Below are 144,179 nucleotides of genomic sequence, written 5' to 3'. Positions count from 1 at the left end.
TGGTATAAATTCTGGGTGAACCTACAATAAAGTTAGTTCCAGTTTGCACCTAAGCTAGTGTCGTCTAGTTCTTGGGTGCAATTCTCAGCTATAATTCCTGGTTCCCTAGTGGAGGAAGCAGTATCTTGGCATAGGCACCCAGGCGGGATGCCAGGCAGACCATCGCAAAGGGTATTTGTATATGTGTGTGTTTTTGATACTATTTTCATTCAATATTTGACATTTATAATGATATTTTGTATTTACTTAAAGTATAGCTAAAAGAAAAACTTTTTTTTCGGTTTTGGATAGAGTGGAGGTATAAGAACACTTATTAGGTTTTTACTACTGTCTGTGCCCTCATTCGGGAGATTCATCCTCTGTATTTGTCCTGTTTACCATTATCATTCAAAGTCAAAGGAAAAGAAAATCCCAAATTTTGGGTTGTCCCCCGAAAAGTAATAGAGGGGACATTTTCCAATAGGGTCATTAGTTCTGGTGACCTGGGGACCTCAAGGGATTGTCTTACTTTGGAGGGATTTCCTCTCACTTCCAGTTTTGGCTATGGGACAGGACGTGAAGGTAAATCTCCCCAATGGGACACAGATGGCAAAAAAAACTGACAGGGGTTCTAACGCTCCATTACTCTATCCAAAATAAAAAAGAAAGTTTTGCCTTTAGTTACACTTTCAAGCAACCTTTCTCAACCTTTTCCTCCCACAGAGGAACCCTTGAAATAGCTTTCCAGTCTCAGGAAACCCCTGGTAAAAATTACTATTTCTACAACTTATGATACATTAGTGTGATGGTCAGTAAGAAGCAGGGGCAGACTGACAACTCATGGGGCCCCTGGGCAATCAGAGTTCATGGGGCCTCCCTGTGTCTCTGCCACACTGCCCACATTACATACGTTGGTCCGTACCCCCTTTAGCTGCAGAAGCAGCAGCTGAGGATGCACACTTGCTGCAGCAGGAATTATACCCCCTGTTGCATTTGGTGGGTGATCATGACCCATTAAAGAGGATAGGGCCACTCTGCAAACACCCTGCAACCATGTGCAATGCATGCAGTTGCTGAATGCTAGTGTGGGATCCAAGGGGTTAAAGCAGGTGATGAGGAGGCAATATAATGCCTCCTTATCGCCTGCTTTAAACACCTGGTCGCTGTACTGCACAAGGTTGCACGGCCTTTGCAGAGCAGCCCCATGCCGAGCGTGACAGGTTGTATAATTCCTGCTGCGGCTGCAACATGTGTACACCCCTGGCTCCTGTAGTTAAAGGGGGTGTGGTTGGGGAGTGAGGTAAAAACAAGGCTAAACTATGAGGTTTTACTGCCCCCAAACTGTGAATGTAAACAAGCCCTTACTGTCCTGAGCTCCCTATCACAGTTGGTTTTTAGGGGACCCCTGGGATGAGGACAGAGGGGGACCCCTGGGATTAGAGCAGAGAGGGGCCCTGGGATGAGAACAAAGAGGGGCCCCTGGGATTAGAGCATTAGAGCAGAGAGGGGGCCCTGGGATGAGAGCAGAGAAGACCCCTGGGATGGGAGCAGAGAGGGGGACCCTAAGATGAGGACAGAGAGGGACCCCTGAGATAAGGAAAGTGTGGGACCCTGGGATGAGGACAAAGAGGGGCCCCTGGGATTAGAGCAGAAAGAGACCCTGGGATGGGAGCAGAGAGGAAGCCCTAGGATGAAAGCAGAGAAGACCCCTTGGATGGGAGCAGAAAGGGGGGCCCTGGGATGAGAGCAGAGAAGACCCCTGGGATGGGAGCAGAGAGGGGGGCCCTGGGATGGGAGCAGAGAGCACCCCTGGGATGAGAGCAGAGATGGGGGCCCTGGAATGGGAGCAGAGAGGGACCCTGGGATGAGGGCAGAGAGGGGGCCCTGGATGAGAGCACAGAGGACCCCTGGGATGAGAGCAGAGAAGACCCCTGGGATGGGAGCAGAGAGGGGGGCCCTGGGATGGGAGCAGAGAGCACCCCTGGGATGAGAGCAGAGATGGGGGCCCTGAAATGGGAGCAGAGAGGGACCCTAGGATGAGGGCAGAGGGGGACCCCTGAGATAAGGAAAGAGGGGACCCTGGGATGAGGACAAAGACAGGCCCCTGGGATTAGAGCAGAGAGGGACCCTGGGATTAGAGCAGTGAGGGGAGCCTGGGATGAAAGCAGAGAGGCGGCCCTCTGATGAGAGCAGAGGGGGACCTCTGAGATAAGGAAAGAGGGGGACCCTTGGATGAGGACAAAGAGAGCCCCCTGGGATTAGAGTAGAGAGGGACCCTGGGATTAGAGCAATGAGGGGGTCTGGGATGAAAGCAGAGAGGCAGCCCAGGGATGAGAGCAGAGAAGACCCCTGGGATGGAAGCAGAGAGGGGGGCCTGGGATGAAAGCAGAGAGGCAGCCCTGGGATGAGAGCAGAGAAGACCCCTGGGATGGGAACAGAGAGGGGGCACTGGGATGAGAGCAGAGATAAGGCCCTGGAATGGGAGCAGAGAGGGACCCTGGTATGATGGCAGAGGGGGATCCCTGAGATAAGGAAAGAGAGGGGGGCCCTGGGATGGGAGCAGAGAGCAGGCATGTACTGACCATTGGGACTACCGGGAGTTTCCCGGTGGGCCGATGGCTCAGTGGGACAATTTTAGGGTGCCATTTGGCATGTCTGTCCCAGGGGGTCAAGGCATTGGGAGGCAGCTGGTTACAGAGTTCTCTGGTCAAGAAGCTCAGAAAGTGAGTCCCCCCACCTAGTCATATACCCCCCACCTGGTCATATACCCCCTCACCTGGTCATATACCCCCACCTAATAAAATACCCGCTCATCTGGTCATATACCCCCTCACCTGGTCATTTACCCCCCTACCTAATAATATACCCCCTCACCTGGTAATATACCCCCACCTGGCCATATACCCCCCACCTGGTCATATACCCCCTCACCTGGTCATATACCCCCCCACCTGGTCATATACCCCCCCTACCTGGTCATATACCCCCTCACCTGGTCATATACCCCCTCACCTGGTCAAATACCCCCCCACCTGGTCATATACCCCCCTCAACTGGTCATATACCCCCTCATCTGGTCATATACCCCCCACCTGGTCATATACCCCCTCACCTGGTCATATACCCCTCCCACCTAATCATTTACCCCCTCATCTGGTTATATACCCCCCATCTGGTCATATACCCACCCAACTGGTCATAAACCCCCCACCCAAGTGGGCCCCCAAAAAGCTCCGTATTACCAATGACCATTATTAGCCCTGAGTCCCAAAGCCTGAGGTTGGTCGGGAACTCTGGGCTATTGGCTGCCTGTTTTTGTGCATGTTTGCAAAATTAAAGTGGCCAGTCTGGATGAAGTCCAAATGAAGTCCAGGGCCAAATTTTTGTCCCAGTCCAGCCCTGGCAGAGAGGGACCCTTGGATGAGGGCAGAGGGGGACCCCTGAGATAAGAAAAAAGGGGGACCATGGGATGAGGGCAGAGAGAAGGGTCCCGAGATGGGAGCAGAGAGGGACCCTGAGATGATAACAGAGAGGGGGTCCCTGGAATGGGAGCAGAGCGGGACCTTGGGATGAGGGCAGAGTATTCAGATACACTTGCAGTGAATGTCCCTCCTCCCATCTCCTCCTCCTCCTGTCTGTGTACATCATAGCCGAGAAGGAGGATTCTCAGTGAGTCTCCGTAGTGTGCAGGCTCAAGAGGGAGAGATGTCGGCGGCTGCCACAGAGGGGCGAACGCTGCGTGAGGGAGCCCGGGCACCCCGCAATAGATGCAGGGAAGGTGTCCTAAGTGCCCGACACAAGCGAGCCCCTGTCAGGCCAGTTGCCGAAGCTCCACCAGGATTTAATAAAGGTAATGCACTTACACGAAGAAAGAGTAAAAAACAGCATATGCCGGACACAATGGTTTCCAAACGTGTATATGTTTTGTTTGTTTTTTTAATTCATTCAAGTGTATTTTTTCCCCCCAAAAAACGCTGTGCAAATACTGTGTTACACAAAAAAATGCAACGATCGCCATTTTATTCTCTAGGGTCTCTGCTAAAAAAAAATATATATAATATTTGGGGGTTATAAGTAATTTTCTAACAAAAAATTCTGATTTAAACTTGTAAACAAAAAGTGCCAGAAAAGGCTTGATCTTCAAGTAGATATTTATCTCTGCTATGATATGTATTTGTAGGATTCTTCAGTCACCAGGCTGTGGGACGTACTGCTGGGAATGTTCTAATACGACTTGCAGACAGTCTCATCCTCCCGCTGGGACCGAGAGATTATTCAGAGACCCTGGAAACCTATTATAACACTGCTGACTCCACCTTCTCTGCTGAGCTTACAGCAAGGAAAATCTCTTTAGGTAATAATATATTTGGATTATTGTTACAAGAAACGTTTGATCTGGCATATTCAGTCATTTATTTCCCAATACAGGTGTACTTTAATGGCAAAACTATACATGCTGCTGAGGATTTGAAATCAATGTGCTTCAAATGAAGTGACTGCTAGCATTAAATCACCTGTATAGGCCCAGTTACATTTATGCATTGTGGGAATGCATGCATTGCAGTGCCATTCACTTATGAATTGCACATGCATTGTGGAGTGCTGCAAGGCCTGACAATGCACGATCATGGGTTGAGCTACATTAACAATGATGTGAAAGTCAGATTTTTGGACCGTTTTTGTGCTTTGGCGGACGATTGATTTCATCCATTAGCGCACATGTATTAACATGCCACACAAATATAATTTGGCCCTTTAAGAGACCCTGTCACCAACTTAAAAAGTTGCAGGTAAACACACAGAAAAATCAAGTATTTTAAATCCTTACTTTGTAGTGTTTCATTTATTTGTAGAAGTGATTTTTCATTCACTCGCAATATGCCTTTGAACTTGCTAGAAAAATTGACCGTCAGTTCTATAGCACAGCCCCCTCCTTCCTTGCATTTCATAGCCCTTCCCTCTTCTAGGAGTGTCTAATTACTGTCTGTGCTGGCCCAGCTCCTCCTTCCCTCTCCGTATCTCCTACATAAGCCTTTACGCAGAAGTAGAAGAAGAAGGGGAGGAGTGAAGGGGAATACTAGAATGTCACTTGAGTGATAGCTGTGAGCCTGCTGGGGATGCTGACATCACATCCCGGATGACAACACTCAGTAGCAGTCTCAGTTCTTTTTAATATTTGTGCAAAATAAGCTTTTACAGGTAAATAGGACACAAAATATTTGAAATGCACATCTTATGGGAAGATTTTTGTGTAAAGGAATGGCCTGGTGGCAGAGTTTTTTTTACCAATACATACCTTAAAAAAATTAAAATAAAAAATAAAGTTCCATTCTTTTTTCTGTGTTTTATCTGTAGCTATGAGAATAGTCAGTATGGATCCATCAGTGTCAATAGGGTTGATTTACTGAAGGCAAATAGGCTTTTGACTTTGCAAGGGAACCTGCACTTTTAAAGGAATTTTCCCTAGAATGAGATTAAGCTATGATAACTTCCATTATTCAATCATGTGCAGGCAAAAATGCTGTTTTTTTGTTTTCCTTATACTGGATTGGCTATCCTTTGCAAAGTGATATTTCACAACATTCATTAAGCACTGGGGCAAATTCCCTTGCCAAATGAAACTTCCCTTCCAAAGTGGAGAGCCTATTTGCCTACAGTAAATCAACCCCCATGACCCAAGAGTGATCTGCCTCTTGATGGCTAGCACGTGGTGCCATATTTTGACAACCACCTGAAGGAAGACAATGCAAACCAAAGATCTATGCATTTAAGACCTATCACCAAAGATCTGTGCATTTAAGTCCTATCACCAAAAATGAACCAGAACATAAGGAGGTGAACTGAAAATCATAACACACAGGTTCCTTGATCGGCTGACAATTACTACATGATGTGTGGAACTCAGCTCAACTTGATCCTATTAGACATACACAAATATTGGGTGAGGGCTGGAAGCTTCTAATATGACTCTAATTGACACTTTTGTATTTCAGATCCAGTGAAGAAAGCTATAGACAGGTACAAGATGTATTCTGAGGAGCTCAACAAAATCATTAGTGAACTGAAAAAACAAGAACAGGAGTAAGTTACTGTTAAAATATATATTCTTTATTTCTATTACATAATTCTGATTCCCTTTAAATATGTCAAAATATTTTAGCGTTAAGGTGACATTAGTCAAAAGGGAAGGTAAACTGTGGCTACTATTGTAAAAGCTGGACAGATGTCTTCTTCATTATTTATTATTCTCAGGGAAACATCTGTCCATGGATGCCACCATAATAGTGGTAAGCTGCAATGCATGTGCATTTAAGCTGCATTGCCTAGTACTTTGGAATATCATTCAAAATGATTGGCACTGCAGTGCGCTCACACATTGCTATAACACGCGCATTACTGCCATAACGCAAATATGAGGCCTTTGGCTTCAAGGGGTTGTACCAGGGTAATGCTTGCAGCTGCACGCATCACCCCGCTAGAGTTTTATAAAGTGGACAGACGGCTGTCTTGTAATATCAACCAATGTGGCTGATCGGTCGCTCGGCTGTTATTATAAGCAATGGGAGGGAACACCCCCCCTCCTGAGGCTTTCTGCGGCTCGCCTGGGCTCTCCCGTTCCGTCCAGCCATCGCGGTCATCCGATTGCCCAAAGACCCAAACAAAGCCGGAATTGCTTTGATCGGGTCTCGGATCTAGTAACCCAGAAGCAATATCATGACATCACTCTTGGTTTACTGAAGACTTAAAGGAGCAAGATTTTAAAAATTACAGCATTCAAAACAGCCTAATTTGGTGTTTTGAATGCTTTTAAGTGTAAAGGAGGGATTTGGGGTCTTATAGACCCTAGGTCCCTCCATAAAGAGTACCTGTCACTGCCTATTACTGTCACAAGGGATGTTTACATCGCTCGCCGCCCGCCAGGGGGGGCACAGTGGCAGCATTCGATGGGCAGAGGGGGAGCATTTGATGGCACAGTGGGATCATTTGATGGGGCACAGTGGGAGCATTTGATGGCACAGTGGCAGCGTTTGATGGGCACTATGGCAGCGTTTAATGGGCACAGTGGCTGCGTTTGATGGGCACACTGGCTGCGTTTGATGGGCACACTGGCTGCGTTTGATGGACACAGTGGTGGCAATTGATGGGCACAGTGACGGCAATTGATGAGCACAGTGGTGGCAATTGATGAGCACAGTGGCTGCGTTTGATGGTACAGTGGCTGAGTTTGATGGCACAGTGGCTGCGTTTGATGGCACAGTGGCTGCGTTTGATGGCACTGTGGCTGCGTTTGATGGGCTGCAATTGATAGGGTTTTTTTCAGAATGTTTCCGTTTGTTTGCGTCCCCCAAAAAATTTTGAGCACCAGCCTCCACTGAGCCCCAGACCGAGGGATATTGACAGTTATTTTGTGTTTCTTCCATTTGCGAATAATCGCACCAACTGTTGTCACCCTCTCACCAAGCTGCTTGGCGATGGTCTTGTAGCCCATTCCAGCATTGTGTAGGTCTACAATCTTGTCCCTGAAATCCTTGGACAGCTCTTTGGTCTTGGCCATGGTGGAGAGATTGGAATCTGATTGATTGATTACTTCTGTGGACAGGTACAGGTGTCTTTTATACCGGTAACAAGCTGAGATTAGGAGTGCTCCTAATCTCAGCTAATTGCCTGTATAGAATACACCTGGGAGACAGAAATCTTGCTGATCGATAGAGGATCAAATACTTATTTCAATCTTTAAAATGCAAATCAATTTATAACTTTTTTGAAATGCGTTTGTCTGGATATGTTTGTTGTTATTCTGTCTCTCACTGTTAAAATAAATCTTCAATTAAAATTATAGACTGATCAATTGTCAGTGAGCAAATGTACAAAATCAGCAGGGGGTCAAACACTTTTTTCCCCTTACTGTAGGTTTTAGGAAACACATACTGGGAGAACATTCTTGACTTCTTCTGAAAATGCTAGCTGATCTGAAACATATTGTATATACATATATAAATAGGTAGCTGCGCCATCCCTAATATATAAAAATTATTATTCACATTAAAGTGCAAAGTAAATAATCAATATATCCATCAATGCTCAGTCAATCTATATACATGTGCTCATAAGTTTACATACCCTGGCAGAATTTATAATTTCTTGGTCATTTTTCAGAGAATATAAATGATAACACAAAACCATTTCTTTCACTCATGGTTAGTGTTTGGCTGAAGCCATTTACTATCAATCAACTGTGTTTACTCTTTTTAAATCATAATGGCAACAGAAACTACCCAAATGATCAAAAGTTTACATACCCAACCCTGGTGATTTTGACCTGATAACATGCACACAAGTTGACACAAAGGGGTTTGAATGGCTATTAAAGGTAACCATCCTCACCTGTGATCTGTTTGCCTGTAATTAGTGTGTATGTATAAAAGGTCAGTGAGTTTCTGGACTCCTGACAGACCCTTGCATCTTTCATCCAGTGCTGCAGTGACGTTTTTGGATTCTGAGTCATGGGGAAAACAAATCAATTGGCAAAGGATCTGCGGGAAAAGGTAGTTGAACTGTATAAAACAGGAAAGGGATATAAAAAGATATCCAAGGAATTGAGAATGCCAAACAGCAGTGTTCATTACTCTAATCAAGAAGTGGAAAATGAGGGGTTCTGTTGAAACCAAACCACGGTCAGGTAGACAAACTGAAATTTCAGCCACAACTGCCAGGAAAATTGTTCAGGATGCAAAGAAAAACCCACAAATAACTTCAGATGAAATACAGGACTCTCTGAAAACATGTAGTGTGGCAGTTTCAAGATGCACAATTAGGAGGCACTTGAAGAAAGATGGGCTGCATGGTTGAGTCGCCAGAAGAAAGCAGCACAGAGACAAGCCTCAAACCTTCTGGCACAAAGTCATTTGGAGTGATGAGACCAAAATTGAGCTTTTTGGCTACAACCATAAACGCTTAATTTGGAGAGGAGTCAACAAGGCCTATGATGAAAGGTACACCATTCCTACTGTGAAACACAGAGGTCGATTGTCGATGTTATGGGGATGTGTGAGCTACAAAGGCACAGGAAATTTGGTCAAAATTGATGACAAGACAAATGCAGTATGTTATCAAAAAATACTGGAGGAACATTTGCATTTATCAGCCAGGAAGCTGCTCATGGGACGTACTTGGACATTCCAACATTACAATAATCCAAAACACAAGGCCAAGTCAAACTGTCATTGGCTACAGCAGAATAAAGTGAAGGTTCTGGAGTGGGCATCTCAGTCTCCTGATCTCAATATCATTGAGCCACTCTGGGGAGATCTCAAACGTGCAGTTCATACAAGACAGCCCGAGAATTTACAGGAACTGGAGGCTTTTTGCCAGGAGGAATGGGCAGCTTTACCATCTGAGAAAATAAAGAGCCTCATCCACAAATACCACAAAAGATGTCATTGATGTTAAAGGGGGCAATACACGGTATTAAGAACTGGGGTATGTAAACTTTTGATCAGGGTCATTTGGGTAGTTTCTGTTGCCATTATGATTTAAAAAGAATAAACACAGTTGAATGATAATAAATGGCTTCAGCCAAACATTAACCATGAGTTAAAGAAAAGTTTTTGTGTTATCCTTCATATTCCCTGAAAAATGGCCAAGAAATCATAAATTCTGCCAGGGTATATAAACTTATGAACACAACTGAATAATAGTGACTTTCCCAACCAATATAGTGCTCACATCAATGTGTTCAATATATTCATTAATTCTCAAAGAAGTGTGCATACAAAGTGATTAAATATAAAGTGATTCAGTACAAAAAAGTCCCAGTGATGGTTCTTCATAGATTAATCCCACGTGTCAAATATAAATTTGTGTTCGAACGATCCAGACGCTCGTGATTCACCACCACCTTCCAAAGTTTACACTCACCAGTAAGGAGTAATCAAAAAGCCTTAGTATTGCCTTGTTCAGTTTGTTCTCTATACCAGTATACCAGAAATTTGCCCAACAGATGCAGCAATGTTCTTTCATATGCCTCCACCCTCTACCATTCTTTAATTCTCATGAAAAACAGCCATCATTGCGCAATATTCCTTAGTTTATTATTCTTTAAAAGTATTAACAGATTGTTCACTAACATTTACTTGTGCCTTTAGACTAGCACCAAGTCTATCAAGCGTTCCAAGCAAAGCCTGTGCTCGCCGTTCCGTTTCAGGAAGACGGTGTGCGGTTCAAGCCTCGGTTTCAGTGCGGGTCAACGTGTATATTTGACACGTTGGATTATTCTATGGGGAACCATCAATGGGACTTTTTTTGTACTGAATCGCACAATTCTTTGAGAATTAATGAATATATTGAACACATTGCCAAGTCACTTTTATATATAGATTGACTGAGCATTGATGGATATATTGATTATTAACTTTGCATTTTAATGCGAATAATACATTTTATATATTATACCTATATTATACCTATTTATATATATTTTCACCCTTGCACCACAAATAGTGGAGAATTGTAGCCACAGCAAACCTTATATTTTGAATATACATATATTATCTATTATTATTATTATTGTTTTTGCGCCGGTGACACATATCACACAAAATATTGTATATACAAACCAGGAATTCTGGCTTCAGTCTGAGTTTCTAATCTACATTCTTGTTCTGGGTCCGTGATTTATAATATAATACAGTCAATAGCGGCTGGGCAACTAGCATTGTTAAAGAAGAGGTCAGCAATGACAGCCCCCACTTTTCTCTCAGCATATTTTTTCATGAACAACAAGTGTTAAATTGTGGACAATCATAGAAGTTTGATTATAAAAAGGTAGCTTCTGTAAACCAGGACATTGTCATTTTTATGTGCCCAGGGTAAAGACAACCCTGCTCCCTTTAGCACCAGATCATTTTTAAGTATCAGCCCCCCACTTGTTTCTTTACTTATTTACCTCCTGTGATAAGAACATCCAGGGTAATGATTGTGTTTCTCTCTCTCCAGGCCGCTTAGAGTCCGAATGATCAATGACCAGTTAATGTTGGTGGAGCGAGCCTTTATCAATCATTATGCGTTCCCGAATAAACTTTATTACAGGTATAGTAGTTTACAAACTTGAGATCCATCAAAAAGCAAAAGGCCTTTTTTTTAGGTTTTTTTTTTGTGTTAGTTTTAAGTGTCTGGTTGTACAGGCTGTAAAAATAAGTATAACCATTGATCTTTAGGCACACAGTCTAAGCATAGACTTAATGCTACATTTGAAGATGTCATGAAATGGAGGCTTTGAGGTTACAGAAAAGCAAAGAGGAATCATCACGGGGACTAATCATCTGTTTGGCAGCTTCATCAAAAGTGACTTAATTAATGTGGTGTTCAAAATGTAACAAATTCCATTATAGTGTAATCAAACAGTGTGTTGTTAGACTAGAGCAAGGGTCTCCAAACATTCTAAACAAAGGACCAGTTTACTGTCTTTCAGACTTTAAGAGGGCCGGACTGTGGCCAGTGGGAGTAGAAAATGTCCAGTGGTCAGTGGTAAAAAATAATGCCCCATTGTTTGTTTAAGGCTGGGTTCACAGCTATGCGAATTGGATGCAGTTATTCTTCGCATCCAATTCGTATGACAGGAGAGTGTAACTGGCTCTCAATGGAGGAGGTTCACACAGCCTTGGGGTGGCCACAGTCTGCATTGGGAAAGGCTCCTGTGCATCTTTGGCTCAGTTTCAGGTGCAAATTAAGGCAAAAATTCTGACTTGATTCGCACCTGAATCAGTGTACAGTGATGCATCGGACCCCCTGTTGTGACCCATGGCTGCATCAGTGTGAACCCAGTCTTAATGAGAATAAATGTGCTCCGTTATTGGTATAAGTGGGGGGGAATTGTGCCCCATCATTGATGTCATTGGGCCCCATCGTTAGTGTTATTGAGAAGAATTGTGCCCCATAATTAATATCATTGGGCCCCGTTGTTGGTGTCAGTGGGAGGAATTGCACCCCATTGTTGGTATAATTGGAAGGAAATGTGCCCCCTTCATTGGTGTCAGTCAGGGGAATTATGCCCCATTGTTGGCCCCAAGTGCCAGATAAAAGCAAGCAGTTTGGAGACCACTGGGCTAGAGTATCAAATTACATATATAAAAAAGTACATAGAGTAGCCCCCGCATACATGACAATAGATTTCTTCTTAACCCTTTTACCCCAACCCAGTGTTACTTAGGTTTTTATTTAGATAATACAAGCCACGATGAATGCGGATGAGTCCACACAATGTTTTGTATACTCCTGTGAACTTTATTTTGACAAAAAAAAAATCAGTTGGATCTATGAAGCATTAGTTAGTTAGTACTCTCACTTTCTTGACAATCTTTTTATGAATTTGATGTGACGTGGAAACTTTAAAAGAAAACGGTACTGAACAAATTATAGGGAATGCTGTTGCTGTCCTCAGTCTGATAATATAACTTGACTGGCTGTTACTTCAATAGGTTCTGAGCCACTGATCCAAAACTGGTATATATAACTTAGAAAGTCAGTACACCTGATTTACATACTTGTTCCAGGTCCCTGCCTCAGAAAGTATTGAAGCCATTGGACCAGCATGGCAGCCAGGCAACTAGCATTTTCAGAAAAATACATCAGCAATGGCAGCCTCTATAGTTTTATATTGCTGGTTTATTTTAAAGGATAAGCCTTGCAATTACAAAACATACCATTTGTGCAATATAAACTACCAGATATAAAGATACCTGTTTTTAATATCATAAGCAAAGTGAATACTTAATATACCAGATTATTAAAGAATCCTATTAAAAACAATTGATTTAATATTGAGTGGGAGGTGTTGGGTGGCGTTTGTTACATTATACTTCCCTGTCTGGTCCTGCTGTTTAGATCCAATGCAATCTCTTCCCTTTGCTGAGTGAACTGGTTTTAAATATCATTCCATGGAAAACCCTCTGACATCCAATCAGATAACCAGCAAGAGAAGAAATTGCATGGAGGAACTTCAGATATTTAACATCTGGGCTGGTGACAATGACTTCACAAACTACTACTACTACTTTCACCTACACCCTAATACTTACCCGATCCCGATCCAGCGATGTGCATGAGAGCAGCTGCTCTCCCTGGTCTCTGCCTCTTCATTGACAGCCAGCAAGCCACTGAGGAAAGAGTGGGGCCAAGCCCCATTCTGTGTATCTGATAGACCAGCTTTTTTCAACCAGGGTGCCTTGAGGTTACTTCAGGGGTTCCTTGGCAAAATGGCTAAAAAATTGCCCAAAAATGTACACAAGCCAGCAGGTGGATCAATCATGCCTTTTAGTTACACAAAACCACAGGTATTTATTGTACACCATTTCAAACTTCCAGCCACCAGTGGCCTCACAACCAGTGATGTCATCAGTGTTGGTAAGAAGGGTGTTGATCGCTTGCACAGCATGCTTGCTTGCCCCTCCTTCTGCATCAGCACTGGGGGTCACATTAGCTGAGTGAGGGAGAGAAACTGAGGGAGAGGAGAAACACTGGAATACTAGACAGTACCAGTGTACAAAAGTGTATTTGCTTTGGAAGAATAAATTACCTCTAATGTTGGGTGTCCTATGTGTATCGATGGTGTGGCATTATGTAAAACTGAATAGTTTTTTACATTTAAGAATGGGGTGCTTTGAGACTCCACAATTTTAAAGGATGCATTGAGACGCTCTATAATTTTAAAGGGTGCCTTAACTGAAAAAAGGTTGAGAAACACTGTCATAGACACACAGAGCAGGGCTCAGGAGCGAGCATACATGAGTACCCCCATAGCAAGAGGCTTGCTATGGGGCACTCAGAGAAGAGGAGGAGTCAGGAGTGCCGGAGAGGGACCCAAGAAGAGGAGGATCAGGGCTGCTCTGTGCAAAGCCATTACACAGAACAGGTAAGTATAACATGTTTGTTTGTTTTTTTTTAAATAATTTAACCTTTAATACCACTTTAAAAAGAGTGAAGTTCTTCTATAGCCATCTGGTGATCCTACAGTGCCTTGAAAACGTATTTGTAACCCTTGAAATTTTCCACATTTTGTCATGTTACAACCAAAAAGGTAAATGTATTGCATTGGGATCTTATGTTATAGACCAACACAAAGTAGCACATAATTGTGAAGTGGAAGGAAAATGATAAATGGTTTTCAAATTGTAAAAAAAAAAAATATCTGAAAAGTGTGGTGTGCATTTGTATTCAGACCCCTTTACTCTGATACCCCTAACAAAATCTAGTGGAACCAATTGCCTTCAGAAGTCACCCAATTAGTAAATAGAGTCCACCTGTGAGTAATTAATCTCAGTATGAATACAGCTATTATGTGAAGCCCTCGGAGATTTGTTAGAGAACTTTCGTGAACAAACAGAATCATGAAGGCCAAGGAACACACCAGACAGGTCAGGGATAAAGTTGTGGAGAAGTTAAAAGCAGGGTTAGGTTATAAAAAAAATATCCCAAGCTTTGAACATCTCACGGAGCACTGTTCAATCCATCATCCAAAAAATGGAAAGAGTATGGCACAGCTGCAAATCCCCCAAGACATGGCCGTCCAACTAAACTGACTGGCAAGGAGAGCATTAATCAGAGAAGCAGCCAAAAGGCCAATAGTAACTCTGGAAGAGTTGTAGAGATCCACAGCTCAGGTGGGAGAATCTGTCCACAGGACAACTATTAGTCGTGCACTCCACAAATCTGGCCTTTATGGAAGAGTGGCAAGAAGAAAGTCATTGTTGAAAGAAAGCCATAAGAAGTCCTGTTTGCAGTTTGCAAGAAGCCATGTGGGGGACACAGCAAACATGTGGAAGAAGGTGCTCTGGTCAGATGAGACCAAAATGGAACTTTGTAGCCTGAAAGCAAAACGCTACGTGTGGCGGAAACCTAACACTGCACCTCACCCTGAATACACCATCCCCAACGTGAAACATGGTGGTGGCAGCATCATTTTGTAGGGATGATTTTCTTCAACAGGAACAGGGAAGCTGGTCAGAGTTTATGGGAAGATGGATGGAGCCAAATACAGGGCAATCTTAGAAGAAAACCTGTTAGAGTCTGCAAAACACTCTAATGGTTTAGATCAAAGCATATTCATATGTTAGAATGGCCCAGTCAATGTCCAGACCTAAATCCAATTGAGAATATGTGGCAAGACTTGAAAATTGCTGTTCATAGACGCTCTCCATCCAATCTGACAGAGCTTGAGCTATTTTGCAAAGAAGAATGGGCAAAAATTTCACTCAATAGATGTGCAAAGCTGGTAGAGACATACCCAAAAAGACTTGTAGCTGTAATTGCAGCGAAAGGTGGTTCTACAAAGTATTGACTCAGGGGGGCTGAATACAAATGCATGCCACACTTTTCAGATATTTTATATACTTTATATAATATTTTATGTACAAAAAATGTTGAGAACCATATATAATTTTCCTTCCACTTCACAATTATGTGCCACTTTGTGTTGGCAAAATGTGTAAAATGTAAAGACGAATACTTTTTCAAGGCACTGCAAATGGGGCCACTGACTAATACGAAAAGCATAGCAATAGGGTAATATAGCTCCCAACTGTCCATCATTTGGAAGGACTGAACCTCTTTAGAAGTCAAGTCTATCCTCCTCAGTTGTCCCTTTTTTAGACTTATGTTTTAACCCTTACAAAAATGTATTATTTAACTACTAAAAAAGTTATATATATGATGCACACAGGCACCAATAGCTGTGACTGCCAACAGTCTATCAATGCAGTGTATTGGCAGTATATCATTGTAATCGATCTGCATACAGCTGTCAATCCCAGCAGCCACTAAGATTGACAAGTGGCAAAACGCCTTTGTAAATGGTGCCTTAGTATAGGTATAATGATAAACATAAACAGGTATACTATAAATTTATTCATCATAAACCTTATTTTTTCTACAGTCATGTCATTTGGGCATCTCGGAGTTCCAGCGTGGTCACCTTTCCAGGTATTGCTGATGCCTTTAGTAAGGCAAGCTCTACTGGACTAGAAGAGGACTGGAAGCAAGTACACCATCATATCACTGTAGCTGCTACCGCTATTGATAATGCTGCATCCACTCTGCAAGCTGCCGCTTCTATTTAACAAGCTTATTACCGGTAATTGTTAAAAAACAAGGAAACATTTTAAAGAGACATTTTAAAGAGATCCAGTCAGCAATGGTCATTTAAAAGTTAAAATCTGAATTTCCAGTTTGATGTTGTTATAATAATGCAATCTCTAAATCTCCATTTACACTTGGCGTGTCTTAAATGTGTGACAAAGTGCATAGAGAATGTGCGTTTTGCCACACGTTTCGGAAACATGCTGCAAACATGCTGTATATGCACATCATGGGGGGGGGGGGGGGGTGCAGGCAATGTCACTTCCATCCAATCTGCTCCCAGACCTCTCCTCTGCAAAGTGTAATTTCAGCTCTCCACCCCCTTTTTTTTAACACTGGGTCAAGCTTTATAATTCAGCACTTTGAACAGATGTAGTGAAGAGAAGATTTCAGATAAACAGGTACAACTTGTGTAGGAGGATTTGTTTAATCTCTGTGTTTTACCTGAGACCAGTCACTTCACTGGGGATATGTGAGGATTTACAAGCACTTTAATGGCATTCCAAGCCCAGGTAGCAGGCGTGCATTTCCAAAAGAAGTTTTGGAGCTTCTTTGTGGCTTTTGTCGCACATAGAGCAGCCCATTTAAGTGAATGGGCTATCCTATGCATGACGAGCAAAAAGGCTTGAGAAACCACAAAAAAACCCTGAGCTGTGCTCAGGTGTGAACCCAGCCTAAGGGATATGCGTGAGCTGTGTTTTAGCTGTACTATCTTCACTGTTATGCCCCGTACACACAAGCGGAATTCCCCTCAAAAAGTGTGATGGGAGCTTTTGGTCGGATATTCCGACCGTGTGTATGCTCCATCCAACTTTTACTGTCTGAATTTCCGCCAGCAAAAGATTGAGAGCTGGTTCTCTATTTTTCTGACGGAAAAAGTTCTTGATGGAAATTCTATTCGTCTGTATGCAATTCCGATGCGCAAAAAACCACGCATGCTCGGTAACAATTCGACGCATGCTCGGAAGCATTGAACTTCATTTTCTCGGCTCGTTGTAGTGTTGTACGTCACTGCGTTCTTGGCGGCCAAAAGTTCAGAGAACTTTTGTGTGACCGTGTGTATGCAAGCCAAGCTCGAGCGGAATTCCGTCGGGAAAAACCATCCAAGATTTTTCTGATGGAAATTCCGCTCGTGTGTACGGGGCATAAGAGTTGAAATGTCAGCCCAGTGTCAGGCTCTTTTGGATATGGAGGATGACCTGTCTCCTGTATGAGCTCAGAGATGACACTCTGTCTAGGCTCCTAGTGAGTTGTAGCCTCTGTTGCTGAAACCTCCCACTGTGGGCTGCAGTGTCTGGGAGGGGGGGGGAAATATGGCCAAAACCACAATGTATTCCCTAAACACTAAAACACAGCACAGATGATTTTTTTAAAAACAGTGCACTGAACCTGGCTTATGGATAACCTGCCATGAAATGATATGCTTTACTGCAGAGATCCATGAAAGTGTGAATGGGCAAGTGCAAGGGCCAAGTTATCATTTCATTTCATTTATACTATCCAAAAACAAAACACTGTGACATTGTGATTTCACATATTAAATCAGGCCATGCTATAAATGTATATGTTTAGATTGTAGGTTCATATAGGCAGGGCTCTTTACTATTATGTCTAGTTATTGCGGTATTAGTTTTTGCTATACTGAATTTATTTGTCTTTGGAAACATTGTATGTATAAGTAGTACTGTCTCTTGTTTTTACCACTTTGTACAGCACCATGGTGTGTCGACAGTGCTATAATAGAATCATTTTTAAAAATAATTATCAGCAGTAAAGAAAGCAAAATAATCTATTTTCTTTCATGAACAAATGTAATTATCATGTCTTATCATATTGCTTTGTGATATGGAAAATCCACCGTCCCTGCATTAAATTATTTTAATTAATCCTATATATGCAAATTCTGAGTCGTTATTGTAATTGGTGATCACAAGTCACTAGAAACCACTATGAACATACTGTATATATTTGTGATTGTGTTGAAGGCTCCCTCTCATATTCAGGAATATTTAATTGTGTAATTATGGATGGGACACTAACACTCATATCTAGGAACGTTTAATTATGTGACTATGGATGGGACACTCCCACTCATATCCATATATCCATATTTCTTTACTCGAACATGGATGTGATGTTCCCACCTATATCCAGGAATATTTCATTGTGTAATTATGGATGAGACGCTCCCACTCATATCCAGGAATATTTAATTATGTGATTACAGATGGGACATTCATATCCAGGAATATTTAATTATGTGACTATGAATGGGACATTCCCACTCATATCCAGGGAAATTTCACTATGTGAATATGGATGGGATATTCCCACCTATATCCACGAATATTTTAATGTGTGATTTTATGGATGGGAAGGCTCCCAGTCAGATGGAGGAATATTTGATTGGGTGATTATAGAAAGGGTTTCATTCCACAATTATGGATGGGGCACTCCCACTCATATCCAGAAATATTTCATTTAGTGACTATGGATGGGATGCTTCCACTCATATCCAGGAATATTTCACTACGTGCAATTGGATAGAATATTACCACTTGTATCCAGGGATATTTCATTCTTTCATTGTGATTTTGAACAGGATGCTCCCACTCTTATCCAGGGACATTTGATCATTCGGGGATATTTGATGGTTTTTTAAATACTTCTACCATTGTTTCACAAAATCATACAGCATTTATAATGAACTGTCCAGGTCTTATAAAGAAATAATACTTATTTACCGATGGTCTGGCTTAGATAATCTTATATAATCACCATGGGTTGAGTCACAAATTCAGAAGGTTTACCATTCCCTGTAGATTAAAACACATGCTCCAGGACGATTCACCTGCAGTGAATATTTGGTGAATATCACATTGACGGATTGCCTGCTTTAAAAATATGCCCTATAGATTCCAATTTTGCAGAATATATGAAATATACATACAGTAAGTCCCCTACATACGAACATTCAACTTGCGAACTTTCAAAGATGTGAATATGTGTTTGCATGTCCAATCCTGTAAAGCTGGATACACACACTTGGTTTTTTTTTTAATTCAACCCAGCAGGCTGAACGAACAAAAAAAATGACAGGTCAGTGTACCAACACAAGCAATGTTGGTGCAGCAATCTCCCATGCTCTTCCTTTGTGTGCTGACAGACACAACACACTGATCAGCGCTTGTAGCCTTCGTCTGCAAGCGCTGACTTACGAACAAGTTGAACTTACGAAAGAGCTTCTGGAAAAGAACTCATACGTAAGTAGGGGACTTACTGTATTATTAAACAAAGGTGCATAAAATAAAGAAGTAACTGTCAGAGGCGATAATGAGGAACTCCATGAGGGGCGTCAAAAATCTTGACGCATTATATAAAAGGAATGGGATGCTTTCACACCACACTTGTGGTGTGATAAAAAGATAAGCCTTGTTATTTTACATTGTACAACAATTTTAGCTTTTTTGGTGCAGTCGGGCTTACCATGTCTAACACACATCTGCCATGTGTAGTAAAGTAAAGATGTTAACTCCCAATACTAGCACACTTTCTGCTGAAAAATGTGTGGACACCTTACCATCTCACCTACTATATGGCCAAAAAGATGTGGACACCTCTTCAAATGATCGAGTTCGTGTTTTCCCAGTAAAGTGTACAGATTATGCTGCTGCATAACGAAAGCGGAAAGAGAAAACCACTAAACACTTTTTATTGGAATCTTATAAATATACACTTGTGGTTTATTTAAGCAATAAAACCTCAAACATTATTACACTATTGGAGTTTTTTCTCCTTATGCTTTCTCTTGAATATGGACTCTTCCACTCCCGAGTCCCCCCTCTGATGTTGGAGCAGTTGGACTGTCCGGACCTCATTGGAGTCGGTGGTACATGCTGACAGGACCCGGATAACAACATTCTGTCCCCGCAGAGGGCTATATCTGCAAGCCTGTACGACCTTGCCATAGAGGAGGTCCAACGATTGGGGTAAGCGCACATCTATTACCCCTTTGTCTGCAATCAATATACATTGGATAAGAATACATTCAGCTTATTATTTCTCATGATTTTGGGATGAGATATAGCAAGTGGATTTTTTCTTTTCTTTTTCTTTTTTTCCTTTTTTATTCATTTTTTTTTAATCTAGTCACGGACTGATTTGTGATCACTTGTTTTTAGCTTATGTCAATATTTGGTTGGACTTTCAAGTAATGATTTTATGCACTTGGTGTTGTTATTTTGTTGCTGGGATTCACACACACATTGTGTCTCCTGGGCACTCTTCATTAGTTTATTTAAATATTTATTGCTAGCGCACAAAAGTTTTATTTACATTTAATCTCCTTAGTGTTATATGGTAGGAGGTGGATGGAAGGCGCGTGATCAGACGCTTACATTAAAACATGTATGGTTTAATCATGTATAGGGAATACACATATATAAAATAATGAATCATACAAATACTACATTGCATACAAACAGGTAACAAAAAAGGCACTAGAAAATAAATTAAAATTGGGGTATGCCCATGTTGAGGCAAGTTGTTAAAAATGGCTGACGTGTTTCGAGGGTAACCTCTTCATCAGAGCCAGGAGAACAAGAGCACAGTCTGTATGGGCTGGTAGGCCGACATGTGTACATAAAAAGGGGTGGCTAGTGGGAGGGGATGTCCTGTGGTGGATGGTTGTTTATTCCAAGTTCCATACTAGTCCTTGTCCGGGTTTTCTAGGAAGGGTATAGATCAGGACAGTATATACCGTACACTACAGACTTACGAAAGTAATCGGGCTGTAAATTGAATGTATTCTCCTTTTGTGATGGAATTGGCTGTCAGATGTGCCTTTCTCCAGTGGATATGTCGGAGTGGCTGAAGTCCCAAAAACCTCCCGGGATGTGGAGCCGTGTGATCCTGGAAACCAGAGGGGGCGCTCCTGATGTAGCTGCAGCTGAGGACGCTCCAACAAGAAGCGTCTCCTTGACTGTGAGCTACAGCTACAGCTGCAGCTACATCAGGAGCGCCCCCTCCCCCCTCTGGTTTCCAGCATCACACGACTCCACATCCCGGGAGGTTTTTGGGACTTCAGCCACTCCGACATATCCATCTGACAGCCAATTCCATCACAGAAGGAGAATACATTCAATTTACAGCCCGATTACTTTCATAAGTCTGTAGTGTACGGTATATACTGTCCTGATCTATACCCTTCCTAGAAAACCCGGACAAGGACTAGTATGGAACTTGGAATAAACAACCATCCACCACAGGACATCCCCTCCCACTAGCCACCCCTTTTTATGTACACATGTCGGCCTACCGGCCTATACAGACTGTGTTCTTGTTCTCCTGGCTCTGATGAAGAGGTTACCCTCGAAACGCGTCAGCCATTTTTAACAACTTGCCTCAACATGGGCATACCCCAATTTTAATTTATTTTCTAGTGCCTTTTTTGTTACCTGTTTGTATGCAATGTAGTATTTGTATGATTCATTATTTTATATTTGTGTATTCCCTACACATGATTAAACCATACATGTTTTGATGTAAGCGTCTGATCACGCTCCTTCCATCCACCTCCTACCATACAGTCCTTTCCAGACCACCCCGGGTCAGTTAAGGCGGCGGGACAAGCTTTATCACCTCCTCCAATCCTTCCACTTTCTACAATACTACCCGTACTCTTAAGCAAAGGGCCTCACAAGCGCAGGAGTTTTTCTCACCACATTTCCTTAGTGTTACCCTGAGCATTACTTGGGCTTGTAATTCTATGTAAAAATGGTTAATCTTGAGCGTTACTTTTACATAGTACCCTGAGCATCTCTTGGGGTAAGCGCTAATGAGTCCAGATTTTAGAATGGCAGAGAGAATGGAGGAGGTTGGTGAACATTCATATCGTAGATCCTCCCACCTTGCTGTGAACCCGGAATCGCTCTGTTCTGAGCACTTCCAAGTTTGCCATGCTCAGGTTCTAGCAGATGACAGCCAGAAATGTAAACAAATAAAAAAACTGAGTACTATTCCTACTCTATGTATTTGCAAGTAGTGCTAGGGAGAACCACTGGTGTCTCCATAAAAATGGCCTGTCACATAAAATATACCATTACCAAAGGGCTTACCTCTTTGTGAAAGTAATCAAGTTAAAAAATAAAGAAAGAGAAAAATAATAAATTAAATGAAAAAACACTTTATTTTCAACAACCATCTTTTTATTCCGCAGGTTCTCTGCTTATAGAAAATGTTTTGGGTTTTTAGGTCATTTTCAGGAATGTAACTTTTCAAATGTTATTCTGTGGGGAAACATAGTGTTAAGGGAAGTTAAACAATAGTCAGCTTCCAACTTTGTGGCAACAGTTTAGTTAAAGCCCTTACATGGTTGGAGCCCCATTCTGGGGGGTATGGTTCAGCCTCTCCTGGGTGGAAATTCTTCCTGTACACTACAGCCTCTAAATGAGCCATGTGGTTGGAGCCCCATTCTGGTGGTGCAGGTCTGTTAAAGAAAGCTTCAAATACACTTTGAGGTACGTGGCAGTATTTTCTCTTTCATTTACATTTGCTTTTCCCTTCTCTTCTCTGTTTGTCAGTGTTATCCTGCACCTGTGTTGTGGGCATTTGCCATTTCCAAGATGGCTGCAGAAGCAAGTACACTGAGCATGGATGGCAGGAAATGATGCAACTGCTATGGTCAGTTTCCTGGCTTGCACTTTTTCAAGATAGCGCTAGAAGAACCAGACTGCGATCTGAGCATTTGCAGGCACGAATTTCACTAATGGCCAAGGGTGACAGTTTTAAATGGTTTAAGGGTATTTTTGGGCAACACACGGTGGTGTTCTTTATTCATGCATGCTGGATGCTTATGTGGTCATTGTTTACAGGTATGTTTTCGCTTTTATGTCATTCACCTGGGCTTTTCCTATCTCCTTCTTAGCGTTACCTCTGGGATCACTGTGCCATGCTGCTTTTTTTTCAGTCAGCAGCTTTGCTCTGTTTCTTTGGGGAACGCTGCCCAGTAAGATCACTCATTGCTTGTAAGGTAAAGGGATTAGGTAAGTCGTGAAGATATTGGGAAAAAGAGAGTCAATACTATTGTAATATCTACATCCTTGTAAGGACCTCAAGACAGAGGGAGCCTTCTAAAGGTCAAGACAAGTCACCAATTAGGAGCAGAAATCCAGGCAATGTGGATCAAGGTCATCATCTCACCTCTCATTGCTCCACACCTACAAACATCACCGGTTACCAGCCCTAATGGTTGCTGTTTGTGGTGGAAAGTTATTGCCTGACAAGCTAGTGTGTCAAGTCTAAAGCAAGGCAAGGGCAGCTCTTAGTGCACGATGGTGGACCTGGAGGGGGAATATGGGTTTGGAGCTTGTGGGGGTCTATTTAGACGAGAGTGGGTAGCCCCTTGGGGGTTAGCTGAAGAGGAGGAGTCCTCAAAACATGTCCTGCGATCCTACTTTTACAGGAGAGCTGTCCTTGGGATTGAGTAAGCTGAGCCGGAGCAGCAGCGATTTCTGGCATCCAGCTGGCCACACCATGATCCAGACACTGTTTCTGTTCATCCATAATTTCCTTGTGACTGTGTGGAGTGGGCTCTGTCTCGTGGACCATATGCACACGTTCATATTATATTTTGGGAGTACATATATTGTTTTTAATAAAGGTGGATACCCTATATGCTGCTATAAATATGCACCAGGAAAGGAAAATTACAGAAAGGTGAAAATACAATTTTCCATTTTTCTGTTCCACCATGACTGCACAAAGCCATCTCCATCAGTTAATGGTTTGAGAAGTTTGTTGTAGAGGCACTCAAGTGGTCCACATAAAACCCTGATTCTAGCCCCACTGAACACCTTGGGATGAAACGGGACGTACATATTTTGTTTTGTTTCATTTTAATACGGCTCTAAAAAGTTTAGATAATCACTTTTCTATATTTTTCTTACTGTATTATACGAAGGGGTTTGTAAATTAGCCAGTGGGGAAGAGATTACTATAATGACTACCTAACTATTTAAAATATTAAGTTCACCTTTTCACAAAAAATGAACAGATGAACCAACTTCAAATGTCCTGTGCTGCCAGTGTAGTAGTCCATACACCACAATACAAAGTCTCGAAGTGAAAATCCATCATAATGGCAAGCGCTTATTGGTCAGTACAATCGTGCAGACCATTGAGAATTGTTTTTTTTTTTTTTTCTGGGACGCCTTACTGGAAGAAGAAACCTCAAATGCACTTCTCATTGGTTAGCAAGGTCATGAAGCTGACCAACGAGTGCTTGTCGTTGTGAGCATTATGTTAGATACTCACTCCAGGGCTACTGCGCCAGCAGCATGAAGCATGAAGGCTGGTATGTGCAACGGGGTCCGTAGGAGTGGGCAGGGTATTTGGAGTTAGTTCACCTTTTCATTTTTTGTGAAAAGGTAAACTTATTTTTTAAACAACTATTTTATCAGCCATTAAACCAGTACTATATTTTCACTAAGCTGTCTGACTCAAAAAATAGGATTTTTTATAACAGCTTACCTGTAAAATCCTTTTCTTTTGAGGTACATCACGGGACACAGAGCCTCAGTAATTACTGGGTTATAGGGTATCAACCCCCTATATAACCCCTCCCCTTCCTGGGGATACCTCAGTTTTGTAGCAAAGCAATATGTGTATTAGAAGAGGGACGGGACCTCTGTGTCCCGTGATGTACCTCAAAAGAAAAGGATTTTACAGGTAAGCTGTTATAAAAAATCCTATTTTCTTTCTCGTACATCACGGGACACAGAGCGTCAGTAATTACTGATGGGGTGTCCCAGAGCAATGCTATTTGAGGGGAGGGGACCACACAACGTAGGGTGTAATCAGACCTGAGGACCTCGTACCACTGCTTGCAGCACATTACGCCCAAAGGCGATATCCTCATGCCTTCCCACATCCACCTGATAAAATCTGGTGAATGTATGGACTGAAGACCAGGTTGCGGCCTTGCAGATTTGAGCCATAGAGGCCCGGTAAAGCACCGCCCAAGAAGCACTAATCGCCCTTGTGGAGTGTGCCTTGATTTGGAAAGGTGGAATTTTTTATTTCAAACCGTAAGCTTGACTAATCATTTGTCGAATCCATTTTGAAAGGGTAGACTTTGACGGTGCCTGTCCTCTATTGGGACCTTCTGGCAGTACGAACAAAACATCCGTTTTGCGAATTTGAGCAGTTGCTTCCAGATAGGCCCTGACTGCCCTTACTACATTCAAAGAATGTAGTGACCTTTCTTCTGTAGAACAAGGATCTGGAAAAAAGGAAGGCAGAACAATATCTTGGTTTAGATGGAAATCTGAAACCACTTTCGGTAGAAAGCTAGGATGAGGGCGCAATACCACTCTATCCTTATGCATGATTAAAATAAGGCTCTTTACAGGAAAGGGCTGCTAATTCTCATACTCTTCTAGCAGAAGAAGTGGCTACCAGTAAAATTAACTTTCTTGTCAACAAGACCAAGGGAATCTGACGTATTGGTTCAAAAGGCTGTTTCTGTAAAACTGACAGAACCAAATTCAAGTCCCAGGGGTTTAGGGGCGCTTTAACCGGAGGATTAAGACGCGTCACCCCCTGCATAAAGTTTCGGACCAAAGAATGTGAAGCAAGTGGCCGTTGAAATAATACTGATAAGGCCGAGACCTGGCCCTTGATGGTACTCAAGGCCAGCTTCATTTCTAATCCTATATGTAGAAAGTTAAGAATTCTACCTATGACATATTTTCTGGGATGCCAAACCCTGGCTTCACACCAGGATACATAAGTCTTCCAAACTCTATGATAAATCACTCTGGAAGCTGGCTTGCTTGCATTGATTAAGGTAGAGATCACAGGACCTGAAAGCCCACGACTCTTCAGAACGTGGGTTTCAATAGCCAAACCATCAAATTTAGCGTTTGTAAGGCAGGATGGAACACTGGACCTTGAGATAACAGGTCTGGACGTTACGGTAGGGTCCACGGGGAACCCACTGTCATCCTTACTATTTCTGCATACCAAGCTCTCCTGGGCCAGGCTGGGGCTACCAGAAGTACCGACTTCTTCTCCTGCCGGATCCGGCGAAGGAGCCGTGGCAGTAGCAGAATAGGAGGGAATGCATAAATCAGTGAGAACCGATGCCAGGGAATCACTAACGCATTTGTCCCGCATGCAAGAGGATCCTTTGTTCTTGCCACAAACTTGTCGATCTTTTTGTTGAACCTGGATGCAAAGAGATCTACATCTGGAACCCCCCATCTTTGGCATATGGCCCAAAAGATGTCGGGGTGAAGACATCATACCCCCGGGACTAACTGCTGGCGACTCAAATAGTCCACCTGCCAGTTCTCCATCCCTGGAATGAAAACTGCCGATATGCGTGGCACATGCTTTTCTGCCCAAACTAAAATCTGGTTCACTTCTCTCTGAGCTGCACGACTCCTGGTGCCTCCTTGATGATTGATATAAGCCACTGCTGTGGCATTGTCGGACTGGATCCTGACAGGGCAACCCTGTAGCCTGAGAGTCCAGGCCTTTAGGGCTAGATACACCGCATGGATCTCCAGAATGTTGATGGGTAAGGTCCTCTCAATTTTGGACCATTCCCCTTGGACTGCAGACTGTTCTAGAACTGCTCCCCAACCCGAAAGACTGGCATTCGTTGTTACCACTGTCCAGGTAACCAGTAAAAAGGATCTCCCTTCTTGCAGGTTTTCGGGTATTAACCACCAACTGAGACTGACGCACTGTAGGAGACAGATGCATCGGAAAATCTAATGCCTGTACTTTCTTGTTCCAGGCAGACAGGATACTGTGTTGCAGCAGTCTTGAATGAAACTGAGCATAGGGAACTGCTTCGAATGAAGCCACCATCTTTCCCAGCAGCCTCATACAAAGGCGAACAGAAGGACCCTTTTTTGTCCTGACTACCTGAATCAGTTCTCTTAAGGCACTGATCTTTGCCTGAGGTAAAAACACCTTCTCTTGGCTTGTATCTATGACCAGGCCCAAATTCTCTAGCTTTCTTACTGGTTTTAAGAAAGACTTTTCTAAGTTGAAAACCAACCTAGGTATTCCAAGTAGTTGACTGTGGTCACCAAGTTCTGGTTCAGGCAGGCTACCGACCGGTCTATCAAGAGCAGGTCGTCTAGGTATGCTATGACAGTTATACCTTGGGCCCTTAATCTGGCCAGAGGAGGAGCCAAGATCTTTGTAAACACCCGAGGTGCAGTGGCTAGCCCGAAAGGCAGGGCTATAAACTGAAAGTGGCGTTTTTCTACTTCGAAACGCAAGTACTTTTGATGAGCAGGGAAAATGGGTACATGCAGGTACGCATCCTTGATGTCTATTGACGCCAGAAATTCTCCTCCTTGTAGGATGGAGACTACTGACCAAATTGATTCCATGCGAAAAGATCGAATCTTTAGGAATCGGTTTAGATCCTTGAGATCTAAAATGGGTCTGACATCTCAATTTGGTTTTGGAACCATGAAAAGGTTTGAATAAAACCCCAATCCCTGCTCTTGCGTGGGAACAACCACGATAACTTTTTGCGACAATAGTCGCTCCAATGCTAGAAGAGAGACTTCTTTTTCTCTGGGTCTCTGGGAACATTTGATCTGAGGAAACAAGGAGAGGGGAATTCTCGGAACTCTAGTTTGTAACCTAGAGTTAAGGTGGACATCACCCATCTGTCCTGGAAATCCTCCTACCAGAGCCTTGAGAACTGTAGCAGTCTTCCCCCCACCCGAGCGAGCGGGGGCACTCCTTTATAAAGAGGCTTTAGCCCCTGGGTCGACTCTGAGATTTATTTCTTGAGCCTGACGGAGGACGCCGTTGCGACTGCCTGGAGGCTGATGCTCCTGGCACTGGAGACAGAGCCTGTTTAAAAGAGGGACGTATACCAAATCCTCTCCGAACAGCCTTGCACCATGAAGGGGAAACCCTGCCAGAAGCTTCTTACATGGTGATTCGGCTGAAATTTTCAACCATAAGATTCTACGCATATGTACCCACTCAAGCGAAAGGTTTGGGTGATAGAATCTCTGATTGCGTCAACAGCAAACACAAAGCCGCTGGTAGGTTGGCAAACCCCCGGGCCTGCTGTTCAGGTAAAACTTTGAGGACCTGCTAAACAAGGTCTCTCAAGTATTGACAGACTGATTGCTGCCACTGCAGGTTGAGCTATTAGGACCTTCTGCCACTGAACCTGCCAAGAAGAAAACACTTTTTAACAGGCATTCCAATTTCTCATCAGTTGGATCCCTAGGTATCTGAGCGTTGTCGACAAGACAAGCCAGACTTATATACGGAGGAATGGCGGCGTCAACTGCCGGTATACCCCCCATCTTAGTACATTTTTCCTCCATAGGATAAAGTGTTGCAATCTTTTTTAGGCGGAAAAAATGTTTATCTGGGTGATCCCACTCAGAATAAATAAGCTTTTTCAGTAACCATAAAACAGAAAAGCATGTGTAGTTTGAGGAGGCATCAGTGAACACAAACCAAAGGACGGTTCTTTAACTGACTAAGATACGGGTAACCTGAATGTGGAGCGGACCAATCCATCCAAAATTTGCACTAACACCTTCTCATCCTGAGAAGCTGAAGAGGGCCTTTCTCCACATGATTCCTCAGAAGAGGGTCATAAGTCTCATCCTGATCCTCTGAGAGGGATTCCTCTCCTTTTTCCCCCAGAGTTCCTCTGCTTGAGGGTCCTGGGTAACAGAGGGAGACCTAGAGCGTTTTCTTTCACAGAGTAAAGATGCGATTAAGGCCACCAGTCTTTTCTCTAATCCATTAATGGTTGAGGAAAGAACCTCCTGTGTAATGTATACAGAGCCTGAAGTGCCAGAAGCAGCTGCAGCCCCTGACCCCGACGGCTCACCCTGGCCAGCTTCCCCCGGTCCTTCAGGGGGGGAAGGTGCTGCAGAAGGGGGGTCCTCAGAGCCTGAGGGAGTCCCTTAGAGCCCCTATTTTTCGGGGTATATGAACCTCTTTTGCCCCTAGTGCAAAACACAAAAAACAGAGGCACTACCAGAATGCACTGACTGCTGAGCAATGTAGTTCAGCAACTGCCGCTGCTACCAAGTCTCAGTCTGGTGCTCAAGTAAATGTTTGCCTGGGAATGCCTGTGTCTCCCACCTCACATGCGCCCGTCTGCTCTGTGTCCCTCTATAGGCTATGTGCATCTGAAAAGAGTGCACCTTATAGCCTGTATGCAGCCTGCAATGTGAGCGTTTCACCACGCCGACATTGCGTTAACGCTCCCCCCCCCCCCCCCCCGTCTCCCCTTCGTCCTTTTTAAAAAAAAAAAAAAAAAGACTGTTTCCCGAGTGAGCCGAGGCTCTAGATCCTCGGATAGCATGGGGGGGGGGGGGGGGGGAGGGGCGGAGGAGAGAGGAGGGCCGGTGGATGGGAAGCCGCTGTAATGGGGGCGGCGGCGTGCGGTGCGGCACACTACCGCTTCCCTGTGCCTTTACCTAAGTCGTGGGGGGAGAATCCTTGTAGGAAAAAACCCCCCTTCCCACATCCTACCTGGAGCATGGCTTGGAGGAGCGTACAGCGTGGACACTGAGACAAGACAGATCTAGCATGAAAAGGTATGTGCTCTTGCCAGCCCCGGTGGTAACTATAGACATAGCATACATTTACTTAAAGGAGAAATCTTATTTATTTATTTATTTCAGGTACTTATATAGCGCCGTCAATTTACGCAGCGCTTTACATATACATTGTACATTCACATCAGTCCCTACCCTCAAGGAGCTTACAATCTAAGGTCCCTAACTCACATTCATACATACTAGGGACAATTTAGACAGGATCTAATTAACCTACCAGCATGTCTTTGGAGTGTGGGAGGAAACCGGAGTAGAACTGGAAAAATTCTTAAGGAGTCTCCCTTACCTTATCCAGCTGCAGGGTTCTGTTGCAACAGACCCAATCTTCACCTCTCACGGTGGGCTCCGTTTAGAGAAAAAACCTTCAGAGACTGGGGCCCCCTATGAATAGGAGGATCCACAGTTCTGGCCCCGTAAAGCACCCCGCCAGGGATATGGCTGAAAAAACCAAATACTGGATCCCGGGGTCCAGCTCTCTAAAAAGAAAAGTGTTATAGGTAAAACCTAATTTCTTCGGATACGAGGCCTGGGTACCATCCAATTCGGCCTGGAAAAGACACTTTGAATGGATCCGGCTGCATGGCTTGTCCCAGTATAGGATATTCCTTTGGAGCTCAGCACAGCACATCTTATTCGTGACCAACACCTAAGACACTGGCGAAAAAACTGAGGTATCCCCAGTAAGGGGAGGGGTTATATAGGGGGTTGAACTTCCTGTCTAGGGTGTGACCAGTGTCCAATCACCTAATGATACCTTATAACCCATCAGTAACTACTGAGGCTCTGTGTCCCGTGATGTACAAGAACCCTGCAGCTGGATAAGGTAAGGGAGACTCCTTAAGGTGCATTGTGTGGAGGAGTGGTACAACATAACCATTGTGTAGCACTGCAAAGCAGACGCAGAGCCTGAGTATGGAATGAGCAAATAAGGCTGTGCCAAAGTACATTAATAATTACAAAACTATATATAGAATGAAGTTTTTTTTAAAAAGAGTAACATACATTGATAATATTATTTACATTAAGATGATCTGTTTTACAGCTTAAGTAATATAAAACACAAACTCTGCTTTTTTTATCAGTTAGCAGAAATCACTTTTGCTTTATAAAGAGCTTTTTCCAGTGAGAACATTTAAAGCAATCAATAAACAAGACGTAGCAGTATTAAATAAAAGTCATTGCAGGGGTGTCCAGTTTCCAAACACATGGAAATACTTTGTTCTATCTGCTGCTGTAAACCAAAAAAGTAAAAGAAAGACAAATTTGTTCGTTTGTATTCATGTGCATTTCCTCTCACTGCACATTTCCAGGGCTTTAAAAAGTAAAAGATAAAAAAAAAAAATTGTTTTTAATATAAAAGTTAAAAAAAAAAAAAAAAAAATTACAGCTATATTTAAGGAGCTTTTTTGTGCTCATCTGATAAACTTCCATCCATGTGCTCCTGAAAGATCTTCTCTGCATGATGGAGATATTCTGCCGTTCTACGTGCAACGGCCTCACGTCGCTCAGGACAACGATCATCTAAAGAAAAAGCAGAAGACACCTATAAGCTCCAGTAAGATATCTATGTCATGATCTCCCAGCCTCAGCCTGGTAAAAGTGTCATGACTTCATTTTGTTTTTTATTACAGGAAATGTTGTGTCAGAAATCTATAAAAGAGGCTACCATGCCCATACTCACAGGCTGAAATGCAGCTTAAAGCGGTATTAAAGCCAAAACATGTAATATACTGCAGCTTAACAATCCTTAGATGTGTTTTTTTTGTAGAAGTCGATTGCCGGCGCTGTATACATCTATGGACACACACAGCCCGGCTCTAAAGCAGGCCTGCACGGGAGACCTCTTAGCACATGGCTTGCTGAGGAGGCACATTCTAGAAGGAGTGGACAGAGCTGCCAGGGGGTACAGCCAAAGCGGAGGAAAGCGACCGCTCTGTACAATACTGTTACACAAAACAGTATAAAGTCTTTTTTGTTTTAGGGCAAAAAGTTTACCTTCATTGGTTTGTCAATGACAAATGTTATGCATTGTAATTAAGATCGCCCTTTTATCTTTAAGGCTGGTAAAAAGTTGGTGGCCAGAAACTGGGGGTTATTTACTAAAGCCAGAGAATGCAAAATCTGGTGCAGCTCTGCATAGAAACCAATCAGCTTCCAGGTTTTATTGTCAAAGCTTATTTGAATAAGCTGAAGTTAGAAGCTGATTGGTTGCTATGCAGAGCTGCACCAGATTTTGAGTGCCCCAGTTTTATTAACCACTTCACATCCCACAAATAGTCATATGACGTCCGCAGGAGGGATCTCCCATCTTGGGCGGGCGTCATATGACGTCCTGGGCTTCCAGGCCATCTGGGGGGCGATGTCCGCCGGCACCGTTAACCAAGCAGGACCGTGGATTTGTGTGTGTAAACACACAGATCCACGTCTTGTCAGGTGAGAGGAGACCGATCATGTGTTTCCAGTACAGATGAACACCGATCGGTCTCCTTCCCTTGTGGGTCCCCGCCCCCAACAGTTAGAATCACTCCCTAGGACACAGAGTTAACCCCTTGATCCCCCCCTTCCCTGCCAGTGACATTTATACAGTAATCAATGCATTTATATAGCACTGATCGCTGTATAAATGACAATGGTCCCAAAATGGTGTCAAAAGTGTCCGATCTGTCCGGCGCAATGTCAGTCACGATAAAAAAAAAAAAAAAAAAAAAAAAAAAACGCAGATCGCCGCCATTACTAGTAAAAATATAGTAATATATATATATATATATATATATATATATATATATATATATATAATAATAATAATAATGCCATAAAACTATCCCCTATTTTGTAGACGCTATAATTTTTGCGCAGACCAATAAATATACACTTATTGCAATATTTTTTACCAAAAATATGTAGAAGAATACATATCGGCCTAAACTGAGGAAAAATTAAAAAAAAAAAAATTGGGATATTTATTATAGCAAAAAGTAAAAAAATATTGTGTTTTTATTCAAACTTGTCGCTTTTCTTTTGTTTATAAAAAATAAAAACCCGCCGAGGTGATCAAATACCACCAAAAGAAAGCTCTATTTGTGTGGAAAAAAATGATAACAATTTCATTTGGGTACAGTGTTGCATGACCGCGCAATTGTCATTTAAATTGCGACAGCTCTGAAAAATGAAAAATTGGCTTGGGCAGGAAGGGGGTGAAAATGCCCTGTATTGAAGTGGTTAAATCACCCCGCATACGCCAACATGGGTCATATGGCTTTAGGATGCCAAAATGGCTGACTGTGGTTGTAAAGGCACAAAGTGATATACAGGAGAGCCTTGCCTCTGAGGCTCGCACTCCTGATTGGCTTTTGGTAGCAGCAGGAGCCATTGGTTTGTGCTGCTGTCAATCACAGCCAATCAGGAGACGGAGGGGGCCGAGCCACAGCTCCATGTCTGAATAGACACACAGAACAGCAGCTCAGCTTAGGTGCCCCATAGCTAGCTGCGGGGGCACTCGACAGAAGGGAGGGGCCAGGAGTGCTGACGTTGGACCCAAGAAGAGGAGGATCCAGGCTGCTCTTTGCAAAACCACCACACAGAGCAGGTAAGTATGACATTTATTTTTTTTTTTTAAATAAAAAATGAGATTTTAATATCACTTTAAAGCTGAACTCCAGAGTTTTTTTCCTTTTGGGATAAAGTTTTTATATAAATGAATACAAGCTGACCATTGCAAGCACCCCTGTCAGTGTTAAATAGTGTCAACCCTCTACTGCTACTTTTACTTGGCAGCTTGGTCTGTTAAAGCAGAACTACACTGTATCTGAACACCACAAACCAAAAGCACCATTTAATTAATTTTTAAACACATTCCAGCCTGGCCTATAGCAGAATGATGGCCGAGCGGTGGCTTTACCAACCTGACTGGACGTCATGGTGAGCAGTGTCCCTCAGACACAGTGCATCACTGAGCAGGGTAAAGATCTGATGACATAGGCTCTTTACCATGTGATCAGCTGTGTCCAATCACAACTGATCACATGTAAACAAATAGCCATTATCGGCATTTCCTTTCCTTAGCGCTCTCAGTGTCTGATGAAAGGCTTTCCAGTTATAAAGGGACATTTACACTGATAATCAGGGCACGAGTGCTGCCTCATCAGTGCACTTATTTTCAAAATTGTATAACAGAAACATAGAAAAAGTTTTTTTTTTCAACATTTGTCTTTTTTTGTTTGTTTAGCAAAAAATAAAAAACCCAGTGGTGATTAACCCACCAAAAGAAAGCTCTATATGTCTATAGAAAAATGATAAAAATTTCACATGGGTACAACGTTGCATGATCGCGCAATTGTCATTTAATGTGTGACAGCACTGAAAGCTGAAAATTGGCCTGGGCAGGAAAAAGCGCCCTGTATTGAAGTGGATAATATTCAAAGCAAATTCCCCCATCCATCCATGTCTCCATGCTTTATTTTACTGAGAAATCACACTCCCTAGCATTTCTGGCTGTGGCCATCTTGAGAAAGGGCAGACAATTCATGTAATTATTTCCTAGAATCCATCGGTCCTTAGCTCAGGCATTCAGACAGGAGGGTGTGCTTAGCTAAGAAAAGCCCTCCTCCCCCCCCCCAAGACTCCTGGGATGTATGACATAATTTACCTAGACATGTGAGCTTTATCTATATCAGTGGTTCTCCACCTTTCTAGTACCGTGACACCTTGATAAAATTTCCAAAGTTGTGGGGACCCCTAACAGTGAAATTATTTTTGTAGCGTGGGTTGTCATCACCCAAGGCAAGGCAAGAAATTTGCGCCCCTAACCCACGGACATTTAGCGCTCTCTGAGTCCCTTCCACTCGTACAGTATTAAAACCCCTTATGGTACATTTTAGGATGTACCATTCTCTTTGTTCTCCTTCCTTTCCCTTTTATCTCTCTCTATCCTTATTTCTTGTTTTTTCCCCATCCCTCTCTCTAGCCGTCTTTTTTGTTCTTTCTCTTATTTTTCTCTCCCTTTTTCTTTGTTCCTCCCCCGTATTCTCTATTTTTACTCCTTGGTGGGGGGTGGGATCATTGGCAGTGCTGGGGGGAGTTCTGATCAGCCAACTTAGATGCTCTTGATCAAGGTCATCTGCTGATCTGAGAAGTGTAGTGGGCAACTCTAATCACAGGTAGTGTTACTCACTGTGTCGCCAGCTCTGTGGTGTCTCGTAACAGTGACACCTATGCCAAAATCGGGAGATAGGGTCTCCTCCAGCCCCTCCCACTTCACATTCCTCACCAGTCAGCTGACCTCTAGTCTCTACCCCCCTGCCATGCCGTGAACTGAATGGGCAGCTGCGAAGAGGCTGAGTGGGTGGCCGCGGGCTCCAGGAACAGCCGCGAAAAGGCTGGGAGAGCGGTGCGGGCTTCAGGAACAGCCCAGGATTCGGTGACCCCTGTCAAAATTGTCATTCGACCCCCCAGGGGGTCCCGACCCCAGGTTGAGAACCACTGATCTAGAAGGTATTTGACATAACATTTTTAGAAGTGCTTTGCTTGCGATATTCTTTTACAGGCAAATGACAAAAGCTGGGCACCAAGTTATCATTGCGGGTAAAATTCCAGAGCTAGTGTCTAGTATATTAGTGTGATCCTACTTACTGGGATTCATTTACTAAATGCAAATAGACTGTTCACGGTGCAAGAGAACTTTCACTTTGCTTAGTGAATGTGATGACAAATTCACTTTGCAAAGCATACCTAGCACTTGCAAAAAGTAAAAAAAAAAACAAAAAAAAACCCCACAGTATTTTGCTTGCACATGATTGGACAGTTAAAGTCAGAAGAGCTTCAGCTCATTCATAAAGCATAGGGAAAAACCCCTAGTTTGTCTATTTGTCTTTAGTAAATCAACCCTCTTTTGCCTAGCAGTCACTTTTCTTTGTTTTAATGCTGAACCCCTCTGTCCTTTCTGAAGACACTGGAGAGCTGCATCCGGGAAAGGACAGAATCAAGTGTTAGTAACACAATAAATTCACATCCCACTGCTAATTCTGCATACAATTCCTGGAGATCTCATTTAAAGATCTTAGTATTTGAAGTCAAGGTTAGGCAGGCCATAGTTCCTGCTGAACCAGTTGAGATTTGAACAGTGTACAGGCAGGCTGAATGTACCAAGTTGATCGATCAATCAACTTGGGTACAACCAGCATGCCGGGTTTTACCTTCGGTTATCCCTAACGGCTGCTATAGCCGCTAGCAATAATCACGGTCTTCTCCCAGATATAGCTTTCCTCGCCCTCTCGCCAGGAAAAGACAATGACCCAGCAGGAGGGATTCTTGCATCAACACTGTCTGCAACCCGTGATTGCAGGAAAGAAATTTGCTCCATGTATGGCCGGCCTTAGTAACATTACAATGTGTTCGTTCTAATTTAACATTTGAAGTTTATGGTCAAATTACAGCATAGCTTACAGAACTGTGATCCACATAGCTTACCTTTCACTCCCTTTAATAAGATATCCACGGCATTTCGGAATAGTTTGAAGGCCTCAGGGTAATCTCCAGATAGCTCTGACTCCATTGCTTTCTGAACTTCTAACGTGGCTTGTGATAGGTAAGTGCCACCATCTTCTACACCAACAGGATGATCCTGCGCTTCACACTTCAGAGACAGCAGATCCAAAGAGGTTTCCGATTCTTCAACTGCACCTTCTAGAATGATGATTAACATACTGGTTTAGCATGGCACATGCAGGTGGGATCTACAGTGCCCAGAATCCCCCTTCAACACAATAAGAAATATTAGGGGGCCACTGCATCATTTTAGCAAAGAGTAAAAAAATTAAGCACTTTTGATTTGTGTGTATATATATTTATTTAAAAAAATATATATATATTTAATTCACTGTATTTAGTGATTTTAGAATTTCTAGAATATTTAACTGCATTCAATGATATCATTATGATGAAAGTGCACATGAACCATGTCTGCAAGACCCAATCACATGCAAGAACAAAAACAAAAAACTTATTTTTGCTTGTACAGGATTGGATGATGGAAACCAGCAAAGCTTTACCCCAATCCATCAAGCTAAGTGAAAATGACCTTGCAGAGTGAACAGCCTATTTGCCTTTTGAAAAATCAGCTACAGTAAAACCTTGGATTGCGAGCATAATTCGTTTCGGAAACATGCTTGTAATCCAAAGCACTTGTATATCAAAGCAAATTTCCCCATAAGAAATAATGGAAACTCAGATGATTCGTTCCACAACCATTTATTCATTGGTCCTTCAGTTTATAGTCCATATACAAAGATTATAGCAATGTGACCAGGTTGTGTAACCATAAAATGTCCATCCACAAATGGCAGCCTCCACAAGGGGATTAGAAGCAAAATCCACCAGGAGCTACAGAGTATAAAAGAGAAGAGAGGCGCCTCTAAGTGTAGCAATATGGTTACATTTAATGAAGGTACAACATTTAGCAACTCACATGGTTGATTAACCACTTCCCGCCTGGCCCATAGCAGATGACGACCGGGCGGTGGTTCAGTTATCCTGACTGGCGTCATACGACGTCCAGCAGGATAACATGCCGCCGCGCGCCCGCGCATCGCGGCGATCGGTGTGTCAGTCTGACACACCGCTACACCGATCTTGGTAAAGAGCCTCCGGTGGAGGCTCTTTACCACGTGATCAACTGTGTCCAATCACAGCTGATCACCATGTCAATAGGAAGACCTATTGAAAAGCCGTTGATCGGCTTTTCCTCACTCACATCTGACAGACGCGAGTAGAGGAGAGCCGATCGACGGCTCTCCTGACGGGGGGGGGGGGGGGGTCTGTGCTGATTGTTTATCAGCGCAGCCCCCCCTCAGATCACTAAACTGGACCACCAGGGATCGCCGCTAGGACCACCAGGGAAGGGGGCAACATGTGGATGGCCAGGTATTTACCCCATGGCCATCCACATGTGCCCAATCAGTGCCCAATCTGTGCAAATCAGTGCCCACAAATGGGCACTGATTGGCACCATTACATAGCACTGATGCCCAGCAATGCCCCCCTTAGGGGCATCAGTGCCATCAATGTCATCAGTGCCACCCATCAGTGCCACCAATAAGTACCCATCAGTGCCACCTACAAATGCCCATCAGTGCCGCCTATGAGTGCCCATCGGTGCCACCTATGAGTGCCCATCGGTGCCGGATACCAGTGTCACCTATCAGTGCCCATCAGTGCCGCCTATCAGTGCTCGTCATCAGTGCCCATCAGTGCCACCTCATCAGTGCCGCCGTATCAGTGCCTGTCAGTGCAGCCATATCAGTGCCCGTCATTGAAGAAGAAAACATACTTATTTCCAAAAAATTTTTTTCAAAATTTTCAGTCTTTTTTTATTTGTTTCGCAAAAAATAAAAACCGCAGAGGTGATCAAATACCACCAAAAGAAAGCTCTATTTGTGGGAATAAAATTATAAAAAAATTGTTTGGGTACAGTGTTGCATGACCGCGCAATTATCATTCAAATTGCGACAGCGCTGAAAGCTGAAAATTGGCCTGGGCGGAAGGTGTCTAAGTGCCTGGTATTGAAGTGGTTAAAAGAGGCACATCTAAATATGCAAGCACCTGGGTTAAAGCTGTCCACATAGACCGTCCTCCGGACATGGAGGATGGTCATGGAGCTCAGCGTGGAAGGGATGACGTTGATTGTGGATTGAGGTCTATGTGGACAGCTTTACCCCAGATGCCTGCATACTTAGAGGTGCCTCTTTTAATCATCAGCCATGTGAGTTGCTAAATGTTTTACCTTCATTAAACATAACCATTATGCTACACTTAGAGGTGCCTCTCTTCTTTTATACTCAGTTGTGACATGACACTACCTGTATATCAAGTCAAAATTTATGAAAAAAATGTGCTTGTCTTGCAAAACTCTCTCAAACCAAGTTACCCTCAAACCAAGGATTTACTTTACTTTGTGTACTTGTTTTTTTTTTTTTTTCTTGCAATGGTTCTCCAAAACTGAAAATAAATATTAAAAAAGGGGTTTTTATTACTAATATACATTCTGCTGTAAAATAGGCTGCTCTTTCGCATCAGAAGGTTCTAAACTGAAGATCAGGTCATGGATATTTTTTTTAAAAAAGTAACTAAAACCAAATTAATATCATTTTCTTAAAAGATACAATTCTTACTAGAGAATATACAGCAAGAGACAAAAAGACCAGATACTGGGAACCATTAAGCTGGCAAGAGATAATCAGCCAGCTGATCATAAAAAAAAACAAAACAAAAAAATAAATAAAAACACAAAAACAGATGCTTTCAGCTTAGGTGGATGGGGGAATCCTCCCTGCTGCGCTATTGAATTCTGACAGTGGGGACTTCTTTTTCAGATTACACTACTCAGCACTGATTGATCGAACACACACTTTCCAACATTTTTCAAGAGGAGTTGATAACTATGTCGACTCTACCTGAACAGGAACAACCATAGATGGAACAAAAAGTCAGTCCATCCATGGCCAGCTTTAGAGTTTAGTTTGTTAATATTCCTTATGTCACTCACCTTCAGAAAAACAAGGATCGAACATTGCCAAGTCATTGGTAGTTAGTGTGCTCGTAGATGGCGGGGGGTCCTGGAAGTTATCAGCTTCTAACTGAAACAAGTCTTCATTTAGACCAAACAGTACATCAAACGGAGTTTGCTCTGTAAAGAGAAAAGTTGATGAATTACCGTACTCAGAACCCGCCACACTCTCCCCATTGTAAGAATCTCAGGGGTGCGCGCGTGTTATATATAAAATCTGCAAAATAATTCTATCAGTAAAAGCGCATGTACATTCATTCTGTGTGAACATAGAAAACAAAAATATTATTAGGTCTTTTCCTTTGCTTGATTTAAACTGGAAACTACCGCATTTGGCCACTAGAAATGCCTGTGATACTTAGTGCCATCTAGTGGCCAACTGCAGTATTTTCCATTTTAATTCAAAGAAAAACATTCCACAGCAAAGGAAAAAGCCTAATAACATACTTTTTTTTTTTTTGTTTTTTTTTTTTAAATACACCCCTTACTAAAAAAATATGCATTGTTATATATACACACACATTTTTTCTTCCTTGCTTACCGTCATTTTCCTTTCCTGGATCCTCCGCCCCCTCCAGGATTTGCACAGAGCAGCCCGGATCCTCCTCTTCTCGGGTCCCTCTTTGGCTCTCTTGGCCCCCGCCTCCTGTTCTGTGCCCCCACAGCAAGAAGCTTGCTATGGGCGCACCTGAGCCGAGTAACAGCTCCCTGTGTCCATTCAGACACGGAGCCCCGACCCGGCCCCGTCCCCTCTCTCTCTCCTGACTTTGACAGCAGTGGGAGCCAATGGCACCACTGCTTTGTCTCAGCCAATCAGGAGGGAGAATCTTGGATGGCTGAGACACTCGTGGACATCGCTGGACAGAGAGGGACCTCAGGTAAGTATTAGGGGGGCTGCTGCACACAGAAGGCTTTTTACCTTAATGCATAAGGATAAAATACCTTCTGTTTTTACAACCCCTTTAATTAGCCTATAAAGTGTGGCTGTCTCTCTCTGACAGTGTTCTAAATGTGCCACCTCATGACAGAACTGGGTGGGGAATATCCGGCTAACATGAGGAGGTTCCTCGAGAGGAAAATTACGGTAAGCAAGAAAAACTATTTTCCCTATTCCTGGACCTCCTTATATCAGCCTTTCAAGGGATGCAACAAGCAATGCCAAAAGAGAACGGAGTGAAATCAACTGCCAAAAAGAAGAAGGAAAACACAGAGAATTGTATGCTGCTTTCTGCCCAGGCCAATTTTCAGCGCTGTCGCACTTTGAACGACAATTGCACGGTCATGCAACACTATACCCAAACGATTTTTATCATTCTGTTCACACAAATCGGAGCTTTCTTTTGGTGGTATTTAATTACCGCTGGGGTTTTTTTTTGCTAAATAAACAAAAAAAGACCAAAAATTTTGAAAAAAAAAAAAACACAAGTTAAACATTTTTACAAATAAACAATTTTTTTTTCATAAATTTAGGCCAAAATGTATACGGCTACATTTCTTGGGTGAAAATAACCCAAATCAGGGTTTATTATTTAGTCTGTATAAAAGCTATAGAGTCCAGAAAACTATGGTATGTATCTGAAAATTGATCAGTCCTGATGTACTGATGGCCCCATCTTATTTCTTAAGGCCCAAAAATGCCAGGACAGTCAAATACCCCCCAAATTACCCCTTTTTGGAATATTGACAGTCCTAGGTTTTTAGTAAGAGGCATGGCAAGTTTTTGAAGTTTTAATTTTTTGTCATAATTTTGGGGAAATTTAAGAAATAAAAAAAAAATAATTTAAATTATTAGATTTGTTTTCTTTTACCAGAGCAATATAATGTTACAATAGAAACATTGCACTACTCTGGGGAAGTGATCAGGATTTTTTTTTTAAATATATAAGCATTTTACTGAATGAAATTGATTCAGTTTGTTTTGTTGCGATTAGCCACAGCTGATCACATGGCAGAGATGGGCTGTGATTGGCCCAGTCTGTACCATGTGATCACTGTGACCAATCACAGCTAGCAACACATTTGTACGCAATGGATGGCTTGAATGGAAGCCACACATTGTTTACAACTATCATGTGACCTGCTGTGATTAGCTACAGTGGTCACATGGTACTGGCAGCAGGCCAGTACAGTGATTTGTCATTGGCTGTGTCCGGTGGACACAGCCGATCACAGATCGCACTGCAGCTTGCCCCAGAGTGAGGCGCGATCCGAGAGGGCTTCATATGATCTCCACCCGGATCGACGAGAGTCCTGCCCAACCATCATTTTTATATAGGCTGGGTGGAAAGTGGTTAATAATTTAATGACTGACCTTTGGGAGAAAATTGGCACTGGCCTTAGCACAATCCTGTCTTGAAGTACCAAACAGTACAGCTCCTTAGATGAGAAGGCACACGACTCAAACTCTCCTCGCAGAAGCAATAGCCATCAGTAAAATAGTTCTTAATGTCAGATGAAACAAAGAGCATGAGTTCAGCTCAAATGGGGGGAGGCAACAAAGCTTTTAAGACCAAGGATAAATCCCATTTTGGGGAAAAAAGATCTCATTGGTGGCCTCATCATAGCTGCTTTAAGGAAATGGACAACTAAAGGATCAAAGGCCCACCTTTTGTTTGACATGGCCGATAGAGCTGAGACTTGGCCTTAAAAGAGTTGTAAGCGAAGCCGCTTTCTAGGCCTGTTTGCAGGAACTCCAAGATATTAGATACTGTAGGCGACATGGGATTCCAGTTGTTTTTAGCTGAAACGCGGAGGAAAGCTTTCCACATCTGATGGTAGGTTGAGTTGGTAGACTTCTTTCAGGACTGCAATAAGGTGCCAACCACACCATCAGACAAATCTAACTGACGTAAAGATCTCCTCTCAATCTCCACACCATTAATTTCATCCTGTTGGGCTTCGGATGAAAAACTCTGTTTTGTATCAGGAGGTCCTGTAACGGAGGCAGTGGAATTGGCTGACCGAGCTACATCCTTCACACCTAGGGAAACCGCGGCCTCCTGGGCCAAAGAGGAAAGATCACTATAGCACAAACCTTCTCGCGTTGAATCTTGAGAAGCACTTTGAGAATTTATGAAGTCGGAGGGAATATGTATACTAGGTCAAAATTCCATGGCTTGGACAAGGCCCAGGGCTTGTGGATCCCAGTATCGGGAGAAGTAGCGAGGAAGCTGGAAATTCACCTCCGAAGCCATCAGATCTATGGCTGGTGTTCCCCATGTTTTCAAGATCTTGCGTAAATACTTGGGGTTGAGAGCCCCCGCGTTGTGGTCCATGAACCTCCAGCTCAGCCGGTCTGCTAAGATGTTCTGAGCCCGGAAGATAGGCAGCTGTTAGAGAGCTGACGTAATGTTCAGCCCATAGGAAAATTTGGCACGCTATTCTGAGGAGTGGCAGACTCCTGGTACCACCCTGATGAGCCACATAGGCCACTGCTGTCCGGTTGTCTGGCAGAACCTTCATTGGTTGACCGCGCAACCGAAACCAGAACGCCAAACAGCTTCTAACTCTGGGCAGAAAAGTCCTTCCACCGGCCTTGAACTCGCTGACCCAGGCAGTGGGCTCCCCAGCCCAGAAGGCTGGCATTTGTAGTTACTACTATCAGGTTCGGAGAGGCAAGTGGAATTTCGCAAGACAGATTGCGAGAGACCGTTCACCAGGTCAATGATTGGGCCGTCGGGGCCAGAATCAAAATCTTCTGGGAAACCAAGTGCCGATCCCGCTGGCGGAGGAAGCTGAACTGAAACCTCTTTGTCCATCTGGCCCACTGAACCACTGGTATCTTAGAGGACAGGAGACCCAAGTACTGCATGCACTCCCTTGCTATTAGGTAAGAGTTGGGAGGTGATGTCCTTGTCCAACTCTGGTTTTCCTGGACAGTCCTCTGAGGAAGGAAAATCACAGCCTACAGCTGAATTGAATTGGACCCCAAGATACTCTAGTACCTGTGTCAGCTGGCGTTGACTTTTCAGGCGATTTCTCATCCATCCAAACAGACTGAGTGTCTTGCAGGTAAAGATCACATGCTTCTAGAGAAGACACCTTATTGGGGCCGAGATAGAAAGAATAGAAGGATGTCGTCGACATAGTGGAATATTTGCACGTTCTTGAGAAGGTCCTGGGAGCTGTGTAGAGCCCAAATGGCAGGCACCGAAAATGGAAATGCAATCCTTCCACCGAAAACCTGAGGAAGCAGTGGTGAGCTGGATCTATAGGTAAATACAAATAGGCTTCCGCCAAGTTGATGGAGGCCATCCAATCTCTTACTTTCACAACCAAAATGATTGTTTCTTTCAATGATTGTTGACGCCCTCTGACAAAAGAGATGACAGAAACGCGTCCGCGTCAGGGCGTTGCTACGCAGCTATGTACAGAGTCGGCTTATCCTCGTCTGTCCTTCCTGGGAACACCACGGGAGCGGTGAGAGGTTAGAGGGGAATGCACAACCAACATAGTATTGATGTTACATGCCCTTATATTATGCAAACATTGTGAGTGTTTTTTTGTGAGATAATTTTTAATTAATAAATAATTGTTGTACTGGATTACGCTATGTGGAACTTTTTTATCTATTGCTTGCAATGAGCAAAATACAGATGAAAAAAGTGTCCAGTGAACAGCGATTATCCCTTTGATTGATAAGCGAGTTAATCAGCAGGGTCTGATAAGTGGATTACCTACAGGGCTGTGGCACAAGTGGTGTGGTGATGGAGACTTGGGATCGCTGCTACTATTTTCTTCCACGATCATCTAGTTTATACTCACCTGCCTTTTCTTAATGGACTTTCACTGAGTAGATCACCATTTGATACTTTAAGTGGACTCTTAAGCAATTTCATTGATATTTTTAAATATTTGCTATTTTTGCACTAGCGCTGCTAATGTTTTAGAAATTTTTCTTTAACATATATTTGATTGTTTCTAGCTATTCCATTTTGAAAGGGGGAACCTCATAAAAGGTATTGAGAGATTTTAGATCCAAAATGGGTCTGAGGCCCCCCCAAGGATTTTGAGATCAGAAAAAAAAAAAAAAAAAAAAAAAAGGGGGAATACAACCCTTTTCCCTGCTCCTGCTCTGGAACTGGCAGAATGACCCAAGTTGCTAACAATTATTCTATGTATTTTCACAAGCACTGAAACTTCAGAGGACACCCAAAATACGGGTTTCTACAAAGAAGGCTTGAGGGGATCTTCTTGCAAACTCCAAAATGATATTCTTTTCAGATGAAGTGCAGGATCCAGGCATCGCTCACTTCATCCGCCCAGGCCTTTCTGAAAATAGCTAGCCTTGCTCCCACTTGATGGCACTGGTCAGAGACATCCTCAAAAGGACGTGTCAGTCGATTTTGCTGCATGGATAGACTTGGCCTTGGACCCTTTGGAAAGGCTAAACCAACATTTTTCTAATGCCTGTAGAAAGGACGCCCTGGCCTGTATGAAATTGACTCTCTGAAGTTATCCTTGGATTTTTTAGATGAGCAAAAGGGCTGATGCTGCCTTGTCCGCTCTTGCGGAATAAGCCCCAATTTGCAGCCAGCGACCAGCTGAATTGCTGCTTCCATGGTCTTACTGAACAGAAGCTCCCTGTCGAAGGGGCGGGAGAAAAAGTGCTTGGAGGTATTGTCCACAGACCAGTGCTGCAACCATAAGGCTCTTCAGGCTGCCACTGAGTGAGCCATGAGTTTTAAGAGGGAGATGAACCTCCACACCTGACTTCTCTGGAAAGCCAGGATTCTATGTCTGCTACCCAGACTCTAAGGGCCACCGCAATACAGGTTAGGGCTATGGCAGGTCAACAGGCTGCTTCCGCCACAGAATAAATCCTCTTCAGATCCGTATCGATTTTCGATAAAATGTCCAGGCTTTAAACCCCTTTAAAGAAGAGTTCCAAAAACGTAGATCAGTCGTTTTCGGACTGGTGAGCATAGCGTATAAAAAAAAAAAAAAAAAAAGAAGAAGAAGCATGCACTAAGTATTCAGACCCTTTGCTGTGACACTCATATATTTAACTCAAGTGCTGTCCATTTTTTCTGATCATCCTTGAGATGGTTCTACACATTCATTTGAGTCCAGCTGTGTTTGATTATACTGATTGGACTTGATTAGGAAAGCCACACACCTGTCTATGTAAGACCTTACAGCTCACAGTGCATGTCAGAGCAAATGAGAATCACGAGGTCAAAGGAACTGCCTGAAGAGCTCAGAGACAGAATTGTGGCAAGGCACAGATCTGGCCAAGGTTACAAAAAATTTCTGCTGCACTTAAGGTTCCTAAGAGCACAGTGGCCTCCATAATCCTTAAATGGAAGACGTTTGGGATGACCAGAACCCTTCCTAGAGCTGGCTGTGTGGCCAAACTGAGCTGTCGGGGGAGAAGAGCCTAGGTGAGAGAGGTAAAGAAGAACCCAAAGATCACTGTGGCTGAGCTTAAGAGATGCAGTCGGGAGATGGGAGAAAGTTGTAGAAAGTCAACCATCACTGCAGCCCTCCACCAGTCGGGTCCTTATGGCAGAGTGGCCCGACGGAAGCCTCTCAATGCAAGACACATGAAAGCCCGCATGGAGTTTGCTAAAAAAAACACCTGAAGGACTCCAAGATGGTGAGAAATAAGATTCTCTGGTCTGATGAGACCAAGATAGAACTGTCTGGCCTTAATTCTAAGTGGTATGTGTGGAGAAAAACAGGCACTGCTCATCACCTGTCCAATACAGTCCCAACAGTGAAGCATGGTGGTGGCAGCATCATGCTGTGGGCGTGTTTTTCAGCTGCAGGGACTGGACGACTGGTTGCAATCGAGGGAAAGATGAATGTGGCCAAGTACAGGGATATCTTGGACAAAAACCTTCTCCAGAGTACTCAGGACCTCAGACTGGGCCGAAGGTTTACCTTCCAACAAGACAATGACCCTAAGCACACAGCTAAAATAATAAAGGAGTGGATTCACAACAACTCTGTGACTGTTCTTGAATGGCCCAGCCAGAGCCCTGACTTAAACCCAATTGAGCATCTCTGGAGAGACCTAAAAATGGCTGTCCACCAACGTTTACCATCCAACCTGACAGAACTGGAGAGGATCTGCAAGGAGGAATGGCAGAGGATCCCCAAATCCAGGTGTGAAAAACTTGTTGCATCTTTCCCAAAAAGACTCATGGCTGTATTAGATCAAAAGGGTGCTTCTACTAAATACTGAGCAAAGGGTCTGAATACTTAGGACCATGTGATATTTCAGTTTTTCTTCTTTAATAAATCTGCAAAAATGTCAACAATTCTGCGTTTTTCTGTCAATATGGGGTGCTGTGTGTACATTAATGAGGCAAAAAACGAACTTAAATGATTTTAGCAAATGGCTGAAATATAACAAAGAGTGAAAAATTTAAGGGGGTCTGAATACTTTCTGTCCCCACTGTATAAGCCCCCTCATCGGTGACCGAGCGCCACTGCGGGGGCTTCGTTCTAAGGCAAGTATTTCATAATGTGCGAGCATGCGATGCTATTGTCTTGCTGGTTTTGTTTTTTTTTACTACCACTTTAAAGAGCAACAAAACAAAATAACAGATAACAGTACACATTCCAGAGTAAGTGCACCACAAATACACAGAAAGAACACATTAGTTCCAAGTACCTTAACACATGCCACATCTCTCACTCAAAAAGGTCATGGTCTCCACAGAATTGTCTGATATCATCTCAGGTATAGTGTTGGGCCCGGTGCCAGCATTAATAACAAACAAAAATACCTCAAAGTAGTAGGCGGTTCAAAATCAAGTTCTACAGGGGAGAGTCGTGGGGTATCAAGCCACTGGGACCACAATTTGTCAAATTTGCTCGAGCATCCTCTGTTCTGAAAAATATACTTCTCTAGTCTCAGCACATCACCCATTTGGGCAATTCACTACCTCAGCGAGGGTGGTTCAGTATCATATGCTATGACATCCAATGCCGAAGTATCAACTTACGGGCCTTAAATAGAGCTCTACCTATGGCCTGTTTAGGTATGTCTTCGATGGTAAGGTCATCTAAAATCCCCAAAATAGAGGGTTTAGGGTCCACCAGAATGGTTACCCGAAATACCCTATTTATAGTGTTAAGCACTTCAGTCCAATAGAGGTGTAACTTTGGACATTTCCATAGAAGGTGGATTAGATCACCATAGTTTACCTTTCAACCATGAATTTCATCCAAAGAGCTCCAGATAGTAGTAAAGAAACCTACTGGTCTCCTTACGATCTAAAAACAGGGAAAACATGTTTTTACCAGATGGATAAAAACACTGGCCCTGCGGAGGAGGCAATCTTCCCAATAGAGCTCCAGATAGCAAAAAACAAAAACAGGGGTTCTAATCTTTCCCCACTCAATCCAAAATAACCTTTTGGCTAAACATTTGACCACCAAAGCCCTCAGCACAGGCAATAACTATTTCTGTTCTAAGCAGCTAAAACACTCATACAAATACCTTTCAAAGCACTGTGCTTTGAATGGTGTACTTTAGCTGCAGATTTTACTCCTATATAACAATATAAAGAAGCCGTAATGGTATAGTTCACCTTTATCAAAAAACTGCCTATGCAGGTAAGTGGAGCCTGCAGATAAAAACAAACTGTACAACTCTGAGTTGAATAATGTATAGGTGTAGGCCATTTACGTACAGTCCTTCCTTAGGCCTGACTAAAAAACTCCCAGAGATGGCATCATCCCAGCTTTGTTGCTAGGATGTTGCTGAGAGACCCCCAGCTGTTACTGTTCACCTCCACCATCACAGCAGAAAGCTCTCAAAGCTACTGTATTGGGGGAGAGAAAGTGCATGAGGGGGTTTGAATCAGAGAAAGAGCTTGCTCCTGTGATGGTGAAGGTGAACAGTAACAGTGGGTAGTCTCTTAGCAACATCCTAGCAACAAGACAGGATGGGATGAGGACATCTCAGAGTTTTTTCAGTCAGGCTTTAGGAGGTACATAAATGGCCTACATCTATAGCAAGGGCATTATTCAACCTTGATCAGAGTTACAGTTTGTTTTCATCTACAAGCACCCCTTACCTGCATAAGCAGTTTTTTTGGTAACAGTGAACTATGCTTTAAAACCCAACTCTGGGCAGGATTACCTTCACAGGTGTTCCGCAGGCAAAATATTCTTGTTCCTTGGGAGGACCTCACTGTCATGCAAGTATAATTCTATATCATGCAAATCAATTAGTTCACATGCAGGAGAAAGTCCACCCCCTGCTTGAATTCCTGTGCGCTCCGGCTGTGAGAACTACAAGTTTCATTAACCCCAGTGCAACAGTTGCATCTATATCCCTTCTCCTCCAGCCCATTCACAAAACAGAGTCTGTAAATAGTCAGGAGGAGATGGGGGGGGGGGGCTCTGATGTGACCATAGCGCTGGGGTCTATGAGACCAGGAGCACCTAAAGGATAAGTTCATCTTTCATAACATAATACATGTTACACCCATATTCAGGGTGTAACATGTTATGAATACACCAGCTCCAGCTGTGAGCTAGCGGGAAATCTTCTCTCTCCCCCCCTTCCCCAGCTAAGGTCCAGCAGCCTTTGCGGCTGTCGGCTTGTAGTTTTCAATGAACTACCATGGCGATGTGAGCCTTGTGGTAGTTCATTGATTCTTCTCGTCAGAATGTATCGGCTTCCTAGTACGAGGAAGCCGACACACTGACAGATCTGCAGGAGACCTGCATGGCATCAGTGATCTGCTGATCACTGGTACAATGCTTTACTGGCTCCCGCAACAAAAAATTATAAATGCACATTTTTTTACCAAAAAAAAGTGCATTTATTATTTTTGTGAAAAGGTGAACTTATTCTTTAAAAGTTGGAGCAGCCAGGAAGTACAGTGGGAGGTGGATGTAAACAAATTGATTTACAAGATTTTGAAGTTAGGCTGTCAGCAACACACTAAAGTGGACTGTACAGACCATTCTAGTAATTCATACAGCTTACTCTGAAAAATGTTATTTTCCAGTCTGAAAGACAAAAGCTTACAGTACCATTACTGCTGATGTCTTCATCGTGCTCAGCGTCCTCTACTGACTCTGCCACATCCAAATTATTCGTCACTTCCTCTGTAATTTCAAGTGAAGAACTTCGTACTGGCTCTGGAACTAAAGGAGGGGGCAAGACCAGCGTCTCTGTTGCATCTGGGCCATCTGATCGCATGGTGACCTCTCCCGGCTGTGGGTAGTACACATAGCTCTATTACTAATATAGAGAACGTAATCCCCCCTTCTCATACTCCTCATTACAGTCTGTCTTACCCTGAAGAACTCCTTTAGCTGGGGGCTGTTATTCAGTGCTGTGATGTTCACAGTGAACCTGAGCATATCTTCTGCAGCTTTTCTGCGTTCCTCTATAACTGGTGCTTCGAAATGCCCTGACAACAAAGGACATATGTGCGTCAAAGTTGTCCAAAAACAAAAAAAAAAAACAAAAAAACAAAAAAAACAAAAAAACAAAAAAAACAAAAAAAAAACACAATCATTTCACAAAAGTTTTTTTTCTATAATCTGTAATTTATTAAACTAAAGCACAGTACACAGTATGCCTTGAAAAATTATTCATACCCCTTGAAATTTTCCACATTTTGTCATGTGACAATCAAAAATATAAATGTATTTTTTGGGGATTTTATGTGACAGACCAACACAAAGCGGCACATAAAATTGTGAATTGGAAGGAAAATGATAAATGGTTTTCAAATTTTTTACAAATAAATATCTGAATAGTGTGGCATGCATTTATATTCAGCCCCCTGAGTCAATATTTTGTAGAACCACCTTTCACTGCAATTACCTTCAAGTGTCTTTAGAGATGTCTCTACCAGCTTTGCACATCTAGAGAGTGAAATTTTTGTCCATTCTTCTTTGCAAAATAGCTTAAGCTCTGTCAGATTGGATGAAGAATGTCTGTGGCAAAACCTGAAATTGCTGTTCATATTCTCAATTGGATTTAGGTCTGGACTTTGCCGGGGGCCTTTCTAAACACATGAATATGCTTTGATCAAAACCATTCCATTGTAGCTCTGGCTGTAAAATGGGACTTCTTATGGCTTTTGTTCAACAATGGCTTTCGTCTTGCCACTCCTCCATAAAGGCCAGATTTGTGGAGTGCATGACTAATAGTTGTCCAGTGGACAGATTTTCCCACCTGAGCTGTAGATCTCTGAGCTATGGATCTCTGCAGCTCCTCCATAGATACTATGGACCTCTTGGCGGCTTCTCTGATTGATGCTCTCCTTGCCCAGCCTGCCAGTTTAGGTGGACGGCCATGTCTTGGTAGGTTTGCAGTTGTGCCATACTCTTCATTTTCGGATGATGGATTGAACAGTGCTCCATGAGATGTTGAAAGCTTGGGATATTTTTTTGTAACCTAACCCTGCTTGTGCCCTGGTGTGTTCCTTGGCTCTCATGATGCTGTTTGTTCATTAAGGTTCTCTAACAAACACCTCTGAGGGCTTCACAGAACAGATATATTTTTACTTAGATTAAATTACACACAGGTGGACTCTATTTACTAATTAGGTGACTTCTGAAGGCAATTGGTTCCCCTAGATTTTAGTTAGGGGTATCAGAGTAAATACAATACAAATGCATGCCACACTTTTCAATTTCAATTATGTGCCACTTTGTGTTGGTCTATCAAATAAAATCCCAATAAAATACATTTACATTTTTGGTTGTAACATGACAAAATGGGGAAAATTTCAAGGGGTATGAATACTTTTTCAAGGTACAGTAACTGTTTTGGAAAACCGTTAAATCAATGGATTTAGCTTGGCTTTAACAGAAAGATCTGAATGTTTGCAAAAGGCAACAGGCACATCTGATACATGAAACCAGGTATTTAATAGTATGACATATCTTACAGGCATCAGAAGAGAAATTTCACTTGTGAGAGAATGAGGTGCAGGGAAACCTAACTTCAGATACTGGCTTAACTACATACATATGTTTACATTTCTAAAGTTGGGTTAGAACGTCTGTCATTTTTTAAATTGCTGTCTGACAGAGTTACTAGAGGAAGTAACAAATTGCAGCTACTTTCCAATGCCCTTTGCAAGTGATCAGCACAGAGAAATTAAAGCTTATCTTCATCCACAAGGGGAAGTTCCGCTTTTCTGCCTTCTCCCCTCTTTGGACACAATTTTTTTTTTTTTGTGGAGAAGCAGGTACCTAGTTTTGACAGGTACCTGCTCCTACTTCCACTTAGATTGAATAGGTGATCCCAGTGGAAGTTCGCCCCCACCCTCCCCTCCATTGCAGATTTTTAGGTCACGTCACAGGTCCCTGAAAGCTGCGGGACCATTCAGAAAGTGCAGCGCGGCACGCACACGCGCAGTAGAAAGCTGGCTTTGAAGCCACTAGGACTCACAGACGACTTCCTATAGTAAAGATGCTGGCGCTAGGAACCCAAAGACTGGTGAAGAACCGCTTCGAAACGGGATGGCACTAGATCCCGGGACAGGTAAGTGTTCTTATATTAGAAGCCAGCTACAGTATTTGAAGCTGCTGACTTTTAATTTGTGGGACATCGAAGATCCTCTTTAACCACTTGCCGACCAGCTCACACACATTTACAGTGGCTAAGTGTCTCATTCCTGCGAATTACCGTACCTGTACATCGGCTCCTTTAAGAGCCATAGCAGGCGCGCGCCCGCTGCACAGCGCGGGACCCGATGTGCGTGGCCACGATGACCGCTGGGCACCAGTGCCAGAACGGGGATCTGCGTATGTAAACACACAAATCCCCATTCTGACAGGGGAGGAAAGACAGATCTACTGTTCCTAGAAATTAGGAACAGCTATATGTCTCCTCCAGTCAGTCTCATTCCCCCACAGTTAGAAACACTCATGGAGGGAACACATTTAACCCCTTGATCGCTCCCTAGTGTTAACCCCTTCCCTGCCAGTGACATTTATACAGTAATCAGTGGCTATTTTTAGCTGTGATCGTTGTATAAAAGTCAATGGTCCCAAAAAAAAAAAAAAAAAAAAAAAAAAAAAGTGTCAAAAGTGTCCGATCTGTCCACCGCAATGTCGCAGTCCCACTAAAAATCACTGACCGCCGCTAGTACTAGTAAAAAAAAAAAAAAAAATATGCCATAAACCCATGCCCTATTTTGTAAATGCTATAACTTTTGCGCAAACCAATCAATATACGCTTATTGCAATTTTTTTTACCAAAAATATGTAGAAGAATACATATTGGCTTAAACTGAAGACAAAACGTGTTTTTTTTTTTTTTTTTTTTTTTACAAAAAATATGGGATATTTATTATAGCAAAAAGTAAAAAATATTGTTTTTTTTTTCAAAATTGTCGGTCTTTTTTTGCTAATAGTGCAAAAAATAAAAACTGCAGAAGTGATCAAATGCCACCAAAAGAAAGCTCTATTTGTGGGAAAAAAAGGATGTCAATTTTATTCGGGTACAGCGACGCACGATCGCGCAATTGTCAGTTAAAGCAACGCAGTGCCGTATAGCAAAAAATGGCCCGGTCATTAAGGGGGAAAATCTTCCGGGGCTGAAGTGGTTAAAGAATAGTGTGTGTGTTCAGCACTTACCAAAAACTTGAGCCCTGGGGAATGCTGGAAATTCCTGAGTGCGCTGGAAGAGATTCCGGTGAGTGTAGGAGAGCTCTCCATGAAGTTTCTTGAAGTCGCTGTAACGTTTCCAAACCACAATCTGGAAGATGAAATACATTTATTATTTACATGAAGGTTTTCAATCACTGTGAACATGAACACATCCGAATACAGCAATGAGCATTGAGGTGATGGATAAAAGGTGTAGTAAAGCCTCATGAGGAAATGTATTGCTAAACGTGGTTACTAGACTGGGGGGCCTCAATTGCAACCTTGAGAAAGTGTCATTACCCCCAAATCCATGGGGCTGAGTTCTCTCCTATTCTATTAAACAGGGGGGAACTCTCTTGCTCCTAACTTTTTGCATGCAGGGACAGATAGGAATTGAATAGGTGCTGTCTCAGATCTCCTTCCCAAGATCCCATACACACTATTAGATTTTCTGCAGATTTTTGTCTTCAAATTTACGAAAACCATGTAGTGCAAGGGCCTGCCTGGTTGCATACAAATTGAAACTCTTAAGGTCCGATAATGGTGCTAGCAGGCAGCGGGGGCGGTGTGAGGGGGGGAACTGAACATTCTGCTTAGCAACGGCAGAACAGATTCCAATGGGACCAAGAGCTACATGTAAATAGGTTAAATAGAAATGCCCACATGTCGGCAATATGTTTAAAAATGCCTATAGGCATTATTATATATTGCTCTTTGTAAACCTATATCTCATTGGTTATGGTGTGCTCTTTTTCAATACAGTGTAGTGTTGTAGGTCAGGTAAATACATTGTCTTTGAGTTGAAGCATTCATTTTAATTTCTAGTTAAGATTCAGCACATTTACTCATCTGTAGCACTGATAAAGTGTACAAACATGTCATTTAAAGATTTGGCACACACTGAAAATTAAGAGGTTACTAAAGTTACGAAAACTGACGTACGACAGAATACACCTTTTAGTGATGTATTGTAATGTATTTATTTCTGAGCATGCGTGGTCTTGCTCTGAATTTTTTTTTCAGCACAATACTGTACTGATTAAAAGAAAATCATATGAGAAAAAAATTTCGTGCTTGCCTCTTCGGATATTGTTGGATGAACTGTCGTAATTGGCTCTTGAAAGCTGTGTACTAATGATCAGATTATCATACGATCGCTCCGAAAGCGTTTTTTTTTCATCCGATTTTCTGATCTTGTGTACTACACATTAGCTGTTATTCATATTTGACAATGACAAGTAGAAGAGGAGCACCAAGTTCATACAAAAGATATTCGAGAGATGCTAGGGGTACAAAGTTCATACAAAAGATATTCTAGAGACACAAGGGATACTAACCCCTGAGGCTCGGTTCACACTGGGGCGACTTGGGATCCGACTTGTACGCCCTCAAGTCGCCTCAAGTCGCTCCAGAAATAGTTTCAATGGGAGTTAACGCTAGCGTCTTAATAGACACTACTGAAGTCGCTCCGACTTCAGAGCGTACTCCCTGTATTACTTTGATCCGACTTTGATCCGACTTCAGCCTATTGACTATCATTGAAGTTGGATCAAAGTCGGATCGCCGTCTCGCATGATCCGACTTCGGCATGCGACTTGTGCTCCGCGCCAAATTTTAAATATAAATCCGGCATGGGTTCCCCCTCCAAGGGTATACCAAGCCCTTGGGTCTGGTATGGACCTTGAGGAGAACCCCCTACGCCGAAAAAACGGCGTGGGGGGTCCCCCCCAATCCATACCAGACCCTTATCCGAGCACGCAGCCCGGCCGGACAGGAATGGGGGTGGGGACGAGCGAGCGCCCCCCCCCCCTCCTGAACCGTACCAGGCCGCATGCCCCCAACATGGGGGGTTTAGTGCCTTGGGGGAGGGGGGCGCGCTGCGGCCCCCCCCCACCCCAAAGCACCTTGTCCCCATGTTGATGAGGACAAGGGCCTCTTCCCGACAACCCTGGCCGTTGGTTGTCGGGGTCTGCGGGCGGGGGGCTTATCGGAATCTGGGAGCCCCCTTTAATAAGGGGGCCCCCAGATCCCGGCCCCCCACCCTATGTGAATAGGTATGGGGTACATGGTACCCCTACCCATTCACCTAGGGAAAAAAGCGTCAATAAAAAACACAGTACACAGGTATTTAAAATAATTTATTCGGCAGCTCCGGGATCTTCTTCCGACTTCGGGGGTCTCTCCGGCGTCTTCTCCCGGGGTCCGCATCTTCTGCCGGCTCCACCGCTATCTTCTGGCGCTCTTTTGCCAGCGGTGGTCCGGACCTCTGGATCATCTTCTTCCCGCTTCTCTTCCAGAGATGTTGACACGACGCTCTCCCCAGCCAGAATGGTTTCTGTGCGCTCTGCAAGGGACTTATATAGGCGGTGACCCCGCCCCCTTATGCCGTCACAGTCCCTGGGCATGCTGGGTCTGTGACGTTTTAGGAGGCGTGGTCACCGGGTGATGACCACGCCCCCTTATGACGGCACAGCCCCAGCATGCCCTGGGACAGTGACCTCATAAGGGGGCGGGGTCACCGCCTATATAAGTCCGTTGCGGAGCGTTCAGAGACCATTCCAGCTGGAGAGAGCGTCGTGTCAACATCTCTGGAAGAAAAGAAGAAGGCAGAAGTCCGGACCACCGCTAGCAATTGAGCTGCAGAAGATAGCGGAGGAGCCGGCAGAAGATGCGGACACCGGGAGGAGACGGCGGAGAGACCCCCGAAGTCGGAAGAGGACCCCCGAAATCGGAAGAGGACCCCCGAAGTCGGAAGAAGATCCCGGAGCTGCCTAATAAATTATTTTACAAACCTGTGTACTGTTTGTTTTATTGACGCTTTTTTTCCCTAGGTGAATGGGTAGGGGTACCATGTACCCCATACTCATTCACATAGGGTGGGGGGCCGGGATCTGGGGGCCCCCTTATTAAAGGGGGCTCCCAGATTCCGATAAGCCCCCCGCCCGCAGACCCCGACAACCAACGGCCAGGGTTGTCGGGAAGAGGCCCTTGTCCTCATCAACATGGGGACAAGGTGCTTTGGGGGGGGGCGCACACTGCGCCCCCCATGCCCCAAAGCACCCCCCATGTTGAGGGCATGCGGCCTGGTACGGTGGGGGGGGGCGCCAGCGAAGTCGCCCGTCATGGAGGCGACTTGAAGTCGCCTCGTAATTTGCCGAAGTCGTGCCAAAGTCGCGCTGAAGCCGCGTTGAAGTCGCGGTACAAAGTCGCGTTAAAGTCGTGTTGCCCATGTGTGAACCGACCCTGATCCAAAAACCAAAGAGCAGTCAATACAAAGCCAACATGTACATACCTCCTTAACATCCTGAGGGTTCTTCTTTGGTATAAACTGAAAAGAAACAGATGGATACTAAAATAAATATTAAAAACATTTATAAAAAAAAAAAAAAAAAATGCCCCCCTCCTGAAACATATCACCAGTCAGCCAAATGTTCTGAAAAAAAAAAAAAAAAGGGGGGAAACTATAATGGTTTGGGGGAACTTTTTAAAATTTTTGTTGATACATTTTAAAAATGATATTGTATATACTTTATTTTTGTTATTTGGTAAAAAAAAAAACAACATTATTTTAGAGCTGCACAATTAATAGTTAAGAATCAAGATCACAATTTTTTCCCCCTTGCGATCTTAACAAAGCATTTTCCTGATTCTATGAGAGTTCTCTGCTCAAGCTGATGGCTGTCAAACAAAAAACAAAACAGGCAGTCTGCCAAGTTTCACAACATTCCTCAGCCTCAGGGCTAACTATAAACATTGTAACATTTTGTTCTTTAGATCAAAAGGAATGAACTTCGGTCTGTAAGACCCTTTTCACACCGAGGCGGTTTTCAGGCGTTATTTTTTTTTTTTTTTTTTAATTGGGAAAACCAACTTTATAGAAAATAAAAATGCACATATTACACGTTTAGATACATATGTATAAAAAAAAAAACCCACCACACACACACAATCATCTTGATCACAAGAGTAATCAAGTAAGAGTTTTTCACAAGTAAAGTGAAAAAAATATAAATATAAAATTATATATTACTATGGCAATACTTGGTTTCGGTCTTCAATGAACAGATTTTAGCTCACTATAAAAAGGGGTAGGTAAAACAGTTATCTAGCGGTATATTACTAGGGGGTTATGCTCCTAGCATTCAAGTACAAATCTCACCATCCCCCAACCACCTATCCCACACTCTGGAATATTTAAGTGAATAACCCCTATGGGTATAAATCAGTTTCTTAAATGGGAGAGTGTCATTAACATCTCTTTTCCATCTCTGGATTGTGGGGGGTAGTGCCTGCATCCAGGTCCGAGGCAATGCCTTCCATGCCAGGAAGAGGGTCCAATACATAAAAGTGGCCAGGAATTTGTCTATGTCTGCATCCGGCAATAGGCCTAGCAGGCATAATTTTGGGTCTAGAACAGGGGAGCCCATTTTATCGTGCAGGAAGTGGACAACCTGAAGCCAGTATGTTTGCATAATTGGACAAGTCCATAACAGGTGATAAAAGGTGCCAGGAGCTAAGGCACATAGAGGGCATAGTGGACTATGTGTTGGTTGAAAACGAGCCAGCCTTTGTGGCATCAGGCAAGTTCTATGAATGATATATAATTGTGTTAGTCTATCCGACATTTTAGGAGATGCTGTTTTGGTACCCCCCAGGATTTCCTCCCAATCTGAGTCATTAATAGCCCCAACATCTAGTTCCCACGCGGACTTGGCCTTTTGAGTCAGTGCCATGACACTGGAAAGTCTAATAGTAGAATAAAGAGTGGAAATGAACTTAGAAAGTTCTGTACCCAATATAATCTTCAGGACGGAAGGGGGGGGGGGTGTCTAGTGAGGCAGCGAGATCCGTGAACTGGGTCTGCAGCGCATTGGGAAGTTGTAAATATCTGAACAATAGATGGTTTGGAAGTGAAAATTCATCTTTAAGTGACTGGAATGTTTTAGGCCATGATGTGGTCATGACTTGGTGTAGGTAGATCACGCCATATGTGGCCCAAACTGTAGAGTCTAGGATGGTGAGCAATTGCAGCATATGGCCGTTAAGCCATAGAGGGGTGTGGGAGTGGATTTGACCAATGTTGTGTCTTTTCAAGGTTAATCCCCATAACCGTTGATGATGCATAAGCATCACGTCATTATACCGTGAGGGTCGTTGCCTTGTTTGCCCCCCTCATAGAATGGCTTGAATAGAAGTATGGGCTGGGTGGCCGGAGCCAATGCAAACCAGAGATTGATAGCGTTGTAGTTCAGTTGTATTAAAATAATGAGACAGTTGAGAAGCTAGATAATAATCTTGTAAGTCAGGGAGAGCGGATCCTCCCATGGACGTAGGATTTTTAAGAAGAGGCCAAGCTAATTTGTGTCTACTATGTCCCCATACAAAAGAGTTCAAAATAGATTCCAACTTCTTAAAGAATTTTAGGGGTATATAGAGAGGGGAATGCCACATCATATATAAAATCTTAGGCAGGAGCATCATCTTGATTAGACTTATATGACCCATTACACCCAGTGGTAATCTAGCCCATGCTTGCGTTTTAGCTTTAGCCAAGGTGAATAAGGATTCTATATTAAGAGGGATATAGTCCCTAAGACATCTTGTAACCACTACTCCCAGATATTTAATTGTTGATACTCTAGCTAAAAAGGTAGATGAAGATGTATGGGAAGTGGAGGAACGTGATCTAGCGGAAGAATTTGGGATTTATCCCAGTTAATGCGTAATCCGGAGATTTTTTCCAAGTTCTCTATAATGTCCAGCACAGCTTGTAAAGACGGTCCCTGATCAGCTAAGTAAAGAATGGTGTCATCCGCATATAGTCCTATTTTTTCTAGCGTGGTACCTGTTCGAGGGCCTGATATTTTAGGTTCTGCCCTGATGGCAATGGCCAGTGGTTCAGCCGCCAGGGTACACAGTAGAGGGGACATTCCTGACGTGTGCCCCTCTCAAGGGAAAATTGATCAGATAACCAGCCGTTAACATATACTCAGGCTTTAGGTGACTGGTATTAGGAGCTGGACCCATTTAATAAAGTTAGGCCCAAAACCAAATCTATGGAAGCATTCCCAGAGGTACTGCCATTCAACTGAATCAAATGCATTGGCTGCATCCAAGGCCACCACCACCCGAGTTTTCATGAGATGCCTGAATGTTCATAAACAAGAGACTGATGTTCATAGAGGTGTTTTTCCCCCGGCATAAAACCGGTTTGATCGGGGTGGACTAGTGAGAGTATTGCCACGTACACACGATCGTACTTTACGGCATACTTGGTCCGGCGTACTGGATTTTGTCGGACAATTCGATCGTGTGTGGGCTCCAGCGGACTTTGTTTTCTCAAAAGTTTGACGGACTTAGATTTGAAACATGTTTCAAATCTGTCCGACGGACTCGAGTCCAGTCAGAAAGTCCACTCGTCTGTATGCTAGTTCGCCGGACAAAAAGCCACGCTAGGGCAGCTATTGGCTACTAACTTCCTTGTATTAGTCCGGTCGTAAGTCATCACGTACAAATCCGTCGGACTTTTGTTGATTGTGTGTAGGCAAGTCCGTTCATTCGGAAAGTCCGTCGTAAAGTCCGTCGAAAGTACGCCGGACAAAGTCTGCCGTAAAGTCCGCTCGTGTGTACGCGGCATAGGACTTTATTTAACTGGGAAGCAGGAATTTTGCCAGTATTTTAATGTCAACTTGCAACAAAAAAATTGGGCGATATGAGTCAGGGTAATGGGGATCTTTGCCCGGTTTGGGGAGAACTATGATTTGAGCTTCCTGCATAGAAGATGAGAGTATCCCCTGGTCAAAAAGAAATGGATATAGGGACTTCAGTTTGGGAAAGAGTATTTCTGGGAAGGTAGTGTAAAGTTCTAGGGGCAGTCCATCAAGACCTGGGCTTTAAATTTGGTTAGTTGAGACAAGGGAACAGTAATGTCATCGGTAGTGATAGGTGCTTCTAGCATCTTGATTTGTTTGGCAGTAAGATGGGGAAACTGTAGAGTGTGGAGGTATTCTCTAATGTCTTGTTGGAAATGTCTGCTCTGTGATGTGTATCGGGTACTATAAAAGCTTTTGAATTTGGCCGCAACTCTGTGAGAGTAATGCTATCTGAGTCCACTAGGGAAACAACCACTGGTGGTTTATTATCTAAGTGGGCTAGATAGGCCAACAGTTTCCCAGAACGTTCTCCATGATCAAAAACCCTCTGTTTACCAAAGAAAAGGCGCTGACTGGCCTTCTTTGTATACAACTGGGTGACCATACGGTTATGCAGCTTAACTCTATCAAGATTTTCAGGAGAGGGGTTGTTATTGAATGTCTCTTCTAGTTCTTGTAATTTATCTGACGACAGCTGACGTATAAGCTTGGATGAATGTTTGAGCCTATTTTTCCTTGTGGATATAATCTTACATGCATGTATTTTAAAAGGGATCCCACTCTATATCACAGGTAGAGGAACCCTGGTTATTATCTAAGAAGAACTGAATTTCCCTAGCTATAGCATTCTGATCTGGCAGCTTTGACAGCCAATATGGATTAAGTCTCCAAATGGGAGTGGGGGACTAGCACTGAAGCCATCATCCAGCAGGGGGAATGATCAGATAAGGCTCTAGGGGCAAAATCTGTCCCTGTCACTTTGGGTAAAAGAGCTTTAGAGACCAAAATGAAATATATTCGAGACATAGTGTGGTGGTTAGTTGAATGACAGGTATATGCTCTAGGGGTAGGGTGTTTGTACCTCTAAATGTCAACCAGTGCAAATTCAGTCTCTGTGCGGTACAAACGGGTATGCCGCAATGCAGCGGTGCCATGTTAAAATCGCCCATCCATACATCTGAGATCGTCGGGTATTGAGCCACAAAATCTAGTCCCTCCGTAACTACTTCCGAGCTGTATGGAGGTGGAACATAGCAGGCCAATATCAAAAGGGGAGTCCCACCCAGTGTAGCATGTACGAAACAAATACCTGCCCTGCCGGTCCGCCTGTATGGACATCTACTCGAAAGGAGCAGATTTAGCAATGAGGAGAGAAACCCCTCTGAATAGATTTGTGTATGTGCTATGATAAGCCCATCCTATTCAGGGGCGTTTTAAGGCAGCCTGTAAGTGTCCCATGACATGGGTCTCTATCAAAGACTATAATATCAGCTTTTTGTGATTTAAGGAATGTGAGGGCTGCTGTACGCTTAACTTTGTTGCGTACACCCCGGACATTCCATGTCAGGAATTTAACAGAGGTCACTCGAAAGAGGAGTACCATGTGGAAGGATATTCAACCAGTCGGACCAATAGGGCATCCGCAGGGCTACAGAAACCTTTGAAAATATGTATTGTACCAAGCGATTTAATATGTACCAACGTAAATTGACATGTGCGATCAAATTATGAATCAAGAAAAGAAAAAAAAACAAAACAGCCCGTAGCTCAGTTGTTCAGACTGAGCAATCCCTAACCCTCCCAGCTCTTCACCCCCCCAACCTGGTGATAGCATATAATCCCCAAAACAAAACAGTTGAGTGGTCATCCAGCAAAACGGATCTGGCTGGAGGTAAGTGACTTGAGATACATGAACGTGAATCAAAAGTTGCAAACAGGAACTGAACGCTAAACCACATTGTAGGGAGAAAAAAACCCCAAAACATTACTATGGGGGTGACTTTTCTCTGATCAGTGCGTGGTAAGGTAATGAAGGGTGGTCAATTTCCCACAAAATTCCTTCCGTGGGGGCCGCTTGCAAAAAGACAAGGTAGTTGATCAGGAATCTCTTGGCAACAGGGTCTTCTCTGGATGCAGCAAGTATTGAGGAAACTATAGCACCAGAGCCGAGCAAGGTTATTATCCAAATGGGTGAGCAAAGGAAAGGATATAAGTCAATGTCCGGCCGAGGCACAGAAGTTTCTCCTATAGGTTGCATGCTAATAGTACTCGGACTCCAACACAGGGGAAGAAAAACAGCAGGCAGTCAGACAATCCATACTCACACAGGCACTAGAGAGATCAGGCAGTTAAGCAGGACGAGCGCATTGATCCAGCTACAGAGAGGCCATGTCTGGGTCCTCGAAGAACTGTACACGACCATCTTCCTCCACCCGCAGCCTGCCGGGGAACAACATGGCGTACTTTAGGTGCAGAGTGCGCATGCAGCATTTAACATCTTGAAATTGGGATCTCCGTCTCTGTACCTCATTGGAAATATCCAGAAAAACTGCAACTTGAACATTTCCAACAGGGATGTTGCCCTTTTCTCTAGTAAGATGTAGGATTCTATCCCCATCTTGGAAGTTGAGGAATTTGGCAATGAATGTATGGGGGGGGGGGGGGGGGGGGGGGCTTGCCGGGATGTGCACGTTTTACCGCAAACATAACGAAGAAGGCATCCCTTCCATAGGTCTGAATGAGGAGATTTGAGGAATTCTGCAGAGTCATTTTCCTCTGCCTTCTCCGGGAGCCCAATAAATCGGAGGTTGCAGCGACAAAGGCGATTCTCCATGTTATCTTGGTGAGCACACAGTTGTTGTATTTGCCTCTGCATCCGTTCGGTGGTATGTTGTAATGGATGCGGGTTTCAGTCTCAGTGACTCTGTCATTCAGCTTGGATAAGTTCTGGCAGATAAGCGAGAAGTCGATTTTAACTTCATCTATTTTAGTTGTGAGAGTATTCTGCAAGGCTGCGATAGCCTCCAATACTTTGGCTGTATCAGCCGCGTGGTGTTCTGAGTTGGAGGAGGCACGGCGCCATCTTTGGCCTGCTGGTCCTTGTCTTGCCGACGGAATTTTGCTAGTTGATTAGCAGTCTGGGGCAGTGCGCATGCGGGACGTTAGGAAAAGTCCTCAAAAGCAGCATCTTTGGGGCTGTTTGGGAGTGCTTTATACAGTGCTCCCAAAACGCCCTGCCCATTGAAATGAATGCCCTGCTAGCGGGCAAAAAGCGCAGCTTAAACAGCACTAAAGCGCCGCTAGAACGAGCAGTGCTTTAGTGCTAATGCACGGGCGGCTCAGTGTGAAAGGGGTCTAAGTGAGAGCAGTTTAACCACTTAAAGCCTAAATCTTTTTCTGACACTTGTTGGTTAAAATCATTACTCTTTGCTAGAAAATGACTTAGAACCCCCAAACATTAGAAATAATATATATATATATATATATATATATATATATATATATATATATATATATATATATATATTTATTACACACCGTATTTATCGGCATATAACACGCACTTTTTTCCCCTGAAAATCAGGCCGATCCCCACCAATTTTGTGTGATCGGAGCGATCACGGCGCTTGCCGCCGACATACACAGCCGTGTGTAAATTCAAATATGGCGCCGAGACTGCAGGGACTCGGCGGAGCCGAGATACACATACCCGAGAGTCCTCGGCTTTTCTCGGCGCCGCTTACAGTCCCGCCCAGTCCCGCCATTGGACCTGTGTGATGTCCATCATAGGGCGGGACTGGGCGGGACTGTAAGCGGCGTCGAGAAAAGCCGAGGACTCTCGGGTATGTGTATCTCGGCTCCGCCGAGTCCCTGCAGTCTCGGCGCCATATTTGAATTTACACACGGCTGTGTATGTCGGCAGGGATCGCGGCGATCACACAAGGCTGCACTGGGGCAAGGCTGCACTGACATGGCTGCACTGGGGCAAGGCTGCACTGACATGGCTGCACTGGGGCAAGGCTGCACTGACATGGCTGCACTGGGGCAAGGCTGCACTGACATGGCTGCACTGACATGGCTGCACTGGGGCAAAGCTGCACTGACAAGGCTGCAATGGACACTGGGGCAAGGCTGCACTGACAATTCTGCACTGGGGCAAAGCTGCACTGACAAGGCTGCAATAGACACTGGAGCAAGGCTGCACTGACACTGACAAGGCTGCAGATGGACACCAATAACGCTGCATTGATGGGCATTTTAATGTAAGTTTTTCTTCCTTAAAAACTTTACTCCTAAAAGTTTTTTTCCTTAAAATTCCCTCCTAAACTTGGGGTGCGTGTTATACGCCGATAAATACGGTATATATCAGAGACTAAATATTTTTGGAAACTTTTTTTGGAAAAAAATAAATAAAAAACCGAAACAGTAAGAGAGGAGAGGAGAACTTCTGCTCGGACTGCCTAGGCAATCCGAGCACAAGCGGGAGTGGGTACCTGTCAAAACCAGGTGTCCCGCCGCAGCCCCCCCCCCCCCCCCCAAAAAAGAAAAATCACGTACCGGTAATGTCTTTTCCAGGAGTCTTTCAGGACAGCCACCTCTGAGAGACCTCGGCTCCTCCCTTCACAGGAAACACCGCCTTAGCTTCAAGATTTAAGCCCCTCCTGCCCCACTGGACCCTCAGTCTTCCAAAAGTACCTCCGACCAGCTGGGGAGACACAAGAACACGTCACACAAAACATTAATCCTCCTGACTGTTTCCCTGCCAGGGACTTATTGCAAATACATTTGTCGGGTGGATACCGGTGCTGTCCTGAAAGACTCCTGGAAAAGATGTTACCAGTACGTAACTCTGATTTTCCCTAATCGGCTTTCAGGACAGACACCTCTGAGAGGATAAACGTGCACTCAATCCTTAGCGCATAACAGGTCCAACCTGTAGTGTTTGACAAAAGGTACTACGACCTTTAACATCCAAATTATGAAAATTACGTTCCTGTTCCCACAGGATTCTAACAGAATGTTGGCAAAATAATTTCTTGACCTCTGCGAAACTGAGGCCACCCTCGCCAAAAAAGCTGGAAACGTCTTAAAAATCACCTGGTATGAAAATACTTGACGAAAGGGGGGCCCTGAATTAAAGAGCGCACCAGCTGTTGAAACATCTACGCGTCTTCTGGTAGATGGAGCAGATTTCCTCTTTCCTGCTACTTAGCAGAGCCATCAACGGATCTGAGAAGCCCTTGCATTTTAGCAATTCTTCCTCGGAAGCCACACAGCGAGATTCCACCGCTCCACCTGGGATTGGCAAAAATCCAGGGAGGTTCCACGCCAGATCCTTCCGGATCGAGAACTATGGCCTCCTGGGCCAATGCGGTGCAATGAGAATAAGAGATTTATCCTTGGTTCGAAGACATATAGGAGCAGGTCGTCCAGATAGGGGCATTTTCAATAATTGCCTAAGTTCCAACGCCTTGGCAAAAATTGCAGGGGGAAAAGGAAAGGACAAAGGGGAGGGCCAGAAAATGAAGAAATGTGCCTTCCCTGGTTCTACTGCCAGCCTGAGAAACTTTTGACAGCTCTCCACGATGGGAATGTGCAGATAAGCGTGCTTCAGGTCTATAATTGCCATTAAGCAGTTTGGGAGGTGGGAGACCCTCACTGAGAAGACTGAGTCCATATAGAGCCTTCTGTAAGTTATCCTGTTCCTCAGGCCCTGATACATCTGGTCATGTAGTGATAGCAGCTTCTTCTCCTCCTGCAATCCCAAGGTGGTATGGATGGCTCCCAAGAGATCCTGCACCTCCTCCAGGGGACTCACTGTCCAACCCCTCTCCCTCTGACTCCATCTGGGAGCCTAAAGAAGCTCTAACTGGCTTCTCCTCCACTACCTCTGAAAAGAAGGGTTTCCTCTCCAGGTCTTGCCATTCTTTGATGGCTTCCACCCAAACTTCATGGACTGGGAACACCCTTTTAAAACAGAACAAAATATAAAAAGAAACACTCCTATAGCCACATCCATATAATTGAATTGTCAAAAGAAAAAAGGGAGAGGGGGTTGGGCAAGGATCCCCTGGTCGGACTTTAAAGGCACAGCAAACCAAAGGGAACGTAGTCAAAATAACAATATAATAAACTTTATTAAATATAAATGCATACGTAACAAAGACATCGACAAAAAAATGGTAAAAATCATCTATATAAGAATATACATGATGTGAGCCCCGATGCGTCTACACGTTTCGCTATAAAAAACTTCTTCAGGACACATTCAGGTGTCAATTAGTACAAAGAAAGGTCTCACTAAAATAAAAAAACTGAAAAATAAATACATAGACATATAATACCATATAACACCAGATGAGGCTCAATGGCCTGTACACAGAGGGCAGGTACTATGCAAGTCCACCACATTACCTTATAAGGAGGCTTCCATAAGTTCAAATGATAATAGGGATTTATAATTCATATTTCCGCTATAGATGCCGAGATTTTGTCATAAGAGTAAATGACCGTCAGCTAGAGAGAAAAAAAAAAAAAAATTCAGTGAGAACGAAGAGCAGTGAAGTAATGCATGGAAATCGCAATGCAAATAAACAGGGTAATATGTACCTGTTACCATATACGTCCAAATTCAAGGTTCATTCCCAACAGAGAAAAACCAAAAAATTGCCAGTAAGCCATGGGGATAAATGTACATGCCACAAAGCTCCATTAATCATCAAAGGGCACAAAAAAGCCCATATAAAGTGTCTACTTGATAGTCCATGTGGGAATGTGTAAGTACACAGAGAGCCTATAACAAAAAAAGGGGGGGGGGGGGGGAGAAGCCCAAAGTAGGCATTAAGGTCCATCTATATTCCAACAGAGACGACTACAACAAAATTGCAGCAAAAAACAAAGTACTTACTTACAATTAGATTAGATATATATCCCCTGGAGCACACAGAGACGCTCATGAATTGAGAGTCAGTAAGCAAATGCTAAATAGCGTGTTTTGGCGCCAAAAGAAGGGGTGGATACATTTTCCATCTTGATGCCAATATCAACCTACCAGGAACAGCAAGTGCATCCTAGAATCCTGTGAGACAGGAGGGCGGGGCTGGCCGCGTCATATGGCACAAGCACGCAATAACAAAAGAAGGTGGAGTCGCCGCCCATCCCGGCGCTGGAACAGACCAAGTGCAACCACACGCACCGTCCCCCACCCACACACAGGAAGGGAGGAGGCAGGGTGGGGCAGCGGCCCATGAAAGCGACGGCAGAAATCACCAGAAATCTGGCGCAGCATAGCAAGCACAATGGCACGAACAGGGCACACCCCGAGCACCGGAGAACAACAAAGATCAAACCGCATCCTAAGTAGGAAAAGACGCAGCTCCTGCATCCGGATATTGGAAGACCGCCGCAAAATCACCGGAAATCCGGCGCAGCATAGCAAGCACAATGGCAAAACAGGACACATCCCGAGCACCAGACAACAAAGGTCAAACCACATCCCAAGCAGGAAAAGAAGCAGCGCCCACATCCGGCCACTGGAAGACCACCGCAGTATAGAAAAAAAAAAAAAGGGGGAGAAGGATAACATTAAAGTAGATGCAGATAGAATAGCATTTATAAGAATGGTTTAAAGCTAAGCATGTCGTTGAGGCCAGGGTATGATGTAGCTTGTAAGTTGTACACCCATTGGGTCTCCCTTTGGAGTACCCTTTGATCGAAGTTACCGCCTCTAGGATCATCATAGATACAATCTAGGACGGCAACTTTGAATGTGTGTGGATCATAGTTATGCTTGAATGCCACATGGTAACCAATGGCTTTGTTGAGTATGCCATTGGTGGCATAATATACATGGTCCTTCACTCTTTTCCATAAAGGACAAAAAAAATAGAAAGAAAGGACACTCCTATGGCCACATCAGTATAAATTGTATGTCATAAAAAAGAAAAAAAAAAAGGGGTTCAACAAGGACCCCCTGAGCGGACTTTAGAGGCACAACAAACCTAAGAAAGCATAATCAAAATAACAATATAATCAATTTTATTAAATACAAATACATACAGTACAAAGACATTGACAAAAGGATGATAAAAAATCATCTATATAGAAATATACATGATACAAGCCCCAATGTGTCTACGCATTTCATATAAAACTTCTTCAGGACACATTCAGGTTTCAGTTAATACACAAGAGGGTTTCACTTGTAAAGAGGCTTTCACAAGTTCAAAAATGGTAGTTTCAATTTATTCAAGTACAGACGTCAAGGTCTTAGCAATAGAGGTGGATGACCATCAACTGTTTCCATTTACAACCAATCTCGGGGTTCAGTTCCAACAAGGAAAAAGCCAATAGTAGCACTGCAGCATGGGAGGGCACCAAAAAGCCCATAGACCGTATCTGCTCAATGGTCCAAGTGGAACCGTGCAAATGCACTGGGAGAGCTTAAGGTAGAATTGGATGTAAATCCCAGGAGGATACAGAGATCTTCTTTTCCATAAAGGTCTAATTGTTTTACCGATGTAGAAAGCTGCAAAGAATAATATAAATGACCCCTTTAGTTAGACATGTGACATGATGACGCAAAAAATGCGTCTGGCCATTGGGCAAGGTAAAAGAGGGCCCCTCCAACAGGAGGTGACAAAAATTGCAACTACCACACCGGAATAGGCCAAGTGGTTCTTGTTGTCTATCCCGAGATTTGTGGTAGTGGCTGTGTACAAGAAAGTCCTTAATAGATCTAGGACGTCTATATGTTATCTCAGGACATGGCCCTAGGTATTTTGAGAGTGTAGGATCATCCAGTAGAATATGCCAATGCTTGTCGAGAATAGAACGTACCACCTGGTGCTGGTCAGAAAAAGTAGTGTTGAATCTTAATACATCGGACTTACTACGTTTAGAATCATAGAACAGGATCTCATGTCTGGGGCGACCACAAGCTTTATTGTAAGCCTTTTTCAAGCAAGTTTTTGTGTATCCCCTGGCCAATAAACGTTTGTATAGTAGATCAGCCTCCTGTTTAAAATTGGTATTGTTGGAACAATTCCTTCTGAGGCGTAGATACTGGCCAAAGGGAATACTACGAACAAGTGCACCAGGATGTGCACTTGAGGCATGCAATATCATATTACCCGCAGTGGGTTTACGATAAGCAATGTAGCAATAGTGCCATCAGCCTCAATAGTAAGAACGAAACGCGTAGACGCATCGGGGCTCACATCATGTATATTCTTATATAGATGGTTTTTACAATTTTTTGTCGATGTCTTTGTTACGTATGCATTTATATTTAATAAAGTTTATTATATTATTATTTTGACTACGTTCCCTTTGTTTTGCTGTGCCTTTAAAGTCCAACCAGGGGCTCCTTGCCGAACCCACTCTCCCTTTTTTCTTTTGACCCTTTTAAAACAAACATGCTGATGTGGCATTGGTAATTAGGCATTTGCCTATTTTCAGGATATTCTGCTGTTCACTATTTAAGCTTCAAGCAGGTGATACCATGTGTGGGATCTGAACCCATGGTTTGAGTGCTGCTAGTCCAGAGTGCTAGCCCCTAAGCCACTGTAGATACCATGTTCGGATTACTCAGGGAAAGTAGTAAGGCTTTTTCCATACACCTTGGCCGGGGGGGGGGGGGGTCATGCAAATTCAAGCTGGTAACCCCTCCTTACGATCCCCAAAAAGAAACAATTGGAGGAGACTGCTTCCCACTGTGGAAGGAAGACCCCCAATCTTCCGCCCACTGCGGTCAACTGTTTTATTGTGACTTTCGGGATAATCGAGAGGGCGAAATAAATAATAGAATAAAAAAAAAAAAAAAAAAAAAGGAAGAAACTCGCACCCCTTTTTAGCCCTGCCTTTCTGACCCCAAGACCCCCTTGAACCGTAGTCAAAGAGGTCTGTTGGCGAGACTTATTCTTTGCTTGCTCCCCTGACGGGAAAGGACTCATACCCATCGGCCATATGATCTAAGTGGCTTCTAGACCAGGACCAAACAAAAGGGTCCCCGTGTGTGGAATCCCAGAGCTTAGCCTTGGACACACTGTACCCCTGCCAAGCTTTAGCCAGGAAGCCCTTTTTGCTGAGATGACTAGGTCTGAGGATCTGGCAGACATACGCATGGATTCCGCCAAGGCATCCAATATTTGCCATCCTCCACAAAAGCATGGGAAAGGAGGACAAGATCGTCTCAGTCCCGGTCCCTGCCCCTATGTGCGCCCCAGGGTAGAGTCTCAGGTATCCTTAAAGAGCGAATGCATCCTCTTGTCCACGGGATCTCTCCAAGGTAAGGTCAGTGTGCCTGGAACCCCGATAGAAGGCTGCGTCCAGTCTGGGGATCTTACAGACTGATGTACCATCCTCCATGAAAGGAAACCTACGCTTCAGGGCCATTGAAAGGAAGGGCTTCCGCTCCGGATTCTGCCATTCTTTGATGGCTTCCACCAGAACTTCATGAACCGGGAACACCCTCTTCTTCTGTTCCCCCAGGCCCTGATATATATGGTCATGGAGTGATAGCGAGTTCTTTTCCTGGATTGCCAGGGTGGTATGGATGGCTCCCAAGAGATCCTCCACCTCCTCCACCAAGGTCCCAGTACCACCTCCCCATCCCCCAACCACCAAGAGGGGTCTACACCCGTGGAGCTATTGGTTAATACGCAAAGGAAACACTCACCCCAGGGTTCTTCGTGCCTTTCAGTGGCTGGTGCTGGCATTGCCAGGAGCAGTCTGGGCCGCCTCTGCCCTGGACATCTCCCACTGAGGATCGTGGTGGTCCCACCTTTCTCAGTCGCTCGCTGACCCCTCCAGCGTTACAGGCTCACACCAGCCAGAGCCTGGCCCTCTCTCATAGACCACAGCTGGAACCGAAAGCCGTGGCAGAAGTGACAAAAAATAATACTAGTGTGCACAAACCACACTCGTGAATAAACGCAGGGAGCCGCCAACATAAAAGAGACACTCACATAACTCGAGAAGAATATAAAAAAATAACTAAATATGTGGCGCTACCTCATCTAAAAATATAGTGAAAATATAGTGAAAATATAATCTAAAGAATCATTACTCAATAAATGTGAATAAAAGCAACACTCCTCATTGTGATGTGCAATAATCAAGTGAGTGGCAATATCTCACCAATGAAACTGCAATGTGCATATAGAGCAATAATAAACAATAAGTAAACAAACTGTGTGAGCTCCTAATGTCAATAACATCAACCTAAAAATGAAGTAATTCAGAAGATGACTCTATCCAGTGCAACTTTAAATAGAAATATCAATGGCATAGATACTGTGCAATAAAATAAAGAATGACCTCACTAATGGCAGAAGTGCACACCCCCACCGGACGGGACGTCACCAGCCTCAAGCTCCCTAACTGGCCACACAGAACACGGGAAAGAACGGTGCACCTCTGGGGATGCCCTCCTGAACAGAATGAGAGCAGGCCCCCCAAAGCTTCTTCCCCACCCTCAGAAGTTGGGGTGGCCAAGCGGCAGACCTATCGGTACCTTCTCAAAGGCCCAAGGCTCCGCCAAGAAATGGAGATGGGGGAGAGCTTCTCCCCAGTGAAAACCGGCTTTAACCTCCCCGGCTGATCAGCCTTGGTTCTCAGCGATGTCTCCCCACGGGAGGAAAACACCAAAACTGAGGGTCCAGTGGGGTAGGAGGAGCTTAAATCTTGAAGCTAAGGCAGTGTTTTCTGTTAAGGGAGGAGCCAAGGTCTCTTAAAGGTGGCTGTCCTGAAAGACGATTGGGGAAAAAGTGCCATTTAGAGAAGAGGAGGGAGGGAGTGGAGGAGAAGGCCTTAATGTGGAACTTCCCCTTTAGAGTGGAGTCTGCTTTAAGAACAAAGCATGCAGAGAGGTAGAATGAGAAGGAAAAGCTGGTCAGACAGCAGCACAGTCAGGTGCCAAAACAACACAGATAAAAGATGCACCAAGGGCATCTATGACCGCCAGTGGAGCTGCTCACTGACAGGGGGGGAGTGGTGTCAGGGTGTGAGTGGGCAGTAACACATTTAAGGGGCACTGCTCCATTTGTCAAGCATCTGCTGCCGGCATATCTATTCCTGGTGTTGTTTTGTCACCTAACTGTGCCGCTATCTGATTGGCTTTTCTTGTCATACTGCCTGTTCCATCTGATGCTATCACTTCAGGCTGGTCTTACAGTTTTTATCTTACTAATCCTTGTGCCCTGTCATTGTGCTTCCTAACATACTCATTATAACAAAGAAAGTACTCAGCAGTTAAAGCGGAAATAAACCTATTGATTTAAAAAAAAAAAAAAAAATTGTTAAATTCCTGGCGTGCTGGAAATACTTGTGCTGTCAACCAAGCGGTCAAACTATCAAATGGCTGGTGTCATAACTGATCACATGTGCAGCACCATGGCAGTTACAGATCAGAGGCTAAGATGGCAGCTTTTCTGGCTGAAAAGGATAGGAGAGTTTAGTTCCACTTTAAAGATCTTGGTTAAAGGCCTTTAGAATGTCTTACAAGTTTGTATACATTTGTGCAAGTAGCTTGTTTTTATAAATACTATAGAATAACCTCTTCAGTCCAGGGGTCACAGCCCCACTCCTAGTGCAGCAGATGGCTATATCAGCCTGCCCTGTTCTTACAGTGCCTTGAAAAAGTATTCATACCCCTTGAAATTTTCCACATTTTTTGGGGGATGTCTCTACCAGCTTTGCACATCTACAGAGTGAAATTTTTGCCCATTCTTTGCAAAATAGCTCAAGCTCTGTCAGGTTGGATGGAGAGCGTCTGAACAGCAATTTAATTCTTTACATAGATTCTCAATTGGATTTAGGTCTGAACTTTGACTTGGCCATTGTAACACATGAATATAACATTGTAGCTCTGGCTGTATGTTTAGGGTCATTGTCCTGCTGGAAGGTGAACCTCTGCCCCAGTCTCAAGTCTTTTGCAGACTCTAACAGGTTTTCTTCTAAGATTTCTCTGTGTTTGGCTCCATCTATCTTACCATCAACTCTGACCAGCTTCCCTGTCCCTGCTGAAGAAAAGAATCCCAACATGATACTGCCACCACCATGTTTCACGGTGGGAATGGTGCGTTTAGGGTGATGTGCAGTGTTAGTTTTCCGCTACACACAGCGTTTTGCTTTTAGGCCAAAAAGTTCAAATTTTGGTCTCATCTGACCAGAGCACCTTCTTCCACATGCTTGCTGTGTCCCCCACATGGCTTCTCGCAAACTGCAAACGGGACATCTTATGGCTTTCTTTCAACAATGGCTTTCTTCTTGCCACTCTCCTATAAAAGCCAGATTTGTGGAGTGCACGACTAATAGTTGTCCTGTGGACAGATTCTCCCACCTGAGCTGTGGATCTCTGCACCTCCTCCAGAGTTACCATAGAACTCTTGGCTGCTTCTCTGATAACATACACTTTCCATATTCAGAGGATGTATTGAACAGTGCTCTGTGAGATGTTCAAAGCTTGGGATATTATTTTACAACCTAACCCTGCTTTAAACTTCACCACAACTTGATCCCTGACCTGTCTGGTGTGTTCTTTGGCCTTCATGATGCTGTTTGTTCAGTAAGGTTCTCTAACAAACCTCAGGGGGCTTCACAGAACAGCTGTATTTATACTGAGATTAAAATTACACACAGGTGGACTCTATTTACTAATTAAGTGACTTCTGAAGGCAATTGGTTCCACTAGATTCTAGTTAGGGGTATCAGAGTAAAGGGGGCTGAATACAAATGTATGCCAAACTTTTCAGATACTTAGTAAAACATTTTGAAAACCATTTATCATTTTCCATCTGTGACAGACCTAGCCGGGAAAGAGACTTTTGGGGGGGACTGTATGCTAGCATCTTGCCAATCGATCGGGGGCCCTTCCATTTGGGGGAATGGTGCTCTTTGTGAGCTGTATGTCTGGGGACCCTGGATTTGCCATATTGGAATAGTGGCTGATTCATAATGCTGGGACAGATACTGTTAGGAGATGCTGATGTAAATTCCAACACCTGTCTGTCTATTGTCTGCTAAAATGTGTATTATAAATAAGTCTACTATGGGATCTAAGAGTCATTGGATCCCCATTGTTATTTGTGTTAATTAACTCTGCTATTGTGTGAAGAAGAGTTTATGTTGATTGTGATAATGTTGATTGGATTTTCTGAACTACAAGAAGGCCAGTCTGGCCTAACGGTCATGTCTGAGTCATCTAGTCTGTCTAAAGGGATTAGTTAATTAGCTCATGTTAATAAGGTTAATTAGGTTACAGCTGTATTGTTAGAGTAATATGAGCAGGAGGTCTGCACCTACACTTTGAGTGTATAAAAGCCTGTATTTTGTCAATAAAGATAGATTCCTGGTTGAACTTACATACAGCCTGCCTGGTGTTTGTTCTGAGCTACTGGGTTAGAACAGCACATAGCTGAAGTTCTAATCCCGGAGCATTGGATGACCGAACCATCAGACGTTGCAATCTGATTCAATAGCTGAAGAGGAGTGTCGGGAGAGTGGAACCGAGTAAGCAAGGGGCTCGTTACACCATCCACTTCACATTTACGTGCCACCACTTTGTGATAGTCGACCACATAAAATAAGTTTATGTTTTTGGTTGTAACATGGCAAAATTTCAAGGGGTATGAATACTTTCTCTCAAGGCACTGTATGCCTCCACAGCCAGGATCAATTAAACAGGAATTCTGTGCTGCATTGCATGGATGCAATCACTAAACATCACAAACTGCTAAAGGCATGCAGCCCCTGCAAGAGTTTTGGTACAGGTGCATTGTACAGAACATAAGCCTAAAAACAAGGACTGATAGAGTCAAAAGGTATCTACGGTCCCACTAGATACAAATTTTGCTTTCCACATCAAGCTCTCTGGAATCATGTGCAATTTATTTATTACAGTTATGTATTAGGGTTGCACTGATACCACTTTAAGACCGAGTACAAGTACCGATACTTATTTTTAAGTACTCGCCAATACCGATACTTTTTTTTTAATGTCATGTGACAGTGGCAAAAATTATTTTTTTTATTATTATTATCTTTTTTTATCAGCCCTGTTTAGAACCCTGATATCTCCCCTTTGGGACATAGAAAGGGAGTGAGGACACAGATTCCCCAGTCCCTTTCTCAGCAGCCTCAGCTGCACTGAAGATGAATGGAGAGGAGCCATTCAGTTATGAATGGACAGAGTCAGTAATCACTAACTCTGTGCATTCGGAAAAGGAAAGAGCCGGTAAATTACAGATTTACCGGATCCTTCCTCTGCTCTCCATCCTGAAAGATCCGGGAAATGGGAGGAACGGAGGAGGACACGGAGAGCCGGGGAGCACCAAGGGGGACAGACGGGGGTGATTGTTGCAGCGGTGGGGGCAGTTATAAGCACCAATCTCCCTGACAGCCGCTGAAGAGAGAGGAGGAGAAGCGGCTGTCAGAAAAGCTATACAGGGAGATTGGTGCTTGTAATTCCCCTCCACTGCTGCACCGATCATCCCTGAGGCTGCCCAAGTATCGGGTCTAGCATCGGAGCATCATCCAAATGTCTGATATCAACACCGATATTAGTATCGGGTTAACCCTAGTATGTATACTGACAATTTCCACTGTGCTTTACATACTGTACACGTGCATTAGTCCGTGCCCTTAAAGAGCTTACAATCTAAGGTCCCTACTTTACATGCATATATACACACAAATACTATGGCCAATGTAGACAGCCGAATAACCTACCAGCAAGTCTTTGGAGTGTGGAAGAAAACTGGGGTACCCAGAGGAAACCCACAAGGGCACAGGGAGAAGATGCAAACTCTATGCAGGCAGCAAAATGGGAAAGATGGATAGTACTTGGCTAAAGTCATGCAGAGACTACATTTGTGTAGCAGCATGTGGTCTCCAATGAATACATACAACATACCTCCCAACTTTTTGAGATGGGAATGAGGGACGCCTATCAGCAAAAGTATGCAAGCATAGGACACACCCCTTGCCACGCCCCCTTAAAGGAGAATTGTACAAAAAAAAAAAAAGAAGGATTGGTTAAACCCACAAGTGCTTTTTTTTTACCACTACTATTCCTATATATTGACTTTTGGAATTTAGAAATCAGATGAAAGGTTTAGCGCTGGAAAACACTTTTTGATAGATAAAAAGTGCATTTTATGTACAACTATATAGATCAGACCAAAATGAGGGACAAATAAAGAGGAATGAGGGACAGAGGGACAATGCAAATCAGGGACAATCCCTTGAAATCAGGGACAGTTGGGAGCTATGAAAGTGCGTTGCATCATAAAAATCGTTGTTTATGTCCCCTGACATAAAGACATATCAGAATTGTATACGAAACAGAAACCTCCCTTGTTCTTTTTTCTTATCTGCAGTTACAGTGCAGACACACAGAAAGCAAACAGAGCTTAAAGCCTTGTACACACAATCAGATTTTCAGACGACCGTTTGTCTGTTTATTTGTTGCATGCTAGTCTCATGTCGAAAGTGAAGAGGTTACACACCAATACGAAAATTCACGTATGACAGAATACGTCAGAAGTGACGTAATGTGTTGAATAGTTTTGTATGTATTCTTTCGTTTCTGAGCATGTGTAGTCTTGCTCTTACGATTTTTTCGTACGGAAACCGTACAAATGAAAGGATAAAAATCAGACGTTGAGTTCACATCCGACAAAAATTTTATAGTCTGCACATCCAGCTTTTGTCGGAAGAAAAACTGGGATCGGCTGTCAAAAGCACCATACCAATGATCCAAAAATTGGCAGATCTTTCGTCGGATAAAAATTTTCTTCCGATTTTCCTATCGTGTGTTTGGGCCTTTACACTAGTCTGGGGCAATGACAAAAGCTCTTAAAGAAAAAGAGGAAGAAAAGGCAGGAGTAGAGGTTATACATTACAAAGCTCTTTTTTTATATGTCTTGTTGCTAATGTGTTTTAAAAGTACACAAATCATTTAGGGCACATAAGTCTTTACTCCTGAGTATGCAATAACCCAATGCACATGTTTTGGTAGGAGACATCTCATCTACATAATGACACTCGGGCCGGGTTTACACTGGTGCAACAAACGTTCCGACATTGGTAGCTCATGTCGCATGACGTGTGAAAATCAATGTTTCCCTATGGGAGCCATCTTAACTGGTCCGACACAAGTCGGTACGACTTTGAAAATGCTCCCTATACTACTTTGGTCCGACTTTGATCCAACTTCAGCCCATTGACTATCATTGAAGTCGGATTTGCCGTCTTGCATGATCCGACTTTGGCATGCGACTTGTGCTCTGATGATCTTGAGGGGGAATTTTAAATAAAAAACCGGCATGGCCCTTCGGTCTGATATGGATTTTAAGGGGAACCCCCTACTCTGAAAAAACGTCATGGGGCTCCTCCCAAAATCCATACCAGACCCTTATCCAAGCACACAGCCCGGCCAGTTAGGGAAAAGGGGTGGGGACGAGCGAGCGGGGTACGATGTACTCCATACTCATTCACATAGGGTGTGGGGCGGGATCTGGGGGCCCCCTTATTAAAGGGGGCTCCCGGATTCCGATAAGCCCCCCGCCCACAGACCCCAACAACCAACGGCCAGGGTTGTCGGGAAGAGGCCCTTGTCCTCATCAACATGGGGACAAGGTGCTTTGGGGCACCCCCCTGCCCCAAAGCACCCACCCCCCCATGTTGAGGGAATGCGGCATGATATGGTTCAGGGTGGGGGGGGGGGGTGTTCACTCACCCCCACCCCTTTTCCTGACCTGTGTGCTCGTATATGAGTCTGGTATGGATTTTGGGGGGGACCTCCATGCCGTTTTTTTTGGCGTAGGGTGTTCCCCTTAAAATCCATACCAGAACCAAGGGCGTGGTATGCTCGTGGAGGGGGAACCCATGCCAATTTTTATTTAAAATTTGGCGTGGAGTTCCCCCTCAAGATTCATACCAAACATAGTGCCTGGTATTGGCGGTGATCCAAGTCGGATCCCTGTTCATTGAAGTCGGATGTATGTCGGCTTTAAGTCTCAGGGCAAAGTCGGATCCAAAGTAGGACAAGTGTCGTGTTGCACCAGTGTAAACAAGGCCTCAAAGATGAAAAAAAGTGAATGTGAAGCCAAAAAAACTCTTCTAGTTTTGCACAGTGTAGGGAAGGGTTAGGACCCCTGGTCTGGGTTTTGTTTTTTTGATCGCCCTCATTTCCTGTCCATCAGGAAGTAAGAGGAGAGCTCTCCAAAAGCAAGAGAATATCCTTTGTTACCAGAACAGATTTCTTCCATGGAGGATTTCCGATCACCTGCTCTTATAACTCGGGGGGGTCCTTTCAGACGAGCATTTTGATCAGATCTGCCTGTCAGTTTTTCGGGTGGATATGAAAGTAAGCTTAATTGAATGGACATCCCAGATGTGATCCACATCTGTTAACAGATCCCCTGCTAAACAGAATGGACGCCGCCTGTTTGAAAGGCCCTCAGGCCTGGTTCACACTTAAGAATTCTTTAGTGCATTTTCAGTTTTGCAGAAACACACTACAGTCCATTTAACATGGTTTCCTATAGGTCGCGTTCACATCTGTGCATTTTATGGAAAGGGCAAGGGACTTTTTGGTTCCATAGACTTCAATAGATCAAAAACGTGTATTGAAAAATGCAAACGTATGAACCAGGCCTTAAAGTGTTGGTTTTCCTGACACTTTTTGTGCTCAACTTAAACTTCATAAGAACCAATAGTGAGGCTAAAACTCTTTAGAAGGAACAGAATTTAAGGAAGGAGCAGAAATTAAGAAAAAAAAAAAAAATTATGACAGATGTTCTAACCCTTCCACTTTCTATCCAACACAAAAAACACAAACTTCCTGTTTGAGTGCAAGCTCAGCTGTTCACACTAAACATGGTACAGAATCCAAAGGTCCGGACAGCTGCACTCCAAAAATCCCAGACTTTAATAAGTCATAAAAGCAGCATATCACTCCATCAAGACACTGTGGAGCATGAGAAAATTCTACGCATTTCGCACTACATCAACACTTAATAATCACAGTCGGGAGAGCCTCCCCGCTAAAATAGCCAACACCCAACTAGGGATCAGCTGAGGGCGATCAATCCCAAATGTGGCTTGATCACATACAGACACTTTTTACCAAACATGCATTTAAAACAACATAAAAATGCATACAAACATCAAGGACCAGAATATGGCATGGATATAACTCCTTATAATAATTTCAATGTTACAAAAAAAGTTCTGGCTCTGCACACACCTTGATTTCAAACTGAAAAGATGAGGATGGACCTGGTCATTCTACTTTAATGGATGGACTTTATTGTATTTTCCAGAATTAACAACCTCTGATTTCATTTTCACAATCTCTGGTTTTCATTTTTTTGCTTCATGAATGAATTCTGGGGAAACTTTGTTTCCTGGCTGATATTCAAGGCTTCTTGGGCAGAATGTTTCATTTCAGCAATGTTTTTGTCTATGAAGAAATAACTGAAGATCAGAATCCGTGACGAATCAGTCCTCACAAGTTCTACACACACACACACACGTGTCAAGACTGGACGGTCCTACAGATCACATGGGGACTAATTCATACCATGGTAGCTACATGTCTCTAGGCACACTGACAATACGATTACTTGTGCTTAGATCTTCTACTAAATATAGAGAAATGTACTTTTTCTTCATCATTATCCCTAGTTTAGTATTTTCTTTGTTTAGAGCAACTAGCATGAGTCTTCTGAACTTGTGATCCATTATCTGATCATGACCTTCACAAAGTAATGGTTCTTTGGGTTCAGGTCTTTATTTTCAAAGCCAACTCCCTACAAACATTTTCCAATTTTGCATACAGTAAAACATGGTTAGATTCCTTATTAGTTTCTTGCACTCCTGGAGAAATCAGTTACATCCTAACATCCAGGAGGTCAGAAAAGGAAATATATCCCCAAAAAGGTACAAAGCCATAATATACACACACACACACACACACACACACACACACACACACACACACACACACACACACCAGCCACTTTATTTGGTACACCTGCTCTTGAATTGTTTGGTAACACAAACTGCTATTCAGCCAATCACATGGCAGCAACTCAATACATTTAGACATCTAGACATGGTGAAAACAACTTCCTGAAGTTCAAACTGAGCATCAGAATGGGGAAGAAAAAGGATTTAAGTCAATTTGGACATGGCATGGTTGTTGGTACCAGACAGGCTGGTCTGAGTATTTCAAAAACTGATGATCTACTGGGATTTTCACAAACAAAGATCTCTAGGGTTTACAGAGAATGATAATGAAAATATCCAGTGAGCGGCAGTTGTGTGGATAAAATGCCTTGTTGAGGTCAGAGGAGAATGGGCAGACTTGTTCCAGATGATAGAAAGGCAACAGTAAATCAAATAATCACTCGTTACAACCAAGGTATGCAGAATACCTTCTCTGAACACACAACACATCGAACCTTGAAGAAGATGGGCTGCAGTAGCAGAAGACCACATTGGGTGCCACTCCTGTCATCTAAGAACAGGAAACTGAGGCTACAATTCACACAAGTTCATCAAAATTGGACAATAGAAGATTAGAAAAAACATTGCCTGGTCTGATGAGTCTCGATTTCAGCTGCGACATTCAGATTGGAGGGTCAGAATTCGGCATAAACAACTTGGAAGCATGGATCAGTCCTGCCTTGTATCAATGGTTCAGGCTGGTGGTGGTGTAACGGTGTGGGGGATTATGCTTGGCACACTTTGGGCCCCTATTACCAACTGAGCATTGTTTATAAACCACGGCCTACCTGAGTATTGTTGTTGACCATGTCCATCCCTTTAGGACTACAATGTACCCATCTTCTGATGGCTCCTTCCAGCAGGATAATGCACCATGTCACAAAGCTCAAATCATCTCACCACTGGTTTCTTGAACATGAAAATGAGTTCACTGTACTCCATTGGCCTCCACAGACACCAAATCTCAATCCAATAGAGCACCTTTGGGATGTGGTGGAACGGGAGATTCACATCATGGATGTGCAGCCGACAAATCTGCAGTAACTGTGTGATAATATCATGACAATATCGACCAAAATCTCTGAGGAATGTTTCCAACACATTGTTGAATCTATGGCATGAAGCATTAAGGCAGCTCTGAAGGCAAAAGGGGGGCCAACCTGGTACTAGCAAAGTGTAAATAATAAAGTGGCCAATGAGTGTATATGAGGACAGATCAGTGCACACCATATATATGGACAGGTCCTCTATCCTTGTATATTATATGAGGACAGATCAGTGCACACCATATATGAGGACAGGTTATCTATCCTTGTATATTACATAATGACAGATCAGTGCACACCATATAGGGAGGACAGGTCCTCTATCCTTGTATAGTATATGAGGACAGGGCCTCTATCCTTGTATATTATATAATGACAGATCAGTGCACACCATATATGAGGACAGGTCCTCTATCCTTGTATATTATATGAGGACAGATCAGTGCACACCATATATATGGACAGGTCCTCTATCCTTGTATATTATATGAGGACAGATCAGTGCACATCATATAGAAGGAGAGGTCCTCTATCTTTGTATATTACATAATGACAGATCAGTGCGCACCATATAGGGAGGACAGGTCCTCTATCCTTGTATATTATATGAGGACAGATCAGTGCACACCATATAGGAGGATGGGTCCTCTATCCTTGTAGCTTATATAATGACAGATCAGTGCACACCATATAGGACGGGTCCTCTATACTTGTATATTATATGAGGAGATCAGTGTACACTATATGTGAGGACAGGTCCTCTATCCTTGTATATTATATGAGGGCAGATCAGTGCACACCATATATGAGGACAGGTCCTCTATCCTTGTATATTATATAAATGACAGATCAGTGCACACCATATATGAGGACAGGTCCTCTATCCATGTATCCTTGTATATTATATAAATTACAGATCGGTGCACATCATATATGAGGACAGGTCCTCTATCCTTGTATATTACATAATGACAGATCAGTGCACACCATATACGAGGACAGGTCCTCTATCCTTGTATATTATATGAGAAGATCAGTGCACACCATATATGAGGACAGGTCCTCTATCCCTGTATCTTATATAATGACAGATCGGTGCACACCATATATGAGGACAGGTCCTCTATCCTTGTATATTATATAATAACAGATCAGTGCACACCATATATGAGGACAGGTCCTCTATCCTTGTATATTATATGAGGAGATCAGTGCACACCATATATGAGGACAGGTCCTCTATCCTTGTTGTGACAGACCTAGCCGGGAGAGAGACTTTTGGAGGGGACTGTATGCTAGCTTCTTGCTGATCGATTGTGGGCCCTGGCATTTGGGGGAACGGTGCTCTTTGTTAGCTGTATGCCTGGGGACCCTTGAGGTGGTAATACTGTGGATTGGGGTCCCGGTCACCCAGGACACACAGACTCTGGGGACCCTGGATTTACCATATTGGAATAGTGACTGATTCATACCGTTGGACTCCTACTGTTAAATGCTAATGTCATCAATTCCAGCTACCTGTCTGTTGTCTGCTAAAATGTGTATTGTAAATAAGTCTCTAGTATGGGATCTAAGAGTCATAAGATCCCCATTGTTGTTTGTGTTTAATTAACTCTGCTATTGTGATAATGTTGATTGGGGGTTCTAAGCTACAAGACAGCCAGTCTGGCCTAAAGGTCATGTCTGGGTCATCTAGGCTGTCTAAAGAGATTAGTTAATTAGCCCATGTTAATTAGGTTACAGGTGTATTGTTAAAGTAATATGAGCAGGAGGTATGCACCTCCACTGTTAGTGTATAAAAGAGCCTGTATTTTTGAATAAAGGAGATTTCCTGGTTGAACTTACATACAGCCTGCCTGGTGTTTGTTCTGAGCTATCACAACTGGGTTAGAACGGCACATAGCTGTAGTTCTAATCCCGGAGCATCGGATGACCGAGCAATCAGATGTCGCGATCTGCAATCTGATTCTATAGCCGCAGAGGAGTGTCGGGAGAGTGGAACCGAGCGAGCAAGGGGCTCGTTACATTTGGTTGGCAGCCGTGGGATTTGCTCTCCAGTTACTGGGACACTCCAAACCAGCCTGCAGGAGAGCCACGCTGAAAGACTTACTTTAGAGCCGTGGAGGGAATGGTGGAATCGTGCTTCCTTGCCGTGAACACATCCAAACCATCACCTGGATCCAAGGTCCAGATAGCAGGAGAGGAGAGATACCAACCACCATGGATGAGGAATTCAGAAGGAGGTTGCGAGAAAAGCAGATACAGCACAGAGGACCAGTATCAGAGCAGGTCCTGTTAGGATGGTTTGATTCTATCCGCTGCGAACTCTGGAAGGAAGCGCTAGCCCGTGAGCAGCAAAACCAGGGAAAAGTTCTCCCCTCCATCCATGTAAGGTACTGGTCGCAGTATGAAGTGCGAATGCTGTTTTTGGGGGAACAGCCGAGTTAAGCAGGCTGATCCGGGCAGAAATGCGGTTGGACGAGAGCTACAGAGCCCTCCAGTGTTATGTAGCCCAAGTGTGCCCGTGGACAGCGGATGACAGCCCCACGGAAGGCTTTGACTACGATGGCCTGGGATTGTTATATTGGAGGCTGTCCAGGGACCCTGACTTTGGGAGTGATCGGGAGTGGCGTTTGGAGGAAATAATGGAGCACAGAGAGCGAAGACTGAATGTCTCGGAAGTGCACAGGAATATTTGGAGTTTCTGGCTGTTCAGGAATGGGAGCTTGAGATTGCCTACAGACAGCTGTTAGACTCTGCTCAGCAGCATGGTGGGGCTCCCTTTGCCTGGGACTATCAGGAAATACCAGTTGACAACTCTGACATCCTGGCTGAAGAGTTGACAATGTGGCAGAGTAACAGTGTGCTTTGCCAACCTGCCCCCACAGCTATGGAGGCGGAGGTCTTATGGCAGATGCAGCAAGTGCTGACTGACCTTGATGAACCTGTTTCTGCATGGGATGATCTTGGATGGAGGAATATGCCTGTCCAGCAGCATGCCAGAGAATCGGCAGTGGAAATTCTGAAGATTGCCGTCCCCAAACCTGAAGTGCTGACAACAGGGCAGAGCTCTGCTAACCTCTGCCCAGCACTGATAGCATCTTCTGGGTTCCACGGAAGGAGATGGTGAACCTTTATCCCCAGACACCAGTTGCAGAGACAGGGGATTTGATTGACTTTTCTGCTGAGGAAGAACAACCTGGTGAGCCTCCAGCAGAAGAAGAGCTGTTATTAGGGCCAAACTTCACTGTGCTCTGCCCAGCACCAACAGAAGTATCTGTGAAGTTACAAGGAACTTCCCCAGCTGAAGCGCTGGCAACAGGGCAGAGGGTCCAAGATCTCTGCCCTACACCTGCGGCAGTTTCGGAGGCTCAGGGTGAGAAGGTGGCAATCACTTCCTAGCAGCAGATACAGGGGGAGAAGGGAGAGGAGATGTGTGTTGTCCCTCCCCAACAGTTAGCCGGAGCAGATGGTGTGGGGTTTCCAGCAGAAGGGCTGGCAACAGGGCCGAGTACTGCTGGACTCTGCCCTCAACTAACAGAGGATGGATTTCCTGTGAAGGTGGATGGGACTTCAGTCTCCACCTGTATACCCCAGGGATGCTGGGCAGTCGGCCCAGAACCCCAACAGCATGACGGAGTGAGCCCAGACACCCTGTCTTCTCTCCAGCGGCAGAAAGGACTCCAGGGAGAAGGGCCAGTCCAGGCCTCTCCCCAGCGGCAGATATGTTCTCTGATAGAGGCAGAAGTTGGCTGGGTGAGTAATACTCTGTTTGGAACAATTTGTTTGGGGTACTGTGTGGGTACAGGCATTAGAGGACTGGAACTACTGACTAACTTCGGAGTCAACCCATCTGGGGTCTCCCCCTGTGTTATAAATAAAAAATTAAAAAAAAAAAAAAAAATAACAGACAGAGTGGGCCCACATGGACCAAACAATACATCCAACAGTATATCTCCACTACGAATTATTACATGACACAGCACATTCAAGGCCATTATGTTTGCGGAATCATGGCGAATTAATTAGTACAGTCCCACGTGTTCCCCCTCTCCTTTTTTCCTTTTTCCAAGAAGTTGTGGAGAGGTCCTGCAAGCAGGAAAAGAAAGAGGTAGCGAAGAGAAGAGGAAGAGAAGAAATATAGTGTGGGGAAAGTATAAGGGAAGACAGGGGTGGGGGGAGGGGATAGGGAGAGAGTCCCCAGGCTCATGGATCGAATTGAGAATATGATGTAATGCAGCAGCATTACTGAATTCCCTGTGTCCAGCACGCAGCAAACCGATTTAAGTCGGTATAGTTGCTTGTAAAGCCTGTCCTTCATTGGAATATATAAACATGTTTCACAACTGCCACGTTTTGGAGAATTTCTCTTGTCTGTTTTGTGCTGTATGGATGAGATCTTCCATATGTTTAATCTCTTCTACTTTTTTAATCCATAATGCTATGGGTGGTGGAGTTGTGGACTTCCAACGTAATGGAATACAGGCCTTAGCTGTGTCTAGTAGATGGCGCAGCACTGACTTTTTATATTTTTTCATGGGAATGTTTGCCGCATGCAGGAGGAAGAAGGCCGAATCATCAGCTATAGTGTATTCTGTGAATTTCTGTATGGTCTGCTTTACAGTTTGCCAGAAATTTGTCAGACCAGGACATGACCAAAAGACATGTAGTAGTGTCCCTTTTTCCGTTTGGCATCGCCAACAAAGGTCAGATGTTGCCGGGAAGATTCTACTTAACTGTGTTGGGGTTCTGTACCAGTGTGATAGAATTTTATAGTTCATCTCTTGAGTTTTGGCACATATAGAGGATTTGTGTATGAACTTCAGAATCTGTTGTTTCTTGGCTAGGCTAAATCTACAGTTCAGTTCTTTTTCCCATTTGGTCAGTCCCGGTGGGACAAAATCTGTTGTGGGGAGTATTGAGGATATTGTAGGTCAGGGAGAGTGTGTGTGGTAGAGCCCCCGGGGTTGAGCAGATGTCTTCGAATGTGGTGAGTATCTGTCCGTTCGTTGGGGGTTGAATGGTTTTGAGGAAATGACTAAGTTGAAGTGCTCTCAGGAAGTCTAGTCTGTATGTGCCTGTTGGGTCAGTGAGTTCTGCGGTTGTTTTCCAGCGCCCTCCTGCACTAAAGTGGGAGGCTTGGTAAAGGTCCAACCTAGCTAGGTTCCCGAATACCAGATCTTGTAGTCCTGGTGTGAACAGCGGGTTCCCTAGTATTGGGTATAAAGGGGAGTTCGGTGAAGACAGGGTTGTCCTCGTAAGTAGTCTAGCGCAGACAAGTATGGTGTTTCCTATTAAAGGGTGTCTCTTGGTCTCCGCCAGGATAGCCGGGTGACACCAAGGAGCTCTCCGGAGAGGGACTTGGCTTTGGTTTTGTTCCAAACTAGTCCAGAGCTTGGTCTCTTGGTGTCGACACCAATCGATCAATCTACCCAGATGAACCGCCTGGTAGTAGGCGCGAACGTCTGGTAGTGCTAGGCCACCGTACTGCTTGGGGAGAACCAAAATTTTGTGAGCTAATCTCGGTTTTCGTTTAGCCCAAACAAATTCCGAAAACGTCGATTGTACTTTTTTGAAAAAAGGTGTAGGTATGTTCACAGGTAGTGCTTGCATAAGGTAGAGGAATTTGGGGAGAATGGACATTTTCAGTATGTTGCACCTTCCCACCCAGGAGTGTAAGCCCGCGCCCCATTTGTTTAGAAGCTCCCTTGTCGTTTTAAGCAGTGGTGGAAAGTTTAGTTCATAGAGCTGTGATAGATTATGGGGAATCTGTGTACCTAAATATTTTAGGGTCTTGTTATTCCATTTCAAGTGAATACTGGATTGGAGGTGCAGCAACCGTGAATGTGGTATTCCAACTCCCATCGCTTCCGATTTGGCGACGTTTATCTTTAGATTGGAGAGACTGCCGTATAGTTCGAACTCTTTCAACAGATTCGGTAGAGAAATTGTTGGGTTTGTAAGTGAGAACATGAGGTCATCCGCATAAGCGGATACCTTGTATTGGGTTTGGTTTATCTCCACTCCCTTAATGTTGGGGTTTAATCTTACATGGCATAGGAAGGGTTCGAGAGATAGGGCAAAGAGGAGGGGGGAAAGTGGGCAACCTTGTCTCGTTCCATTGGTAATCGGGAACAGGTCTGACAACATCCCGTTGGCTCGGACTCTGGCGGACGGTGTTGTGTAAACTGCCATAATCCATCTTAGCACCTTTCTACCAACCCCTACGTGTCGGAGTGTTTCGAACATAAAGGCCCAGTTTACACGGTCGAATGCCTTTTCAGCGTCTGTGCTGACAAAGACACTCTGTGTTTTTGTGTGGTTGGTTGTATGAATTAGGTTCAACACCTTAATGGTGTTGTCCCTCGCCTCTCTAGTGGGCACGAAACCTACCTGATCTAGATGTATTAGGTGTGGGAGGTGTAGCTGTAGTCTAGATGCTATTATTTTAGTTAATAATTTGATATCCGTGTTGAGTAAGGAAATTGGCCGGTAGCTTCCGCACTGGGTCGGATCTTTCCCTTCTTTAGCGATGACCGAGATCTGAGCCTGCAAGGAAGAGTCATGGAACCCGCCCCCCTCTGTGTGGCTATTAAACAGCTCCACCATGTGGATCCCCAGGGATGGTAGAAGGGTTTTATAGTACTGTACTGTTAGACCGTCTGGGCCCGGGGCCTTCCCCGGTTTGGTGCTGCCTATTGCTGCTTGTAGTTCAGGTAATGTTATAGGGTCCTCTAGTAAGTTGCGTGTTCCGTTGGATAATGTGGGCATTAGGGAGTTAGTTAAATATTCCCTCATTCACTCTGTTGGTGGGCTTGTCGTGGGGATGTTGTAAAGTTTTTCGTAGAAAGATTTGAATTCATTTGTAATTTGTTGAGGAAGTGTCATTTTGTGGCCGAGGTGTGAATAAATATGTGGTATATAGGATGCCGTCCTTTGAGTCTGTAGAGATTGTGCCAGCATTCTGCCACATTTGTTGCCCGATTCGTATACTCTTTTCCTGGTAATTGGCATCGCAGCTTTGGCTTTATAATGAAGTAGATCAGTGATCTGTGCACGAACTGTATCCAATTCAGTCCCCAATTGTCTGGTCTGGGTCTGTTTATGTGCAATCTCTAGTGTCTGTAATTTCTTTATCAGTAGGGTCATTTGTTCAATCCTCTGTTTTTTAAGTCGTGAACCATGTTGTATAAGGATACCCCTTATCACTGCCTTGTGGGCTTCCCATATGAGGCCCTTGTTATTGTCTGTGGTGTGGTTGTCTTGGAAATAGTGTGTTATCTCTCTGGTGACAGCTGTAAGCGTCTCCTGGTCTTGCAGTAGGCTCTCGTTCAGTCTCCAAGGACTCCTTTGTTCCTTGTGGAAGTCTGTCAAAGCATAACGCATCATGACTGGGGCATGGTCTGACCATGTAATGGAGCCGATGGTGGTGTTCCTGACTGCATGTAGTTGTCTATGGGGGATCAAAAGATAGTCTATACGTGAGTATGTTTGGTGTGGGCGGGAGAAAAATGTATAGTCCCATTCTCCGGGGTGCAGAAGACGCCAGGTATCTATTAATTGTGTCTCATGCAGGGCTGAGTAAATAGCTCTGCGCGTGCTTTTGTGTGTGGAAGATGTTCCCGTTGAGGTGTCCTCTGAAGGGAGGAGGGGGACATTTAAATCTCCTCCCACAATGAGTTGGCCTTCTGTGAATTTTTGAAGGAGTTTCAGATGTTTCCTGATAAAAGCGTCTTGGTGACAGTTGGGGGCGTATAAATTGGCTATAGTCACCTTCACGGCGCCTATCATGCCCTTGAGGAAGAGGTATCTTCCCTCCGGGTCTGTCTTTATAGCAGTCAAGGACCAGGGTATTTTAGCCGATATCTGGATGGAGACCCCTCTAGATTTAGCCTCCGAATATGTTGAGTGGTATACCGTCGGGTAGTGTCTGTTTTTTAGGATGGGAAAAGCATTTTCCCGGAAGTGGGTCTCTTGTAGTAGAACTATGTCTGCTTTCATGCGTCTCATATCATTTTGTAGCATTCTTCTTTTTTCTGGGACATTAAGTCCTTTTGCGTTTAAGGTTACAATGTGGAGTTCGTCCATGATCCTGGGGATTGGGGGGGGTAAAGAGATAGTAGATGGGGGAGGTGTGAGCAGGAAGGTAGTAGGGAAGTAACAGATAAGTGTGAGAAATCAGAAAAGAGATAGAAATGAGAGTAAAGGACTCTCGATCAGAGTCTCAAATTTCTATTTAGAGTAGCAAAAACTTGCTTATACGCTCTGCAGGGAAGCCTACGTATTGAGCGTGTGCCTAAGTGGGAGTGTGGTCAGCGAGGGACCTGGGAGGTATCCGGGCACCGCCCACACTCCGCCTACCCTGGTGTGTGTGTGTAAGAGCAGGCAGGTGGAACAATGGCAATCATGACTTAGACAAGAACAGGTATAATACCCTCATAGAACAACAATCCTACATAACAGTTCTTACATGTCTTAATACAAACTGCAGTACTTGTATGGTAATATAGGAAAGCAGGCCAGGCATGTAGTTGAAACAAAAACTAGAACAAATCTCCGGTGGGGCATCCCCTCTCCCCCTCCCCCCAGGGGCCAAACCAACCGCCCGCTGTCATCTCCCTCCCTCCCTTGGCAACGGGTAATCCGCGCGTCAGTGGCCAATGGCGGGGTGAGGGGTCTGCACCTTGGAAGAGCCCCTGGCGACCCCCTCCCACATCAGCCTCCGAGACATGACCACCTCCGCAAAGCTTTACCCTCCCGTCTGTAACCGTGCCAACGTCCCACCATATACTTCTTGACGGGGATGTTGCAAATCGACAGTGTGGTGGTCCTTCCTTGTTGCGTAGGTCTTAGTCTTTGTAGTTAAACATCTGCCTGGGTTAAGCCATTTGAGCAGGAACCAAACACCGACGTTACCCATTGGCATTAGGCGTAAAACTTCCTTAACGGTCTGCCAATTAAAGTATTGATAAGTTTTGGGATGTGGGATGTGGGATTAGTTGCCGGGTGGAAGGAGTCAGGTCTTCCGCCTGCGCCCCTCCGTTATACGTCATGTGCTGGCGTGGTCCCTTTGAGCATGTTATCATGGAGAATTTCTATCTTGACTCGCAGTTCGTGTTGGGGTAGGAGAAGTCCCTCTGGCGGGTTAGCTGCGAGTATTTTGTTCTAGTTGCAGTGTCTCGTTAGGTATTCCTTAGATGCTCCTTATGCGGGGGGGGAGGGACCTCTCTTGCTCACCACTGACTGACCGTGTGGAGTTGCACAGGCTAACCTTAAACTGTAACTGTAACTTGGCCCTGGTGCAGCAACAGACACGTGGTCTTCTCGAAACTCAGGGTGACCTGACAGTGGCATAGGAGGTTATTGGCTTTAATCAGTACTTTGGTCTACAGTGCACGTATTGGAGCTGACAATAAAGGGGGGCAGCCCCTAAACCCCTCCGTTTCCCCCTGTTCATAATATGCAGGCCTCCCGCTCCGTCCAGGTCTGTGTGGTAAGCAAGGTGGGTGCCGGGTAGGTATTCCGGAGAACTTGAGACCGGGGAAACACCCCCATGGTTAAACAGAGAAAGGTGCCACAGTAACTATGCCTGCTTCCCATGTCTTTTTATCTGGTTATGTACAAAAGTCAAGACTCACGTGAACCGTTGTTGTTGGAGGCTCTAGAACGGCCCCGATTCCTCTGGGATCTGGGCGGCTGGCTGGATCCGGGCGGCAGAGGACCTGAGCGGCCCATCGGTCTCGGTATTTTCAGCAGCCAGTTGGGTATTGGGATCGGGTCAAACCCCATAAAAGTGAAACAGGCAGGGAGATCCGCCGGCGATCGCAGTGTGAATGAGGACTGGTTGGATCGGAATATCACTGCTAGGGGATACCCCCATCTATAAGTGTATCCACGTTGCCTTGCTGCTTCCAACAGGGGTTTTAGCATCGCTCTGCGTTGGAGGGTGGCTCTGGATATATCCGGTAAGATTTGAATTTGTGCACCGTCGAATTCTATGTCTCCGCTCCCCCAGGCGTTGCGCAAGATGGTTTCTTTTTGAGCGTACCGGTGCAAGCGGCATAAGACGTCTCGGGGTCTAGCCGGGTCTGAAGACTTTGGTCCTAGGGTTCGATGGACCCTGTCAATTTCCAAAGAGGGTGCGGGGTTTTCTAGAAGTCTATGGAATATGGCTGTTACTGTCTCCGCCAGGTCCTCCGGTCCCGTTGCCTCCGGGATCCCCCGCAGCCGCAGGTTGTTGCGGCGGCTACGGTCCTCCATTTCTTCAATATGCAGCTGCATCTCCTGTAGTTCCATATTGTGGGATTCTTGAGCTTGTTCCAGGGATAGAACCCTGGATTCCAGTGTAGTGGTCTGAGTTTCCCCAGCGGACACTCGATGGTTAATCGTGTGTAACTCTGACCTGATCTCCTGTATGTCTTTGTTATGTGCTTCCTCCACGCGCTGGATCAGGGCCTCGATATCAGCCCTGGTAGGAAGAGCCTGCAGCATGGCGCGGAGGTCGTCTTCTATCCGCATCTGGCTGTGTGGGGAGGTTGCCGGCTCGGATCTGAATGCAGCTGGGGTCCCCATGTGTGGATCTGCTTCCATAGTGTTAGATGGGGAGAGTGTCTGTGTCTCAGGGGGGATCCTCTCCGTATAGTGTGCACGCGGCGCGGCTACAATGGCGCCTGGGGATATCTCCTTCCTGTCACTGAGGAATCGTCTTATCCCGTGCTGTGGGTTCGGGGTCCCTGTTCTTCTAGTCGTCGCTCTTGTCTTGTAATGTTTAGAGGTGGACATGCCGTGTTCTCCTGCAGTAGAAGTGGGTTGTTTGGCCGGCGAAGTGCGGATCGGGCCCGGAGCTCCTTCAGCTCACGTCTTTACTCGGCCATCGCTAAGCCACGCCCCCCTCTCCCCCTGTGTTAGTCTCCTGCCTAAAGGGGAGAAATGTGACAGACCTAGCCGGGAGAGAGACTTTTGGAGGGGACTGTATGCTAGCCTCTTGCCGATCGATCGGGGACCTTGGCATTTGGGGGAACGGTGCTCTTTGTGAGCTGTATGCCTGGGGACCCTTGAGGTGGTATTACTGTGGATTCGGGTCCCGGTCCCCCAGGACACACAGACTCTGGGGACCCTGGATTTGCCATATTGGAATAGTGACTGATTCATACCGTTGGGACGCCTACTGTTAAATGCTAATATCATCAATTCCAGCTACCTGTCTGTTGTCTGCTAAAATGTCTATTGTAAATAAGTCTCTAGTATGGGATCTAAGAGTCATTAGATCCCCATTGTTGTTTGTGTTTAATTAACTCTGCTATTGTGATAATGTTGATTGGGGGTTCTAAGCTACAAGACGGCCAGTCTGGCCTAAAGGTCATGTCTGAGTCATCTAGGCTGTCTAAAGGGATTAGTTAATTAGCCCATGTTAATTAGGTTACAGGTGTATTGTTAAAGTAATATGAGCAGGAGGTATGCACCTCCACTGTTAGTGTATAAAAGAGCCTGTATTTTTGAATAAAGGAGATTTCCTGGTTGAACTTACATACAGCCTGCCTGGTGTTTGTTCTGAGCTATTACAACTGGGTTAGAACGGCACATAGCTGTAGTCCTAATCCCGGAGCATCGGATGGCCAAGCAATCAGATGTCGCGATCTGCAATCTGATTCTATAGCCGCAGAGGAGTGTCGGGAGAGTGGAACCGAGCAAGCAAGGGGCTTGTTACACTTGTATATTATATGAGGACAGATCAGTGCACACCATATATGAGGACAGGTCCTCTATCCTTGTATATTATATAATGACAGATCAGTGCACACCATATAGAAGGACAGGTCCTCTATCATTGTATATATTATATGAGGACAGATCAGTGCACACCATATATGAGGACAGGTCCTCTATCCTTGTATATTATATGAGGACAGATCAGTGCACACCATATATGAGGACAGGTCCTCTATCCTTGTATATTATATGAGGACAGATCAGTGCACACCATATATGAGGACAGGTCCTCTATCCTTGTATATTATATGAGGACAGATCGGTGCACACCATATATGAGGACAGGTCCTCTATCCTTGTATATTACATAATGACAGATCAGCGCACACCATATAGGAGGACAGGTCCTCTATCCTTGTTTATTATATAATAACAGATCAGTGCACACCATATATGAGGACAGGTCCTCTATCCTTGTATATTATATAAATGACAGATCAGTGCACAGTCACCATATATGAGGACAGGTTCTCTATCCTTGTATATTATATGAGGACAGATCAGTGTACACCATATAGGAGGACAGGTCCTTTATCCTTGTATATTATATAATAACAGATCAGTGCACACCATATATGAGGACAGGTCCTCTATCCATGTATATTATATAAATGACAGATCAGTGCACACCATATATGAGGACAGGTCCTCTATCCTTGTATATTATATGAGGACAGATCAGTGTACACCATATAGGAGGACAGGTCCTTTATCCTTGTATATTATATAATAACAGATCAGTGCACACCATATATGAGGACAGGTCCTCTATCCATGTATATTATATAAATGACAGATCAGTGCACACCATATATGAGGACAGGTCCTTTATCCTTGTATATTATATGAGGACAGGTCCTCTATCCTTGTATATTATATAAATGACAGATCAGTGCACACCATATATGAGGACAGGTCCTCTATCCTTGTATATTATATGAGGACAGATCGGTGCACACCATATATGAGGACAGGTCCTCTATCCTTGTATATTATATAATGACAGATCAGTGCACACTATATATGAGGACAGGTCCTCTATCCTTGTATATTATATAAATGACAGATCAGTGCACACCATATAGGAGGACAGGTCCTCTATCCTTGTATATTATATAATAACAGATCAGTGCACACCATATATGAGGACAGGTCCTCTATCCTTGTATATTATATAATAACAGATCAGTGCACACCATATATGAGGACAGGTCCTCTATCCTTGTATATTATATGAGGACAGATCAGTGCACACCATATATGAGGACAGGTCCTCTATCCTTATATATTATATGAGGACAGATCAGTGCACACCATATATGAGGACAGGTCCTCTATCCTTGTATATTATATAATAACAGATCAGTGCACACCATATATGAGGACAGGTCCTCTATCCTTGCATATTATATGAGGACAGATCAGTGCACACCATATAGGGAGGACAGGTCCTCTATCCTTGTATATTATATGAGGACAGATCAGTGCACACCATATATGGGGACAGGTCCTCTATCCTTGTATATTATATGAGGACAGATCAGTGCACACCATATATGAGGACAGGTCCTCTATCCTTGTATATTATATGAGGACAGATCAGTGCACACCATATATGAGGACAAGTCCTCTATCATTGTATATTATATAATAACAGATCAGTGCACACCATATATGAGGACAGATCCTCTATCCTTGTATATTATATGAGGACAGATCAGTGCACACCATATATGAGGACAGGTCCTCTATCCTTGTATATTATATGAGGACAGATCAGTGCACACCATATATGAGGACAGGTCCTCTATCCTTGTATATTATATGAGGACAGATCGGTGCACACCATATATGAGGACAGGTCCTCTATCCTTGTATATTATATGAGGACAGATCGGTGAACAGCATACATTAGACAGCCGATCTTTCCACCCTCATGTAGATCAGATCTATATAATATGACAGGTCGGATCACATAAGTAGACAGGTCCTCTATCCTTGTATATTATATAATAACAGATCACTGCACACCATATATGAGGACAGGTCCTCTATCCTTGATATGAGGACAGATCAGTGCACACCATATATGAGGACAGGTCCTCTATCTGTGTATATTATATAATAACAGATCAGTGCACACCATATATGAGGACAGGTCCTCTATCCTTGTATATTATATGAGGACAGATCAGTGCACACCATATATGAGGACAGGTCCTCTATCCTTGTATATTATATTATATGAGGACAGATCAGTGCACACCATATATGAGGACAGGTCCTCTATCCTTGTATATTATATGAGGACAGATCAGTGCACACCATATATGAGGACAGGTCCTCTATCCTTGTATATTATATGAGGACAGATCAGTGCACACCATATATGAGGACAGGTCCTCTATCCTTGTATATTATATGAGGACAGATCAGTGCACACCATATATGAGGACAAGTCCTCTATCATTGTATATTATATAATAACAGATCAGTGCACACCATATATGAGGACAAGTCCTCTATCATTGTATATTATATAATAACAGATCAGTGCACACCATATATGAGGACAGATCCTCTATCCTTGTATATTATATGAGGACAGATCAGTGCACACCATATATGAGGACAGGTCCTCTATCCTTGTATATTATATGAGGACAGATCGGTGCACACCATATATGAGGACAGGTCCTCTATCCTTGCATATTATATGAGGACAGATCAGTGCACACCATATATGAGGACAGGTCCTCTATCCTTGTATATTATATGAGGACAGATCAGTGCACACCATATATGAGGACAGGTCCTCTATCCTTGTATATTATATGAGGACAGATCAGTGCACACCATATATGAGGACAGGTCCTCTATCCTTGTATATTATATGAGGACAGATCAGTACACACCATATATGAGGACAGGTCCTCTATCCCTGTATATTATATAATGACAGATCGGTGCACACCATATATGAGGACAAGTCCTCTATCATTGTATATTATATAATAACAGATCAGTGCACACCATATATGAGGACAGATCCTCTATCCCTGTATATTATATGAGGACAGATCAGTACACACCATATATGAGGACAGGTCCTCTATCCTTGTATATTATATGAGAAGATCAGTGCACACCATATATGAGGACAGGTCCTCTATCCTTGTATATTATATGAGAAGATCAGTGCACACCATATATGAGGACAGGTCCTCTATCCTTGTATATTATATGAGGACAGATCAGTGCACACCATATATGAGGACAGGTCCTCTATCCTTGTATATTATATGAGGACAGATCAGTGCACACCATATATGAGGACAGGTCCTCTATCCTTGTATATTATATGAGGACAGATCAGTGCACACCATATATGAGGACAGGTCCTCTATCCTTGTATATTATATGAGGACAGATCAGTACACACCATATATGAGGACAGGTCCTCTATCCCTGTATATTATATAATGACAGATCGGTGCACACCATATATGAGGACAGGTCCTCTATCCTTGTATATTATATGAGAAGATCAGTGCACACCATATATGAGGACAGGTCCTCTATCCTTGTATATTATATGAGGACAGATCAGTACACACCATATATGAGGACAGGTCCTCTATCCTTGTATATTATATGAGGACAGATCAGTACACACCATATATATGGACAAGTCCTCTATCATTGTATATTATATAATAACAGATCAGTGCACACCATATATGAGGACAGGTCCTCTATCCTTGTATATTATATGAGGACAGATCAGTGCACACCATATATGAGGACAGGTCCTCTATCCTTGTATATTATATGAGGACAGATCAGTGCACACCATATATGAGGACAGGTCCTCTATCCTTGTATATTATATGAGGACAGATCAGTACACACCATATATGAGGACAGGTCCTCTATCCCTGTATATTATATAATGACAGATCGGTGCACACCATATATGAGGACAAGTCCTCTATCATTGTATATTATATAATAACAGATCAGTGCACACCATATATGAGGACAGATCCTCTATCCTTGTATATTATATGAGGACAGATCAGTACACACCATATATGAGGACAGGTCCTCTATCCTTGTATATTATATGAGAAGATCAGTGCACACCATATATGAGGACAGGTCCTCTATCCTTGTATATTATATGAGAAGATCAGTGCACACCATATATGAGGACAGGTCCTCTATCCTTGTATATTATATGAGGACAGATCAGTGCACACCATATATGAGGACAGGTCCTCTATCCTTGTATATTATATGAGGACAGATCAGTGCACACCATATATGAGGACAGGTCCTCTATCCTTGTATATTATATGAGGACAGATCAGTGCACACCATATATGAGGACAGGTCCTCTATCCTTGTATATTATATGAGGACAGATCAGTACACACCATATATGAGGACAGGTCCTCTATCCCTGTATATTATATAATGACAGATCGGTGCACACCATATATGAGGACAGGTCCTCTATCCTTGTATATTATATGAGAAGATCAGTGCACACCATATATGAGGACAGGTCCTCTATCCTTGTATATTATATGAGGACAGATCAGTACACACCATATATGAGGACAGGTCCTCTATCCTTGTATATTATATGAGGACAGATCAGTACACACCATATATATGGACAAGTCCTCTATCATTGTATATTATATAATAACAGATCAGTGCACACCATATATGAGGACAGGTCCTCTATCCTTGTATATTATATGAGGACAGATCAGTGCACACCATATAGGAGGACAGGTCCTCTATCCTTGTATATTATATGAGGACAGATCAGTGCACACCATATATGAGGACAGGTCCTCTATCCCTGTATATTATATAATGACAGATCGGTGCACACCATATATGAGGACAAGTCCTCTATCATTGTATATTATATAATAACAGATCAGTGCACACCATATATGAGGACAGATCCTCTATCCTTGTATATTATATGAGGACAGATCAGTGCACACCATATATGAGGACAGATCCTCTATCCTTGTATATTATATGAGGACAGATCAGTACACACCATATATGAGGACAGGTCCTCTATCCTTGTATATTATATGAGAAGATCAGTGCACACCATATATGAGGACAGGTCCTCTATCCTTGTATATTATATGAGAAGATCAGTGCACACCATATATGAGGACAGGTCCTCTATCCTTGTATATTATATGAGGACAGATCAGTGCACACCATATATGAGGACAGGTCCTCTATCCTTGTATATTATATGAGGACAGATCAGTGCACACCATATATGAGGACAGGTCCTCTATCCTTGTATATTATATGAGGACAGATCAGTGCACACCATATATGAGGACAGGTCCTCTATCCTTGTATATTATATGAGGACAGATCAGTACACACCATATATGAGGACAGGTCCTCTATCCCTGTATATTATATAATGACAGATCGGTGCACACCATATATGAGGACAGGTCCTCTATCCTTGTATATTATATGAGAAGATCAGTGCACACCATATATGAGGACAGGTCCTCTATCCTTGTATATTATATGAGGACAGATCAGTACACACCATATATGAGGACAGGTCCTCTATCCTTGTATATTATATGAGGACAGATCAGTACACACCATATATATGGACAAGTCCTCTATCATTGTATATTATATAATAACAGATCAGTGCACACCATATATGAGGACAGGTCCTCTATCCTTGTATATTATATGAGGACAGATCAGTGCACACCATATATGAGGACAGGTCCTCTATCCTTGTATATTATATGAGGACAGATCAGTGCACAGCATACATTAGACAGCCGATCTTTCCACCCTCATGTAGATCAGATCTATATAATGACCGGTCTGAGCACATAAGTAGTCAGGTCCTCTTCCCTCCTCCGGTCTCGGGGATGGGGTGTGTAGATCTCCCTGTAGTGGGGAGGAGTAGTCCCGGGTAAGGAGCGGTGTCTTATCGCCCGGTAGCGGACAGTGAGGAGTGCAGTCATTGGAGTACAGGGGACACACACTATGGGGTCACACAGGGGAGGGTCCTCTCACCTCAGCCATCACTTTGTACTCTGTGAACCCTTTTGGGTTGGTTCGGGTCTCGGTCACGTGATACCTCCGGTCATACTGATCCCGAACAGCCCGGGACATCTTACTCCGGACACAATGTCACTTCTGCCCCTTTAAGACAGCGAGCTTCAGGTGACCACTTCGAGCATGCGCAGTGGATTGGATTTGCCATCCGGCAGCTGTATAGTACGGAATGTCGTAAGGATACAGGAAGACAGATGGCTGCCAACCACGAGTTCTACGCATGCGCACTGCACTTGCCAGCTGGGCAGTCAATGAACTCGTCTAGGCTGCCTGCTACTGGTAATGGACAAAAGAGGAGATGTGGTGGGTGGTCAGTTAGTGTGATATAATGTTAGCAGATCACAGCGATGTAATCGTGTATTAAAGTATAACTAAAGGATTGTGGTATAGTTTTGGAATGAGTATAGGGGGATTAGAACCCCTGTCTGTTTCTATTGCTGTCTATGCCCCTTTTAGGGAGGTATGTCTTCTTCACATTTTGGGTTGTCCCCAGCACAGTATTTAGAGGGGAAATCTTCCAATGGGGACACATTCTGGTGACAACCAGGGATTTCCACTCACTTCCTATTTGGCTAGGACAGGAAGTGAAGGGAGACCTCCCAATGGGGACATAGATGAAAAAAAAACTGACAGGGGTTATAACTCTCTCTCTTACACTAAACTGAAAAGAAAACGGTGCTTTCCTTCATTCCATTAAATCTGGAGATAAAGGAATTCTCAACTTTTGAAGCCTTGGATGAAATTGTTTCTCTCTCAATAGTTTTTATTGATTTTATCATTACAAATTGTTGAAACAATTAGATATATTGTAAAGTCATTGTCACTAATATAAGGACATCTGGATGCATTAGAATATAATAAAATTAAAGCAGAACATTACCCATAATAACCTAATAAAAAAGAATGTTAATTATTAATTTCCACATTAATAATTATGCTACCAGAATTAGTGTGTGCTGTAAATTGCCTCTAGCTTTGCTCCTGTTTCTTCTTTTCTGAAGCCCAGAGCCCCCTGAGGAAGAAGGGGAACTAAACCCATTGATTTAACCGTTACATTCCTGGAATGCTGGAATTGCTAACTGTCACATTTGCTTGTGTCCTCAACCAGACTATCAAACCATCAAATAATTGGTGTCATAACTGATCACAATATGCAGCACCATGGCAGTTGTAGATCAAACAGAAGCAGCTTCCTTGGGTGTAAAGGATAGGTGGGTTTAATTCCGCTTTTAGGGCCAGTTCACACCACATGCAGTCCAGTGTGTTTTTTTTTTTTTTTTTGCATCAAAAACGTATGGAAAGTAGGTTATATGGTTTTCAATGGCATAGTTCACACCAGTGCTTGCAGTTCCAGTTAAAATAAAGTAGAACATTCAGCATTTTTCCTGCACTGGACTGTACTGCTGTAAAATGCATCAAAAACACACCTGGAATGCACATGTCCTAATTTAGGACCAGTTCACACCACAGAAACAGTCCAGGTGCGTTCTAGATGCTTTTCTGCATGCACCTTTTTGATGCAGTCCAGTGCATTTTCCCCCTTTTTTTCTTAACTTTAAATAAGAACATGTGTGTTCCAGTGCGTTCCAGATGCTTTTTGCAGCGTTCCAGTACAGTCCAGTGCAGGAAAAATGCAGCATGTTGTACTTTTTTTTCTGAAACTGAAACTGGAACTGCAAGCACTGGTGTGAACTATGCCAATGAAAACCATATAACCTACTTTCTATGCATTTTTGATGCAGAAAAGAAACGCACTGGACTGCATGTGGTGTGAACTGGCCCTTAGGGTAAAGAAAAAGAGGGGTGAAAAAAAGACTGCATCTGGAACACGTCAAAAACGCGCATGCAGAAAAGCATCTGGAACGCATCCGGACTGCGTTTCTATGGTGTGAACTGGTCCTAAGGTTGTCAGCAGATCGGCCTCTACAAACTCGGCCGTTTGGGACAGAATAGTATTTTTGTATATATTGTCTCAAAGGCTTCCAAACTTTCAGAGATAAAATTTTGGAAAATGCTGATTGTCTGGCTGCAATGTTAATGCAATGGCTCAATGCTAACACAATGGAAAGAGATTCACTTATGGCAAAACCAATCCTTCAACCCACTTAGGAAGAAAAGCCATAAGCCTAGTACACACTAAGTTTTTCTGTCGTTCAACCCAGCAGGCTGAAGGAAAAAAAACTGACAGATCGCTGTACTAATACAACTGATGTTAGTGGGGCAATCTACCCCATTGTGTATTGAAAGGGGGAAGCCCCCTCCCGCCAGAACACACTGGTCAGTGCTTGCAGCCATTAGTTGCCAACGCTGATCAGATGCCGGTCGGATGCTGGTTTTCCAGCATTCTTGTGAGACTAGCTTCTGTCGGACAGGCAGATGTATACGTGGGTCAACAGTCAGCCTGTTTTTACTGCGCCGGATGATATTTGGCCTCCTTCTACCGATCCTCTCTAACCTGTAAAGATCTGTACACTTACTTATTTTTATTCTGCTCTGGTCACATGATCCTGCAGCTCCGGCTCTCCTGTGTTAGCAAGCGGTGGCTGCAGGGGAGAGGAGGGAGCACCAACAAGGGCTGGACCATGGGAGCTCATGGGTGACATCACTGCTCCTGGAATTCCCAGCCGTTGTCGGGTGCTCCCTTATACAGGGGAACTTGGGCTGTGGAAGCATGTGGCCAGACCAGATAAAAAAAATATATATATATATCTTTTTTCACAGGGAATGCAGGATAGCTAGGAGGTGTGTAAAGCCAGGCATAGACTGTTCGAATCTCAGGCTGTTTCAGCTCGGACCAGCCAAGATGCGATCCATGTATGGGAGGGTTGATTGCATACAAGTCAATCTATCCATTGACTTAGGATTTTTAGTGTACAATTACCACCAGCGGCTATAGCCACTAACAATAATAACTGTGTTCTCTTAGCAGTGACGGATTCCTACGTCACCGCCGACCCCCCCACCCGACTGTATTGATAGGGGAATTAAATGATTTTCTTTCATGCAACTTGTGGTTTTCTATGGCCTGCTTTAAGCCTAGTACACACAGGCTGAATGTTGTATGGCATCGGCCTATTCAATAGATACCAGCCAAAATTCAGCCCATGTGTACGGCAGCTGGTCCAACAGAAGCCAGAAGTTTAGTCGGCTTCTTTCGAAGGGTCATGACCGAAAAAGGTCTGCTGACCAGATTGTTCTGGTGGGGGGGCCGCCCCCTTGTCAGAACACAAAGGGGTTGATTTACTAAAGGCAAATACACTGTGCACTTTGCAAAGTGCAGTTGCTCCAGAGCTTCGTAATGTGAGCAAAAGCTCTGCTGACTTCCATCATTTAATCATGTGCAAGCGAAAATGCAGTTTTTTAATTTTTTTTCCTTGCAGAGGATTGGGTACTGTTTGCAAAGTGAAGCTTTACCTCATTTATTAAGCTCTGGAGCATCTGCACAGTCTATTTGCCTTTAGTAAAGCAAACCCAATAGCACAGCAGGGGAGATCCCTGTACCAACATCAGATTGTTAGAAGAGCAGCTCCGACCTGAGCGGTCAAAAAAAAAAAAAAAAACCCTAGTAGGGTTTTTGAGGCTTTAGACTTTACTACCACTTTAGGGTGCCTATACTTACTTCAACTGCCACTCCCCTATTGTTCAGGTTCCTGTCATAGCATTGCACAGTCTCACTGGAAATTGCTATACAAAGTGCAGAACTTGAGTAATGCCTCCCCAATGATTCACAGCTCATTAAGATGAATTGGTAGAGGTAGCTATACACAGTTGTGTGAAGCATCCAAGCACATACTATTGTATGCTTCCAACGCAGATCTTGGGGGAGGCATTATGGAAGCTCGGCACACTGTATGGACCCGTTTATGGCCCTGTGAATAAAGCCTTAGTGTGCTGAGAAAGTACTAAAGAAATAAGATCCAGCCTTCAAATGGCTATTTACGGTTCTTTCACACGGGCATCTAAAACACCACGTTTAGATGTGTGCAATGTAAATGTTTGTATGCAGAACTATAGGAATCAATGTGGCCATACACAGCTGTGTCTACAAACAGTAATGTGCACCACATTTAGCAGGCTACGAGGGGGGGGAAAAAAAAAAAAAAAAAAAAAAAAAAAAAAAAAGCAGGACACAGCTGCTTGCAGAGTGGTACATATCTGCTGCATATAAATTCGTATTTGGGGCTCTGAGTACTCAAAAAAGCATCTTAAAAAGGGTATTTACAGGCATTGCTAGGTACCTCCATTATACCATAGTCCTTCGGCCAGTTTATATTAAACACGCTTATTTAAAATTTTCAAACCATATTGACAATGGGTCTGCAACATTAGTAGTGCGAGTTAGCAAGAGTCCAGATTTCAGCTAGTACTAATCATTAGGTAGCAGTTGTAAGCATTTTGATTGCCAAGAGAAAAAAATAAAAAACAAAAAAAAGACACACCATAAATTTTTTTTTTGTTTTGTTTTTAATAAAGAATAATGTTTGGTCATTTTATATGAAGTTAGAAAATATAAACACGTTTCCAATTATTAATCCAATTATTAATATATTCAGTTTATTTGGTAGGAATAATCCTCAAGCTTTTTCTGCATAAAAACAATCAAGATTAGACAATGGGCATGTGAATAAAAATTGTGAATGTAGTTTTTTTTTTTTATAGTGGGGGGAAAAAAAAAAAAAAAAAAAAAATGTAACTATGTAGTTTCTTGCAAGACTCATCTTTCAGCAGACTGCGTATGGTGATAATGAAACCAGTACAATTAACTAGAAGGTAAGAAATGTCTGAAGAATCTGGATTCCTGATCTCCAGGTGGCATTAGTAAAGTGGACTTCTAGCAAAACCTTTTCATAATAGATAGAGGTGGTTAGAACCTCTACTGGGAAGAATGAAAGACATTCAGCATTAATGACAAAAGATTGAACCATTACCCACTCTAGGCAAAACTGAATAATGTTTGCTTTTCATTTTAAATGATTTCCATGTAGGAAAAACAGTTGACTGCCGTTTATTTCCAAAAGGTGTGGCGCATAAAGGAAGAGTCAAAGCCCCAAGGAACCTTCAGCTAAACTCAGCTAAATCTGTTTCAGGTCAAAATACAAAAATGTGTGCACTGTATTACAGTTCATTTTCTTTAAAACAAAAAAAAAACAGCCACAGCCTGAGGAAAAAAAAAAGCCTGTTGCTTGCAGTTTGTGTGGAAGCAGTGATCCAATACCTCTGCAGAAAGACCACCACTTCACCACAGAGAGCAAGGGTTCTTCTCTGCAGCATGCTGGCAGGGGACAGGCTTTTTTACTCAGGTTATGGCTGCTTTTCAAAGAAAAACCCAAAGGCTGCTTTCACACTGAGGCGGGCATTGATAGTAAAACGGTGCTAGTTTTAGCAGCACTTTACCGTTGTTTTAGCTTTGCTATTTGGCCACTAGCTGGGCACTTTTAACCCCCACTAGCAGCCAAATAAAAAGAGTTAAATGAGCCCATGTAGCGCTGCTCCTGAAGCGCTTTGCAGGCAATTTGACAGAGGTGCCCATTCATTTAAATGGGCAGGAGTGGTGTATACACCACTCCTTCACCGCCCCAAAGATAGAACTTTTAACGTCCTGCCAGCGCAGCGCCCTAGTGTGACAGCACTCCGGCTTTCACACTGGGACTGCAGGGGAGGCGTTTTTCAGGCACTATTTTTAGCTCAAAAGTGCCTGAAAAACACCTCAGGTGAAAGGGGTCAAAGTAATTTCAGTAGGGTGTCTGCTAAGGGCCATGGTACCCCGCAGACATTGCAATTATTACAATGCCTGTGATCATCTAATGTTTATTAGGTACTGAACAATTTTGTTTTAGTGAAATTAACTTTATACCTGTTTAAGACATGTAGACTGAACTAAGTGACTTCTTATTTCAATTTCCTATTTAAAACAAATAGTCCTGCTTGTATACAAAGTTAGAAGCTTGTTGTAGGGTTATTTAGGGGCTCAAAGAAATGGAAAACTGTATGAAGCTATAATATATGCACAACCCAGAATTACATACAGTACATGATGCAGTCTGTTACTAACATTAACATGGCCGTTTATGTTTTCTCGAGTTTACCCTGCAACATTTGTTATATTTCCACTTTCTTTACAGAATTACAGAGCAGTGTAGATCAACTTGTTGTTTAAATTGGATTTTAACGCAGAAATCTGTAGTTCAAGTGAGATCTGTTATTGGCTAACCACAAAAAAAAAAAAAAAAACTAAATATATATATATATATATATATATATATATATATATATATATATATATATATATATATATATATAAATAAATAAAATAGTTTGTAGACACTATGGGGTTGATTTACTAAAGGCAAGTGCACACTTGGATGTGCAGTCCCTGTAGATCTGAGGGGAATTTTTGCTGTTTTTTTTATCATCCATTAACGTACAAACAAAAATGCTGTTTTTTTTAAATTTTCCTTGCATGTCCCCCTCAGATCTACAGCAACTGCACTTCCAAGTGCACTTGCAGCACACTTATAATGCAAAGTGTATTTGCCTTTCGTAAATAAACCCCCATACATTTCATGCAAACCAATCAATATATTTTTATTGGATTTTTTTTTTGTTTACCAGATACATGTAGCAGAATACATTTTTGGCCTAAATTTATGGAGACATTAGATTTTTAATGGATATATGTTTTATAACAAAGTAAAAAAACATTTTTTTTTCCCAAAATGTATGCTCGTTTTTCATTTATAGTGCAAAAAAATAAAAAATACCAGTGGTGATAAAATACCACCAAAAGAAAGCTATTTGTGGGGGGGGGGAACATAACTTTTGTTTTGGTACAGCATTGCATGACCGTGCAATCGCCAAGTAAAGTAGAGCAGTGCCGAATAGCAAAAAGTGGCCTGGTCATGAAGGGGTTAAAAAATCCTCACTTGGAAGACGACCGGGTGCAGAGGATCACTTTGGTGGGTGGGTAAGTGTGCCATAAAGTACAAATATGCTGCGCATACTTTACAAATTATGGCAAAAAGCCCCTTGCACATTTCATCTCACCGTTTACTTTAATGCAGTGAACGACTACACAAACACATAAGCTTTAATTTTCCCCCTACTTATGCTGTAAAAGTTGCAGCCGATGCCTGTTCTTTCAGCGGCAATCTGCACCAATATTTCCAGTCAGTCCTTGGGGCAGTTTGTCTGAAAGACTAGTTAGTTGAGCACATTTTCCTTAAAGCAGTGCTGTTATGCCTGCTAAAATGAAGTCATAGCTCTGCACTGGGGGTGCACATGCCAAACTACACCGACCAGAGACATACATGCCCACATATCAAGCTAGGTCACTTCTTTCTCCCCTATCCACTTTTATGCATTGGTCCTCAATTTGCTATTGGATTGTAAATGTGAGGAAATGTCTGCAGGTGGCAAAAATGTTGCATTACTTCATAAAACCCTCAACTTTGAATGAGCTATGTGCATGGCGGGCTGCACAGATATTTACAAATGTTTTGGTGTATTGTGTCATAAAAAAAAAAAACCAAACAATTAAACCCTCAAGTGATATTCATCACCAACCTTGTATTTTAAGAATTTTTTTTTTAGAACAGTATATCCGACTCCTAAAGCTTTTGTGTTATTGAAGTACATGCACCACTTCTGACTTTCTTCTCATTACAATACCTGCTCATCACTTAGTTATGCCAGAGCTGTGTTATGATTTTAATCAGCTGAATAAATAAATAAATAAGACCTATGCTCTGTTCTGCTATGTTCTTTAACCACTTCCTTCCTTTCTTCTACCGAGTTCCCCTCAGTCAGCTGTAAAAATTCGGCTGGAGATGTCATCCAATAACCAGTCTATCCCTATCAGAAGGTTTTCTCCCGTCACTGCACTACAGTCTTGTATACACCAGTGATGGGTCTTAATGTTAGCCAGCTCCAGTGCCTGCAGAAAGACAGAGACAGCAATGAACAGGGTTACTCTTTTTACTTTATAGTTGGTTGTAATAGTTAAAGTAACATGTAACCGATGAACTTTAATTATTGTGACAGCTCTAAAATGAAAAGGTTAAGGTGGAAGTCCAGCCTAACACTTAAATTCTCCACTGCAATCATTAATGTGAGCCAAGTTCAGCCTTACGTCTCAAAATCAAAAAATCCCAGTTTTTCTAGCTTTATTTTGCAGTATCCAGTGCTGTCACATGACTTCAATTCTACTTCCTTCTGAGCCTAATATCAGCCAATGGGTGTGGTTACTGAAAGCTAGTGACATCACTTCCTGGGAGGGACACTGTTCCTGTGTAGCCAGTGGGCGTATATAGAATAGAAGGAGCTGAGCTCTCAGCTCACAGACTACAATGATCATAGTACAGGCAACCACACTAATGCCCCGTACACGCGGTCGGATTTTCCGATGGAAAATGTCCGTTCGGAGCGTGTTGTCGGAAATTCCGACCGTTTGTGGGCTCCATCGGACATTTTCCATCGGATTTTCCGACACACAAAGTTTGAGAGCAGGATATAAAATTCTCCGACAACAAAATCCGTTGTCAGAAATTCCGATTGTGTGTACACAAATCCGACGCACAAAGTGCCACGCATGCTCAGAATAAATAAAGAGATGAAAGCTATTGGCCACTGCCCCGTTTATAGTCCCGACGTACGTGTTTTACGTCACCGCGTTTAGAACGATCGGATTTTCCGACAACTTTGTGTGACCGTGTGTAAGCAAGACAAGTTTGAGCCAACAGCCGTCGGAAAAAATCCTAGGATTTTGTTGTCGGAATGTCCGAACAAAGTCCGACCGTGTGTACGGGGCATAAGGCTCTGTTTCCACTAGTGCAACTTGCCATGTGACTTTGGATACAAAGTCTGCACTTTGAGTGCAGCTTTGATCCAACTTTACACTCTGGATCAAAGTCGCATCAAAGTAGTGCAGGCACCTTTTCAAAGTCGCCGATTTTCAAAGGCGCATTGATGGGAAAAAAAAGTCGTTTTTGACTGGACTTCCACTTTAAAGTTGAAGCCTTATTTGGAAGAAGTGTGTGTGTGTGTCTCTATGTGTGCCATGTGCAGTGAACAGAACATACTTACCAGGCTTGCCTGTTCTCTCTCTGTCTCAGGCAGCTAGTAACCATAACGAGGCTGTGAAGACAGGAAGTTATCCTTCTCTGCCTAAGGATGGGAGCGGGGCTGGGCAAGACAGGGGGGTTAGAATGAACAGTAGGCATGCCTGTGTAGGCGAGAAGGACAATGTTTTCAGGAAGTGAGAGGCAGCATGCAGAATTCAGATAAAGGGGAAATAAGGTTGTCCCTGAAGAACGGGAAGAAGACGACTGTCTGGCCTTGATTAGCCTTTCTAAGCTTGGCAATCAGCTATACAGAAAATTAATAATGTCAAAGATAAAAATATTTTACATATAATTAATAAATTAATAAAATAAAATTCTCATTTTTGACTGGACTTCCACTTTAAATCTGACTGGTTGTCTTGGGTTCCAGCGATATGCATGTGATGTCATTACATAAGATCATGTATATAATAGTATGAGCATTTTCATACACTTCACAAGACTTGTTACTCACCTCACGGATGGCATCTTTTGCTAAGGCACCGGGCAAATCTTGTTTATTGGCAAATACCAGCAATGTTGCTCCTGATAACCTCTGAAGAGGGGGAAATAAAAAAAAAAAAAAAAAGAGAAGGAAGAAAAAATAAATAAATAAATAAATAAATAAATATATGACATATGGTAAGCAGAAAGGTGATACACACACACACACACACACACATACAGCAACTGGCAGCACTAAAGCCCTCTATACAAAGCCTGATAAACACAAGTAATTGCAACACACATTTGTAAAAGCTGGGCCATGTAATATAGTGGAAAATACCACTTTAACAAAAGGAATTCTTGTCAGACAAAGCATGAATTGCTAAAAGGTTAGAAACTCCTTACAACAGGTAACAGATTATTTCTTTTTTTATGAATAAAGGAAAATGAAGACTTTAAAGGGGTTGTAAAGGTAAACATTTTTTCACCTTAATGCATTCAATGCATTAAGGTGAAAAAACTTCCGACAATACCGCCGCCCCCAGCCCCCCCCCCCCCCCCCCGTTTTACTTACCTGACCCCTCGAAAGTCCCGCGCTCGCTCCCGACATCCTCTTCGCTGCTCAGCCTGGCCGCTGATTGGCTACAGTGGATGGATTGAAAGCAGCGCAGCCATTGGCCGGGAGTGGGGCTGAGTAATACAGTGAGCGGCTATAGCCGCCGGCTGTATCACGGAAGCGCGCCCACAAGAACTAACCACCATGCGAGAGAGCTCGCATTAAAGGTGTTGAGTTCTTGCGGGGAGGAGCTGAAACAGCCGCCGAGGGACCCCAGAAGACCAGGTTTGGGGCCACTCTGTGCAAAACGAGCTGCACAGTGAAGGTAAGTATAACATGTTTGTTATTTAAAAAAAAAAAAAATACCTTTACAACCCCTTTAACATGCATGGTCCACATCCATTTCATGGCTTTACTGGAAAGAACACAGCAAGTCCCTATAGCACACTAGTGGCTCATGGACTGCCAGATGTTTCACCTTCTATTATTCTCAGTAAAAATGGAATCTGGAATACATTTAGAATCTTATCAACCGTGTCAGAGGAACATCCAAGCCACATAAGACTATTAATGTTGAAAACGTAGAGTGCCACCATCCTTCAAGCCAAATTGAACCATCAGTTCAAATCAGCTAAAAACATTTCAAGTGCACCAAAGCAAGACTTTGTTTTCTTTTGTAAGGCTGGATTCACACCTATGCATTCTTAGTGCTTTTTGCATTTTGCAGATTTGCACTACAGATCGTGTTCCATAGGAGACAATGTTAAATGGGCTGTAGTGCAAATCTGAAAAATGCAAAAAGCACTAAAACTGCATAGGTGTGAATCCAGCCTAAAGAAAGAAACCAAAGCCTGAATAGAAAAGCATGTCCCCTCTGAACTGCTGCAGAATGGGACCCTTGGCTTGCTATGAAAACTTTGGTCTTTTTTGAAGAGGTTCAACACGCCCCCTGCAGAATCAGGCCTATAGCCATGCAATTAGCAAAGCATATGTTCTCTGCTAAAGCTCTGAGCTCGATTAGGCAGGGTCTGCAGAAAAACTGCTGCTTCCTCACACAGAACAAGGGTCACACACGGCAGCCTGCTGGCAGGAGACAGGCTTTTCCACCTTCTCAAGAAAATTGACTTTGCACACCTTATGTTTTGATCCACCAGGAATTTATTTAGCCAATTTAAAGTGGAACTAAAGTCTGCAGTACTTCATTTTCTCCGTATCTCTAGCTTCTTCTGGGTGCTCGTCTTTGGCTGTCTCGATTGGTTTGCACAATATGACGCAACTCCTGCACATGTGCAAGAGTTCAGTAATCCTGGCTCACAGGCACCATGATGGAGATGTGAAGGAAGTTTTGCATGCGCAACTCAGTGTACATTATACAGAACACTACAAGCAGGCGGGCAAGTTTTTTTTGTAATTGTAGAAGAGACATAGCTCTTCCTGCAATCCATAAGCCTTTTCATTTTTACTTTAGTTCCTTCGTGCTTTAAATTGGTATTTAACAAAAACATAAAGAATGTATTTTATTGCAGCTTACCAATTCTTAGATGTAGTGGCTGCATTAGGTTTCCTTTTCACTTTAGTTTGTTGATCCAGACAGTAAGTTTTATTTTTCAACTTCTTTTAACAAACCAAGCTATCTAGCAAAAGTGACAGTTGGTGGGTCGAGGCAAACAATTTATCACTCAAAGGGTTGATTACAATGGTTTGCATTCATTCAAAGCCTTTAGCCCCCCCCCCAAAAAAAAAAAAAAAAAAAAAAAAAAAAAAAAAAAAAAAACACACACACATCGCTGTAACTGTTTAAGTATTAGGTGGAGTTTTTTGCTTTAATAGGTTAGTCAAGTCCATCCAAGACCCCATACACACTATTAGATTTTTTGCAAGATTTTGTCTTCAGATTTACCAAAACCATATAATATGAGGTCAAACCTTAAAAGCCCGTACACATGGTCAGAAAATCTCAAGATAAACTTTGTCTGATGAACGATCTGCCGATTTTCTGATCGTTAGTATGCTGCTTTTGACAAAAGAATATGAGTTTTCAGCAGACAAAAACTGGATGTGCAGGCTCCAAAATTTTTGTCAGATGTGACCACAACGTCCGATTTTCTTTTCATTAGTACGGTTTTCTGCCAAAAAAAAAAAAATCTGAAGAGCAAGACTAGGCATGCTCAGAAATGAAAGAACACATACAAAACAGTTCAACACATTATGTCACTTCTGACGTTGAATTCTGTCGTCTGAAAGTTTTCTGATGGCGAGTACCCTCTTCACTTTCGAGTTGAGACTAGCGTCAAACAAAAACTGACGAAAATTCATCAAAGAATCTGACCATGTGTATAAAGCTTAAGTGTCTCCATACTGGATTAAAAAGCAAAGGAAATGCCTTTCGATGGCAGCATTGGAATTCTAAGGAGAGGGTGGACCCCATACACACTATTAGATTTTCTGCAGATATTTGTCTTCAGATTTACCAAAACCATGTAGTGCAAGGGCCTGCCTGATTGCATACAAATTGAAACTCTAAAGCCTTGTACACATGGTCAGATTATTGGACGAATTTTCGTCAGTTTTTTGTTTGATGCTATTCTTAAATTAAAAGTGAAGAGGGTACTCACCCTCAGAAAATTTTCAGACAACAGAATTCAACGTCAGAAGTGACATAATGTGTTGAATTGTTTTTGTATGTGTTCTTTCATTTCTGAGCATGCCTAGTCTTGCTCTTCAGATTTTTTTTTTTTTTAGGCAGAAAACCGTACTAATGAAAAGAAAAATTGGACGTTGTGGTCACATCAGACAAAAATTTTGGAACCTGCACATCCAGTTTTTGTCTGCTGAAAATTCCTAATCGGCTGTCAAAAGCAGCATACTAACGATCAGCAATCAGACGAAATTTAACTTCAGATGTTCTGACCGTGTGTACGGGCCTTAACTTACAAAGCGTGTTACTGGCTAGAGCACCAGGTGAAAATAATGGACTGCAGCCACCACATTTATGAATTGGTAAGCTGCAATATATTGTTTTTGGGTTTAATAATGCTTTAAAAAAAAAAAAAAAAAAAATTCACTTTTAATAAAGCTCCATTAAAATGGACATGTTCACTTTTATGGTTTGTCAAACAAACATTGCTAAACTCCAAGAACCAGCGTATTAATCATCCAGGCTGGATTCACACTTTGCTGTTTTGCCCAATAATTCTTCCACTGCAATCAATGGAAACACATAAAAAAATGTCAATGCGCATTAATGATCGCTGATGTGCATTATGAGACGTGTTAATGTGCAATGTAGAGTACACTGCAATACACATTAACATACGTTATGTGTTTCCATTTGGCTGGAAAGTACATTCAGGCATAAAATGAGTAAATGGGCCGCCCTTCAGTGATGTGACCAAGCTTTAGAAGCTATGAAATGCCACTTTAAAATGGCTACCTTTGTACTGTTTTATACCAAACTGGCAAATCCACATTTTGAAATGAGCTATATCAAACATGAAAGTGTATGGAATGATAGTACCCATTTTAATCATTATCCTCTGTGGGATATCTGACCATCTATGGTTGTCCAAGAAGGAAATAAATCTTATTACGGTTATTAAACACAAGATCTAAATTTATCTGCCAAAATATTACACTCAGTGATCGCTGATGTTGCCTGATCTTCAAAATCCCACTGCACTGTTGGAGCAGTTCCTTCTATTGTATGATAATAATGGAGTGTGTATCAGGCAAGACTTTTATGGTCATTATGCACCCACCTCTTCCTGTAAAAGCCCAGCTAGTTCATGTGCACAATCCTGCAAACGTGCACGGTCTGCACTGTCAACCACCCAGATCAAACCATCTGTACTCTCAAAGTAATTCCTCCAGTAGGATCTCAAAGATTTCTGTCCTCCAACATCCCACATGTTCAGCTTGAATCTACAGAATAAAGTACAAAAAGGTAAACATAAATTATAACTTCGTGGTTCCAAAAACGGTAGGCCATGACATGGCAAGACAGGCCATAAAACATGATAAAAAAATTCTTAACAAAAATTCTGTAAGTAGTAAAGGGGCAATCTAGCTTCTAATACACGTGGGCTCGATTTTCTTCAAGAATAAAGCCAAGCATAGACAATTAGCTTTTTTTGTTTGTATATTCAGCCTACTGGCTGAACAAAAAAGAGATTCCTCCATCTACACAAGTGAGGTGGACAGAGGAATCCAACCCCCCCACCGCCAGGGACATTGCAGTCTGACAGTGGCCATCACTGCTGGCAGAATACACTGATCAGAGGCTCCTGTTTTTGGTCAAACAGGAAAGGCCACACACAGATCGAAATTAGGCTGGGTAACACTGACTGAATACACAGCAAAACAAGACAGCTGAACGGCAATAGGACAATTATTACCCTCGGTGCTCCAGTGTTTTAATATTGAATCCCAATGTCGGGGAAATTGTGTTTATATCTTCGCCATTAAACTTCTTCAGAATTGTAGTTTTCCCAGCATTATCTAAACCTCTGGAGTAAGGAGTTAAGAAAAAAAAAAAAAAAAAAAGCAAAAAACACATATGCTTGATTTATGTACATGATAATCAAAGCTATTGCTTTCTTAGCACTATTTAACTCATGTTTTCATAAAGAAAATGTAAAAGGTGTTGAGGTATTCATGCAATCACTGTCCAATACAAATGATGTGGGGGACACAGGGGATGGATACTTCCAGAGGCGAGCAGTCAGTGACTTCACTTCAAAGGAGGAATATTTAGCTGCATGGACAGCAGGTACTAGCTAGAACGGCATGATTAATCGTTAAAAAAAATAAAAATAAATAAAATTGTGATCTCCATTCAACCCCACCTTCCCACCCCCCACGATCTTACTCTAGCATTTCTACCATTCATGTAACAAGGGAGGAGGAGGGAAGAGGAAGGAAGCAGCCAGCAAAGTTTATCACAAATAGCTCAGGCTGAGAGATAAAAAGAAACATTGCATCATTTTGTTCTTTTAGAAAGGGATGACTTTGGTCTGCAAATGAGGGCAGTTTAACCACTTAAAGACTGAGCCTTTTTCTTGACATTTGTTGCTTACAAGTTAAAATTTGTATTTTTTGCTAGGGAAAATTACTTAGAACCCCTAAACATTAAATATATATATTTTTAGCAGAGACCCTAGAGAATACAATGGCGGTCATTGCAATATTTTATGTCACACTATTAGCGCAGCGGTTTTTCAAAAGCAAATTTTGGGGAAAAAATACACTTCAATGAATAAAAAACAAAAAAAAAAAAAACGCCATTCTTATTTTATCCAGAATCATGCAGCTCCAGCAGGTACTTGAAGTCAACTTTAACAGTAACTCTTACATGGGACTTTTACTTCTCCTATGCCCAGTGAAGTGAACAGCTTCAGATGATTCACAGAGGTGAAACAAATCTACCTACAGAAGTTTTACACGTATATCTGCTGTCTTTCCTTTCCTAAATTCTTTAGAAAGTGCACATTGTGTTGCAAATCTTCCCTCCTGTTTCAGCAGAGGGAGGGGAGTATGGGCTTACACTGAGTGAGAGGATTGGAGGAAAGGCATACCCCCCCCCCCCCTACATAGGCAGAGGAACAAAGAAAGTCGCAGAGCTGCAGTTTGAATAGACAAGCTCTCTGCTTATCTATCTCGAAGTTCCCTCCCCGACACAAATTTTCAGCTGTTTTTATCTCCTGTGTCAGAGAAGTTGTCAGAAGTTATCATGCTGATAACAGAAGAACAGAGCAGCAGAAAGACATGGGACTCAGAGCTTTGGAGAGAGATATAAGTAAACACTACAGATATACAGGCCCAGGACAGATTTCATAAATGGGGTTTACAACCACTTTAAGCAACAAAATCACTTTAACGATGAACACCACTGAAATGTGTATCTAAACAATATGAATATTGAATTTGTATTTACTTAAAGGCTAACTCCACCTTTTCAACCTCATTACACCCATATGTAGGGTAACATGGTGTCAAGTGAACCCCTGCAGCAGCTGTCACTTTTTACATTTGCACAGTTGTGCAGGGCTCCATAAATAAACTACAAATCCTGGCTTCCTTCGTGGCAGACAGACTTCTAGCTCTCAAAGGAATACAGTGACTGCTGCACTTGTAGTCCTTTGACATTTCCTCTATCTCAGCAACTGAATGCCCATGCCTCAGTATCGACAAAGAGCTGGAGGAAGAGTCTGCAAGAGCATGTGCATTGCACCTATGATCGAGATCAAAATATATTACACACACACTGTATCTCACAAAAGTGAGTACACCCCTCACATTTTTGTAAATATTTTATTATATCTTTTCATGTGACAACACTGAAGAAATGACACTTTGCTACAATGTAAAGTAGTGAGTGTACAGCTTGTATAACAGTGTAAATTTGCTGTCCCCTCAAAAAAACTCAACACACAGCCATTAATGACTAAACCTGCTGGCAACAAAAGGGAGTACGCCCCTAAGTGAAAATGTCCAAATTGGGCCCAATTAGCCATTTTCACTCCCCGGTGTCATGTGAGACTCGTTAGTGTTGCAAGGTCTCATGTGTGAATGGGGAGCAGGTGTGTTAAATGTGGTGTTATCGCTCTCACTCTCTCATACTGGTCACTGGAGGTTCAACATGGCACCTCATGGCAAAGAACTCTCTGCTAATCCGAAAAAAAGAATTGTTACTCTACATAAAGATGACCTAGGCTATAGGAAGATTGCCAAACATGCTGTTTGCAGGACTTTTTCTAGCGTCCTGCAAGCGCACTGTCCCACTGTTCTAGCGCTAAAACACATGAAAACCACCTTCAGTGTGAAAGTAGCCATAGTAAAGTAAAAGCAGCACATATTACACACATTGTTAGGTACACATTTAACCCTTTAATTGAGTCTAGATGTTAACCCCTTCCCTGCCACTGTCACTTTTACAGTGACAGTGTATAGTATTAGCACTGATCACTATTAGTGCCACTATTGATGTCAATCAGTTAGTGACCCTTCCAGCCAGCGCCAGATTGTCCACCACACTACAAGTCACTGATCCCATGCGTAAATTCCAGTATGTATACACACAATTTGTAGATGCTAAACTTTTGCACAAACCAATTAATATACACTTGGGTTTTTTCTTTTACCAAAGACGTGTAAGCGGGATATATTTTGGCCCAAATTTATGAAGAAACTTGATTGGGAACAAACCCAGTGTTGATCAAATAACACCAAACGAAAGCTCTATTTGTGTAAAAAAAAAATGATATAGGATTTCATTTGAGTACAGTGTTGCATGGCTGTGCAATAACCAGTTAAATAGCACAGTGCTGAATGGCAAAAAAATGACCTGGTTATGAAGGGGGTAAAACCTTGAGTTCAAGTGGTTAAAAGCTGAACTCCAGGCAAACAGCTAAATATAAAAATGAGGCACATACAGTATATGGGACCAAATTTACATGTGCATTAAAAAAAAAACACCCCAAATTCTAAATTTTGCATTTTTTTCCTGTACCGGAATGCACTACAAACATACACAAAACGTTATAAATAAGTACAAAAAATAGACTGAAATAAATGAAAAAATTATTTAAAAAATACACACCACAGGTAAACAAAACAAAAACACATGCAGAAACACTGTGAATGCAAAGATTATTGTGTATACAAGCCCTAAGGGCCTCTTTACACCAGAACATGGTACAGGAAATGCGTTCTGCTGCACTTCCCGTACCACATGTGAAAGCACTGCCCTTGCGAGATGCATGCAGGTGCCAAGTAATTGCTAATGGCATCCCAAATGTATCTCGCAAACGCAGTGCAACTGCAGCCACCAAACAAGCTACCACAATACTATGCAGTTTGATACGAGTGCAATCAGAAAAAGTAGTGCTTGCACTACTTTTTCTGCATTATAGGGCATTTGGCAGCCTATTGAAATTAAAGGACTGATCAAAACGTATTCCAATGTGAGCCAGCCCTAAAGCCTCGTACACACCATCAGGAAATCGAACGAAAATCTCACTATTTGTAACGATTGCTTTTGAGAGCCAATATGGACTATTCAGATGAAAATTTTTAGTTATCAGAACGCTCGATTTTCTTTTAATCATTACAGTATTCACCCTATAAAAATGGAATGAGCAAGTCTGTGCATGATCAGAAACAATGTACGACCGCAGACTAGACACAGAGTGTAGCTACTATGGGGGAAGTTGTCCCCTTATCTTTGGAGAATTCTCATACCATTTTCAGCATGAGGACACAGAAACATGCAAACAATCGCTCTTCCAATTCTCTAATAGTGTGCACTAGAATGAATGAGCCCCCCAATTCTCGAACAGTGTGCACTAAGATAAAGGAGTCCCTCCATTTCTCAAATAGTGTGCACTAGGATGAATGAGCCCCCCCCAATTCTCTAATAGTGTGTACTAGGATGAATGAGCCCCCCCAATTCTCTAATAGTGTGCACGAGAATGAATGAGCCCCCCCCCAATTCTCTAATAGTGTGTACTAGGATGAATGAGCCCCCCCCAATTCTCTAATAGTGTGCACGAGAATGAATGAGCCCCCCCCAATTCTCTAATAGTGTGCACTAGGATAAATGAGTCCCCCAATTCTCTAATAGTGTGTACTAGAATGAATGAGCCCCCCCCAATTCTCTAATAGTGTGCACTAGAATGAATGAGCCCCCCCAATTCTCTAATAGTGTGCACTAGGATGAATGAGCCCCCCCAATTCTCAAATAGTGTGTACTAGGATGAATGAGCCCCCCCAATTCTCTAACAGTGTGTACTAGGATGAATGAGCTCCCCCCCCCAAATTCTCTAATAGTGTGCACTAGGATGAATGAGTCCCCCAATTCTCTAATAGTGTGCACTAGGATAAATGAGCCCCCCAATTCTATAATAGTGTGCACTAGGATGAATGAGTCCCCCCAATTCTCTAATAGTGTGTACTAGAATGAATGAGTCCCCCCAATTCTCTATTAGTGTGCACTAGGATGAATGAGCCCCCCCCCCCAATTCTCTAATAGTGTGCACTAGGATGAACGAGCCCCCTCAATTCTCTAATAGTGTGTACTAGGATGAATGAGCCCCCCCCCCCAATTCTCTATTAGTGTGAACTAGAATGAATGAGCCCCCCCAATTCTCTAATTGTGTGCACTAGAATGAATGAGCCCCCCCAATTCTCTAATTGTGTGCACTAGAATGAATGAGCCCCCCCAATTCTCTAATAGTGTGCACTAGAATGAATGAGCCCCCCCAATTCTCAAATAGTGTGTACTAGGATGAATGAGCCCCCCCCCCCCCCCAATTCTCTAACAATGTGTACTAGGATGAATGAGCCCCCCCCCCCCCAAATTCTCTAATAGTGTGCACTAGGATGAATGAGTCCCCCCAATTCTCTAATAGTGTGCACTAGAATGAATGAGTCCCCCCCCAATTCTATAATAGTGTGCACTAGAATGAATGAGGCCCCCCCCCCCCCAATTCTCTAATAGTGTGTACTAGAATGAATGAGTCCCCCCAATTCTCTAATAGTGTGCACTAGAATGAATGAGCCCCCCATCCAATTCTCTAATAGTGTGCACTAGGATGAATGAGTCCCCCAATTCTCTAATAGTGTGCACTAGAATGAATGAGCCCCCCCAATTCTCTAATAGTGTGCACTAGAATGAATGAGCCCCCCCAATTCTCTAATAGTGTGCACTAGAATGAATGAGCCCCCCCAATTCTCTAATAGTGTGCACTAGGATGAATGAGCCCCCCCAATTCTCTAATAGTGTGCACTAGAATGAATGAGCCCCCCCAATTCTCTAATAGTGTGCACTAGAATGAATGAGCCCCCCCAATTCTCTAATAGTGTGCACTAGGATGAATGAGCCCCCCCAATTCTCAAATAGTGTGTACTAGGATGAATGAGTCCCCCCAATTCTCTAATAGTGTGTACTAGAATGAATGAGTCCCCCCCAATTCTCTAATAGTGTGCACTAGGATGAATGAGTCCCCCAATTCTCAAATAGTGTGTACTAGGATGAATGAGCCCCCCCAATTCTCTAACAGTGTGTACTAGGATGAATGAGCCCCCCCCCCCAAATTCTCTAATAGTGTGCACTAGGATGAATGAGCCCCCCCCCATTCTCTAATAGTGTGCACTAGGATGAATGAGGCCCCCCCCCAAATTCTCTAATAGTGTGCACTAGGATGAATGAGTCCCCCAATTCTCAAATAGTGTGTACTAGGATGAATGAGCCCCCCCCCAATTCTCTAATAGTGTGTACTAGGATGAATGAGCCCTCCCCCCCAAATTCTCTAATAGTGTGCACTAGGATGAATGAGCCCCCCCCATTCTCTAATAGTGTGCACTAGGATGAATGAGCCCCCCCCCCCATTCTCTAATAGTGTGCACTAGGATGAATGAGGCCCCCCCCCAAATTCTCTAATAGTGTGCACTAGAATGAATGAGTCCCCCCAATTCTCTAATAGTGTGCACTAGGATGAATGAGTCCCCCCCCCATTCTCTAATAGTGTGCACTAGGATGAATGAGGCCCCCCCCCAAATTCTCTAATAGTGTGCACTAGGATGAATGAGTCCCCCAATTCTCAAATAGTGTGCACTAGGATGAATGAGCCCCCCCCCAATTCTCTAACAGTGTGTACTAGGATGAATGAGCCCCCCCCCCCCCAAATTCTCTAATAGTGTGCACTAGGATGAATGAGCCCCCCCCCATTCTCTAATAGTGTGCACTAGGATGAATGAGCCCCCCCCCATTCTCTAATAGTGTGCACTAGGATGAATGAGCCCCCCCCCCCCCAAATAGTGTGCACTAGGATGAATGAGGCCCCCCCCCCAAATTCTCTAATAGTGTGCACTAGAATGAATGAGTCCCCCCAATTCTCTAATAGTGTGCACTAGGATGAATGAGTCCCCCCAATTCTCTAATAGTGTGCACTAGGATAAATGAGCCCCAATTCTCTAATAGCTCCCCCTATACAGGCACTGGGCTAGTAAACAAAGGCCTGCCCTGACTCTCCAGCTGCAGGGAGCCTGCTCCTCCATCCCGCCTTTATATTCTGGCTATGGCTGGATTTGTACTCCATCAGTAGCTGCAGGGGGCTGAGTGCTTTGTATAAATGGGAAGACCTTCCCCACCAGAGAGACAAGAACTTCCTCAGGCAGCGGATCGTCCCCATCCCCCTCTCCACAAACACACACAGGATACAGCATGAGAAGGCGGACCTCCCGCTCCTTCTGCTTCAGCTTCTTCAGAATAGTCAGCAGCACCATGTTCTCCCGGGATGTCGCCGCTTCCCTGTCACCTACGTCTGCCGGAAATTCTGACCAATGACAGCCAGCGCTAATACCACACCCACCAACTGCACTTCCTGCTTCCTTCCCAGAACGGCCAATAGAAACCCTTCCAGCGTGTCGCCTTGGAGACAGAGATGTTTGTTCCTCAAAGCTTTATTTGTAAATGGACAATGACGTTTTCTCCGGGTTCAGTGCGCAGTTACTGCTTGAATCTCCATTCTCTTTTCATTTGATGAGTGTTGGTGATACATACCTCCCAACTTTCTGAGATGGGAACAAGGGGCAATTATTAGTAAAAGTATGTAGGCATAGGACACACCCCCTGCCACGCCCTATTAAAGGAGAATTACAAACAAAAATTATAGGTTTAACCCACAAGTGTTTTTTTTTTTACCTCTACAATTTCTTTATATTGGCTTTTGGAATTTATAAATGCAACAGTTTAGAAATTGGATGAAAGGTTTAGCACTGGGAAACACCTTTTGAAAGATAAATAGTGCATTTTATATACAACGCTATAGATCAGACCAAAATGAGGGACAAATGAGGAGGACTGAGGGACAAATGAGGAGGAGAGAGGGACTTTGTTCCAAATCAGGGACGGTTGGGAGCTGTGCCTTCTCACCACCTGTCAAATGCCTCTGAAAAGTGATCCACCACAGATCCCTTTTCAGAGGGGTGGCAAGCACTGCAGCAAACCTAGCTATAGTTAGCTTGTTCTAGTTGGATGAAACCAGTTGTGTCCTAACATTCTTCCCTGGGAAAACGTGCTCAGTTCCCTGATACTACCAGTCTGACCTCATTGCACCTGTATGTTGATGTCAGTAAAACCATTTTATTTTCAAATGTTATTTTTAAAGTTTAATTAACAAATGAACAAAAGAAAATAAGTTGTTTTTTGCGATTTTAGTTTTTTTTTTTTTTTTTTTTTTTTGGTGTAACCTTTCTGTTGGGGAAAAATTCGTGCAGTTCCTGTGCCAAAAATACAACAGGAAATGAGAAGAAATCTTTCCACTATTAGGGTGAATCCCCTGATAGTCAGTTGTTGCTGGAATGGGTTTTCCCATTACAAGATTTTATTCTATTTTTATTATTATTATACAGGATTTATATTGCGCCGACAGTTTATTCAGCACTTTACAACTTGAAGTTCCATTGACAACCATAAGAAAATATATATATATATATGTATATATATATATATCAATCTTTTACTTTATTTTTTGGTACATTATTGGGGGAAAGTATGAAAACAGAAGCAGACAGAATCTGGAGCAGCTGTGCATGCCAACCAATCAACTTCTATCTTTGATTTTTAAAGGTTAACTGAACAAGCTGTAGCTAGAAGCTGACTGGTCACACCATGCACAGTTGCTCCAGTTTTGATAAATTCCCCACTATGTATACACTATATTAAATAAAGACTTATCACAATGTCACACTACTATAACACCAGCCTGGGGGAGATGGAATGAACAGCACCTGCGAGACACAAGGTAATTTTTCATTTGAACATCTTTATTGACCATATTGAGTACCTGTGAATTTATGGAAAAACCCAAGTGGACCGTCCCATGTACTGAGGGAGTTGGTGACAGTTGCTTGTAGGATGATCATTCATGGTTTTTTTTTTGTTGATAACCATTTAGAGCTCACACTGTAGTTCTATTTCCTGAAGAAGCGGGCTTGGACCTGTTAAACGCACCTGTGTTGAAGTTTACAGCGAGCTCATAACCACCTGACTGCAGTAGGGTGATGATAAATTCGCAATAATATCACAAATTTCCTCTACATAGTTGTGATACTGTATGTATTATCATGTATTTCCATGTTGCAGACATTATTTTAACTTTTGTACAATAAAATCTTTTGATATGTTATTCAAGTGGACCTTCAAAGTCCTTAATGTAGTTTCTAGTTTTTTTTTTTGTATATGATATTGGGATGTGGTACGGGGCATTTTTTTTTCCACCCATTTGAGGGTTTCCCTTAGTGGTCCCTCCTCCCACTTTTCTGTTTCCTTATAAAGCATCCTGTATGTATACAGTGTGTATCTCTCTCTCTATTCAGAGGAGAAAACGCACATGGGACAGACTGTACAGTGACTGATCAGTCTGATAGCCAATTAGAGGTTATCACAACGATCAGGTGATCAGGAATAGGGCCTCCTGGTTCCCGATCGTTAGTACGAGACTTGGCGCTCTTGGTGAGAGCACGCTCTTTGTGCTGGAAGTGCATTGTCCAGCGTGCTCCCAGCAGAAACACATGTACATACTGTATACAGTATATTACCAAAAGTATTGGGACGCCTGCCGCCACCCGTGCCATCCCTTCAGAGCCCTGTGCCGTGAACGGCGGCTCCCGCACAGGAGTGACGTCACCGCAGCTCCGTCCAAACACAGAGCCAGAGTCTGCAAACCCAGAAGCAAGACGGGTGAATTTGGGAGCACCTGCAGCTCTGACATCTCAAAAAGCTTAGTTTTAAGGTAAGTTTACCATAATGTGCTAGTATGCGATGCATACTAGCACTTTATGACATTACCTTGCAGGTAAGAAAAAAAAAAATGTCTGATAATTTACAACTGATTTAAGGTGAAAGACTAAAACCCCATTAGGAAGGAAAAAGGATCTTGGCCTCAGCACCACTTTGGCCTTGTACAGAACCAGAAAAGGTTCTTTATAGGGCAAAGCTGCCAGTGGTCCCAGCTATCATTCCTCGCCTAATGTAGCCGGGATGCAGCTATTCTAGCACGATCTAATAGACCCCCAATATCTCCACAAAGAGGACCTGCCATCTGCCCATGCTATCACTTGGAGTGCTTGTTAGCCCCCTTGCGATAACACTAAACTTAAAAAAATAATAAAAAGTATCGAAAAACTGTATAAACTAAATAAAAATAATTAAAAAAAAAAATTAAATCATACCGGCCTTCATCTTGGCCACGCGCTCTGCCCCCTCCTACCCATCCTGTGTAACTGCGAGCACTCAGACAGCACCTGCAAACATGGGAGACACAGAGCCTTCATTGGCGGACCTGATGGCGGTTATCACCTCCTTAAAGGAGACACTTACCGCCAAGATTGACACGGTGACCACGGAGGTCAGCCTAATCAGTAGGGATGAGCTTCGTGTTGGAGTTGAACATGAGTTTAACTCGAACATCGGCTGTTCGATCGTTCGCCAAAGATCGAACATTATGGGGCGTTCGTGCCAAATTCGAGCAGCGCGTCACGCCCCATATTGCACTGTGTCATCAAAGTACACTGCTGGCTGATGATTGGCCAAGCATGCACTATGACCCGCATGCTTTGGCCACAGCGCCGTCAGCAAAGAGAGCCATAATTGGCCAAAGGCAGGGTGGCTTTGGACAATTATGGCTCAGGGGGTTACATCCACGCCCCACACAATATAAGGCCACCTGCACATCGGCCTTGTGTAGTGTATTGCTGGCGGAGAGAGAGATAGAGAGAGAGTGTCATTTCATTTACTTTGAGCAGGCAAGTTTATTCAGTTAGCTAGATCTCACTGCAGACCGTTTGTGCTGTACTGTTTCTAATATACTTCAGGCAGGCAGTTGATTCAGTTAGCTGCAGTGTCTGCAGTGTCTACAGACCGTTCCTGCTGTACTGTTTCTAATATACTTCAGGCAGGCAGTTGATTCAGTTAGCTGCAGTGTATTTAGTATATATATATATATATATATATATATATATATATATATATATATATATACATCCCGGCTTTGTATATATATATATATATATATATATATATATATATATATATATATTTATATATATATATATATATTTATATATATATATATATATATATATATATATATATATACATATACACTGTATCCAGTTTAGCTAGATCTCACTGCAGACCGTTCCTGGTGTTCAAATACATTTTTTTTTGGTATTCAAATACACTTTTAGGCAGGCAAGCAAGTGATTCAGTGATCCGCAGGGCATTAAATATATATACAGTCTCCAACATATATATATATCCACTGCATTCCAGTCTAGCCATGCCAATATCTGACTGCAGACCATTGCTGGTATACATTTTCAAATACACTTTCAGGCAGGCAAGTGATTCAGTGATCCCCAGTGCATAAAATATATATACTGTCTCCTACATATATATCCACTGCAATCCAGTCTAGCCAAGCCTATGTCTGACTGCAGGCCATTGCTGGTGTACGTTTTCAAATACACTTTCAGGCAGGCAGGCAGGCAGGCAAGTGATTCAGTGATTCGCAGTGCATAAAATATATATATATATACTGTCTCCTACATATATATCCACTAACAAAATAAAAATGAAAAAGCCGCACATTAAAGACATACTAAATAAATACAAAAAATTGGTTGAAAAAAAAAGGACTTAATAAAAAATGAATATATTCCTTGTGAAAGAATGTCCAACAGCCAAAAAATGTGAATACAAAAAATCCTCAGTAGTCCAATTGCTGATAGTAGAGGTTCAGGTGAAACAAATTTACTGTTAGATGAAATGCTTACCAAATAGCAAGCCAAGTCGAGCAGGTGGCTTTAAACCCAGCCTGGGCCTTTAGGGAACCAATCCCGGTATGCACTGGACGAATCGCACTTGTAAACCAAATTGGATCCACGGAGATTTTACCCAAAAAAATCTTTTAAAAAAACATAGCGTAATACTGACACAGATTGAGTACCAGAAGAAAAGAAAAAAAGTGTGACACTCCACCAGTGACAAAATCATAAAAAAATCATAAGACCACCCAGTGCCTATAGGCACACATAGGGTCGTTACGTGAGTGACATGCAATTCATGCAATAAAGTGAATAACCTCCATTAGGAGAGCTAGTGCATATACCTTACAAAAAAGCCGCTTACCAGATGTTAAAAAACAAATGAGCATATAACTATCCACCGGATGATAATGGAGAGGGATATCCAAAGTGCAGCAAACCACATAAAAATCCTGCTTACCAGATAGCAAACTCTATATAAGCAGACTGACACAACCACAAAAACGGCTTCCTGGCATGGGGCGGCGTGGATCCATCATAACATCCATGTCACAGGCTCCGCAGTACACCATGGTAACCAAGATGGTTCATCCAGCATGGTATCCTCATAAAAAATGTCACCGATGGCCAGGAACATTCGGGATACTTTTATGGCAGGATCACATAAGATTAATTCAATACAAGCTCTAAATGCCTGTTGCTGGGGGGTCCCTCGTAGTCTGCCTCTTCCAGTGCCACTGCAATCCAGTCTAGCCAAGCCTATATCTGACTGCAGGCCATTGCTGGTGTACATTTTCAAATACACTTTCAGGCAGGCAGGCAAGTTATTCAGTGATCCGCAGTGCATTAAATATATATACAGTCTCCAAAATATATATATCCACTGCATTCCAGTTTAGCCAAGCTTATATCTGACTGCAGGCCATTGCTGGTGTACGTTTTCAAAATACACTTTCAGATAGGCAGGCAAGTGATTCAGTGATCCGCAGTACATAAAATATATATACTGTCTCCTACATATATAAACACTGCATTCTAGTCTAGCCAAACCTATATCTGACTGCAGGCCATTGCTAGTGTACGTTTTCAAATACACTTTCAGGCAGGCAGGCAAGTGATTCAGTGATCCGCAGTGCATTAAATATATATACAGTGTCCAACATATATATATCCACTGCATTCCAGTCTAGCCAAGCCTATATTTGACTGCAGGCCATTGATGGTGTACGTTTTCAAATACACTTTCAGGCAGGCAGGCAAGTGATTCAGTGATCCACAGTGCATTAAATATATATACAGTCTCCAACATATATATATATCCACTGCATTCCAGTCTAGCCAAGCCTATATCTGACTGCAGGCCATTGCTGGTGTACGTATTCAAAGACACTTTCAGGCAGGCAGGCCAGGCAGGTGATTCAGTGATCTGCAGTGCATAAAGATATATATACAGTCTCCTACATATATATCCACTGCATGCTAGTCTAGCCAAGCCTATACCTGACTATAGGCCATTCATGGTGTATGTTTTCAACGACACTTTCAGGCAGGCAGACAGGTGATTCAGTGATCTGCAGTGCATACAGATATATATATACAGTCTCCTACATATATATCCACTGCATTCTAGTCTAGCCAAGCCTATACCCGACTGCAGCCATTCCTGGTGAAATTTTTCTAGTAAACTTCAGGCGGTGTTTTGCAATCCAATTTTTCAGCATGTCTGGAAGGCCACCAAGGAAAGGCAGACGCTCACAGGCCACTAAAGGATGGCAAGCAGGCTCTGTGTCTATAGCCAACAGTGCTAGTCGTGGTGCATCCTCAGCACGTGGCTGTGGGGCACGTTTGTCCTCATCCTCCTCATCCTCTGTCACCCAGGCTAAGACAAGTTTGGCTGCCAATGCAGCTGCCAAAGTGGTCTATTCCATTGGCTCAATGGCATCAGTCACTCCTTCCCTAGCCCCACCATCATGTCCTGAGGAGTCCCCCGAACTGTTCGAACACAGTGTTGGGTACATGCTGCAGGAGGATGCGCAGCATTTTCAAGGCTTCGATGATGGTACCCAGGTTAAGGAAGAAGGCAGTAACATGAGCCCAGAGAGAGGGGGTGCCCAAGAAGGACAAGAAACTGGCAGTCATGTTCCCCCAGCTGCAGCATACTGCCAGGTTTGCTCCAGTGGTGAGGAGGGAGGAGATGATGAGGTCACTGACTCTATGTGGGTGCCTGATAGAAGAGAGGAGGAGGAGGCACATCTCCAATGAGGCAGGTTGCCCCCCAGGGGCCAGCTTAAGGACAGCCAACTGACTGCATCACACCGCAGAGCTCCGCATGTGCAGAGCGCTGCTGACTCCGCACGTTTTTTCAAAAGTTCTTTGGTGTGGACCTTTTTTGAGACGTGTGCAGCAGATCGCACCGTTGCTGTTTGCAACATATGTCTGAAGCGTATCAAGTTTGACCAGACATATGTTGAGCTCCCATGCAGTCCGTTGACAACAGTATTTAAAAGACCCACACCAAAGAACAAGGCTGACCTCTCCTTGCTCCTCACCTGGGATTTCCAACCCCACTACACCTTCAGTCCTCTCAGAGACCTGCACTGAGAGGAATGAAGGTGTAGAATTAGGTGTCCCAATCACTTTCAGGCAATCTGCTAACGGTACACCTAAATCCAATTGTAGCAGGCAAATTTCCCTACCCCAGTAGCTAAACCGTCGTAAGAAATTCGGTCCCAGCCATCCACATGCTCAGCGGCTGAATGCTAGTTTGGCTAAATTGTTAGCACTCCAACTGCTGACTTTTCAGCTGGTAGACTCTGCCCCCTTTTGAGAATTTGTGGAATGTACAGTACCTCAGTGGCAGGTTCCCAAATGCCTTTTTTTTTTTTCGGAAGGTCATTCCGGCTCTCTACCGGCAAGTGGAAGGCAATGTCTTGGCCTCGTTGGACAGGGCGGTCAGTGGTAATGTGCATAGTGCCGCTGACTCATGGTCCAGCAGGCATGGACAGGGACGTTAACTTTTTTTCACGGCGCACTGGGTAAACCTGCTGGCAGCTGGGAAGGATGCAGGACAGGGTGCAGTAATGTTGGAGCTTGTTCCGCCATGCCTCCAAAATGCTGGTAGTGGTGATTCTGCCACACCTCTCTCCTCCATCCCCTCCTCTTCTTCTTCCTCTATGGCTTCTTCCTGTGCAGATTTGACCTCAGAACCAGCGGTGCTCCATAGGCGTTCTAGGGGCTACGCAAGCACGCAGGCAAAAAGATGCCATGTGGTGCTTGAGTTGGTCTGCTTAGGGGACAGGAGCCACACTGGGGAAGAGATTCTGGCAGCTCTGCAGGGGCAGGTTTAGAGGTGGTTGATGCCACACCAGCTTCAGGCAGGAACCGTGGTTTGCGACAATGGCACCAACCTCCTTTCCGCCCTCCAACAGGGACACTTGACCCATGTTCCCTGTTTGGATCACATCCTTAATTTGGTGGTGCAGCGGTTCTTGTGCGGGTAAGTCCCTCCGGTGTGCATTTCCGCTGGTCATATAATGCCAGTGCTCGGCTGGCTGACCTTCAAAAGGAATGCAACCGCCCAAGAACCGCCTCATCTGTGACATGCCCACCAGGTGGAACTCAACGTTGACAATGCTGCAGAGGCTGCACATGCAGCAGAGGGCCATCAATGAGTACCCGTGCGAGTATGGCACCAGGATAGGGTCAGGGGAGCTTGGCTTTTTTTCACCACGCCAGTGGCTACTGATCAAGGATGCATGCACTGTTCTGTCACCATTTGAAGAGGCCACAAGGATGGTGAGCAGTGACAGTGCATGCATCAGTGATACTGTCCCTCTTCTCTTCCTGTTGGAGCACACGCTGCATGGAATAATGGACAGAACAGAGGTAGGCAGAACAGAGGGAGGAAGAGGAGGACTTCCTTACCTCTCAAGGCCCCCTTTATCCAGACAGTATTCCTGCAGACCCGCCTATCACACAGGAAGAGGAGGAGGAGGAGGATTGTGTCAGCATGGAGGTGGAGCCTGGCACTCAGGATCAGCAGCAGTCTTCAAGGGATCGTTTTCAGTCCCCAGAAACCCATGGACTTGTATGTGGCTGGGAGGAGGTGGCTGCGGATCATGTCGTCCTTAGTGACCCAGAGGACTCCAGACCGAATGCCTCAGCAAACCTTTGCTGCATGGCCTCCCTGATCCTGCAAAGCCTGCGAAAGGACCCTCAGATTCGTGGTATCAAGGAGAAGGATCAGTACCGGCTGGCAACCCTTCTTGATCCACGTTACAAGGGTAAGGTTGTGGAACTTATCCAGCCTTCGCAGAGGGAGCAGAGGATGAAAAATCTTCGGGAGGCCTTGCAGAAAGGTTTGTGCAATGCGTTTCCAGAGCCTGGGAGGTTGCAAGGTCCTCCTGGATAACGTGTTGCTGAGGCTTCGGTCAGTCGCAGAAGGAGCGGAGGAGAAGCGATGCGTTCAGACAATTTTTTAGTCCGCAGCCCCAAGGTCTGATTGGTTCCAGCAACCATCGCCAGCGTCTGATTTACATGGTGCAGGAATACCTTGGGGCAAGATCAGACTTGGAGACCTTTCCAATCGAAAATTCACTGGGTTACTGGGTCTTGAGGATGGATCACTGGCCAGAGCTTGCACAGTATGCAATTGAGCTACTGGCCTGTCCTGCATCCACCCTTCTATCTGAACGCACATACAGTGCTGCTGGAGGCTTTGTAACCGATCACAGAGTACGCCTGTCCACAGACTCGGTTAATCGGCTCACCTTCATAAAAATGAATCATTCTTGGATCACCAGCTAATTATATATTATAATAATAATATATTATAATTCTTGATATAATATTTCATAGCACGGCCCGTTCCAGCGCCCACCAAGAGTAACTGTGAGGGCTTACAGTGTTCTGGTACCACCAACACCTAAGACCCAAATTTCTGCAGCGTATATAGGGCAGGCTGTATAGTATATACAGGCAGTCCCCTACTTTTAAACATCCGACTTACAAACGACTCCTACTTACAAACGGAGGGAGACAACAGGAAACGAGAGGAAATCTACCCCTGGGAAGGGAAATTCTCTCCTGTAAGAGTTAATTTGGGAAAAAGGTGTCTCCACTGATGCTTTATTATCATCAATCCTTGTTTCCCTAAAAACCCCAAATTTTCAAAATCCAATTGTCATTTGGACAGAATGTGAGGTGAAATCTTCTGAAGAGGGGCACAGACAGCAAAACAAATGTTACAGGGGTGATGATAACCCTTTCCTATGTTATCCAAAAAGCTTAAAAATAGATTTTGTGGCTCGAGCTACACTTAAAAAATGTACCTGTTCCAAATTACAAACAGATTCAACTTAAGAACAAACCTACAGTCCCTGTCTTGTTTGGACCACCTGTATACTGCTGTTCAGAGTGTATAGGGCCTGGGGGCCCCATGCCTTTTCTTTTTTAATTTGGGTGCGGGGTTCCCCTTAAAATCCATACAAGACCCAAATGGCCTGGTAATGGGCTGGGGGGGGTATCCATGCTGTTTTTCTCAATAATTTTCATCCATATTGCCGGGACCCGACATTACATTACAGCTGCAAAAAGTTTTAAATGACTTTTATTCCTTTAGAAATGTCATTTTTGTGCAGGGACTGTTCTAAACACGGGAAACACGTGCCACTTTACAGGCATACTATAGACACCCCCCAGGTACGATATTTAAAGGAATATTTCACTTTTAGTTTTTCACTTTTAAGCATCATTAAAATCACTGCTCCCGAAAAAACGTCCGTTTTTAAAACTTTCTTTTGCATTGATACATGTCCCCTGGGGCAGGACCCGGGTCCCCAAACCCTTTTTAGGACAATAACTTGTATATTAGCCTTTAAAATTCACACTTTTGTTTTTGTTTTGTTTGAATGTTAGCACAAACTTTCGGTCCGTTCGCATGTTCTGGATGCGAACCGAACCGGGGGGTGTTTGGCTCATCCCTACTATTCAGGCACGATATGGACAAATTCCGGTCCCGGATGTCCGAGGTGGAATCCCGCATATCTCAGGTAGAAGACACGGTGCACGAGGACTCCAGGGAACTGAGAATCCTCCAAAAACAGGTACAATCCTTGCACAAAAAAACAGTGGACATGGAGAACAGGCTCCGTCGCAACAATTTGCGGGTGGTGGGGCTCCCCGAACGGGCCGAGGGTGCCAAGCCTGCTGAATTTGCTGAAGGGTTCCTCGCCACGCTGCTAGGCCTCACGGATCTCCCACCCACATTTGTAGTGGAGTGGACCCATTGGGTCTCCACTACGCCATCTATTCCTGGGGCTCCACCTAGACCCTTCCTGATTAAGCTCCTCAATTACCGTGACGGGGATAGATTGCTGGCAGCTGAAATGCCGCGGAGCTCTGCTCTACTCCAAGATCTCCCTGCACCCCAACTACTCACCTGAAGTGCAACAACGTCGTCGCTCCTTCATGGGGGTCCACAAGCGCCTCCAGGAGAATGGCCTGAAATACAGCCTCCTGTACCCCAGCAAGCTTAGGGTGGTGGATGGTAGTTCCACCCGCTACTTTGAAACCCCCATCTGTCTCTTGGCTATACTCCAGCTGACTCTTTTCATGACCTCCTCACTGGAATACAATTCTGCCTGATGCAGCCACTCATGGAAGCTGGGATCCTGCCACTGGCCATATGTTCCAGAAGCGGAGCACCTTATCTACAAGGCACACTACTGAAGTTAACCCCAGTTTTCCCTCACCCACCTTGCCTCTGGAACTTACCCAGGTACTGCCAAAAGTCTCTTTAGGGTGTGCCTTACCTATACCAGCCCTGTGTGCAAAGTTTCACGGGGTCCTAGTGGCTTAAAGTTTTGTTGACAAGTTATGGGAACAAACCCTGCATCAGCTCTTTTTTTTTCTTTTTGGCCCCTGTTTTTGGCCGTGGTGTTTTGATTTTTTGGTGCCAGGGTAGGGAGTTATTTTTTGGGGGGAGGGGAGGATATATGTTTTAATCGCTTGCCGACCGCTTCACGTAGATATACTGCGGCAGAATGGCTCGCACAGGCAAAACCACATACCCGTACGTTCCCCTTTAAGAGGCGGCCAGCGGGCACCCGGCAAGCTCCGTGAGTCGGGTCGCCGGTCCCCCAGACTCGATCGCCGTGGGGATACCTGTGATCGCCTCACGGGGAGGAAGAATGGGGAGATGCTAATGTAAACAAGCATCTCCCCATTCTGCCTAGTGACAGTGTCACTGGATCTCTGCTCCCTGTCATCGGAGCAGAGATCAGTCACATGTCACACACAGCCATGCCACTCACAGTTAGAAACATGCCCCTAGGACACACTTAACCCCTACACTGCCACCTAGTGGTTAACCCCTTCACTGCCAGTGTCATTTACACAGGAATCAGTGTGTCAAAAATGTCCGATGTGTCCGCCATAATGTCGCAGTCACAATAAAAATCGCTGATCGCCGCCATTTAAAAAAAATTATTAAAAATGAAATATCAATATCAATATCAAAATAAAAAATGCCATAAAACTATCCCCTATTTTGTAAACGCTATAACTTTTGCGCAAACCGATCCATAATCGCTTATTGCGATTTTTTTACCAAAAATATGTAGAAGAATATGTATCAACCTAAACTGAGGAAAAAAATTGTTTTTTTATATATTTTTGGGGGATATTTATTATAGCAAAAAGTAAAAAATAATGCGTTTTTTTCAAAATTGTCGCTCTTTTTTTGTTTATAGCGCGAAAAATAAAAAGCGCAGGGTTGATCAAATACCACCAAAAGAAAGCTCTATTTGTGGGAAAAAAAGGAAGTCAATTTTGTTTGGAAGCCACGTCGCACGACCGCGCAATTGTCAGTTAAAGCGTCGCAGTGCCAAATAGCAAAAAGTGCTCTGGTCAGGAAGGGGGTAAATTCTTCCGGGGCTGAAGTGGTTAAGGATGCACATATAACTTCTATTGCTCAAACACATTTACTCTGAAGACACACACAGACAATGCTCTTTTCTATGATGATTTTACTGCAGAGTGGCTCGCTGGTCTCATCCTGGTCTTGCGCCTTCCTGGTATTCCATGATGGCTAACTCTGGTAAAGAGTCTTTGATTCTCCTGTAATGGAATGTCAGGGGACTCAATTCCAAATACAAGAGGTTGCTACTGTTTCAATATTTGAAAATGCACAATACCACATAGTATTGCTACAAAAAGCATTTCATGCGACCTACTCCACATACTCCAGTGGGGTGTCTATTCTGATCAGTAAACAAATACCGTGTTTAATCCATGATGTACATCTGGACCCTCATGGGAGATATGTTGGTGTTGACCATATACAACAAGAAATATGTTATTGTTAATGTCTACCTGCCCCCTCTTAGTCAGGTGCAGTCCTTGTACCCTCTATATGAATGGTTAGCTCCGCATTGCCCTGCCCAGGTTCTGTTCATGGGTGACTTCAACACCACCCTATCATAAGACTTGGATACGCCCTCACCTCAAGCTAATTTCAATTCAGGTCTGGGCACATGCCACAGACTTTACGGAGGTATGAAGACATCCTCATGACAGAACTTACTCCTGCTTCTCTACCACCTTTAAGACCTTATCACGTATAGACCTGGCATTTGTAAACATGGCCCTCCTTAATGAGATCCAAGAGGCATGCTATCTTCCTTCTGGCCTTTCAGATCATAATCCGCTGAAATTGACCATTAGAACCCCAAAAATGCGCACTATAGCCGTTTGGAGATTGCAACCTCATTGGATTAACCATGAGGCGGTTCAGGACCGAATCCCCCCTCAATTGAAGGAATACTGGGTAATTAATGCAGAGTCTGCCTCCCCGGAGGTGACATGGGATGCGTTCAAGGCTCACAGCAGGGGACAGTATATCTCTGCTGTGACTGCTGTGAAGGCAGAGCACGGTGATATGGTCTATTCACTGCAACAAAAGGTTGATAGGGGCTTAAGTCAATACTCTGCATCACCCACTGCCCCAAATTGTGATCACCTCTCCTCACTTAGGAGGAAATTGCATCTTCATGTCTCTGAGGTCACTAGACTTGGCATACAGTCTTGTAGGCAGGAGTATTTTGAATAAGGGGACAAAAACAGCAGGTTACTGGCGCTATTAGTACAAGATAGACCCCTTGAAGTTGTCTCCGAAATCCTTACAGCAGATGGCATGATGGCCGTCTCACAGGAGGATATCCTGACGGAATTCACTAGATTCTACACTACACTGTACACATTCTCCTTGCCAGATGCCTTCGACCCTGCACCCATAACTTCTGTTTTAGATACCCTGGCATTGGGCTGACTCTCCGATTCTGAGAGGAAATTTCTGGTTGCAGACCTCACCCCGGAAGAAATCACACTTGATATATAGTCTTTCCCAGGAGATAAGGCCCCGGCCCCTGATGGCTTACCCATCGCATTCTATAGAGCCCACACCGAATTGCTTGCTCCAAGACTGGCCGAGTTGTTCAAATCCTGTTTACAAACAGGCTCTTTATCCCCCTCCATGAAAGAAGCCCATATCACCCTAATACCTATACCCAATAAGGATCCCAAGCTGTGCGTCTCATACAGACTAAGTGCACTTCTCAGTTGTGATCTGAAGATCCTTACCAAGTTGTATGCCACCAGACTGAACAAAGTTATAAAATCCCTTGTAGACCCAGATCAAACAGGCTTTATTCCAGGAAGGTCCACAGATCTCAACATACGCAGACTATTCTCTAATATCTATGCCCCCCACCTAAATCAGGGCACTAGAACGACTGCCACCCTAGACATGGAAAAGGCATTTGATACTGTGGAATGGGCGTACTTATGGGAGGTGATGAGGAGGATGGAATACCCACTAAAATGTATTGACTGGGTACGCACGCTCTACACAGGCCCCCTGGCAAGCATGAGGCTTAACGGCTTGCTATCTGCCCCCTTTCCCCTGTAGAGGGGTACTAGACAGGGATGCCCTCTCTCCCCGGCCCTCCTCACCCATGGAACCCATCGCTGAAGTCCTGGGAATTTTACCCGTGAATCGCGGGCTTTGGGTGGGGTGGTTGGAGGAGAGAGTGGCTCTCTGTGCCGATGACTTACTGCTTTTCTTGAATGACACTGGAGCCTCTCTGCTGGTTGCCCTCAACATTATGAGCACCTTCTCAGCCTTCACGGGTTTACGGGTGAATTCCAGCTGTTTCTGGTGGACGAAGGGGCTAGATCTTCCTCATCCCCATCTCTCCCGCTGCAGTGGGTGGTCCACTTTACTTATCTGGGAATTGTGATGTCCAGACATAGTAGGGACTTTCTGAGACTCAACCCGGATCCTGTACTGGCTGGGGTTAAAACTAGATTAAAAGCATGGAGCAACCTTCCCCTCTCACTAATTGGACGCGTTAAAGCGGTTGTATAGTCAAAATTTTAACTTTTACCTACAAGTAAGCCTATAATAAGGCTTACCTGTAGGTAAAAAAAATCTCCTAAACCTGTACGGTTTAGGAGATATTCCCCTTGCAATGAGCCGCTGACTGCAGCGGCGCATGCGCACAGGGGATTCTCGGCTGAAAGCCCGGCAGATGACGGACCTTGCCGGAAAGAAGTCTCCAGCGCGCATGCGCGGGAGTGACGACATCGCGGCTCCAGCCACTCACAGCGCTGGAGCCGCGATACCCGGAAGACACGCCGAGGTAACATGTCAGCAACCTCGGCGTGGACCAGGTAAGATACCGATGCCTCATTCTAAGGTAAGTATTTCATAATGAGCTAGCATGCGGTGCATACTAGCTCATTATGCCTTTTACCTTACAGGTGTATATATAAAAAAAAAAAAGTGTCAGCGGGTTTACTACCGCTTTAACCTCCTTAAAATGAAGGTCCTCCCCAAATTCACAAATATTTTTAGGAACTCTCCTCAGTGGCTCTCCAAAAAACTCTTTAACTCCATTAATCAACTTTTCACGTCCTTTATCTGGGGATCAAAACCCACCAGATACAAATATACTACCTTGACTAGGCCTGTGGACAGGGGGGGATTTGCTCTTCCTGACTGCTGTAAGTATTTCCTGGCTGCCCAACTAGTGACTGCCCACTGGTGGCTTCAACCTGATCTAACCAATTCTGCTATAGTGCTGGAGGCAGCCATAGTCAAATCTCTGGAGGCCATACATGGGTTGTTGTTTAGGGACAAGAAAACCCCTCACCACCTCACTCTCTCCATGAGCACCACCATACAAGCATGGAAAATGAGTGAAGCCCTGCAGACGCCCCAGCAGAATTATTTTTCTCCACACGCCATTGTGGCTGAACACCAATCTCCCGCATTTCTACACAATCGCAGACCCACAGGCTTGGGCCAAACACCAAATTGTGAAGCTAGAACATATTATCACTAACACTGAGTTGTCTTCTTTCAATACTTTGCAATCAAAATTTTATGTACCCGCACAAGCACATTTTAGATACCTCCAGATTGCTCATGCCTTCAGGTGCCAATTTCTGGGTCAACATTTAACTCTGACATACTCAGAATTGGAATCTACCCTCCGAGTGAAAAACTTGGGGAAGCCCACGTCTCAACCCTACGGCTACCTACTCATGGCTGCTAGACCTGAGCTGTCCTTCCTCCACAGGAAATGGGTGTGGGACATCCTGGAACTGGATAAGGATGACTGGAGGGAGATTTGGGATTTCCCCTTCTCCCCCCTGGTCTCAGCCAGGGATAAGATGGTTGAATATAAAATTTTTCACATAGCATACTATACACCTCACACGGGATGTCTGCGGCACATTCCCCATTGTGTTGGAGATGTACGCACCAACTTGGGGAGTTTTTCCATATCTTTTGGAGCTGCCCAGCAATACAACAATACTGGCAAGAAGTCCTTCAAGTGATTAAAAGTGTAACCAAGCTTCGTATACCATGCGACCCAAGATATTGTTTGTTAGGATTGGTTGAGCAACTGTCAGTGACCATGGGCAGGAGAATACTTATCAACCTTTTACTGTTTTACGCTCGCAAAGCCATCACAATGAATTAGAAGTATTTATCCCCTTCTTCTGTCCAATTCTGGAAGGGACTGATAAATGCCAGTCTGCCCTTGTATAAGGCCACTTATGCGAACAGGGGTTGCCCCAATAAATTTAATAAGGTTTGGACATGTTGGCTAGATGATGATGATTAAGCCTACTCTAGTTAAAACATAGGCCCTGACCACTCACTTAGGCTCCATTCACACTAGCGCGTTTTTTGATGCATTTTGCATTTTGCAGAAATGCACGGGAATTTTTTAACATGGGTTCCTATGGAACATGTTCACATCAATGCCTTTTTGTTTCTCTGCATTTTTGGAAAGGGTCGGGGACTTTTTTTCATGCAAAAAGCAGCGTTTTGCATGTAATGGATTTCAATGGACAAGCATCAAAAACGCAAGTGCACCGTTTGTGCAGCGTTTTTGCAGCGTTTTTGATGCGTTTTTGCCGTTTTTTTTTTTTTTTTTTTTTTTTTAATTTTTTAAAAATTTTTTTTTAGACTGTAAAAAAAAACTGTTAAAAAAAAAAAAAAACGCAAAACGCAAATCGCGGCAAAAACGCGGCAAAAACGCAGCAAAAACGCTGCTCAAAAACGTGGCAAGCATGAAAAAAAAACCTCCAAAAACGCTCAAAAGCAACATGCATAGGTGTGAATCGAGCCTAAGTCCTGATTTAAACACTTTAATTTGCATCCTGATATCCCAGGTTTGAGCATAGTTAATCCTGAACTGAACCCTCTCCTCACATTGGGGCAGTAGCTTAGTAGATTGTTTTGTTTGATTCTTATGTTATATGTTGCTGTATGAGAATATGACCTGTTGGTCTTGCTCCTGCATGGCCTACAGCTGTATGTGAAATTTGAAAATTGAATAAAAAGGATTTTTCCAAAAAAAAAAAGTGTTGCCTATGGAGAATTTTGGGTACTGTAGCTTTTTGCCATTTCCACGGGCTTGTGCAATATTAAGACTTGACATGTTTGGTATCTATTTACTCAACGTAACCCCAGCTTTTATATTTTAACAACATATTGGGTATAATTAAATGGGATATAAATTTCGCGCAATATTAAGTAAAAATAAATTCAAATAAAAATGAGGTGTATATATATGTAATGTGGAACACTGTTGTCTGTCAGGTGGTAGTGTAAAAATCTCTCTGGTCTGCTGGAAAATTCGCTGTTTTGGTTTAACAAGATGAGGTTAAAATGGCAATATATACTACATTAATCCTCATACCACCCGTACCTAACATGCATAAATAAATATGACATAGTGCATAATAATTGTGCATATGAATGTTTCCAGTAGTGATTCGTGTATAGTCTTCTCAAATCCACTATCCAAAAATGTGCAATAAGATTAAAAGTGCAACCTTAAAAATTATATATAGTGTAACATCTAAAAAATATATATATATATAAATTCCAATAATGTGCAAAGTCCGTTATGTTGCTTTAGTAATTTGTCGATTTTCTAGTGTCCAAGTGATAAAGTTTACTGAAGGATAAGGAAACCTCAAAAAAATATAAATAAAATAATAAAAAATCAAAAATAGGAAATCAAAATACAAAATAAAAGTAAAAATAGATATAAAAATGAAGATGAAAAATAAAAATAAAAATAAGAATGAAAATAAAAATAAAAATAAAAAATAAAGAATCAAAAATGGAAAATAAAAATAAAAATAAAAATAAAAATGAAATAAAATAAAATAAAAGTAAATAAAGAGGTGAGTCTTAATAAGAAAAATATCTGTGAATAATTCTTCTGGTGTTGAAAATTTTATCTTTCTGCTGCTGGTGTCCCTCCGTATGGTCTCACAGAACTCTCACCTTGCATTAGTAGTAATCAGGCATTCTGTGATATGTCTTTAAGGTGTGGGGATAATCTCTGGCAGCTTTCTCTTTCTCTGTTGTTTTCCCTCCTCCAACGCTCTCTTTCTCCAGCTCCACTCTAGTAAACTCAGTGTGGGAGAAATAGAATAGGGAGGGGGGAGAAGAAAAAGGCTCCACTAGTGCATTAAACTTTTAAAATCAGAAGGGGGAATATTTATTAACTGTTGCTCTTACATTTCTCATATTTAAAAACAGGCAGAGTGAATAAAAACGATCTGGCGTTCTCAGCGCCCTCTCACTTGTGCTTCAGATTCGATGTGTCGTTCCAGCCAATCCCTACGCGTTACGACACCGTCACGTGTCTTCATCTGGGGAACCGGATTGGCTGTCTACTGTGTGCTTATATGTGATAGAACCGGAAGTTGCGGAGCCGCCATTTTTGTTATGGTCAGTGTAATTTTGGTTCGGTGGCCATTTTTCTTTAGTCTTAGGAGGATTCTTTCTCTATAGTTTGGGCTTTAGTGTGTTCGGCCATGTTTTTGGTGGTATTCCTCATAATCAAGTGTATTGCCGCTATGTAATATTGCAGACATGGTTGTATTATGGAGTAATGCAAACGGTGACTGTTTGTATTGCCAAAGTGTATGCTATTAATGTTTACAAATGGAAGTTATAACTACTATATGGTAATTTAATGTAGTCACCTTCTCGACTAAATGGGATTAATATAGTATTCTTTTTATACTTATATGAAGCAGGTACGAGAGTGCTCTGCTAACTGTGCCAGTTAATATTATATACAATAAATACAAGTACATTTTAATTGAACCATTTTTACATATCCATCACCACTATACTCATTTATAATTTAATTACTCATTATCCTATGGTACTGGCTGTATGTATTAATGAGTATGATAAATATAAATTAGACTGATGTACTTAAAATAGAACATTAAAAAATGAAATATTATTAAATTTAAAAAATGTGCCTTTCATATAAAATAGATCTTATATTTATATAAAATGTTTAAAAATTAATTAAAAATTATTTAAAAAACAATTTAGATCGAACTCCACGTTCAATCCCCCTGGCACCAAAGTACGTAAGGAGTGTATCCATTTGGATTCTTTGCGACTAATGTCTCGAACTAAGTGACTACCTCTCCAAGACGGTTTGTATTTTTCTATACCCCAAAATTGGAGGTGTGCGGGATCTTTGTCGTGTACTAGTGCGAAATGCTTTGACACGTTGTGTTTCGGGAAACCCGATTTTATGTTTTGTACGTGTTCCTTAATGCGTGTTTTCAATGCTCTTTTAGTTCGGCCCACGTATTGTAAGTTGCAGCTGCATTGTAGCACATAAACTACTCCTTCTGTGTGACATCCTATAAAATCTTTAATATTGAAATTTTGTCCTGTACTGGTGGCTGTAAACTCTTTACGCTTACCCTGAAATTTCTTTGCATGGCGGCAAGCGTAGCAATTGCGGCAGGGATAAAAGCCTTTTCCAGAAAAAAATGTATATTTAGGCTTTGAGGGAGGATCAATTACTGACTTTACTATTAGATCTCTTATGGTGGGTGCTCTTTTATATACTATATTTGGTTTCTCTGGTAGTATTTCTTTGAGGTCTTTGTCATTTTTTAGGATGTGCCAATGCTTTTGAATCACTTTTGCCACATCTTTATGCTGTGTGTTGAAGTCCAAAACCGAAAAAGGAAAAAATATCAAAGGGACTCAACAGATTACAAAACAGACCAAGTTTTCAAATGGCAGAGCAAAGTAGAACCGGCCCCTCCAACATCCACATATTCTACACCCGAAAGGGAAGTCAGAATACAGGATCCAACAGCATCTCATGCACTCAACCCACCAAGATGGGAAGAAAGGGAAAGACGCATTGAAACGCCACAACAATACCGAGATGGATCTAACCCCAATGGCCCAAACCTTATGAGAAGGGATGAAAGAGACACATATGGAGGAACACCAAGAAATTACTATAATCAAAGAAATAATTATGGACATGGACAATACACTCCCAAAAGAGGAGGAAAGAAACCATTCAAGAAACCATTTAGAAATAGAAACTGGCAACAAAATGAAAGAAATCCAAGAGAAAATAGAACACCACCACACCACGACTATAGAGACGGATATAGACGACCCCCGATTCCCACATACAACAGATTTGACCCAATCAGGGACTATCAAGAACAATACTATGAAAATCCATATCACTATGGAAATCAGCAAAACTACAATACACAAAGGCCTTTTTTAGAGAGGGACAGAAGAGAGTACTCCCCTCGGAGACCACCACAAGAAACCTATTACTCACCCAGGAGAAGACCCCAAGAAGAACAAAGAAGAAACACACCAGAACGAAGAGAGGACGAAGATCAGGGAAGAGACTCCAAAAGAAAAAGAGACCAATAGGAGAGAACGTAGTGAATATAAGTGGAAAAGAAATAACAACAGAAGAGCTGGCAGTACTCGATAAGGGCCTTAAACATGCACCAATCAACAATTTAAACAAATTCAATACCTATATAGGGATACAGAAATACATTAGAAAAATCAATATCAAGAAATATGTGATGAACAATTTATGGAGACCAAGTACTCCAAGTATCGATACCACACAATCAGAAGTACATAGTACGCTGCGAAATGCTTCAACATTCAACCCACAAATGTCAAACAACCAGAATATAGAAGTCTTTAAAAGTCTAGTCCTACAAGACATAGACTCCTTAAAAATCAAGAAAGCAACAGATCCTATACATATGAAAAAAGGCATAAAACGCTTGACAGAAAGGAAGGACATCATAATTAGGCCAGCAGATAAGGGAGGTGCAATAGTTTTACAGTCAAAAGAACAATACCTTGCAGAATTAAACAGACAGTTACAAGACGAAACAACGTATACCAGACTATTTGGGAATCCAACTTCAAAATATAAAAAACAACTAGAAGCAATAGTAGATCTAGGAGTGAAGAAAAATATACTGAATCCAAAAGAAAGGAAATATTTAATACCAGAAGCGTGTAGAATACCCATAATCTACACAGTCCCCAAAATCCACAAGAATAAAGAAAATCCACCAGGGAGACCCATAGTCAATAGTATAGATTCCCTAACAGCAAGAATGGGACAATACATTGACTATTTTATACAACCAGCGGTCCAACAAACTGAAGCATATTTGAAAGATACAAAGCATACATTGCAACTTCTAGACAAAGTACCAGTATTAGAGGGGAGAACTCTACTAGCCACCGCAGATGTTACATCACTGTATACTATAGTGCAACATCATGATGCGATCTCGGCAATCAAATGGCTATTGAGAAAACATAGCACCTTAATTTGTAAACAGAGAAAGTATATAATGAAATGCCTAGATTTTTGCCTCAAATGCAACTATTTTTGGCACGATCAAACCTACTTCAAACAGAAAGTAGGCATAGCTATGGGGGCCAAATTTGCGCCAGGAGTCGCAAACGCATTCATGGCACAATGGGAGGAAATGGTAGTATATACAGATACCCCACCAGAGCTGACATTATACAAAAGATTTATAGATGATGTTATAATAGTGTGGAATGGAGACAAACATAACTTGGAAATGTTTCTAAACAAACTAAACGATAACGACAGAAATATAAACCTGGTATGGAAAATTGATAACAAAGAAATTGACTTCCTAGATCTAAATATAAGCCTGGAGGGACAGAAAATAATAACTAAAACGCACTTTAAAAATGTGGATGCCAACAGCTACCTGTCAGTAGACAGTTGCCACTACAAACCGTGGCTGTACAATATCCCTAAAGGTCAGTTCACAAGACTTCGAAGAAACTGCACTAAAGAAGAGGACTATCAGAGCCAAGCACAAATGATGGGAGAGAGATTTTAAGTGAAAGGATATGATAGCCATTGGATACAAAACCAAATAGAACATGTGAATCTTATTGAAAGAAAGAAAATGTTAGAAGACTGCCCCAAAAAAAGATTCCAATCAGAAGTGCCCAGCATTATATTGGACTTCAACACACAGCATAAAGATGTGGCAAAAGTGATTCAAAAGCATTGGCACATCCTAAAAAATGACAAAGACCTCAAAGAAATACTACCAGAGAAACCAAATATAGTATATAAAAGAGCACCCACCATAAGAGATCTAATAGTAAAGTCAGTAATTGATCCTCCCTCAAAGCCTAAATATACATTTTTTTCTGGAAAAGGCTTTTATCCCTGCCGCAATTGCTACGCTTGCCGCCATGCAAAGAAATTTCAGGGTAAGCGTAAAGAGTTTACAGCCACCAGTACAGGACAAAATTTCAATATTAAAGATTTTATAGGATGTCACACAGAAGGAGTAGTTTATGTGCTACAATGCAGCTGCAACTTACAATACGTGGGCCGAACTAAAAGAGCATTGAAAACACGCATTAAGGAACACGTACAAAACATAAAATCGGGTTTCCCGAAACACAACGTGTCAAAGCATTTCGCACTAGTACACGACAAAGATCCCGCACACCTCCAATTTTGGGGTATAGAAAAATACAAACCGTCTTGGAGAGGTAGTCACTTAGTTCGAGACATTAGTCGCAAAGAATCCAAATGGATACACTCCTTACGTACTTTGGTGCCAGGGGGATTGAACGTGGAGTTCGATCTAAATTGTTTTTTAAATAATTTTTAATTAATTTTTAAACATTTTATATAAATATAAGATCTATTTTATATGAAAGGCACATTTTTTAAATTTAATAATATTTCATTTTTTAATGTTCTATTTTAAGTACATCAGTCTAATTTATATTTATCATACTCATTAATACATACAGCCAGTACCATAGGATAATGAGTAATTAAATTATAAATGAGTATAGTGGTGATGGATATGTAAAAATGGTTCAATTAAAATGTACTTGTATTTATTGTATATAATATTAACTGGCACAGTTAGCAGAGCACTCTCGTACCTGCTTCATATAAGTATAAAAAGAATACTATATTAATCCCATTTAGTCGAGAAGGTGACTACATTAAATTACCATATAGTAGTTATAACTTCCATTTGTAAACATTAATAGCATACACTTTGGCAATACAAACAGTCACCGTTTGCATTACTCCATAATACAACCATGTCTGCAATATTACATAGCGGCAATACACTTGATTATGAGGAATACCACCAAAAACATGGCCGAACACACTAAAGCCCAAACTATAGAGAAAGAATCCTCCTAAGACTAAAGAAAAATGGCCACCGAACCAAAATTACACTGACCATAACAAAAATGGCGGCTCCGCAACTTCCGGTTCTATCACATATAAGCACACAGTAGACAGCCAATCCGGTTCCCCAGATGAAGACACGTGACGGTGTCGTAACGCGTAGGGATTGGCTGGAACGACACATCGAATCTGAAGCACAAGTGAGAGGGCGCTGAGAACGCCAGATCGTTTTTATTCACTCTGCCTGTTTTTAAATATGAGAAATGTAAGAGCAACAGTTAATAAATATTCCCCCTTCTGATTTTAAAAGTTTAATGCACTAGTGGAGCCTTTTTCTTCTCCCCCCTCCCTATTCTATTTCTCCCACACTGAGTTTACTAGAGTGGAGCTGGAGAAAGAGAGCGTTGGAGGAGGGAAAACAACAGAGAAAGAGAAAGCTGCCAGAGATTATCCCCACACCTTAAAGACATATCACAGAATGCCTGATTACTACTAATGCAAGGTGAGAGTTCTGTGAGACCATACGGAGGGACACCAGCAGCAGAAAGATAAAATTTTCAACACCAGAAGAATTATTCACAGATATTTTTCTTATTAAGACTCACCTC

At 43.2% G+C, this 144,179-nt stretch overlaps 3 protein-coding genes across 3 annotated transcripts in view; 1 reads left to right on the top strand and 2 right to left on the bottom strand.

The window, feature by feature from the left end:
* Window positions 1–17,968, top strand: part of NAALADL1 (N-acetylated alpha-linked acidic dipeptidase like 1) — a 114,939-nt gene extending 96,971 nt beyond the window's left edge. The window contains exons 16-19 of the mRNA XM_073604881.1: window positions 4,160–4,333; window positions 5,973–6,060; window positions 10,975–11,067; window positions 15,908–17,968. Coding sequence (XP_073460982.1) covers window positions 4,160–4,333; window positions 5,973–6,060; window positions 10,975–11,067; window positions 15,908–16,091 — 539 coding nt within the window. The 3' untranslated portion in view covers window positions 16,092–17,968. The remainder of the gene's footprint in view (window positions 1–4,159; window positions 4,334–5,972; window positions 6,061–10,974; window positions 11,068–15,907) is intronic.
* A 12,738-nt stretch (window positions 17,969–30,706) lies between these two features.
* SNX15 (sorting nexin 15) lies at window positions 30,707–98,663 on the bottom strand. The gene is made up of 8 exons (XM_073604880.1): window positions 98,465–98,663; window positions 56,171–56,206; window positions 52,867–52,987; window positions 49,564–49,679; window positions 49,297–49,480; window positions 39,277–39,417; window positions 36,204–36,419; window positions 30,707–31,259 (listed from the first exon to the last, which is right to left on the bottom strand). The coding sequence occupies exons 1-8, from the start codon at window positions 98,561–98,563 to the stop codon at window positions 31,132–31,134; spliced, it is 1,041 nt and encodes a 346-aa protein (XP_073460981.1). The 5' UTR covers window positions 98,564–98,663; the 3' UTR covers window positions 30,707–31,131.
* Window positions 98,664–105,306: 6,643 nt separating this feature from the next.
* Window positions 105,307–119,981, bottom strand: ARL2 (ARF like GTPase 2). Its single transcript, XM_073604879.1, has 5 exons — window positions 119,826–119,981; window positions 113,002–113,112; window positions 112,366–112,528; window positions 108,080–108,160; window positions 105,307–106,439 (listed from the first exon to the last, which is right to left on the bottom strand). The coding sequence occupies exons 1-5, from the start codon at window positions 119,888–119,890 to the stop codon at window positions 106,305–106,307; spliced, it is 555 nt and encodes a 184-aa protein (XP_073460980.1). The 5' UTR covers window positions 119,891–119,981; the 3' UTR covers window positions 105,307–106,304.
* Window positions 119,982–144,179: the final 24,198 nt, after the last annotated feature.

This window comes from Aquarana catesbeiana, linkage group LG11, assembly GCF_042186555.1.
Source record: "Aquarana catesbeiana isolate 2022-GZ linkage group LG11, ASM4218655v1, whole genome shotgun sequence".
Lineage (NCBI taxonomy): Eukaryota > Metazoa > Chordata > Amphibia > Anura > Ranidae > Aquarana > Aquarana catesbeiana.
The sequence above is the reverse complement of the archived record's forward strand: the minus strand, read 5'-3'. Positions and strand labels throughout refer to the sequence as shown.

Bases quoted from the DNA above. Each gene is read 5' to 3' on its own strand.
- SNX15 (XM_073604880.1), bottom strand. From the start codon at position 98,563: ATGTCCCGGGCTGTTCGGGATCAGTATGACCGGAGGTATCACGTGACC. The intron at 49,680-52,866 runs GTAAGTGCTGAA...CTTTGTTGTCAG, and splicing joins CCCCAGGGCTCAAGTTTTTG to GGCATTTCGAAGCACCAGTT. The intron at 39,418-49,296 runs GTACTGTAAGCT...TTCTCTTTACAG, and splicing joins TGAAGACATCAGCAGTAATG to AGCAAACTCCGTTTGATGTA.
- ARL2 (XM_073604879.1), bottom strand. From the start codon at position 119,890: ATGGTGCTGCTGACTATTCTGAAGAAGCTGAAGCAGAAGGAGCGGGAG. The intron at 113,113-119,825 runs GTATCCTGTGTG...TCCTTACTCCAG, and splicing joins GAGGTCCGCCTTCTCATGCT to AGGTTTAGATAATGCTGGGA. The intron at 106,440-108,079 runs GTGAGTAACAAG...GTCTTTCTGCAG, and splicing joins CAAAAGATGCCATCCGTGAG to GCACTGGAGCTGGCTAACAT.